Here is a 144,179-nt window from a genome sequence, read left to right as displayed (position 1 = left end):
ATTCTGAGCTTAGAGCGACTGAACCGAATCTCAAAAGTCGAGCTAAAATTTTGGAATTGGCGAGACGAGAAAATGCTTCAAGTAACAAATAAAAACTCTAGCCTCGTAATGGTCTAGCCACGCGAAAGGCTAGGGAAGCACACCAAATGGAAGCGCGCCATGTGGCAAAGTGCCACGTCGGCAGCGCGCCACGTGGAAGCACCATGTGGCAGCGAGCTGCGAACCCGGGTAACAGGTCATGGCCGCGGGCCGATGGGTGGCGGCCCAACCAAACCCATCTTGGGGCTCAAGGTTGGGTGCCACATGGTTAGCTCACAATGGATGTGAGATGCCTTAAAAATATAAACAATGTGCAACGAAAGGAAGTTTCGTTGCCCTTACTAAACGTACTCGTCGCCCAAAAAGCATTTTCTTGTAGTGATACCTTTTGTTTTTAAAAAGAGATCAAAAGCATACGTTGATATTCTTGATGAAATAGTTAAGGAGAAGCATTAGATCAGAGCAGTTTCAAAGGAGAGATAGAGTTGCAAGTTTATGTATGAAAAAAAAAGGAGTGTAGGTAAAAGAAGCGCTGACTACAACTATTTTTTTTTTTAATTAATAAAAAATAAGAAGACAAGTGAAGTGTGAGTGGTGTGCGCTAACATTAGTAACCAACCTTAATAAAGTCCCTTACAATTAATAAGGTTAATAAAGTTGGACTTATTATTTATAACTGGCATTTTTATGCCCCTTACTAATAGTTGGTCAGCCTATCATTGACCTACTATTTGTAACTGACCTTTCTTATGCCAGTTACTAATACTAATTAATTTGTAACCCGCATTATCTATGTCAGTTACTAATACTCTTTTTGTAACTAACATAAGTAATGAAAGTTACTACTAGGGCGTTACAAATAGCACTTTTTCTACTAGTGCTTGGGGAGCAATTGGGGAAGTGGTGCTAACCTAACCATGTGACACTTGTTACTTAGTGATTCCTTGGTTAATTTAACTAGGAATTGAATTTAACATTCTTTCCATGTGGGATCTTTTTGAGAAAAAGTACCCCATTGAAAGATGAGAGGATTTCACAAGGAAGCACTCTTTATAAATAGCCAAGGCATACCTTGGGAATGACTCACTTGAGTAGGAACTTAATAAGGCATCTCCCATAAGGTGAGAAACCTTTAAGTTCATATAAAACTCGAGTAGTCTAATATTGTTCTAGCTCGGCTAAACTCCGAGTAAGGACCGGACGGGTCGTTGTTGCGGGTGGATTTCTGAGAGAGGTCTATGCGCTTGCGGGACTCGGTTTTCGAAGTAAGAGCTCGTTAAAGTGAGCGAAGCATGCGCAACGAGTAAGATTGTATTTCTCCTTGTCTTGTTAATCATCCTTATTAGTTATATTAATTGTGAGTAGTTCTTGGGCTCGGGTTTTGTTTCCGTGGAAAGTCGGACTTTTCGAAGCCCAACAGCGGTATCGGAGTCTTGCTCTTTGTTTTTGTAACTAATATTTTCAAGGTGTTAAAATGGCTTTAATTCTTGTTTTAAGTTGCTGATTAGCTCGATTTTATTAGTTTTCATCTCATTTTGTTTAGAATTTTAGCTCCCGAACCCAGATTTTCGCCCAAAAATAGTGAATTTTGGGTGGAAATATTCTACCCAGAAATGCCTATTTCGAAGGGTTTTTCGTTTTGACGAAAAATTTTAAGTCTTTCAAACCTTGAATCTTAATGGCATATTAATGGTGATTATGTGTTTGGTTCTTTCCTTTAAGCTTCTGTAATTTTAGACCACCTTTGAGGATGATTACTTTGTAGTAATTGGTGCTTAAATGGTTGGCTCAATTTTCACATAATAGCAAATCAATTGCTTTAAGTGTGAAAAGTTTGTGTTTTTTAGGCTCTTAAGTACTAAAGATCTAACCTTTAACAATTTTAGTTGGTTAAAACTTTGTGTTACTAAATTCCATGAATGGTTATTTAAATTTCTTGATTTAATCATTTTTTAAGTTGATTAAAGTCATAAAGTTTCAAACTTGTGATTGAAATTTAATTACTCTTCATATTGGGAGATGAAAATTTTCAAAGATTCATGGTTAAAGTTTGAATTTTTAATTGAATATTTATGTTCATTATTCCAACTCCTTTTATTTTGTTAGGTCTCATGATTAATTTATGTTGGTTAAATTAATAGTGATGTAATCCCCCGTATTTTTAAATATATTATTAATGAAATTATATTTTATTCATAATATTTATTTGTATTTTTTTCGGATTTAATTTCAAAAGTTTCAAATTATTTTTGGGTTTGATGAACCTTTCCTCTATAATTTATGTCCAACAAACAAACCAAACCCACTTTACTTTCTTAATTGGCCCGTTAATTTTATGAGGCCCAATATCCTTACTTACCCTAGTACCCTCTCTCCTATAAATACCCCATACATCCCAAAAAAAATTCCCCTCTCAAAAGGTTAGTCTTATTTTCTTTCTCCTTTATTTTATTAATTTGTGTAATTATAATTATTGATTATGGGTTTTGATTTTATTGTTTGAAATTAATTTAATTAGTATCAAATTGTATTTTAATGATTAAACTTTATAATTTCAGATTTTATAAATGTTATAATTTTCAGATTTTGTAAATTTTATAACCTAGGGTTTTTAGTTATTGAAAATCATGATTTTAGTGTTTTTATGAATAATTGATTTAGGACTTTTATAATAATGATGTTTTGAAATTTTGGTGATTATAACTACTAATTAGTTTAACTTAATTCCAGATTAATTTGAACACGTAAATTCGTGTTTTAATTTTAAGATTTCGGTTCGTTAATATTAATCCCGTTTTAATCCCGATCAGGTTCTAAACTCATCCGATTTTGATAAAAAAGTAGTGTTTTTTCCATGTGGAAAAAATGTTTTAAGAAAGATTCACTACCTTTGGTAGTGAGCACCACCCTCTCGTGGCCAAATTCAGTCTCTAAATATGATTTTCGGGCAGTTTTTGATTTTTAACGAAGTTTTTTTATGCTAATTTTATCCTTGAGTTTGATTAATAAAATTAATTATGTTTAAAGTTAATTAAGCATAAAAATATGTTTTATTGAAGTTTTAAGAGGTTTTTCATCATATTATATTGTTGGAAATTACTTGGGTTAGTAATATTAATTGTTGGTTGTTTTTTTTAAGAAGTGATTATTTCCTAAGAGATTTTTGATTGAGTATTAAAGTGATGTTTTGATAAAGTTTTGAAGGGTTTTTATTTAATCTAAAGTGCTGGAAATAGTTTATAAGTACTACTTTTAATGTTTTATAAAAAGGGTTTAATCACCTATTAAAAAGGGAGATTATTAGGGGTTTTTAAATAATTTTTCAGATTTTTATAAAACTTTAAACTTGCTGTAATTTCATGTATACGAGTGTATTTTAAGGTCTTTATGAAAAAAAATTGAAAGAACTAGATATAAGCCTTTAATTTTAATTAAAGGGAAGGTTTTAAAGTGTTGTTTAATTGGATTTTGAAGGTTTAAAAGTAAGTTAGTATTGCTGTAAATTTGGTTGTTTGAGTATTGATTGAAACCTTATTGTTTGGTTTAGGAGAGGTCTTTATAGGAGGTGATTTCTAGTTGGTTAAGTGGCCATCCAATTCGTTTACTCAAGGTACGTATGAGTTACAAAACCTTGCCTTTAGAAGCATGTTTAGGAACGAAACGAGAACTTAGTATCATGTATAGAGAAGACTGGGAATGATTGTTTGGTTATACATTGTGAGTTCCGTATGATGTGCACTATTTTACTTTGCAATATTATTTATGCATTAACTTTGCAAGATGCGCTTAGAGGCAAAGGTATGTGAATATGTGGAATGATTTATTTATTACTCATTCATAATTATTGAAATAGGATGAGTAAAGGGAAAATTCAAGTCTTATAAGACAAGGTTAAGGTTTTGGGGTGCCTTATGCACTCAAGGTGTTTATACACCGAGGTAGTTAAAGGAATAAATAATAAATGTTGCTTGTCACTAATAAATCAAGAAATGAAATTGGAAAGTTGTTTTACTTGATTGAATTGATATTGGATTGATTGTATTGTTTGCATATGAGTCATCACCAAGTCTAAACCTGTAAATCACGTAAAGTGCAAGATGGATGAGCAATAAAACTCTGGATTGGTGCACTTCTGGAGTAATGACAACCAGGGGTTGGGGTACACGGGGTATTAGCCGTGTACTTTTCTCGAGGTCGTCTGATCTACGAGTCTCTTATTTCAAATATATTTTCTTAAAATTAGGAGTTAGGTGAGATCTCATACTAACTACGGTCACGGAGTCGCGCCCGTGGTCGTTGGATGTTTATTGATGTTTCCGAAAGGAGGCATGGGGTTTTTCTTTTATTGATGTTCCAAATGGAACATGGGTTGGACAGCCTTGTCTATTACTAAATCCAATGAAATAAATAAATGAATTAGTTAATATCAACTACTGAAGTCTTAATAAATTTGATAGTTGAGTCATGTGTTGAGTCTATAATTTAATGATGCTTAAGTTTGATTATTAGTAGCATGTTAGGGATTTCTTAATTTATTTCGCAACTTGTATGTACTCAGATTTGCTGATTGCGTGCTTTTGTGTGTGTCTTTCTTTGGTCATGGCCTTCGCCTTTCAATGACCCTGTGACGATCCAATTTTTACACTTGTAATATTGGGGAGCAGATTAACTACAGGTTCTTACACATTCAGCATTCGCATCAAGGTTGTGGGATTTTGAGTGGAGTGTTGATTACTTTTCACTACTTATCTTGCTACTTACTTTTGAATTCATTAAACTCAATTTCATTTTATACTATTTTAACTAATTTGGGTTTTGAATAAGGGCCTTAAAGGTTCCAAGTTGTAAGATTTAATTTGGTTTTGGTTATTAGTTTTGAAACTTATTTTTAAATGAGTTAGTTTTTCTGCTGCTAATTTCTGATATAGCCTTAACGTTTGAACACGTGGCGGTAGCACGTCAGTAATTCTCTTGGATTTTGTTCAGGGTACTCACAAGTTTAAAGAGAGAATTATTGGGGTGTTACAAGTGAGAATAGCCCTTCAATTTTGTAGCATCAAATTGAACCAAATATTATTTAAAGAATAGCTCTTGAATCAATTTTGGCTTGTGCACTATAATTGAATTTAAATAAGTTGGACTTGTTTTATTTTCATTTTTCTCAAATATTGATTCTAAAAGCAATTTAGAATTAATTTTATGTCACACAAAAATCGGGACAAAAACCCGAAAAGCACGAGCACGCAAATCAAGGCACAATAGCCACGAGCAAGCCTTCGGCTAGCCGGGCTGCTTGCGCAGCCCGCATGTGGCTGCCGAGGCTGCTGGCTGGCGCATCGATTTGCGAGTGTGTGCGTTTGTGCGAGTAGATGGTGCGATGCTTGGTGCGTGAAGGCAAGGCCTTGCGGAGAGCTGCGAATTATGGCTGCCAGGCTCAGCACTGCAGCAAAGGTTGTGCGGGCAGTAGCCACGCAACATGCCATGGCTGGGTGCTGGCAAAGCAAGCCTCGTTGCTTGGTGCTAGGCACTCGAGCTTGATCGGGCTATGTAATTTTGCGTATTTTGCCGATTTTAATTATTTATTTGTTTATTTATTTTAATTAAATTTTGGAGGCTAGGCCTCGAAATTGAGCGGCATTTGCAAAATTTTATTTGGCAATTTTTTGGGTTTGTCAGCTTAATTAATTGGATTAATTAAGTTGGATGCAGAATTTAGTGGGAGCTTCAATGTTTATTTGAGTTATTTTAACTGCGCTTATTAACATAATCGGTTAACAACTTTGACTAGTTTTAATTAGGCGCGTTAGTCGGATTAACCACCTAAGTTTGTTACTTGTTTACGCGTGTTGATGCATTGTCACTAGTTTTTTATTGTAAAATGCATGGGCCATTCACATATTGTAAATGGATGAATGGAATGTATATTCTCTCACAGGTTTTTTGAAATGGCAACTAGTGGGGCCCGATTAGGATAGAAAATATGAACTACTATACGTTTCATGATGTATTTTTGTAAATCTAAATACGGTCTACGACCCGTTGCGTATTTTTGTACCTAATATTTAGAATAGTCATAATCATATACTTCCTCCGTTTCTATTTACTTGCAACACAGCCTTGTGGCACGTGTTTTGAGGTCGGGTTTATGTAATGTAAACGGATAAATTATTAATTATAATTTTTACAAATGATACTTAACCCTATTCTAATCTTCGTGTAAAAATTATATTGATAAAATCGCTCGTCTACCCTCACTAATCATCTCCTAAAACTACGTGCCTAAAAGGTGTGTTGCAAGTAAAAGAAATCGGAGGAAGTATATACTAGTAGTTGCATAATAATGGTTAAGTCTTGAAGACGGAGGTTCCTGAAAGAAGAAGCCATGAAGTTGTAAGAGAAGACCCTTGATGACTTGAATACTCAAGGGGTCATGCTAATTGCCAAATGCATTATTTACTTATATTCTCTATATATAATTGTGCTTATATATGAATGATATGTTAGATGCATATTTAGGATTTCGAAATGCTGCGATGATTAATTAAGTTCCCTTAAATCAACCACCATAGAAACCCTAGGTCCCTAAATTATTGAGTAAAATTTGCTATTCCAAAACAACACTTACCGAACTAATGACAATAGTGATGGGCTATGCCAAAGCGAGACATCACTACTTTCCTAGGAACGTAAGGTATGTTGATGGGTTTGCCAAAGCAAGACATCATATACATGTTGGTTTTGGTTAAAATCAACGATATGAGTAAGGAGTCCTTACATTTCTTGACAAAAGAGATAAATCGTCACGAGAGCATTAGATGCGACGATTTATCAAACCAAGAGTGGCTTGGAGCCATTAGCAAAGAGTTGCTTACCTTGGAATAATAAGTGTTAAGACAAGCCAAAGCATGCTTAATTACTTATTGATTCTTTAGATCTTGGAATCACCTTATTCTCGCCAAATGGGCACAAATTTAATGTGTAGATAAGATGTCTAATAAGATTGAAAATTTACATGAATGCTTTAAATTTCGAACTTATTATGTTATTATCTTGATAAATGGTTATACTTTGCACTTATATTTGTATTATTCTAAAACAAATTATATTGCTTTCCATGATTGGTAAAGGAAATCTTTGAGGGTGGTTCTCAAAGAAAGGAAAGGTATTTTTAAAATATAATTCTCATAGATGACTTTTATAACTAAGTCCGTAAGGACAGTTAGACATCATGTATTCAAAATACTAGGTAGTTTTGATAAACATGAAGTATTGAGTTGAAAACTTTAGTTGTCAGAAGTTGAAAACCAACATATCTTTTCGCTTCATACACTAATGAGTACAACTCATTGATGTAGTAGTTCTAGTACGAATTAAAGGAAAAGATGGAACTTTGTTTTACAGCGCACTAGATGCTTAATTATGCCTAACAAAGTATAAAAGTCAAAATACTTAAAGACACGGTTCTTAAACATTATGAGATAAAGTATGATAAGAAATATAGGAAACAATGAACAAAGAAAAGGAATAAGACTCCATGAGTTCATGTTATTGTAGTTAACTTAGCAACTCGTTATCATCACAAGTATCGGATACTGCTTGAGTGTTCCACTTTAAAAGTGACCTCTGATCGCGGGTGAGTAGGTCGTTGGGGCTACTACCCTAATCTAACTCCACACCCTAACCTCACGCCACCACCCAGCCAGCCACCACCTTAACCTGTTGTTGCCCTGCTACAAGCCACCACGAACCCTCCCTTGCCGATGCCCGTAGGTCACCACCCCTCCCCTATTGTTGCCTTGCTACGAGCCACCATCCCTCCCCTGCAACGAGCACCCTACCGGTTTACAGCCTCAACCACAGCCAGGCAGTATCCAACCACGCAAACCAACAGGAACTCCACCGACCAGTCGTTGCTTTAAATTTAGGATTAAAATCGTCGTCATGTCATTGTCGTCTTCATTGTCATATCGTCATCAACCAATGTCGTCATCGTCGTCTTCGGACGCACAAACACTTGGGTGCCAGTCCCGCACCTAATAGTTTGTGTTAAATTATTATTTACTCTTAATAAATAAATGACCAAAGCCAGGTCTCGTTCTTTAGAGCTGCTCAGCTCTGCTCTACCCTACTTTGCTGAAATTTGCTTTATTCTGCTCTGCTCTGCCCTAATCCGCTTTGCTTAAAAATAATAGTTAATATTGAATTATTATTATAATAATAATTAATATTTAATAATAAATAAATAAATAATATTCAATAATAATAATAATTAATATTTAACAAACAACAACAACAACGATGACAACAACAACAACGACAAACAGGGCCTAAGAACCGTTTCAATGAGGAAGCAATTGATCAAAAAGCCTGAATTGCATATATAACTCTTGTATAAAATAGGTAAATAAATTAATTTAACAGCTATGACTACGAATAAGAGCTAATAAAAGTATAAGCAAATAATAATATACACAAGAAACAGCCTATTTTGACAAATTACAAAATGTTGATAAATTAGTTTGCATCTTCTGGACCAGCCTACACTTGCGAAATCCTTAAAATCCACTTGCGAAATCCTTAAAATCCAGGAACCTCTCCTGGCAACGGAGCTAATTCATTTTTGCCGAATTTCTCTTCATCATAAAATGTGGCACGTACCACTCGCCCTCCAAAAAACCTGCCATCAAGGTCAACTAAAGCCTTGGTTGTTTCCTCTGATCTCTCAAACTGCACAAAAATTCTCACAGCTTCATCAGATGGGAAGTTGGACTCCGTGATTTCGAATATAAGCACCCGAGTCACTGTTCCGTACTTTGCACACTCCGATCCTACTTCTTCTTCCAATTCATCATCTACCTCACCAGGACCAACCTTCAATAACCATAAGTGAAACGAGAAAGTGGTTATAATCACACAAGTGAGATAACAAAAAAAATAAAGGTATACAGAATGTCTCAGAACATTGTGAATAAATGATGCAGGGAATTGTTACTGTCACCAATATTTTAGGCACTACGTAAAAGCATAAAACAGTATCAGATCAGTGACATCTTACAAAGAACCATTTAATTCTGAAGGTTGATCAATTATTGTATTTCAATTAAAGTTATTCTCCACAATATGTTGACACTATAATATAAAACAGAAGGGGATTAACAAGACTTTAACCAGAAAAGCAATAATATAGTCACCAACTGGCAGAGTTCCACCCCAAACTTCTCTAAAACCTTCTTTAAATGTCAAAACACTCCTTTGAAACATTAGTTTCATGAAGTCATCTCTGAACCTAAACCAGCAATACAAGCACACTATTAAGTTGGATTCAATCATGTCAATCATATTGCATCAATGTTGTTTTTTTTCTTTTCAATAAAGATGCTGGAAGCTGGAGAGGAGAACAGGAAATAATTGACAGAGTAAAGAAAAAACGAAATTAGGATAGTGGATTCTATTGATAATCCAAGTAATCACACAATACAACCTCCTTACTTTCGAGAGGTAAGGGCTCTTTTATAAGGAAAAATAAAGAGGAAAATTCCAGAATGATATTCAGCATACCCCCAAACATCTTAGTACAACGTAATTATATTCAGAGGCCTCTAACAGAACTCATAACAGAACTCACTACTTCCCAAGCTTCCCATAACAAACTCCTCTTCCCAGGCATCTCATAACAAACTAGTGTTGAATAACTACTCTACCCTTAGGTAGTTTTAACCACCTTTGGCGCCATTCTTGCAAAAATAGGTGAATAGAATAGGAGGCTTCTGGTTCCTTGCATTACCCCGGCCCAAAGCTTCACCTTGTCTTCAAGGTGAAAATCTGAAAATCTGAGTGTCATTGCCTCTGCAGTCCATATCTTCATATGTGGCCTCGTACTCTGGTAGTTGCTTCCATTTTAGTAACACTTCCAGTTCCTGCTTTGTTTCTGACCCCAGTAAGGACTCTGGTTCAACATCCAGCACTAATTCAGAAGTAAGCTGAGGAGGTAGTGCAGCAGTGAGCAGGTCCCAAGGCCCTTTCTATAACTAACCTTATTACAAGCAGGCGGCATGTGGCTTAACCTCTATATATTGGGATGCATTTTAGCTTGTGGATATAATAGTGGTTAGAATTCCTCTCTCTTGATGGGTGGATTTAGTTTGCAGGTGAATTTGGGTGGTGATGGTGGTGGGTGTGAGTACTCACCACGTTCCTCTCTCTCTCTTGATTCCTTTCTTTTCACATGGCTCATAATTAGAATCAAATGTAAAGCTCTATAACTTCTATAGCCTCTAACAGCAAACCATTGATACCAAAATGTGATCTTACGCAATACAATCCTAATTACATTCAGATAGAATCAGGCAACCCTCTTCCTAGATGAGATCAATAAAAGTGTCTTCAAAATTATCCATGTTGAGCGCTACAAAACTAAATGCTAATTATGTTTAGCTCTAAACACAAGAAAGATGTCCACTAGTAATTTTAGGATGATGCTGCTAGAGATTAGCTTGATTACAGCACTAAAAATGGCAAAAATTAAGAAGGAAGATGATGATTATAGTATTAATATGAGAATTACACTAAATTGAACGATAATTCCACTTTCGAGAGGTGGATACTCTCCTAACATGAGCTTTCGAGAGGCTCACTCTCTCCCAATAACAAACTTCACAATATTTTCAACGTATCTTAATTCCTCCTAATGAGGTCTATTTATAGAAAATCCCTCTTAACAAATCTCTAGCTTATTCCCCAAACTACTACTAATAGGCTATGACTAACATACCCATCCCCTAATATTGATTCCTTGCAGAAGCTAATTATAACAAGCATTCATGGTAAAACGATACTAGAACCACAGCCTAGAGAGAAAAGTTTAAAGCATAGAAAAGAATTTATTAAATAAGGTGCTTTTGAGCTTAGATGCAAACATACAATACAATACAAAATTATCAAGATCATCACCAACTTGACTACCTTGTAGCATATTGAAATGTGCCAGGTTGGACAGACATCATTACTTCTTTGAAAAAGTTGAAATCAAATGTTCAACAACCCCTTGAAAAATAATAATGAAGCATCAACAAATAAATTGTATTGGTACAAGTTATCACCAACAATATATGAGCATTAGAGCTCAAACATGCTTATCTACAATAGCTATTAGATAGAAAAAATGGAAAAACATTACAATTCAGTAGACAATGGAACTTCTGTCATCACTAATTCAAAGGAATATACCACTACTAGATAACTGATCTACACATGTCAAGCAAAAGACAAGGCATCTCCATAACATAAAAATGTGTGTGTGTGTGTGTGTATGTGACAACAACAACAATCAAATCTAGCAAATAACTTTGAATGGCAAGATTGGCAACCATTAAGCAACCCATGGTGTCCAAGACTATAAAACGTTAACTTGATGTCAGCTTCCACAATAGCGATATTCACCAATTCTACAATGCTCCTATTGAGCTATTGATGAAATCATTAGCAGCCTCCAAAATTTAATTCTAACCCCCCCAAATCTATCAGACTAGCATAAGTTTTAAACTTTATCCATTCCAAAAGTATAAAGTAAATACCCCAGGGCAAAATTGCATGTCGATGATATTCGAGAAGGGCAATAACCCGAAATGGGATTGAAACTCCTAACACAGGCTCAATTGAGAAGAATTCCATAGTTGCAATCACTCTACGTAGGTTTGGAAGACATAGAGGCAAGTCAAAAGCATTGTAAAAAAAGGCTTAAGGCACACCAAGGCGTTTCAGGTTTCCTTGCACCTAAGGCGCCCCTCGTTGAACTGAGGCACATATAATAAGCAATACACCCTCCATTTCATAATAATCGCAATAGTAGGGTGGGCACAAAGTTTTTAGAAAATCATAGGGTAGTTGGGTAGGGTGATAATGGCACTCTTAAGGTAGGTTTTCTTTGTATTTTTATGCATGTTTTTAGCCTTTTATGTCGTGTTTTTAGTTAATAAAGCTTGATTTACGTGCTTTTGTATTAGTTTAGAGAAATGCGTGCTTTTAATGGTTTTCTTATCATTTTACGCATTACTTTGATATTCTCTCGCTTTTTAGTTTGTTTGGCTTGTTTTGTAGATGTGTCGGATTTACCGAGGCTCAAATGTCGAGGAGGAAGCCCAACACGAGTTTGAAGTCTACAAAACCGAGTACAGGAAGTTAGAGCACAAGCAAATCAAGTTGGAACTCAAAGCATGCATAGTGGTTTGGGCAAGTTGCTTACCCAAGCAATTGAAGATTTCTATTGAAGGATTTGAAGACTAAAATTTCTGTCTTGGTCAAGCCATTTTGCTTGGCCAAGCTCATCTTCCTGCCCAAGCTCCGAGTTAGCACAAGTAGCAAGCTTCGTACCAAGCACCAGCCCGAGCAAGCTGCTCGCATAAGTCTGCCACGCTGCACAAGCAGCCCTCACTGCACCTACCAGCAGCACAGTAGCTCGCCCAGCCAGCAGCAGCAGCTTGGCCAGGGCCAGCAGCTTGCACATCCTCAGCCAGCTGCAGCAATCTGCCAGCAGCTCGCACAGCAACAAGCTTCCAGCAGAAGCAGCTCGCCCAGCCTGCCCCTGCTGCCTCGCCCAGCCAGCCTTGCGAGCAGCAGCTTAGCAGGGCAGGAAGCCCTTGCGAGCAGCAGCTCGGGCAGGGCAGCCTCGCCTCCCCTAGCTCGTGTGCAGCAGCCCGTCATGCTCCTCCCTAGCAGCCCATCGTGCTCCTCCCTTGCAGTCCGAGCTTGGGCAAGCAAGCTAGCTTGGCCAAGCTGCCCAATCAATTTATGGGTTTGCTCGGCCAGGCAACCCAAGCTATTGCACCTGCCCAAGCCACCCGGTTTTGCGGTTTTGCTTTATTTCTTTTAATTATAAATAGCTTGGGACTTCCCTTTGTAAACTTTGAACTTGAGATTAGCTTATAATTTCTCTCTCATATTTTAGCTTAGGTTGAGAGCTTCTCTCTCTAATTTAGGCTAGTTTAGGAGTAGTTTTAGAAAGAGAAAGTGAGGGATTTCAATGGTGGTTTGAGAGATTGAAGATTCAATAGTGACAATTGTATTGAAGATCTTCTGAATCAATCAATGAGCATTTCTCACTCTCTCTTCTCTTTATTGCTTTGATTGATTTCATTGTTTGATTTGGTTTTGTTGTTTGATCTTTGATTAGTGTAATTGTTCTTTATATATTGTTGATTCTTGATTTCTTTAGTTGTTTGTGATTAGATGATGAATCTTGAGTAGTTGTTTGGCTAGGGATAGGGTGAAACTTACTATGATTGATTGATTGTGCTTAATTTGGGGATTGTATTGATTAATTGTTGAGATTAAAGTGATTAATGGAAATTGTGCATGTGTGTAATTCGATTAGGCCTTGAGAATTATGCTAAATTGCATTGTAATTGCTAATAACACGACCAATTGATTTAGGAATTGCAAATTTGCAATTATTGATTGGTTTGGATTGTGATTCTCTTAGCTTAACGATTAGGAAATAGCTCTTTGATTTCAATTAATAGCTCTTACCATTAGTCTTCACAACCTTTGATTAGCATATTTGTCCCAAGTTGTTGCAATTGTCATGATTACTTGTTGATCCCCGTTCCTAGTGTTTCTTTTGTTTGTTTCTTTAGTTGATTAGTTTTACCTTCTTCATCCTTCGACTTTGACCTAGCTTAGGAGCATATTGAAAGCACTTGAACATAACCGTTCCTAGTGGTTCGACCCTTGACTTACCTTTATACTTATATCTAGGTTTGTTAGGTGATAATAAATTTTGTTTAGCTTAGGGAGGATTAGTTCAACGCCCTAGTTTTCCCCACGTCATAGGGTTCAAAAAGGGAATTTTTAAAATATAAAGTATAGTTAGTGGGGATATATTTAACCGTAAATAGGGGAGGGAAATTATAAAAAAGCAGTGTAAGTGGGGTTGGAAAGTTAGAGAATTAGTAAAATATTAGTTGGTCTATATTAAATAAGGAAGTGTTGCAATTATCATGAAACGGACGAAAAAGGAAAGTGTTGAAATTATAACGAAACGGAGGGAGTATAAAGTTTCTAACAAAAATGGTTTGCGCCTATGGTGTAATGCGCCTTGCCGTGCCTCATCAAAATCGCCGCGCCTAGACCATACAAGGAGCATGATCCTTTATGCCTTAGACTTTTCAAACACTGGTGACAAGGATACACCTATGTTTTCTTGACCGAAAGGCTATGAAATCTTACTTCTAGAAAGTAATGAACCTTGTACCTCTAAGAAAGTTTTGATGATACAAACTCCAAATGGCTTAAAGCCATGAAATCTAAGATGAAATCCATATTTGAAATTTCAATGTTTAACTTGAAAATGGAGTTGTTAAGATAAAATGAAGAGCTTGTTTAGCGAAGCAAAAACATTTATGTTTTAAAGCTAGCTTTGTTAAGTATTACGGACAAAATTCACCAAGTGGATTTATTGAAACCTTTTCTTCATTTGCTATACACCTATGCTAGAACCTATCTATATACATCCGACAATTGCAAGTTGTCATATGTACAAAACCGAACGAAACTAAGCAACAGATATCAAAGCCATTTTCAATGGAATTTCAGAAGACATAATGTAGTATATGATATACCTAAAGGGCTTTGTTAATCAAACTGATCATATGATAGGAAGGTATGCAAGCTTTAAAATCCATTTTGGATTAATTTAAGCATTAAGGAGTTAAAGTTTTACACTTCAAACAAGTAGTTAAAGTAATTTATAGTTCAAAAGGAATGCTTTGGGAAATCTTGTGATAACAAGGCTAGTGGGGGTAATTTATGTCCTTTATAGTACATGTCAATGAAGCTATACTTCTATGTCGAAACCATGCATATCTAGGTAAGGTACACTGCAGTGTAGCCAAGAACATTCGTAAAGTACCTTGAAAGGATGGGAAGAATGTACCGTAGTAGAAGATGATTTTTTTTTTTTTTTTTTTTTTATAAGACGTAGTAGAAGATGATTTGGTTGTTAAAGATATAACAAAGCAAACTTCATCTTATACATTTGGTCTGAAAGGAAAGATGAGCAAAAAAAGATGGAAATTTGGATATAAATATTCATTATTGAACTTAATGTTACCCTAAACAAGTACCAACTCGACTATTCCCTATTTCCAATTTGAGACTATTAGTGGATTCATCGTTTAAGTCAAGAAGCAAAGGGAGCACATCAAATCCAATGGATCTAATTACGTCCTTGAGTTTACAATTTAAGAGTTGCAAGAGAAACACCTAAATGGCAAAGTTGCTAACTTGTATAACCGAACCACTTTAGCTTATACCTTAATCTAGAAATTAAAATCAAGCATATATGAAAATATGGATCAAATCTCTAGAGACAATCTAGATTATAACTCGTAGTTATAATTGTAAAACATCTATGTTATATTTTTTTATCATCTAATGAACTTAAAGTTCCATGTCATTTAATCTTGGTTTAGTATTAAATTAATGTCCAAATTTAATCTGTAAATTTGAAATAGGCCATTGAGATGATGTCTTAAATAAATAAAAACCTTATAAAGTGGACCGGAGATTTTAGAGTAAAGAAGTTCCTAACCTAAATAATTGAAAATGGACACTAATGATCTTTAAATGGACTGGTTTTCATGTTGTTTTATAGTGTTGTACCATAGGCTAGTCGATGAAGTTGTCATAAATCAATTGCATGGATACTAAATAAGAACTTGTATTGGACATACCACCATCATAGAATGTTGTAAGAATTAAAATTTCACAAACATATCTCATTAAACTATCATAGAATGTTGCTTATCTAAGTAGTTTATTATTTGTTTACAACTGAATTACTATACATTGACATTGCTAAACTTCGTACAAAAAAAGGAGATAACAAAGGCAGTGCTCGAAATTTAGAAAGATAGAATTGAATGTACAAGACTGGGATTGTCCTTTGAATATTAGGATCATTGTCTTATGGCCTCTCGAAGAGTGCAAAATGTGAAATACATACCCGCACTCGAATAGAATATTGAATAAATATTTGTCTTTATGATTTAACTCATGGGTTCTAGATAAGGATATCTGATAATCTTACCTTATATACAAATAAAAATAAAGACAATAAGAGGGAATAAATATGTACATTTGTTTAAAGTACAAGTGGGAGATTATTAAATTATAGTCATTAGACAATGTACATAACTCTAATTAATAGTTTATTGGATTATATTCAAACTTCGATTTAATAATCAATATGTTTAGCAAGAAACCACAGTTGATTAGTAAGTTTAATTTAATTGGGCTTGCGGATAAACTTAAACTAATCTTACGCACACACAAGATGGACCGAGCCCAATTAGTATAGAGTGGGCCAAATGAAACAAGGCCATCACCGACAGTGGGCGTGGTAGTCCAACCATGTATATAAAGGAAAAATAAGTCTTCCTTGATTGAATAAAAAATTGGTAAAGCAATAATAGGTAATTAGAAAATTGGTAATCTCAATTAGACGTACATTTTATCCCTAGAGAAACAGAGAAAGAGAGAAATAGAATTCTTCCTCTTCCAATTAATATAGGTTGTCACGTTTCTTGTGGCAATATAGTGTGTGTAATCTGTGTACAAGCCGTTAGAGGGATTGCAATTGGATCCTAACCCGATCGAATCCCTACCAAAAAGGCATGCATCAAAAGGTAAATTAATAGTCCCATTAGATTCATAGTCAATGTGTGTATAGATCTTTTGATGTTTTTCTACAAAATATATTTATATCAAAACCCAACAGTGGGAGTCATCTTACGGATTATTTTTTAGCCTAATTATTATTATAAAATTCGAATCCACTAATTATCGATACGGATTATGTGGTACCATAGTTCAATAATGATTTTAAATTCAAAGTTCCTTTTCTACTATTTCGTCAATAGCAGATTATTCTAGTTTTGTTTGCAAACCAGTATTAATAACTAGATCAATTAATAGTATCACCAAACACCAATGTATAAAAATGCTTCACGCTCAATGAGATGATAAAGCCGTAAAGGAAATGTCGCGCGTTAATGTGCCTCTTTAAAGGGAGGTGCACAATAAACAACTACGAAAACTTGCTTATGCGTGCCACAAATGCACCTCAAGTGTGCCTCACACACGCCTCGATAAATGCATGAGCCTAGCCAAGAGCAGATAACCCTAATCATTTAGTTCCTAGGCACATGATGTGAATCGAAAGGCTAATTCTTTTGAAAGGTTTAATACACTTCTAGAAGGTCCAAACAACTCCATTGTAGGCTCCCCAAACAAGGAAATAAACAAGGAAAGATTCAATAACTTAAATGGAGAAGAAAGAAGCATAATTAACAAGGAAGACGAAATGACACATCTGACTTCCAACGGAGATTCCAGCTGCCACGCGCCGACCCACATGCCGGCTCCCTAGCTCCGGCTTGGACTATTCTTTACCGTGGTCGGGCGCGTGCACCTCCTTGGTGGCGCGTGCATCGATTTTTGTCTCCGACTTGAAATGGAAGATTTTCATACTTAGGTTTTTTTCTAAAGTATTGATTGCAAGTTTTTACCTTTCACTTAAAAGGGTTTTTCTTTGTTTAAACACTTAGGATTATCTTTATTTTCTGTTATTTAGTTGCTATAAACTTCTTAAGATTGTTAGGAATGTTTACAGTTAATTAGAGTTTGTTTAGGAATAGTTTTCTTATTCTAGTTAGAAGTGGTTATTCTATTCTAATTAGGATGCTTAGTGCGCAAGGTTAGGGGTTTGTCCTAGTCCTCGTAGGAGTAGAAGACTAGAAGTAGTGCCTCTTATGCCTATAAATAAGGGGAATTTCGTGGCTTTAAGGGACACATAATAATACACAAAATTCAGATTAATTGTTTTAAGTTTTTATACTTAAGCTTTGGTTGATTTGCGAATCAATTGATGTTTTGCTTGCTTTAGTTTAAAACAATCGTTTGGTTTAATTAATTAGGTGGATTCTTAGTTAGTTGATCTTAGTTTTGGTTTAATTCTTGGTCGATTTCCTGTATAGAATTAGGTTTAAACATATCCTTGTGTTTTGTTGATTTTAGGATCAATAATTCACATCAGCACACCTTTCTATACACACCTTTATATACACTGAATATCACATAATTCGAACGATAGATTTATAATTAAATTAAAAATAATGTTTAAGATGGCTATTGATACCAGAGTTAAGATTTGAATTAACTACATATACAAGTTATACACATTAATTATAAACCTAACAAGATCGTTAATATGGCTTTTGGTACATGCCTCTTTAATGAGGACCGAATTATCCCAATTGCAATCCCTCTAACGGCAAGCACACGTCACGGGGATGAAAATGTAAATCTTATTGAAATCAATAATATTCAATACATCTAAAAATATTATTTCTTAACTGACTTTTCAGTAAATCAAGGAGACTTGTTCTTCCTTTAATGACATAATTGCACAGTCACTCTCACACACACAACCTAGGGCGTTGCGAGGCCTTGTTTCATTTGGCCCACTCAATTCTAATTCAGCATAGTCCATACTTGCGTGTGCAACTCTATAGGATTATAAGCCTAAATGCCTAATTACATTAGACTTACTAAGCAATAGTTGTTTCCGGCTAAACATATTGATTACCTAATTAAACTTATTAAATCAAAGTTCATATCCAATCCAATAAACTATTAATTAGAGTTATAATTCTAGGGGAGGATAAAGTATTGGGCCAATCTACTAGTCACAACGGACGAACCAAACATCTTAAATCTTTTACCTTTTAAGGCATTACCTTTTAAGGCCATGTTTGGCAAAACGCATTGTGGGGTAGTTGATGGTTGTGGTAGTAGCTCCTACATTACTCGTGCTATACACTCAAACTTTTTATTAAGTAGTGATTTGAATTGGTCAAACCACTCAAAACTAGTTCGGAACACGACCAAAGTCAATTGTGCAAATTCATCAAAAGGGACTCAAGACAAACATAATGCACATTAGAAAGCTACATCTTTTACCGCCTACAATGCAATATAATGATTAGAGTGATTGATTGAATGCTATATAATGATTATTGTGTGTTTTGGACAATGGCGTCAAACAGGCAGCAGAAGCAATAGCATATCATCTTTGACTTTATAATCAGGAATACAAAGGCAAAATAAACATATTTCATTAATGGAGTTGGGGAAGGTAGATTGCATACCATGTTTCTGAGAAGTAAAACTCGGGTAGGCGGCCCGTTAAAGCTGACACTCTTTACCTTCTTCTCTTGCTGCTGCTGGTGCTGTTGTTGTTGCTGCTTAGTTTCACTAGCATTGACAATAACCCCAGCTCTCCTATCAGTCTTCTTGGCCATCAAAGGAGTAGTAATTCCTTGCTCCAACTTCCCCAAACCCTGGCCTTGCTTCCAGCCCATTTTTGCCATCATTCTCTGTGCCGCGGTCATTTGCCCTCCTGCCCCTACACCCAATCCAACCGTATCCGATTTCCCAATAGCAAACCCATCCACACTCCCACCCGGAGGAGACGGGGAACGAGGCGGCTGCCCACTACTACTCATTGCAGCCCGCCGCCTCCACGCCTCCTCCCCAGAAATACCCACTTTACTATCCTTATCGTTATCCTTATCCTTATCCCTCTCCCTCCTCTCCTTCTCTCTCTCCTCCTCCTCCTGCTGCCGCCTCTCGAGTTCCCGCTTCAGCTCCGCCTCCCGCGCTCGCCTCTTCTTCTCTCTCCTATACTCCTCGTAATCATTGGGTCTCACTGGGTCGTACTCCGCAACTACAGATGAAGTCACCCCCACCAATGCCGGTTGCAGGGCCTCTGATGGAGGGTCTTCCGCAGGTAGGGTTTTAAGTGGTTTGGGCTTGCTGAGAATCGCCTGAGATCGGATGATAGAAGGCGGTGTTGTGAACGATGGCTTTCGAAGCGTCGGAGGAGCCATCTTTGCGCTGCTTGACCATACAGTGCTAGCCGACGGGTTACCGGGTTTCTCATCCTCCGTACTTGACGACGGCGGCGGAAGATCGCCGTATAAACCACCCAACATTATTTCTGAGAGAATTATTTAATCAAAGTGATTAACTTAGGTGATTTCACGAAGCTGAGAACAAATATTTCATGAATTTGTAAACTATTATTCAGAATTTCAGATGTTGGTAACCGGGTTATGGTTTGGTTTGGTTTGGTTTGGTGATGAATAAGGAGAAAAAACCGAGGGTACAATTCTACACCCAAATACAAGTAGGTTAAGTAAAGGTTAACAAGTTCAGATAAGAACTTCCCTAAAAATCAAAACATAAGTTCAGGAAAAATAGGTGTAGAAAAGTTATGATAAGGGTTAATTAGGATTACTCAAGTTCAATTCATAACTAAAATCTAATATAATCTAATATATATACTACGTATTATATAAATAAAGTAGTATTTTTCGGGAACATTCGGCGCGCCACATAAGAAGATGTATTATTTTGTCCAATAAAAAATTAGATTAATAATTTATTTTAGAATTAAAAAATTTATTCACCTCCTCAGCAAAAGTGAAGAATAAGATTTAAGAATTTTGACACATAGGTAAAAACAACGAATAGTGAATAATTAAAATTTAAATTATTTAAAAAAACTAATAATTATCTTCTCTCAAAAAAAAAAAAAAAGTAATACTTATCTTTTTTTACATATATGCATGAAAAATTTTTTTATCGCAAATATCTTTAATCTCTCCCTAGAAAATATTATAAAATTTTGATTTTAACAATATACTTATCGAGACGAATAAAATTAAATCTCATATGACTAATTTCCCATAATTTTTAATACTTAAAAAATTATAAATGAGACTAACATTTTAAACATAACGAGTATATCAAAAAACGCATAGGCTAAAAACTTATTTTAATCAATAAAAAAATGAGATTTCTCATTATTTTTTTTGAGTTAAAAATTTAAAGTGTCACATGAGTAAAATTAATGAATAACGTTAGTTTGGGATTTTAAATTCAAGCGTCACGTAAAATAAATAAAACAACAAAGATAATTTTAGTGTTAAAATTAAAAAATTATCTTATGATATTAGGAATTTTATCCATATATCTAATGAATGATCTTCATAAATATACAAAATTTTAAATTAAATAAAATGATTTATTAGAATCGTGCATCGCACGAGCTTACATCAAAATACATTTTTTGAAAGCATTCGACTCGCCACATAAGAAAAGTTATTATTTCGTCCAATGATTAATTAGATTTGTATTTTAATTTTGAATAAAAAAATTGTAACGCCACGTAGGTAAAAAAAAGCGAATAAGATATGGTAATTATAATTTTAATCATGTGGATGAAAAACTTAATGCCACGTATATTAAAAATCACAAATTTTACTTATCATTATCTTTATTTAGCTTATGATAATTTTTATCTATCATTATCTTTATTTGTCTTATAATTATTTTTTTTGAAAAAAACTTATCTTAAAAAGAAATGTGCACAAATTTTACCAACGTAGAATAGGAATGACAACTCCACTTTAATAATGCAACCGAATCAAAATTATCTTATAAATGATTTTTTTTTTTTATCATTAATGTATAATAAGTATGATAATTCCACTTTAATACTTAACACTTACGATCAAATAAAAATTTAAGGAAAAATTATCTAGCTTGTGACACTATATCACAAATACTAAATAATACCTCTGAAAATAAATTATATTTAAATGATAAAGTATCATTATAAGATAAATTTTGATAGTGTTTATGATAAGAAATTAAAATTGTTCATTAATCATAATTAAATTAAATTTTGTTATACGTACTATTATAAATTGACACATTATACGGCACCAACAAAATTTCATATTTATACAAAATTCACATCTAGAGAATTTTTATTAGTAATTTTGTGTCAGTTTTAGGTCATCAATGATAGGGTACTTTTTAGCTTAATTTCATATGTTTATGTGTTTGTTTGATGAATTTCGTTTTTACATGCAGATCAGAGAATTAAATTCGAGCAAAAATGATTAAAAATTCAAAGTATGAGTTTTTCACCTGTTTGATGTACTAAATTTCCGCAAATAAAATAGCTTAATAAGTCTGGATAAGGTAATATTAGACGAAGAGGTATTTTTAAAAACAAAATTTGTGATTTGGATTGCATAATCAACTTATTAAATTAATTTAATTTCTTATTTTTAATTTCAGGGTGATTACACAAGTTCATGCCTCAATTTAAGCCAATTGTGTTCAACATTTTCGTAGAAACTTGGTTGAAGACTATGAGATGTTTACTCTATTAGATATTTTTCAATCGTTCCAAATAATAAACAATATCGCGTTGTGATATCGACAACAAAATAATGATTTAATAATTAATGATGAAAAAATTACAATGCATAGATTTGATTTTATACCTTTACAATATTTAATTAGATCTATTCCGCAACAGTTCTATCGATATTTTTGATTAGGTTTTAATAATATTCTTACATATATTTATGTGTGTCTTATAATTTTTTTTTTTACATTTTGCTTATGTGTATTTTTTTTAATGTTCTTATTAAAATATTTATTAGGAAAAACGAGTTTATGTAAAGCTTTGGAATAATATATTTGTTAAACATACGAAACAGGAAAATCAACTTAAGTTTTTTTTTTTTTAATTATTCTTATTCATTAGTCACGTATGCAAAACTTGAATTTGTTAAATTGAATAAACTATGAAAATATTATCTCATTCGTCGGGTGGTAAAATAAAATCATTTAGATCGATCAAAAGATATTTTTAATTCTATTTAAAAAATTAAATTTTTTTAATTATTTTTTAAAATAATTCTACTTCTAATATATAATATAATAAGAAATTACAAAATAATATACAAAATGAAATACAAAAAACCGTGCATCGCACGGGCGTACATCTAGTATATATAAATATAAAGGGGAGTTTTTTTCCCGAGATTTTAGACAGCCACATAGGATGTAATTTTCTTAGTGCGCCACCTAGAATTATAAATCTTATAGTAGCCAATTAAATAAGAGATTTTTTATAATTAAATAATTCATATGCCACATAAGCAAAATTGGCGAATGCGATTTTTAAATTTAAATTAATTAAATATAAAATATTACCTTTAGATATTAGGAATTTTATCTGAATATGTAACCAATTTTAGCACATAAATTTTAAAAAAATAATTCAAACAAACCGTGCATTGCACGGGCTTCATCTAGTAAGTTCTAATAAGGGCTAATAAGTTTAGATAAAATCAGATAAGTTCAAATAAGTTAATTAGATAAGTTCAAATAAGTTAAGACATGTGAATAGAACGTACCCTGAATCCCTGATACTCATAAAAATTGTACTTCCTTTGTTTGGTATTAATCGCAACATTTTTCTTATATTTCCGTTTCATATTAATTGCAACAATCTATATTTGGAAAAGACCCATCATTAGTTTATAATTTCTCTCACCCACTAACCCCACTTTCACAAATATATAATTATTTCTCTTTCCTACCAACCCCGCTTACACTACTTTTTATTATTTCTCTCTCCTACGAACAATACTTTATATTATAAAAAATCCTCTTTTGAAACTTATCCTATAAATTTTCTTAAACTTTGTTAACACCCTATTGTTGCGACTAATATGGAGTTATATACACCAGATTGACAAATGTATCACATAGGGTACTGAACTTTGAAATGTATCAAAGAGAGTACTCTGATGGTGACCGGAGGTTAACTATCCCGTTGTTACCTATTTTAGTCGGTTGCGTTATTTTTTTTTGGCGAAATTGGTCGTAACACCATGAAGTATGGCTTAGGTGCACTGAGTACTTTGAACTTTTACTATTAGCCAAAACACCACCAACTATGGTGTAAGGTGTGATACCTGCCTTAAATGATTAATTCTAGACACTTATTGTTTAGGGTAAAAATACCCTAGATACGTGGCCCAATCAGAGAGGGACACGTGTCAAGCCTGGACAGGTCCAACATAGGCCACTCACCAGCTGACACGTGTCAGCCTCAAATATCAGCTAGAATTGCGGCCTTCAAGGCCCAATCCCCGAGAATTCTGTAAAGCGGCGCAGCCCATTAGGTCAGAATAACCTAATGAGCACGTATTCCCATGACCCTATAAATAGGGAGATTCCCCCCAGTTTGGGGCACGTTCATTCTCATATCAAAGTAAACACGTGATCCCGAAATCCGTGAAGATCTCACTTTACTTTTCTACACTTTTTACATTCTCCTACGAGTTCTAAATTGATCGTCGGAGGCGGAGCTCCAACCACCGGGAGTTTCCGTTGTTTTGCAGGTACAGGTGCCACCGGACCAGTCTTCGAGTTGTAACTCTCCCAAGGGACTAAAAAGACACAAAGCATTTGGCACCGTCTATGGGGAGAGTACCTTAAAAGATGGTTCAAGCGTCTGTACAACCGCTTGACCTCAAACAACCTTAGATTGATAGGGAAGTCTATACAGACCATGATGATGATAAAAACGCTCAACTCAAAACCTATGTGGCTCGTGAAGTACTTAGGAGTTCCCAAATGCTAACATTCGCCTTGGATTGGCGAAGTTGTTTGACCAATGGATCTTCCACTTCAAATGGAGGTGATGTTGAATTTTGAACTTGACCTCGAGTTTGATTTTGAGTGGTCGAAGATCCATTTGGTGGTGCTTGATAAACTTGCTCAGAATGAGTTATTGATCTATCTCAATTGGGTTAGTTGTAGGACTCATGAACCAACTTTCTTCTAGAGGCTTTGAGTGCGCCTTCGTTTCAAGATTCTCCATGAGTTGCGCTTGATGCCATTGTTCATCCAAGGAGAGATTTGGTGTCCCATGAATTTCCATACTTGACTAAAATTTGTTGCACCTTCCGACGGACCTCAATATCAGCATTCATTTGTTTTGTTGACAGGACTAGTGTCAGTCCACTTGGGATACCTAATACCTACCCAACTTGATTCTTCTAAAACCGTAAGACACGACCATCAGGAGCGATTAGACATTTATTAATGGGATCAATCCTAGTCATTATCCAATAGGCTAGTTGCCTGGGTAAATGAAGGTCCGAAACAAAATGGAGTAAACCTCCAAACCCCATCTCGGTCACCCATCTTGTTCTTGTTTCATCAACTTCTGACATATTCGGCCAAAAGACTCGATTCGGCAACTCATGTTTGGAGGCTGAAAATAACATAGCCGTGGGCGCAATTATACATCTATTCAAGGTCAATTTCGAATTTAAAATTCAATCCAACGATTAGTTTTACACTTACTCGCCTACTCCGTGAAGAATATGTTGTTATTAATTGGCGATTAGCCTTGACCATACCACCCTCACTTAAGGTATTATCCTATTAATCAGAACATAGTTTAGACGCATAACGAAACACAAAATATACAAATACCACAAACAACTTACAATTACCTTATACAATCCGGGATGTAATCCTATTAAATTCTACACATACGAAACTTAGTTAACACACGAAATGGGATCATACAGTGGGTAAGATGAATAAGTCTTCTGTTATGGTTTAGATTAGGAGCTAACCTGCTCTTTAGTCGTTAGTCACTCCCAATACTCTAAGCAAAGTAGCAAATTTACTTGGTTATTTTGTGAACACACATGCATTAACAAGTTAGGCAACATCAATTGAACTCACACAATAGTCAAAATCGATTGTACTCACAAAATAGACAAATTCAATTGTAAAACATTGGAAAATCAAACTGATTGGGAACAAATGAGAAAATCACATTCAAAATCACAAAATGAACCTCTTTAGACGAGACCTCCTCCTCTTCCTTTAATGGGCGTTGTCGTTTACCCATAATTTGGCAAGTCGGAGGATGAATTGATAGTAAATCCTTGATATACAACAAACAATCCGGAAAATACCCAAATCTAGTTACCATATCATGAGGGTTGAGTGTTAAAACAAGATAACCGGAAATAATAGGTGTTTAATCGGTAATTGCAGAGCTTGAGTGTGGATGGAAGTCATAGACGGTGGTTAAATCTAGGCATTCACGGAGAGAAATTTATGTCCATGACCCGTTAGAATGTACTAAGTAACGACGTTAGGATAAGAAGTAGACGGTCGCGTCCGACGTAGATTAGGTGCACAATCATCAAGATCAAGGGCAGAGTCAGCAAGATGGAACATGTATGAATTTACAAATTACGAAAGGGATGAAAAGACGTTTATAACCCGATGATAAACGAAGTAAGTTTATCATCAAGATCAACAAGTATTTTCCCCTCAAACCCTCTACAATTTCATGCCCAAAATTTTAAAGTGACTTATAATATACTCCCTCCGATTTTTTTTATATGCATCACTTTGACAATTGCACTATTCACATACCATGGTTGACTTAATTTTTTCACCTCTAAAAACTAAATAAATATTATTATATAATATATCATTAGATTTGTCATAATGTTTAGTTTCATAATATAATTTTGTTAATTTTTACTAATACACAATTAAAGATATTAATGGTCAAAGTGGTGTGTTGGCAAATGTGCCGGTCCAACTGATGCATATAAATAAAAACAGAGGGAGTATATTTTTTTCTTGTAAATATTTCCTCACTCATGCTTAATATTATGCATTATAACTCTTATCATCCTTGAAAAGTGATATAAAGGTAGTATGATGGTTAAAATAATTTTATAGTCTTATTAATTACTTCATATACAAAGTATTATAAAGATGAGAGTAATCCTCAGCGCATAGCTCCTATTTGCAAAGTTTGCATATAGGAGGGCAGGGTGGTAATTTATGGTGCATTAGCCAGCATATGAGTGTTTTTGTTTTTTTTTTACTTGATGACATGTCAATCCCGTTTTGAATTTGAAATGTAACGGGGTGTTGTTGAGTGAAATGAGAATTCATTTCATTTCTTCGAGGCAAAATTAAATTGCTTCTCTCTCTACTTCCTTCTCTGCTTCTCTCTCTCTCTACTGCATTTGAGTCTTTTGTACTCTTCGTCTTCGTCTTCTTTCCTTGGTGTTTTAAGCTTCTCTTCGTCTCCATCTGCCTCAATTGTTCGTTTGCTGACGGTAGTGGTGGTGCGGCTGCTTCGTTCGTTCGGTGTTGTTGAGTACAATTGAGTTTAAAGGTAAGGCTTAGTTGTTTAATCAATTTTATTTTGTGTTTTGATGATGAAATGGACTACGGATTCATGATTTGATGTTGCGATGCTGATTTGTTGTTGGTTTATTTCGTTTATTTGCATGCTTTAGTTGTTAACTTAGCTAAATTTAGTGAAGTCGCGAATAAGTAACCTTCAAATTGAATTAGGGTTATCGCGTATGGAATTATGGGTTTGGTTTTTTTATTTTGATTTGTTGTTTGCTATGTTGAAGGTAAATTTTGCGGAATTGTTTGAAATTGGGTAATTAGGGTTTGTTTGTGCGCGCAATTGCATAAACAATTCTTAGGAATTTAGATTGTTGTTTGGTTAAATTATGGGAAAAGAAACCAATAACCAATGAAATGTGGTCCTTTTGTGTGTAGTTATAGGAAATTGCTGGTTTATTTTGGTTCTTTGGTTGAATTGAATTTGCTGAGTTGTTGCTAGAGTAAGAAGGTTATTTGTGTATTTTGGTAGAACTGAATTTGGGGAGTTGTTGTGTAATGTGTGGTTACTAGGTTAGGGGTAATTGTAGTATGACTTAAACTTGCATAATAGACATCCATAGATAGTATTGAGCAGTACATTGATTTATTTGTGTTTTATTTATGATTTTTATTCTGTGTTTACTTGGGGGTTAATTTGTGATATGTGATTAAATCATGATTAATAGGATTGAGTAGTGAAATAATTGGTTATTCAGTTGTGATTTGTTAGTTGGTGGTTTGTGAAGTGTTAGTTTATATCTATGTTCATTTATCCTACAGAGTAATGAAGAAGAAGTGTTTTGTTAGTGGTAGTGTGAAGAGGGATGTGGTGAATGATGGTGCTAAAAGCAAAGGGAAGAAGAAATTAAAACCTACTGATCCAGTGGTGTTAGAAAAAGAGGAGTTGGAGGACACTAGTCAGGAAACCACTAATGTTTCTGATGAAGACTCAGAGTATGATGCAAGTGAAAATGGTGAGGAGGATGAGTCAGATCCTGATGATGATGATGAGGAGGAGGAGGATTATGATGAGGTAAAAGAAGGGTGGAAGGAACTAGCAATGAAGTTGATGCAGGATAAGATGACATCTGGGAAGAGGAAGGGAGGTAAACAAGTGAAAAGCAAAGCAAAAAGGGCAAAGGTAATAGTTTGGAATGGTATTTAGTTATGATTAAGTACTGTATTAATTTGCGACTAGATGATTAACATGGTTTGTACTCTGCAGGTTGGGGTTAAGAAGACACAAGGTGATAGGGTTAGGGAGAGAGGGATTGTTGTAAAGCCCCAGTCCAGAACAACTCAGAAGGTAAAGTTGTCAATGTTGGTGTTGTTGTATCTGATGATTAGCTATTATATTTCGATATTTCAATTAGAAGCTTACCATGCTTAGATGCACGTGTTTTGGGATAATTTTTGATGTATTGATATTTTGGTGTTGTGCAGGCACCAAACTTGAATGGTGTGAGGGCGTTTGGTACCTTGGTTCAGAAGTTCGATGATGGAAGGAGAAAGTTGGTTGAAGAAATGGGGTTTGGAGGGCTGCTTTTTTCACCACTGTCCTATCTTCCCCGGAAATTTGCTTACTGGATTATGTCTAGGGTGTTAGCAGATGGGTCCATGGTTTTTGGTGATGATTTTGTGCTACCGTTGACTGATGTCCAGGTGAAGTATGTCCTCGGTATACCCAGGGGGTCGAAGGTAGTGCCATCATCAATACCAGAAGAGAAGCAAGCTGAGTTCAGCAGAATTAAGTCATTGTTTGCAAAGGGTGATAGCATTAATTTGGCAAATGCTGCTGGCTCATTGGTTCGAGCAGATCCAAAAGGGAAGGTGTTGCCTCTTACCACGGAGGCAGAGAAGACTGACTTCAAGATTGGGTTTTTGGTTGTTTCTTTGGGGTACATATTGTGTGCAACAACAAACTCAACTAATCTGGCAGTAGCTTTGAGTGGAGCTCTTTTGGCGTACGATGATGCTGCCAACTATGACTGGTGCACATTGGTGCACAACTGGATGTGTTCTGCATCAAGGAGGTTCCAAAAGAAATTAGACGATCAAGGGTATGCTGCAGGATCTGGTGGCTGTATTCTGTTTGCTTTGGTAAGTGTTTATTTGTATTTTGTGTTGTTGTAAATTTTGGTGGAAAGTTTGAACCTTTACACGATGCCTATTATTTTATATATGCAGATATTTTATCTTGATCATCTTCATCGTGTGCCTATGTCATGGGGCTTGACACCGAGGCTGAAGGCATGGTCTCAGGATGTAATAAACAAAGTTGTTGCAGATGATAAATTTGATTCGGGTGACTATGGGCGTACTCCGGTAAGATTAATTTGCGTTTTGTGCTTGGTTGGAGGAAGAGTTGGAGGAAGAGGAAGAGGATGATGAAGCCAGTAGTGGCTTTGTGCTTGGTTTGGTAGGTACCAGGGGCACGTGTGTTTACGTTGATAAGGGAGTAAGTGATGATTCCTCTGATGGGGAACAAGAGGAAGTTGAAGAAGGGGCCGTTACCGCCGACAAGCGTGTGGTAAAACCAACTGAGGCCGCGTGCTCCCAGAAAGCGTCTGACACAAGAAGGCATACTACGTTTAAGAGTTGTATGCTACAGTATGTCCGTGCGTGGAAGGAGCTTAATGATCCTTTGTGGTAGACTTCTTATTTTATTTCATGATTTGGTTTTTTCCATGACTGTGTTTTTAATGCTAATTGTGGGTTTTAATGCTCATTGGTGCAGTCCTAGTCTCGTGTTAATATCCTGTGGTGACATGACAGCAACTCAGAGGGATGCTTTTACAGTTGTGCACCCAAGAGCAAGGGTTGGAGATCAGTACGTAAGGATGGCTAGCAAGCTTTACACAAAGCTCTAGGCTACCACGGAGTTTTTGAACCGCAGCAAGCGCATTATGTTCGATCCGAGCTTTGCTGTGAGTATTGTATTTTCACCGTGTTTAATGTTGTCTGAATATGCAATGGTGCTTTATGAGTATGACAAGGTACTTTGATTCCACAGAACCGGCTGTTGTTGAAAGAGGACAATGAAGCGCATGTGGCTGAGAAGTATGGGTAGTTGTTTCTTAGTTACAGAATGCGTGATGTGAAAACAGTAAGTGTGGCCTTGGAGTACTGATGATTTAATAGACAGTCTTTATTTCCTGCGCAGCTGATGGTAATCTTTATGAACTTAATGCAGATCTTTGTCCCTATACTAATTGTTCCTCGGGAGTCGCCAGATGATGCACATTGGTTTTGCATTGCACTGGATCTGAAGGCCAGATAGCTGTGGATGATTGACTCAGTATACCCTGATCCTTTCCAAAAGCATGCACAAGTACTTAGGACTGTGGTATGTGAATTGATTTAGTCAGTACCTTAGAGTCTTTCTTTTTTAATGTTGTTTGATGTTTACCTTTGTTAATCATTAACTTGGTGTCCAGCTCAAAGGGATTGATGTGCTCTTTACAATGAGTGATCAGTCCTGGAAGGATGGGGAAATACAAGGCTGGGAAAAGTGTATCGTTGAGCCAAAAGGCCCTAGCGACGCGTGAGTTTATTTGTACAAATGTCTATCCTATATGAGCCTTGCCATTTATCAACTTTGACCTTATTGTGTCCCTCTTATTTGTTTGTAGGTTATACTGTGGGGTGTTCATGCTTGCTGCAATCAAGTTTTGTGCAAGAAGATTCACAACAAAGTTTGGTGTGGTAAGTGTTGCCTTATCTCTGAAGGAGTTTGTTTCTCTTCGTTTGGCCTTCAAACCATTTTTACATGCTGACCTAACTACTCTGCCTCGATGCAAATGTAGGGCAAGATACACATGGCTAGGGCCAACTTATTTCTGGATGATGCACAGTGCGATGCAAATGATTTGAAGGACAAGCTCGAAGAAATAGTGCCTGCCGGGAGGAAGACTCGACAACATCAATAGCTTTGACAAAGACATTAGTTGGTTGGTAGCTATAGGTTGTGAGAAAATAGTAGTTCTTTTATTTTTGCTAGTCTTTGTGGTTTGAAACACTGGTGTCCATGTATATAGTTGCCCTTTTTGCAATGTCTACAGTAAGTGTACATTTTGAAACAGGTAGGATGCCTACAATGACGCCGCTGCTGAGGTGCATATAAAACGCAGTGGTACAATTTAACAACTATTTTTTTTAATATAAACTAATGGTACATTTAAACAGTCACTGGTGTTTTTTTTTGCCATTCCAGAAACAAGCTACTAGTGGTACATTATAAATGCCAAACATAATATGTAGGCATGAGTGACACAATGTAAGTGCCAAACAAATACTTTCGCACCACTAAGAATCATGTGGTATATTGGAAATTAAATACAACTGCAGAACTTCATTAAACAAAGCAATACCCTCGTACTGCAATAACATGATTGTTCCACACATTTGATCTTAGTCTTGATAAAAGAAATACATGAGATTAAAATAAAAGAACAACACAAGGATTAAGTTAACATATATCTGAAGTAATTAAGATCCTTCCCAATATCGCAGAACCAATACCGCGACGACACCAGCATCAAAGGTCCTTCCCGAACTGTTCGTGGTGTGACCCATCAAAAGCCAAGTCCGATGCGAACCAGATGGCTGTTTATGTCAGGCTCCTCGTCTGAGCTGCATGGGTCGTTGTTGAGCTGTGGTTGCTGAGGGGGTGGGATGTAATTCCATGTAGGAGGTGGGGGCTTCAAATCAATAAAAACTTTTAATAAGATACCTTAAACAAAACGTTTTAAGTAAAAGTAAGAAGTGGTCTAATTTCATGTGTGATTAAAAGAACAGGACATACCCGAAAAACGGCATCCAAAAGCGGTCCCTCTGGCCGTGTTAATGTGTAGAAGAATTTAGCAGTAAGTGTCGTTGGCCTCCAAAACACCAATACTCCCCCCGGGTTGTTGTCTGGACCAGCTGTCTCGACCTCATAGTCACCTGGGAGATCACCCAACAGCCCGTCCTTGTCAAAGTTATTGCCTACACGAGCTTCCAAAATGATTAGTAAAATGGGGTTATAATGCTGATGCAGGGTTGTGAAGTTACGAACAAAAGAAGGCCTTGTGCATCCTCTTGCATTCCAACACAAAGCGAAGGCCCCAATCCTTATGGTAGTCTGGTTGCCGCGGCTTGACACCTGATACTCCCCTGTGTAACTGACATAGTGGTATCTCTTTCTGATAGGCAGAATGTGGTGAATCTTGGGCTTAATCATGCAACCCGCTATATTGAGCCTCATGTGGGTATGTCCATCGACAATCTTCAACACATGGAGCGTATCTGTGTATGACCCAACAAATATATGACGCCACATCATAGGGAATGCATAAATTGGAGCCTCGAATATGTCAAGAACGGGCTCCAAATCAATTGCTTCAGCCAATTCGGAGGGTATCGTGCGCGTCGAAGAAGAGGAATAAAATGCTTGTAGCAGCCAAAATATCAGTACAACTGCTCCTTCATTGTAACACCCCACTAAATCCTCTATAAGGGGTAAATGGCCAAGAACAGGGCTGCCATCTTCAAGCAGCATAAATTGAGTTGGGGAGGACATTCCTTGTAGAAGATGAGCCCTCAAGTTTTGGATGGGGTGGAAAGAACCAGTTACTAATTGGTTAGTGGACTTGAAAAAATGCACAACATTTAAGTTTAATTCATTGTATTCCCGCTCTGATTTCTGGAAGTACATTATAGGCAACGGTGGGTGGGGTACCACATGAACATATGACACGGGTAGTGGCTGAAGGTTTTCCATTGTTTTGAAGAAAGCTCAAATATCTCAACAACAACACAAGGTTGGAAGAAGATTCAGAGCAAGGATGATTTAATATAGCAATTGGAGGTGATTGAGGGTGAGCTGAGATAATAGCAAAATAGAATAGAACTAGTTCATTGGGAGGGAAAATTTTCACTTTTGAAAATTTGCCATTTACCATGTTACAGTTTTACCATCACCTAGATTTTGGGTTTACTATCCACCTACCCCTATGTTGCAGTGGTTCTTTCAGCTACTATCACTAGCTCACAGAGATGTCTCGTCAAAACAAATACAAGTAGTTCGATATTTATATGTACCACTAAGAAAAATTTAAGTACAACAGTTCTTTTAAAGTGCCACTGAAGGGTATGTAACAGACTGGTCATACGTAAAACGTTGACTAAAAACAGTTTGATTTATTTCCTTCTTTAATATCCCAAGAAACTAAATATGACTTACTCCTATGTTAAACAGGAAACAATTCATTACGCTTTAGAGCATCAAAGGTTTGGATCAAGTGGTTGGATACATGTTCCATTTAAACATATGTATACACCAATGGTATTCCACATATACCACCGAGGAATGTGTCAAACAGACACAAACACAAAGTAGTTGGGGAGATCATTTATTACGTGATGTACTACTTGTAGACGAGACAAATCGTTAAATAACTTCATATTGCATTGTGTACCAATTAGCCACACCCAAAATAAATTAAAAAAAAATGGCAGACCAAAGAAGCAAGAGGGTGATGGCCGGAAAGAGAGTGGTGGATGAAAACAAGGTGGTAAAAAAAAAGACACCTAGGGGAATTATGAAGCGCTTAGAGTTTTTGAAGAAAAATGGTTATCATGATGTGAATGGAGTCATTCGAGACTTTTACCTCCCTAAAAGAGGTAGAGAGTTGATGTTCTCGCACCAATCAGCCACAATAGCTCGTGGGGGGATTGAAAATCCCATAAGCGGGATTGATTTCCACCCCGAGTACCCATTCCTTATGCCGTTTAAAATGGGTGGTCTCGGCCACTTTAGGAAAGAGGCATATTGTTTTATGCACTACCTTGTTGATGCTCACAAGATTGCTATTAGTGTTAACCTTCGAGAATTCCGTGAAACGATTATAGATTGTATGCGATCGGGGTGGTATTGTAGGCATTGGCTGCGTTTTTGGGAGCTATTTATGTGCAACTATGATTGGATCGCAAATGTGGAATACATGCTAGAACACCAATGTAAGGATGGTAAGGAATTTGCACTTTTGCTACTTGGCCATGATTTCACGTCTGACTACGACAAAGACGTGGTTCATGTGACGGTCGAGTGGATGAATCTCTCTCAAGAAGATTCTTTTGATATGATCCATTCTAGTGAGGAGCAATGCATGTATTTTAAAAGCAAGATGTTGGCGGAAAATGGGTATGACGAGATGCAACACTTGGATCTCATCACCAGGGAGCCGTTTGAGTACGACGACTACCTATCATGGTATGTCAATCGCTTGAACGAGGCTAAGCAAAGGTTTGAGGATAAGTGCGATCCAGATTCCGGTGATTTTTGGGATGGGCAAGAGCTTGATTACAATGACCCATACGTGGATCCGTGGGTAGGATACCATGATTTCGGTCTGGACGATGACTAAATGTCTTCGTGTATGCTCTAATCTGCTCCATATTGCTCCTACTGAGTTATAATTCTGTTTTAGTTATTGATATGCCTATTATGTTAGTAACTATTATTTACTGTTCGTCAAGTAGTAACGTTAGTGATTGTTTAGGTACATAGTTCCATGTACAATACATTATGTGGTGGTACATTGTTGAACCATCCTTTCTTATATTAAGTAATATTATCAGTTCAGTGGGACGTTTTCCATATTAGACTTGTACCATTACGAAAAACCCAAAAAACCTAAGTACACCAAAAGGTCATATTATCTTTAATCCTGAATCTGACCCACAATAAAAACAGAATACATATTTCATAAACTGTACTAATTAGAAATTAAATACAGGGCTACTCCTAGAAGGAGTCATTTCATATATTTAGCAAGAGTTACCTAAAATTTCATAAAAAGGAACACAACAACAACGAAGATTGTAAGCCCAATTTTAACAATGTTCACGTTTTGTTTCTCTAACATGTCCACCCTTTGCACAACGGCGCCGATGTTGTTTGGTGGGCCGTCCTTGACGAGGTCTGATTCCAGTGCCCATTCCTAGTACCCGCAATGTCGACATTTATAATACGGCCGCTTCGGATTCATTTCGGACATGGAGATCCGAAATTCAACGAGGGTAGAATCATCCCCCAAGCAGTTGCAAATCTTGGCTGATATCCAAGAGACATCCGGAGAAGCATACGCACGTCGAATTAATCGACCACCAGACGAGGCTGAAGACACAGTTGACATTCCCGTAAGATTGGTAAGGTGTTAGTGTTGTTTGGAATACTAAACACCCACTTCCATCTTGTTAGGGTTATATATAAGGGTGAGCAACGTGGAGTCCATGTGTTTGTATGGAGGGAAATTTAGTGCATTTTACGCGCCACAATTTCCGAAGGGACCCCGTACTTGAACAACATAGATCGATTTTATAGTCATAAACCATGTTACACACAAATGTACCACTACATAGTAATAAGTGTCATTGAGGATACAGCGGTACGAATCAAATATCACTCAAACCCAGTGGTACATTTATACAAATAAGAAGGTACCACTGAATTTTGGACTGCTAGTCACACGTTATAATCTATAGTTTGTAGTTAACATGTTCCAATCAATTTAACAAAATCGTTAACATGGACTAGTAATCACTTTTAAGTTTGCTTAATATAATTAAAATGAACCACATACAGGTAACGACCATGTCCTCACTTCCAATACCACAACACTATAGCAAACTCAGTGCGAAAAATATAAACAGATGTACATTGACTTATAAACACAAACACTCCACTCACTAGGTCTGTGTGGGAGAACACAATTCTACGTTATAGCAATGCTACCGGTCCATCACTGAATCCCAAAACCGAAATTCTTTTAAGGAAGCCTATTTTACTTTTGGGACACCACAACTTGTGAAGAATGTAAAATGGTCCTTGAATACATGTCTCTTTATAGGTCATTGCATTAAATATTAGATTATGCACCATTTGGACTGCAGCAGTACATAAAGTGTTATTCGTATGTACCATCTTTAGTTTAGTGGTACTTATTTTCTCCCAACGGTACATATATTGATATCGTAGGATCACTACCACTGTGGAGTGGTACCCTACACTAACAGTGGTACCCTAAAAAAATCAATACTAGTGTCGCAAATAGTAACGTGGTGGATATATTTCAAATACTGTAATTTGAAAGTTGTCATAATAACGTTAACATTGATAATAAAATGGAGCACAACCTAGCACAATAGGAATAAAATTAAAGGAAGCTCTTGTCATAATACCGTTTAGTTTGACAATAACATGCAACCTATTACACTACGAATAAAAATAAAGGTAGCTCTTTCACCATCACGGTGCAACACCATGTGGAAGTCTTTCCTGGTTTTCCGGTGTGTAAACTCGAACAAAAAACACTCCATATCCAGCATAGTACACCTTCAACAGCTCACCAGCAACTATTCCGTTATCCGTTACAAATGTCTCCCACCCCTCATGTAGAGTGACAGTTTGACTAGATGGGACATTGTGACCAAGTACAGTTACATTCCAGCAACGACCGTGACTCCCACGCATTACCCGAACGGTCTCGGCAGTTCGCTTTAGTAACGACCTCCATTCCGCAGGGAGATGTTGTACAATAACAACGATAAGAATTACAAAATAATGTTATGTTTCGTTTCATTTCTAAAGGAAATAATAGACCATGAACGAATGACAGTATATCTTACCAAATACGTCCTCATATAGTTTTTGAAAGTAATAGTTGTGCAAACACAATGTTCGTACTCCATCTTCTTCAATTACGATTACTACAGTGTTGTAAGATGAAATAAGCACAACGAGTAAGCGTTTCTATCTATGGAAGATCAATGTCCGAGTGAATCAATGTCCAATTTGGGATTTAAATAGGCCTATTTCCTATGTTCCTGTGGTTGACAAAGACCCATGCATGCTATTTCCCACACTTGACCTTGATTGGACCCATGAATGATTTTATTGGGTGTCCGAAAACACACATCATAAGATTATTTTACCACCTTTCATGCAGTGGTACAATTTCTGATTAACTAATGTACCATCTACAGATTGATTGTTCATGTTTACACGATATTATACCACTGTATACGATTTGACCACTCCACTGCACTCCACTCTAACCAAAGTGTGAACAGCGCACAGCGTAGACTAGACTTTTTTGTAGGTTGGAGTAGACCGTTCAATGCGTGTGAACAGGTCATTTCAGAAATCAGTGATACATTTTCCAAAAAAAAAGAAAATTAAATAACATGAGTCATACAAAAAGTCAAGGTACTGAAAAAGATATTGTACCGTTCAATGCATGGGAATCCCGTTAAGCTATGCAATGTATTGTTCATCACTGTTTTTCTTAGTAGTACAAAACAGGCAAGTAACATATACCATTCCGCTTCCAGTGGTACATTTGTGTACGTAGTTGTACATTTATTCGGAATAGCGGAGTACCAATGACTTTGGAAATCATGGTCAAACCTAGGTGTGTGTGAACAGTGTATTCCAAAAAATTATGAAGCACCTTTAGAACTTCCACTGGGAACAGAACATCATTCAGTGGTACAAACTTTGACCCAATTAATTTAGACTAGACTTTGACCCAACCTTACCCTACTATAAATACGCATCAATTAGGGAGTGAACATTCACAATCTCAGAAAGTATCAACAAAGCGAAACCAAACAAAAGAAAAAAAAGTATCAAAAAATGTCGAGCTCAAGTGACTCATCTGTGTACAGCGACTCCGAACTCGAGGAGTGCTCGGAGAAACCATACATTGCTCTAGTCCACGGCACCTGCAAGCTGCGTCAGACCGCGGCGGGGTTCAGGTGCCTTTTCTGCTTGGGGAAGAAGATCAGGTACTTCACTTACGTGTCTCTTCTCCAACATGCACACGGTATTGCTTATGGCTCCGATAAGCGCCCTGTGAAGGTGAGGGTAGCACACCTAGCCCTGGAGAAGTTTTTGCAGGTCAATGAAAGCACCTTCAACCCCCCTCCCCCCTCTGAGTAGTGTATGAGTTGGTGTTGATGGATGTCGTCCTTGTTGCTGCTGTTCTTTTTTTTTTATTTGTTTTTTTTTTCCTAGTAATGTAATGGTCCCTTCTGAAATGAATGGAATAAAATTTAGTTACTACCATATTATTATTGCACTTCCTATTTTAACACATTCAATCTTCAATATTTCTCAACCATGTTATGTTTACCTAGACACCACAGTTGGAGAAGAAATATGGTGGAAGTTCTCTATAATAAGTACCCTAGGCACACAGAAAGATGTACCACTTAATCTTAATCAGTACCATAATGACATAGTGGTACCCTAATTTGTTAGTAATTTGCTCCAGTGGTACCCTACAATAGTAATAAATTGCGCAGTGGTACCCTAGAGTATATCCAAAGCAGTGGTACTTTAGTTAATAAAGTAATATCCCATTAGTTAATAAGTGGTACATTATTTGGGAAATTAAATACCAAAGACCCCGTTCATCAATTTCACAAGTTAGACTTTGATCAATTGCAAGTAAGTTAAGTACTTGTAGATGAGTTTTTAAGCACAAATTTGACATGGAGTACAGCCTTATAAGAACATTCAATCGACATTGCGGATTAGTAATGAATCATTGCGCGCTTTACGTCTATGATATACAACAAACGGATAAACGATATATGAGTGACGCCTGTCCATGGGGGAAGTTATTTGATGGGGTTATTATGTCATGGTCCTTTTTTTTTTTTTGTAAACATTTATCTTTTTTCCCTTAGTGTAACAGGGTATCTTAAAATGATGTACAAAAATAAGATGTAACACAAAGTAATAGGGACACTTAATATGTGATTATTTTGGAAAATCAACCGTCCATTTGATGAATCAATGTCGTCAACAATGTATGTAACCTATTTTTTAAAATAACTTGTAGTGGTACTTAACTTACGAAATAATGTGCCATCTTGAAATTGGGTACATTAATGGTACGTATTTAATTGCCTCACATCAAGTGGCGCGAAGACAGACATAGGGAAAACTGAAAAAAGGAAGTTGAAGAGTTTATGACATCATCCAATAACTTCCTCATCCCACTCTATTTATTTAACTTCCAATTTCCCATTTCAACAATCTATTTCCCATTAGTTTTCTCTGTGTCTCTTTCCTCTTCTTCAAAGATCTTTCAAATTTTGTAAAAGTTTATCCATTTTTGTGTCTTTGTTTTTTTTTTAAGTGTCAAAACACTTTCTTTTCTTCTCAACAATGGTGAATAATAACAAAGGCAAAGAACCAATGGTAGAGTCAGACACTAAAACCCCAAAATACACAGAGTTACAATTCCTCCAACTTAAGGAGAAGTTGCTAACACACCAATTAAACGATCATCAGTTCATATGTAGTGCATTGCAGGCTCAGTTGAACGATGTTAAGACGGCCATTGCTAGCATTGAGAAGGCGAAGGCAGAGATCCCCGTCGCACAGACCGGAAGCGTCAACAAAAGCCCTCTTAGGTTGGGGGGGACAAAAAGACCCACCAAGGTTGCTAAGACTGCGGCGACAAACAGGGTGTCTCGGCGTGGTGGTGCAGCAGGCCGTGGAAGAGTTGCTGCTGGTTCTGGACGAGGGGCAACGGTTGCTGGACAAGGACCCATAGAGGCTGGTGGAGCAACTGGCAGAGGAGTGCAGCCACCGGTGGAGGACGTGCCACCAAACAGGCCGAGGCCGAGACAATGGCAAGTACGGCAGAGGAGCCTCGACAGCCCCAAAGACGTCCTACCCTATGCTCTGTATCATGTGCGTGATCGCTGGTCGCCAGAAGTTTCTGCCCAAGGATCTGGTGATTACGGTCACTCAACTTCCACCATAGAAAAATTCGACTGATAACCTCTAATCATCTAGTGTATATGCCTTTTGATTTCTGTTGCAAAGAATATCATCTAGTGTTTGTTGTTAACAAGTTTAAACATTATATTAGTTTCAGTATGGTACTGTTGAACAAGTTGTTTATGTTTTAACTCTGATGTATTCTACTCAAATTAAGTAATATTTTGAATGTTGTGAATTAATCCCATTACTCATTCTTGTTTTCTTTTTTATCGGGTTTTTAATTAAATTGATACCATTCATATGGAGTAGCAGAACTCGTTACTTCAAACAATTATACTTGGTACTATGTACCAAAAACAATTGTGCCATTTGAGGATGAGTGATACAATATTGATATACATAAAGTATCACTACATACCCCCCCTTTTCTAGCAATCCCTTTAAACAACATATTAAGAAAAAGTAAATTACAAATCCTCATTCCTTATATCAGGAAAAATACATATATCTAAATAACAGAAATCTGGGGTTCAATTACCCTGAAAAATACGTAATCCAGTCATTATTTAAGACACAATTACAAGAGGGGATGTGAACTTGGGGTACCCATACTGTTGTAAGGAGGACTTACTCCAAGCAGACTAGAAAAAACCCCACCAGAGTTACCACTCCTAGTAGTGAAGTACCCTAATGACCCATCAACATCCCTCATTTGAATTCCTTCGACCGATCTAATGTATTCATTTCGTGACAAAGACACAGGTGTTTGGGCAGCTGCAACAGCTGTCGCCTTCTTTGCTCTTGCCCTTGCTGCATTTTTTTCTCTGGTGGCAGCCTTTTCTTTTCTCTTTTTCTCTGTGCAAGAGGGATACCTTACATTCGTGGTTCGATGTGACTTCTTTTTCGGCAAGGGTGGGTCTTTAATCACACCGGGGGCTGAACCTTCACAACTACCTACATAAGCACTACCAGGTGTGCTAGTGTTTGGCAATCCTGAACCTTGGACCCCAGGTGTGTGTGTGCCCTCACCTCTACTATTTTGTCCAACTGATTAGGGTGTGCGGTTAGTAGCAGCTGTTGTTTCAGCAGCATTAACACTCTCCCTTGCTGCTTTTGCTGCTTCTTCACGCTTTTTGGCTACCATTGCTAAAACCTCATCAACTCTAACATCCATCAATTGCAAAAGCTCTGCCACAGCCTCTACACCTTCCTTACAAGTGGAAGCCTTGGAGCAAATGGGTTCATAAGTACCCATAAGTTTGTGATACTGTCTCACTTCATCTGTCTTCAATGGATCGTGGTATGCCACTTTAACTCGTGTGTTCTTCCGTTGCACGTCCTTTCACCAACGATGCAAAACGTACTTCTCAGGAACAATGGTCACTCCACTGAGGTCATACACTAGGATCATGTGCCTACAAATTATCTCACGACACTCAAAATGTTTACAATCACATACAGCTTCATATGTGATCCTGTCAAAACACACCCTATAGCATCTCCGTGCTTTCGTCACTTCCTCTTTCCTTGCATATTTAGGCTTGATCCAAATACAATCCTCAATAACAAACTCAACCATAGTAGTCCCTATTTTGATTTGATCCAAGCAGCGCAAATACAAAATCTTAGTGCACTCCCGTTGCACTTCTTTGAATTTGGCGTTCGTATAACACTTTTGGAACAATAACTCCGCTAGGAAATCAGTGACTACTGGCCTGACATAACGCAGTGTCTTTGAGTCGGCTATTCTTTCAGCTTCCGCTCTAATCGACATAGCATCACAATACCGAACAACAAACTCAGACAAGGTCGTGTGACTGTCAACATATCCTTTAAAAAAATGGTTGAAACTCTCGGATCGTTGCGTTGTTTTCATTCCCGCCCAAAAGAAATGCTTCAAATACGCAGGGATCCACATGTGCCTCTCCTCATACATCCCTGTTGTCACAAACAATAGTGTATCCAAGTATCAATCACATACAATCTCAACATGAATCTGACTATGACTATGTGTGTGAGTGAGACTATGATAACGTATTATCACACAAGCTAAAACTGTAATACCCCTCATGATTGCTTCAAAGGAGTTTGATATACTACTCATATCAACAAGATGCATCTTCCTTTTAGGGAGCTCATATGCTAAGAATACTCCATAGTTAAGCGTGCTTGGCTGGGAGTAGTCTTGGATGGGTGACCTCCTGGGAAGTTTTCTCGGGGTGCGCATGAGTGAGGACAAAATGCGCCGGAAGGACTTGTGTTGGTCTGTGAGGACAGTTGTTGGCCCTCGATGCGTATTTCGTGACAATAGGCCCCTCCCTAATTTGTTTGGGGTCGGGGTGTTACAAATGGTATCAGAGCAACCCTGCGACCGCGTGCTGATCGTGGATAATTAATCCTATGTCAGTCGCTTAGCGGTGGAGAATTCTGGGGCCATATGGCCGTAGCCAGACTGGATGTAACACTTTGGCTACCCAGTTGCCGTTAGGCGTAATACTGGAGTCCCTAGCTTTCCAGGCGCAACGAGGGTGTTGCCGTTCTCAAGTGGGGGTGTATGTAATACCCCTCATGATTGCTTCAAAGGAGTTTGATATACTACTCATATCAACAAGATGCATCTTCTTTTTAGGGAGCTCATATGCTAAGAATACTCCATAGTTAAGCGTGCTTGGCTGGGAGTAGTCTTGGGATGGGTGACCTCCTGGGAAGTTTTCTCGGGGTGCGCATGAGTAAGGACAAAATGCGCCGGAAGGACTTGTGTTGGTCTGTGAGGACAGTTGTTGGCCCTCGATGCGTATTTCGTGACAATAGGCCCCTCCCTAATTTGTTTGGGGTCGGGGTGTTACAAAAACAATAACATGTAACATACAATTTGCACCACATACCTTCAAGCCACTCATTGTCTTCCAACTCGTAGTACAAAATTGCTTCCTCCCAACGATCAACAAACTCATCAACTTCCAAACTCCCATAGATTATATTTTCCAACTCATCCTTTATTGCATCATAATCCTCAAGCTTCCCTAGGTACTTCCCAAACTTGTGAAGAATGTGCCATATGCACCACCTGTGGCACGTATCAGGCATTGTCGCGCGTAAAGCTTTTCGAATAGCAGGATCCTGATCGGTAAGGATAGCCAAAGGAGCTTTACCCCCCATACACACCATGTTCTGAAAACCCACGCATACGTCTCCGCGGTCTCCCGAGAGATTAAGGCACACCCAAACAATATACTTTGCCCATGGTGGTTGACCCCAAGGAATACCGCAAAAGGAAGATGAAATTTATTAGTCAAGTAGGTGCTATCAAAACACACTACATCGCAAAACTCCTCATATGCTGCCCTGCTACGCGCATCTACCCATTCAACATCCTATAACGCACCATCCTTCCCAAACCTACAAAGATGAAAAAAAAAATTGATTGTCTGAACTCATTTTGTTAAAGTACTCAATCATCCCATTAGCATCGCCCTCCGTAAGCTGAAGTTTCTTCTTCTCCGCCACTGCATTCTCCAAGTCCTTCTAAGTAAAACCCATCTCCTCCACTCCATTGCGTTCACGTGCAAAAGAACTATACATCTGGGATGTTTTAACCCTAGACTTGTTCGCATTTTGAACCTGCTTCACCAAGTGATTGTTCTTTTCCAGTAACCCATGCTTCCGAAACATCGATACATCCTTCGCCTTTCTAGGTGTAACAATGTGACCATCATGCTCCAAATTCTGCTTTCTAATTACCCAGTTCCCATCCTCATTCACACTAGCATATATCTCAACTGGACAACCACATTTTTTGGATTTCCGCTTCACAGCTGTTTCCTCATCATGTGCCAAACCTTCCTTTAACATATCTACTTTACGCTTCCTTGAAGGTTTCCCGTAGCACTCACATGTCAACTTTGCATTCCTTTTCTGCTTACAACACCTTCCTTCTCCCAATTCCTTCTTCACCTTCCCCTACCCAACTGCTGCCCTAACAATACCAAACCCCCTCTGTCTACCAAATCTCCAAAAATAGGTATCTACCTCTTCCCAACTTCCAAATACCATGCCCACCGCAGGGGGTGGTATTTCCTCCTCCTCCTCCCCAAAAACAGTCTGAACCATCCTCGTCCTTTTGGGAGTTGTAAACCCTGATCCACTTACACCTACATCCCCTACAACCTCTTCTGCTTCTTCAAACTCGTCATGGTCTAATCCCTGAGCATCTCCCTCGCTCTCAACCTCATCTACATACTCAAATACTCCTTCACCTTCTTCATCACTACTGCTCAATTCCCGCTCAACTCCTATACCAACAACACCTTCTTCTTCATAATCTTCAAAGTCAAGTCCAACACATACACCCTACATATCAATAAACCAAACTATACATAAATACACAACCGCAGCATACAAATTGACAAATCGACTACACTGATCATATATTATTGCACATACCACCATTAACAAACAAAATCACAAAATCAATTCTACTGTCTTTGATATTAAGCATATGAATCAGATTGTAACGATAACATACCAGATCATGAACCATTTCTACTGTGTTTGATATTTCAAGCCCCTATAAATACACATAAGCAGCTCCCATATCCAATATTTTTATCAAAACCAATAACTTTCAAATTACCATAATTATACAAATTCATCATATTAACAGCAATTCGTTACATTACTACAGCTACATTCACATACACCCATTACTCTTTAACAACAGATCCACCAACAATATGCACACACGACAAACCCTAACGACAAATTCGTTCATTCAATTGATAATTAACAGCGTATGACAAAGATAGTCAACAACAATTACAAATACTCACACTTTCAGTATCAAACCGTAGCTCCCTCGCGCAGCCCTGACCACCTTCCTCATGCACGGCTTCAACTAAATCGACACCCAATATATCCACTAAACGATTTCGCATCTTCTCAATTAGAGTATAAAATTAATTGTTCGCCGCCAAATCAACTTCAAGTTCATCAACGAGCGAATTCAATACTGGTTTCACCTTCCTCAATTGACTCCACCCCCTTTTCTGAGTTTTTCGAACAAAACCAGAAAAAATAAAAAATAAAAAAATCAACAAACTGAGGAAATGATTTCTTGCCTTTTGTTTTCCTGCTCAATATTTCGTTTCCCGTTCTAAGATTAGCTCCGTTATACATGTAAGCATACAGGTTGGCAGTATTGGGCCCACTTCTTTACACCAACTTCACAATAATCACATAATTGCCATCCTATATGTTTCTAAACATATAGGAGCTATGCGACAAGGGTTAATCTAAAGATGATTCCGGTGATGTATTTGTCCATTAAGCAATTAATGGTCATGGGGGATATTTAATATTGCGCCGAGGAATTGCAATATAAAGACTTAGGTAAATAAATAATTGGTTCTTACTATCTACCATTTATATTCCCTTTGATCTTCATTTTCTAATGTACTTCGCATATAAATGTCATTCTAAGCCAATTAAAATTCATCAATATAAAAATAAACGCATACAATTTGTTTCTATAATACATTTTTTTTAAGAAAAAAATAAATGTATTAAGTTAAAACACCGGACATCGCACGAGCATTGTCTAATACGTAGTGATGAAACCAGCAATTTAGTTGGCTTCTTCTTCAAGAATCAATCAAATTAAGAGAGAATTTTAGAGAGAAACTAAGGAATTTAGAGAGAGAAATTTGTGATTTGTAAAATTGTTTTTATTTCTGAATAATCTTATTACAGCTCTAAGACTATGTATATATAGTTTAACTATACAGAAGGAATAAACAAAGCCTAACAGAATTCTGTTATAACAGAATTCTGTTATTACAATGCTGACATGGCAAACCCATATAACAAACTTGGGAAACTTTTAGAATAATAACTAAGTAGAATCTTCCAGAATAGTCTTGATCAAGCAGGAAGAAAGAGCCTGAGCAACATCTGCTGTAGTTGCTTCTTGTAATTGATGTTGCTGTATTGACAGCATGGCTGTTGTGAGTACTATCACCAATACCCCCCCTCAAGCTTGGGGTGGCTAGAGAATCAGTCATGCCAAGCTTGGAGAGCAATTCCCTGAAATGAGGACCAGAAATAGCTTTGGTAAACACATCAGCAAGCTGTTGATGTGTAGGCAAATAATGAAGCTCAAGTAAACCATCTAAAACCTTGTCCCTTGTAAAATGCACATCAATCTCAATGTGCTTAGTGCGTTCATGATGAACATGATTTTTAGCAATGTGGATAGCAGATTGGTTGTCACAGTATAAACCAACAGGCTTTAGGTTTTGCACACCAAGTTCTTCAAGCAATCTGACTAGCCAGCATATTTCTGAAGCAGCAGAAGAAAGAGCCCTATATTCTGCCTAGAAGAGGTAGATACAGTCCCTTGTTTCTTGAATTTCCAAGAAATAGGAGATCCTCCAAGCAGCCTAATGTAACCTGTAACTGATCTTCTGGTGTTTGGACAACCAGCCCAATCAGAGTTTGAGAAAGCTCTTAAAGTAAGAGAATATGAAGCCTTGAGTATAATGCCTTGTCCAATAGTCCCTGCCACATATCTAAACACATGGTGAAGAGCATCCATGTGAGGTTGCCTTGGTTGATGCATAAATTGGCTTAAGGTCTGGACAGCAAAAGACAAGTCTGGCCTGGTGTGAGTGAGGAAATTTAGTTTCCCAACCAAAGACCTGTGAAGAGAGGGATCAGGACAGAAATCACCAGAATCAGCTTTGAGCTTGAAATTGATAGGCAGAGGAGTAGAAGCACTCTTAGAAACATCCATTTCACAAAAAGATAAGAGTTCTTTTGTGAATTTCTTTTGAGTTAACACAATCCCATCTTGCAAGTGTGTAACTTCAATCCCAAGGAAATAATTGAGAAATCCAAGGTCTTTGATGCTGAAAGTAACATCAAGATGTGATTTAAGAGCCAAAATCTCAGCTGTATTATTGCCAGTAATTATTATGTCATCGACATATACAGCAACAATAGTAATATCACCATCTGCCTTCTTTAAGAAAAAAGAATAGTCATTCTTTGACTGAGAGTAACCTTGCTTGACTAACTCACTATGCAACTTAGAAAACCATTGCCTCGAAGCCTGTTTTAACCCATAAATTGATTTTCTAAGCCTGCAAACTTTATTCCCTGGATTCGGAATCCCATCTGGCATCTTCATATAGACTTCCTCATCAAGTTCCCCATGTAAAAACGCATTATTAATGTCTAGCTGATGCAGGGGCCATTTGTGAGATGCAGCAATAGAAACAATACATCTGATGGTGGACAATTTTACAACTGGAGAAAAGGTCTCTTCAAAATCCACTCCATATTTTTGAGTAAAACCTTTAGCCACAAGTCAAGCTTTATATCTTTCTAGAGAACCATCAGCCTTGAACTTCAATTTATACACCCATTTGCATCCTATAGCTTTCTTAGAAGTAGGAAGAGAGACAACATCCCAAGTAGCATTCTTTTCAAGGGCTTGAACCTCTTTTTGCATGGCTTGAACCCAGTTGGAATCTTGTGAAGCCTCAAGATAAGAAACAGGTTCAATTAATTGAAAAGAGTGTATAATAGCAGCCTTAGAAGCAGTAGGCAAAGAGTCAAAAGAAACAAGGTTACACCAATGTCTTTTAGAGTTGTAACACTTGTAATCTTTCATCCAATATGGGGATCTTGTAACTCTGGATGACTGTCTGTTGGACATGTGAGCAGGAGGTTGTAAAACAGGTGATGAAGCTGTTACAGATTGAGAATTAGTAGAAATTGGAGTAGCAGGAGGTGAGGGAGATGAATCAAGAGAAGTGCTGTCAGAAATGGTAGACTAAGAAATGTCAGTCTGTAAAATGTGAGAAATGTCAGGGATTAAAAATTTGTGGTGTTTCAAAGTCATCAATAGAAAGGGAAGTGTGTTTAGGTAAGAAAAAGGTTGGAGAAGGCTGTGAATTTCTGAAATGAAATGGAAAATGATGTTCATGAAAGGTGACATCTCTAGTGATTATTATTTTGGAAGTGGTTAAGTCAAGGATTTTGTAACCTTTTTGGTGTAAGGGATACCCTATAAAACACCAGAGGAAGCTCTAGCATCAAACTTAAAACGTTTGACTTTTGATGTAGAGTAGAAACAAAGACAGCCAAAAGACTTCAAGTGATCAATAGATGCTGCAGTAGAATGTAGCTTCTGATAAGGAGTTGTGAAATGAATAGACTTCAAGGGCATTCTATTGATCAGATATGCTGCACAAAGCACAATTTCTCCCCAACACCTTTTAGGCAACGTAGATTGAAAACTGAGAGCTCTGCCAGTTTCTAGGAGATGTCTATGTTAGCGTTCAACTACACCATTCTGTTGGGGTGTGTCTGGGCAACTTGTTTGGTGAACTATACCATTGTCCAAATAAAATTGCTTCATTGGTCCTTCAGTGAGCTCCTTAGAATTATCAGACCACACACACAAAATTTTGGAGTTAAACTAAGTGTGAACATATGCAGCAAAGTTAATCATAACAGGAACAGCATCACTCTTAAATTTGAGCAAATGAACCCATGTGTATCTAGTATAATCATCAACAATGGTCAAAAATTAAGTAAAACCATTATATGTTTGGTCTTTGTAAGGACCCCATACATCAATGTGGATTAGCTCAAAAGGCTTACAAGTTTGTATAGAACTACTAGAAAAAGATTTCCTAGGCTGCTTAGCAGCAGGACAAATTCTACACAAAACATTATTTGAACAATCTTGGACATTCCAAGGCAAAACATGCTTAAGACTATGAAAAGGCAAATGGCCTAACCTAAGGTGCCATAACGCAGCATCCTTAGTGGCAGTACTAGTGTGACTCCAACTAGTATTATTACAATACTTAGAAAAACTAGAATTATATGCAGCTATCTTCTGTTCTTCCACACAATAAAGTCCAGCATGAAGTTTACCAAGAAGATGTGAACTCTGAGAATGGTCCTGAACAAAGCATGCATCCTTAGTAAACAGAACTGAACAATTCAAGTCTTTACAAAGCTTAGGAACAGATAACAGATTAAACTTAAAAGAAGGAACATGCAGAACATCAATGAGATGAATAGCATTGCTAATGTGAACTGTTCCAATGTGCATCACAGCAACTTTATTACCATCTGGGATTGTAATAGTGTTATTAGCACCATCTAACTGTTTGTAAGTAACAAACATGCTTAAATCTGTGCAAATGTGGTCTGTAGCACCACTATCTATCAACCAATTAGCACCAAATGAAGAAGATAGGCAGAATTTACCTGCCAGATTAGCCTGAGCATCTATCTGTGTAGCATTTGAAGTCTGACCAGAATTATTGTCATTGGTCTTGCTCAGTAAATCAAGAAGATGATTATATTGATCTTGAGTGATAGCAGATCCATTGACTTGATCAGATTGTTTCTCAGTCACTGCATCAATCATAGCATCTGACTGTTGAGCTGCAGCAGCTACACCTCTCTCATTGTGCCAGACATTCTTCTTGAATTCTTCAGGATAACCATGAAGTTTCCAGCACTTATCAATTGAATGGCCAGGCCTGTTACAATGATTACAGTATGTGGCTCTCTTTGTGCTTGACATAACTCCAGGAGTTGAGTTAGAACGATAATTGAACCTTTGTGGTAGTTGCCTGTAACCTCTATTCTGCAATCTGTCTGAAAATTTTCTGGTTATTGTAAAAGCCATAGAATCATTAGATCCTTGATTAGCAATATGAAGACAGCTCAATTCTCTATGTCTTTCTTCCTGTATTAAGAGTCTATAAGCCTGACTCAGATGAGGCAAAGGACTCATCATCAATATGTTGCCATGCACCGCAGCAAAATTCTCATTAAGCTTCATCAGAAACTGCATTAGTCTCTGATCTTGCTGTAACTTGAAAATCTTCTGAGTCAAATTACATGTACACAAATTGCAAGTGCAAGCAGGAAGAGGACTAGCAGCATTTAACTCATCCCATAACATCTTCATGTTTGTGAAGAAATTAGCAATTGAATCAGTACCTTGACTAACTTCAGACAATTGTTGTTCAATTGAATACAATTGAGGTCCAGAAGTAAAACCATATCGATCCTCAAGATCTTTCCAAATTTCTGCAGCTGTATTGAAATATAGAACACTACGAGCTATAGTAGTATCCAGATTATATAAAATCCAAGAAATCAACATATCATTGCACCTCTCCCACTGCTTGAAAGAAGTATCAGTAGGATTAGGTTTAGCAATAACTCCTGTAACAAAACCTAGCTTGTTTTTAGCTGACAAAGCAATAGTCATGCTTCTCTTCCAATCAGTGAAACCTTCTCCATTGAACTTTTCAGTAACAAATTGCATAGAATTCATATCAGAAGGATGAATATAATAAGGAGAGGAAGGATCTTGACCAATAGGCAAAGGAGTGTTGTGAGAGTTTGCAGCCATTATAACAAGGAAAATAACCTACAGAGGATCTGATTATAGAAAATCAAATGCGAAATTCTGAATGAACTCAAGATGTTCGACAGAATGCCAGAAACAACTGAATATGCAACAACCTCTAATCAAGTAGGATTTGGCACAAAAAATTTGCAGAAATGTGCAGAGATTTGCAGAAATTTGCAGAAATGTGTAGAAATTGCAGAAGAAATGAAATACCTCAAGAATCAACACTGAAGAATTGAATGAAGAACTGAATGAAGAACTCAATCAACCGATCATCAAGTAGAAATATGAAGATCAACAAGCGAAAACGAAAGATCGAGCTTACTATTGCTCTGATACCATGATGAAACCAGCAATTTAGCTTGCTTCTTCTTCAAGAATCAATCAAATTGAGAGAGAATTTTAGAGAGAAACTAAGGAATTTAGAGAGAGAAATTTGTGATTTGTAAAATTGTTTTTATTTCTGAATAATCTTATTACAGCTCTAAGACTATGTATATATAGTTTAACAATACAGAAGGAATAAACAAAGCCTAACAGAATTCTGTTATTCTGTTATTACAATGCTGACATGGCAAACCCATATAACAAACTTGGGAAACTTTTAGAATAAGAACTAAGTAGAATCTTCCAGAATAGTCTTGATCAAGCAGGAAGAAATAGCCTGAGCAACATCTGCTGTAGTTGCTTCTTGTAATGCTGATGTTGCTGTATTGACAGCATGGCTGCTGTGAGTACTATCACCAATACGTAGTGTGTAATTGTGTATATATATATGGGGAGTAAATACCATTGGAAGGTACTGAAGTTTGGAAAAAGTTGTAGGAAAGGTATTCAAGTTTCAATAGTTACAGTTAGAGTACTCAACCCAAAATTAACCTACTAAAACAGGTTACCATTTGCAAAAAAAAAAAAAAAAAATGCTGACATAATAACATATGGTATTAATGTTTGGTGATTTTCAATGCTTGTTTCTTCATTGTTTCTTCAAGAAATTAGTTGCTTCCATATATATACTTCCCCATTACCATCTTCATATTATTCAACATCTATATCAAATTGGAAACAAAAAAAATTCACACGCCTCATTATAGGAAGTCAAACATAAACCATAATTTATTCAATTTTTTTTTTTTTTACGGGCATGAACTATAATTTGCTAAAAACATAAACTCAAGTACTTTACCATATTTTTAAACCAATCGCCAAAAAAAAAATGGTTTGTTTGGGGTTTATTGACCATATATAGTATACAGTATACACCCCTACTTTTGGTTCAAGTGTTCTAATCCAATTAACTAAGATGATTAATCAGGCATGGGCTCTTTATCAAATGGGTTAGGCTACAAAATAGACACGCTCTAACTAAATTTTTTTAAAGAGGTTATAGGTTATTATATAGCCTATAGACACTCTGCTTTCTTAATATCGACTGCAAAATACATTAGCAAACAATGCTACTGGGCAAGCCTCAGGCCGTTCACGGTACAGATCTTCTACACAAGCAACAAAGCTTGTTGACTCAATTTAAGTACCGAGTTATCCATGTCAGCTGGAATTAGCATCTTATTTACAGTGTTTCTTCAGATTTCTAGTTTAATGATGATATTGTAAGACTTCTCTGAAAAAACACATGCACCTGAGCTACTACATGAAAGTAATCCTTTGCCAAGTCCAATGTAACTGAAGTTCTACAACACGCAGATGATACAAAGTAAAAAATACCATCACAGAAGGCCGATCTTTCCAGATTGACACATGTTAACCTAAATACATCCCTCTGCAAAGATGCAAGTCTCCTCGCACAAAAACTACAGCATGGACGTCTTTCAAAATTTGGCTGAGCAGGATGCAAACCTGAATCCAATTCTTCAGGATGATGCAACACATATAATCGTATTCCGTCCCCTCCCTCCTGCCTGGTTAGGTACTATAGACAAATGTAGAATAAAAAAGAAAAATTGCAATACATCTTTGCTAGCCAGGTAGGGTCTCAGCAGGCTTTCTTTCAGCCAAGGCCTTCTCAGCCGTCATTTTCTCAGGAACAAAATCTGGTTAATAACAATAAAGCAACATTTTTAAGTACCACAGAATGTATCAAGTGGCCAAAAAAAATCATCGAAAGGCTAAATGAACAATCTAATATTTGTATTCAAGGATCAAGGTTGACAAAATTGAAGAATAAGGATTAGGAGTACCTGAAAGGAAGTCGAGCCTTTTCTCTTTACAGACAACAGAGGCTGAAAAAGACAGAAACAACTATAAGACTTTCTCCATGCAATAGAGAAACTCAAATTAACACAAAGCAACAGGCAGGTGCTAGGCAAGTCACTACAATATCCAAACGTTAAGCCAGAGTCCACTACCAAAAAACAAAGCCAGCAGCATAATGACAAGTGAATGAGTGATGCTTCCATAGTCATGCAAAATGCTTAGGACTACTCACATTTTCCCCACCATCCTCCTCTCCCCACTCAAATTCATCTTTAGATCTCGGTTTTCACTTATTGTTATCAGCATAAAGGCCAAATGTTCTATGATCTTTCTTTTCTTCTTTAGTTTTCTAGTATGCCTGGTCCATTTATGTAGTGAAATTACAGCGGTCACTTTTATGAGGACTAGTGCAGATATTAAACACTAACAATAATCAGTTTGCAAGAAGATTGTCAAAGTTTGAGTACGACCTTAGGGCCTACATTATTTAGGAAAATAAATAAATAAAATCAGAATTACAACACAACTATCAGCTTTTGCTGTTGACATCTAGCCTAAGATTAATCAACATCTGAAATTTGCTCTGATCCAGCCTTAGTTCAGCATTCAAAAGATATGAATCATTGCTGGCTCTCATGAATCAGTAGGCATCATTGCAGAAACTTTCTACATATATAACATAATTATCAGCTAGTAATGCAATTTCTGCGTACACTGTTGTAACAATGATATTGCTTCTTAGTCAAGGCTTTAATGAATCAATAAACCTTATCTCGATAGCACCTTTCTATGTTCCACTTCTAGTGGCAAAAAGATACTTTTTATCTTGCTACACTACCTATAATGTAGCTTCTTAATAATAGCTACAGCTGAGTACTCAACAAAGGTGATAACTGATTGTAGCAAAGAGATCTTACCAAGGTGCTTGTAGCCAACAAAGCTCTTACGATCTTCCACAGCAAAGTCATACGCATCTTTTGAGAATAATTCAATAAACTTTTCCTGCAACCAACAACAGAAACTAAAATAAGCATTATAAACAGAAATATAACAATCTTAAGCATGAAACTGTTATATACTTGTTCCGAACAATAATAATTGTGACAACTTCTCATATTCTGTCTTGCCAAACCATGCATCTGGGAAAAAAATTTATAAAATGTTTTTCTTATATAAATCAAAAGCGTTAGCACATCCTACAGAATTTCAGTTTAAGGTTTTTACTTTTTCTGTTTGGTACTATTATATTTCTTCATTTCCAAATCCTTTTAGTGAACAATACTCTACAGTCCAAAATTGTTGATTTCTCTTTTTTGTTTTGCGAAAAAGGCAACTGGTATCATAGAACTGTTTTTTGGCAAAAAAAAGACTAAAGATTATAAAAGTGAGGACTTAGAAAGTTAGAAGTTAGAGATCTTAGAAGGTAGAATCAAGTGTTCCATGAATTAGGAGTTATTGCTGAAAGTTTATGAAAGGGATGTCAATTATCAATATATTATTGTTAAAATGTCTAACATCAGCCAATGCTATTAAATTTCAAATTAGTCATCACCCTTATATTTCTCTCATTCTAATGACAGAAAATCGTGTTAGGAGGAAAAGAGAGTGTACACTGAAGCATCCATAAAACAGCATCTATGACATGAATACCACCCACTAGTCATAACAATATATTTGAACTTTAAAAGTGACAGCTCACTTTCCCTGTATACATTGAAGGTATAGAATCAATGCATACCACCCACTAGTCATAACAATATATTTGATCTTGAACTGTGACAGTTTACTTCCCTGAATAGGTAGGACTGATAGGTCTAGAATCCAAATTTCAAAATTTTGAATCTTAATACTCAGAGAAACAACATATCCAGCTAATATGATATCATGCATCACAAGAAGTTTTCCCAAATTCAGATATCCAATATTGTGTACTCAATGTTTACTCATTTAACCTGCTTATTTGATAGTTTGATACTGTACATAATTACCATCATTCCTCAATATGTACCCATCCTTGTCAACCTAACCTATCAGTCTATCACATCTTTAAATCAGCTCTACTATAAACTGCAGCCTGATGTTCTCAGCCAACAAATATTCACCTTTTCTGTCTCCTTCCACTCTAATCTTTTTCAAATTCATTATTCAAGAGTACAGTGAATACAACTCCAGACCTCCACACTTGCAATGTTGAGCAACCTAAAGCCCCAGTACACTATCATCAAAAATACGAGAAGGCTACAATTATACATCTTCCAAGTTCCAACCAACCATTTACAACCTTGCTTAGACTCCACTTGACAGCAATTTTGAGGCTCCGCAAACTATTCTTGTTAAAAAATAACCAACCGATTTCATACTGTACGAAATTACTCAAAATCCTTGCATATACACTCACAAATTGGTGCCCAACAATTGCCTTATCTTCTCCATCTAAACCAATAACTTCATCCACTCCCTCACACAGCAACATTATGCATACCATTCGCTTCTTCACCGACGCCAAAGGCCACTTCTTAAAAGTGTGAATTTTCTGTAATCTCTCCAACCCCCAAAATCTTAGTGAAAACTAAAATTCTCCAATACCTAGTATACCTACCATGATCCCAAACCTTTTCCTAATCCAGTTAATACGATATCACTAAATAATCAATAATTTCGCACCAAATAATTCTCAATCAATTAGTCCAACTCAGAGCAAACCCTAACAATATTGAGTAAATAAATTGCAGCTATTGCAAGCAGACATACACAAATTTCAGAATAATTTCAATTAACAAAAACCCAGAAAAATTAAAACAAATTGAGCAAAACCCACTTCAAAATCAATCAAATTCAACCAAAAATTCAATTCAAAAATCAATAGATTATAGCAAAAAGAGGAGAGAGAAAGTACAGCAGCTTTGTTGATGAGAAAAACAGCTTCACCACTAATCTTGGAATCAGAGGAAACACCCTCACTCTTAACAATCCGAACAATTCGATTCATCGGAAACACACACTCAGAATTCTCTTCCTTCTCCTCCTCCTTTCCCTTCCTCTGATTTTTCGCCATTGTCGCCTTCTTCGGCTTCTTCTCCTTCTTTACATCCTCCACACCATTCTCCGCCTTCCTTTTCTGCTTCTGGGTTTGATCCTTCCCTTCATTCTCAATTTTCACCTTCTTCTCCTCTTTCTTCTTCTTATTATTCTGGGTTATTGTGGGAGAAGTTTTCTTCTTGTTGACAACAATGGCGGATTTTGTGCCATTGCTATTTTTGGGTTTTCCATTTTGTTGTTGAGATGATGATTTGAGTTGTGAAATTAACAGTTCTTCTTCTTCATCCTCTGTCTTTCCATTATTGTTCTTGTTGTTGTTGGTTTCCTTCTTCTTCCTTGAGAATGTCTTCTCAAATCTCTTGCCGCTACTCATTTCTTCCTCCCTCTCTCTCTCGCTCTCTTCGAGTTCGAGCAGTGAAGAAAGAAAGTGCAAATTGTAGCTGCAGAAGGAACCCCAAATCAGGAAGGAGGCTCAGCTCAACCAGACTTATGTTATGAGGTTTCAAAACCAAGCATATGGGTATTGATGTCAATTTAACTACGAAGTATAATTTATTTTTTTATTCTACATGACACTAAATTTTATTAATTAAAGGAAAAATTAACATTTGCTACCACCAAAGGCACCCTGTGTCACGTTTGCTACCCGTTTAAAAAAAAATAAATTATTTTGCTACCACACAAATCCCTAAATTATATATTTCACTATCAAATGACTAAGGTCGTTACTGTTTTCGTTAATTGGGTTTAGCCACCGTTCAACCACCTTGCAGCCACCCCTCCACTTCACTGTCACCCGTCCCCTCAATTGCCACCCCCTACCGGTGTCGGCGTGACCCCACCCCCTCCCCCGAACCGGCGCGACCCCACCCCCTCCCTTTCCCCCACCTACACAACCAACCCCCTCCTTTTTCCCGTTCTTACTGCCCCGGCTCCCACCCCGAATCGGAAACCACCCCCTTTCCCTTCCCCCCACCGAAAATCGCCCCCCTCCCTATTCCCCCCACTGAATTCGACCCCCCTCCTCTTCCTTTACCCTTTCGGCCATCCCTAATCCTAAACCACCAGCCCCAAACCGCCCCAAACCACCCTAAACGAATCTTAGGGTTTCGCTTGAGATGGTTTTGGGGTGGTGGGTTTAGGGATGGCCGAAAAGGGTAAGGGAAGGGGAGGGGGTCGATTTCGGTGGAGAGAACGGGGAGGGGGCCGATCTGGTTGGAGGAGGGGAAAAAAGGTGGTTTTCGGTTTGGGGTGGGGGTCGGGGCAACAAGAAGGGGAAAAAGGAGGGGAGCTTGGCTGCGTAGGGTGAGGGAAAGGAGGGGGTGGGTTCGCGCCGATGTCGGCCGAAGCTCTAGGCGCTGGCCGCCAGCAAGGGGGAGGGGTGGTTGGTTTACTTTTTTTTTTTTTTTGAATAAACTTAACAAAATCTTAACGGATTCCGTTAAGTGGTAGTGAAATTTTAATTATGTGATTTTAGGTGGTAGCAAAATAATTTTTTTTAATTTTTTTTTAAACGGGTAGCAAATGTGACACAGGGTGCTTTCAGTTGTAGCAAATGTCAATTTTTCTTTAATTAAAGGCATACGACATATACAATTGACAATTAACGATAATGAAAACAAATTTAGCAAAATCAAACAAGACTTGAATGGGGAAAGGCTGATAATTCAAATACATATATATAACAATTCGGCACATTCTTTATTCGTTGTCTCAACAACTTTTTGAGTTATCCATCTTCTCTCCATAATTATGTGAGAAAGAAAATTCTTGCATTGATTTTGTAACTCGAATCCGAGCAATAATCAATCGTAGCCCCATACAACCGGATACTAAATTAAACACAAATAAATCCTTGTCTTTTGAAAGAGTTCGAAAAACCATGTCTTTTGAAAAAGATCGAAAAAACCTTGTCTTTTGAAAGAGATAAACCCTTTAATTTCTTTCGAGGGAGAACTTATTATAACTTAAGAAATTTAAAAAAAAAATTAAAAAAAAAAAAACTTATAAAAATAAAGATTGAGGTTTTCCACCGGTGAAATTCAATGGAAGCCTCTTCAAAATTAACAAAGGAGGCTAGAGTTTCGGAGATAGAAGAGAGAGAGGAGGTTAGGGTTTGTTAATTTACCTATAATTGAATCTATCTGATATGAAGTATGGAATATCGGTAACCTTTTTTCTTAGGTAAGAAGAAAACATTTTTAGGAATCCCTCTTAACAAGGGAAATTCATGAGCATAGTCTATCAGAGATCTTTTTAAATATTAACGTTGTAATAACAATCTAGCATATTAATTTGTCATCTTCTACCATTGCCAACCTAAAATGCCTTCTACATGATATTAGGAAGAATGGAAGTACTTTTTATTATCTGCAATGTTTTAATATATGTTCCTATACATAGTATTATCGATGCCCATAAGCTTGTTGTTCAAGCAAGATTAGATTAGAAGAGCCAATTAGAACCCTAATTTGTGACACTAGATAAAACACCAAAGGAATTCATAATATATCGTAAGAAAGAATTGAGAACAAGCTAGAGTTATTACAAATTAAACGTCTATATTATGCAATAACTAAATAATCTAGATTAGTCATCTAATCTACTCTGTAAATTATTTCTTAATTAATACAGTGAATACTCAAAACTATGAAGCTAATAAGTGAAGAAGGAACGTAAATCTTCAATGATATGCTCGATCTATTAAAGGATTGTCCACGTGCCATTTATAGAGTGGATAACTAATAGATTACCATCTTCAATTTAAATGTTCATTATAAATCTCTTGTTTATAGTGTCCAACAAAAAAACTAGAATTATTAACACATATGCTATTTTATCTAAAAAAGATAGTGCTCATATGATAGTCTCAACGTTATCTAATAAGAAAAAAAAATTAGATTTGTGTTGAGGTCGTTTGAAAGAATTATGCCTTCGTACTATCATTTAGTCGGGCTTATACACGTTTGATATCTCTTAACTTTAATTTGTATATATGGTTTATACTATCACATGGCTCAACAAATGAATACAAAAATTTCTTTTAATAAGTTTTCGTATTTGAGAATTTAAGAATATAATAATACATTAGTGAGGTTTTGTAACACCCCCAAATCTCCCTCTACGGAAATACTAGTATAAGACGTATAATTATACCGTAGAGATAGACTTGGGCGTGTTACCGCCACGTGATTACGCAAGGCTACTCAAAATACTTAACTCAATAACAAAAACTTGCAGCGGAAACTCAACTCTCTTTTATTAATACTTATGAAAATGGTAACATTGTTATGAGTACTCAAAATAAACACAAGACCAACATTCCTAAACTAGGTGAAGCAAATCCCGGGACTCCCATATGCTCATTCATGACTCCACATGAAAATAGTCAACACTGCTTACCATTACGGTAAACAGGGCGAACCAAAACAAATAGGAAATACGGATTAGCAAAATATGCTAAGTACGATAAGTGCAGGATAATGTAAACTCAATTTATTCGCAAACATGTTTTAAAACCAATTTCCAATAAATAATCCAATAATTCCAAAACTCATGATTCAAAACCAATTCCAATAATTCAACATGTAAAATAATTGATAAACCAATTCCTTTAAAAATCCAATTCCTTTTGAACCAATTTCTTTAAATTCAATTCCTCACCCAAGTGTGCACACCCCCCAAGCTAGTCTCCTTATATTACAAGGCTATTCTTGAGGAAAGACTAGGTCATACAAAGTCCATAGTCTTATCAATAAACCAAATCTGCATAGTGGGATTACCAACATGCTTATAAAGCATTAATAATAATATTTCAATGGTTCAATGATAAATCCTTTTAATATCCAATAATTCCAATATAATTCAAACTCCTTCCACATACTTTCAAAATCAAAACCTTTTAAATAAATACTTGAGAATAAAATCTCATATTAATACTTTTCAAAATAAATAACTCTTCCTTGAAAAAACCTTTTATTTAATTCAATAAACTTTTCAAATCAATTCCTTTAAACATGATAAGTAATTCGATCAAACCATTCAAAACATGATTTAAAAATCAATCATTCAAAATACTTTTATCAGTACCTCCAAACATAATTTATTTCAAAATCACAATTCAAATCAATTTAATTCAATCACCAATCAAATCATATAAAACATGTTATTCAAACCAATCACTTTCAAAGGTATCTAGCCACCTAACGTACCTTGATCCTTGCTTAGCAAACACACCAAAAGAACCTCAAGAATCTTGATAGAACACACCCTACAAATAAATATAACCTTAATCAATATAAGGTTAACAAATAATTAAAAACCCCCAACTATATGTACATGAACCTTTTAATTAATTTCTCATAAACATCATTAAAATATGATTTTATATAATTAAAAATACTCATAATAATTTTTTATAAATCCCCCATAATAATAATAATTGAATAAGAGAAGAGAAGAAGAAAAGATAAGAAAACAAGAAAGAGAGAAGTATTGGATTTGCGTTGGAAAGAATAGGCAGAACTTGCAGAGGCTATAACTCCTTCAATATAACTTTGAATTGGGTGATTCTTGAGCCTAACCTCAAGGGTTTTTCGAGAGGAACAACTTTCTGCGAAACGTCAATACCCCAAAAACTGACCAGAAGTGCCCGAAAATTGGCTTCAAAGATAAACGGGATGATTTGTGTAAAATTGAGGAGAAGAAAAGAAGAGAATTGGTGTGAAGAATGTGAGAGGTATGAAGGGGTATTTATAGGCTAGTATGAGCATGAATTATGGTAGGAAAATGTAGGAAGAAATATGGTAATTAGGGTTTAAGAGATTACTTGGAGAAGTGAGTAAAGAATTAAGGAAAGTTTGGATATTAAGGTGATTGTGTATACTTGAATATGGAAGGTATGTATGTCATGAAAAATAATAAGGAAATTAGAATTACTTGGGGAATAATCAAGAGGAACAAAAGGCAAGAGAATATGATGATTGGATACTAAAAAGATGGAGAATTAGAATTAAGGAAAATAGGAGATTCCCTTACTAGTGTTTAGGAAGATTTTGCTCGGTTTAAGGAATAAAAATAATTGTGTAAATAATATAGAATAATTAAATAAATAATTAATTAATTAAAATACCAATTATTCACCAATAATTAACTAAGAAAATCATATTTTCTATACATAGAAAATCCAAATTTCCTAGCTAAATAAATGGGAATTTTCGGCCATAGTAATTAATTTATAAAATATTATTTTTCTTAAATTAAAATATCCGAAGTATGTAAATAATCCGGTTTTTAAAATAAGATAAATGGATAATAAATCTTATCCAAAATAATGATTAGTTTTCAAAATGCTTTTGGCGCCAAAATTCAAATATTATTTTGGCTCCAAATAATAAATTTACTAAAATACCCTTTTATAAAATAATCCTTAATTAATTAATTAGGAAAAACGTATGAAAATACGGGGTATTACAGTTTTACTTCATCATCACATGTTAAGTTTTAGCTCCAACCGATCCAAAGCGAAATACAAAACAGGACCTTAAGTTTAGAAATGCCTCAAATTGGTGAAAAAAGTGGTTTTGAAGCATATAAAGTATTATTCGTTTTCATAAAACAAGTAACGTGTGTAAAAGGAGTAAATGTGATTCTCCCATCCTCCACTATTTTACGAGTTTTTCTCTCTTTCTGTAAATCTGTCTTTCTTGTTCTCCATCTGCACATGCAAGATTGCAAGGGCTATTCTTTTCATCAATTTATTTTCCCAACAAAATTATAGGTATGACTTTTTCTTTGAAAACAAATCGTAGGTATAATAACTTCATTCTATGCATGAAAAACCTAATGTTTTTATATTGGACCTACTTTTAAAAAAAAGTTAGCACAAAACCTTCACATTAGTTGAGATAGGCTTGCACATGTTATACGCTTCCATCACTAACTTTGGTTCTAGTATTCATATATGGGGTTTTTTGAAATTCTATTTTTCATTCATAATATTTGGACACACTTTGTTGAATATATATCACTCATCCTTTTCCATGAAAGATTCAAATAATTGTTCTTTGTTTTTTAGATGAGATAAGAATGATAGGGAATTGGGTGTGATTGTGTTAGGTTAATGCGGAACAAGTCAATGAAAAATAAGAACGAGAAAAACAAATAACACAAGGATTTGTGTGGTTTGGTCAAATTAGACCTACATCCATAGGTGGAGGATTCAAAAGCATCTTTATTTTAATATATGGAAACTCTAATAAAACCCTAAAGTATTTACCAAGTAAAACTCAAATAGCCATCATGTGCTAAAAAGTGAATTAGGAAATTATTCCATAAGTTATCCCACGAGAACCATAATTTTGAGCTATAGCACGACATGTAGCTCAAGCTTGCCGCAAGCTACATAGGAACGAGCTATAGCTCACTTGCCTAGAGATATAGCTCGCCTCCTCATTGTCGCAACTTTCCACCTTCTTCAGGTCTTTGTAAAACGACCATAACTTTCTCATTTCTTATCGATTTGGCAATATGACCTATCGTTGGAAAACTCTTGAAACAATATATAACCTCCAACTTGAATCACCTCAAACCAACTTGAATCACCTCAAAATCACTTAGTGGTCATTTAATTTGCATGGGATAAACGAAAAGAAATGAACTAAGGGAAAGAAAAAGAATGGAATGAAGAAGCATAAAATTTACTATGTTGTTTGTTTAACAAACAAAGGGAAACAAGCCACCGGCCCCACCACTACCACACAACCACATATTTTCTTCACTTTGTACCTTCTCTAGCCACCGCCCCACCACTCGCCGCACCTCCCCCACCCCTCACCGTGACTCACCTCCCCTGAAAAACATCCCCACCCCCGCAAAACCCTGGAAACGCCTCCCATTCCCAAAGAACAATCGATTGCCCCTCCCCCACCCTCGAAATAACCACATCGCTGGAGTTTATGTACACTCACAAACCCGATTGAATTCATAATAATTGTTTAGAAAAATAAAGAACTAGTGTTTAGAGTTTAAGAGAAGAGAAAAGGCTAAGAATTTTTGTGTAAAAATTGAAGAAACAAAGGGTGGCATATATAGAGTAACAGAGAGCAACGTGCAACATGTAATGGGGAAGAAATGGTCGGAAAATTAAGGTTGCAACCAAAGCAACATTCAACCAAAATCAAGAAAACGATTAAAGGAAGAAATGCCCGTTATATTCCACAACTAAAGAAATGCCCGTTATATTCCACAATTAAAGGAAGAATCTAAATTGTCAAACATAATAAATATTGTACTGATTACAATATTCCAAGACAAGGTGAGCCAAAAAGAAATAAACTTTCTCTAAAAAGATAAAGGCAGCCCACCCACGCCTGCACATCGCATTCTCCAAGTCCATGAGTCCCGAGCCAACTTAGGGGCGTCCGGGTGTGTGTGGCATAACACCTTCCTCCCACTTACTCAACTAAATAATACTAAAGTACTACAATATATATACAAGGTAAAACACTCTCCCTCAACCTATGTGGGACTTTTCCCTCTTATTTGTTTCTCTCTCACTTGTTTTTATACCAAGAACTTCCAACAACCTTAACCCTAGCTTTACTTGGTGTTGGCTTTGATTAAGAACCCCAATTTCATAGATCTTGGTGATTTTTGAGATTAGTTTACCTTGTGCTATTGTATTGGAGTCATTGTAAGTTGATAATCTCCTCTACCCTGCTATGATTATTTCATATCACCTCTCCTCCCCACTTATACTTTTATTTAATGTTTATATTTATTTATTCTTTTTTTTCTGAATGGAATAGGGAAGGATGATTTCATTTAATATTAATAGTTATTCGGCAATTACAATCATCCCTTAAGATATCTAAATTCTCAATACAAGAATTAAATACCCCTAAACTAAAGGCATTGCTTCTGAACTGCTCGTGGATAATTTTAGATGTCTTTGCATCGTTCTTGACAGAGCTCAATTGATGTATAGTCGCAAAAGTGATAAAACTTGATTGATCATCAAGATCTGCAAATTTGCAAGACGAATCTTCTAAATCTACACCCCTATACCAACAGACCTGTAATTCCACAAATTTGCAAGACGAATCTTCAGCATTTGTATCTCTACACACACTAAAAATAAACAAACAAACAATACTAAATCCTACTTGGAGGGACTGACTAAACTCTACATGGAGGGACTGACTATAATCACCATAGCGATAGTGATCTTTATTGGCTAAAAACATTAAATTAAAGAAAAATTTGGGACTTATCATCGATAAAAATCGATGGCAGCTCCTAGGTTTTAATATGGTGGTTACGTTTAAAGAGAGAGATTTAGGGTTTTTTGAAGGGAGAGAATAGATTTATTTATTCTTATTCTTGGGATCTATTATAAAATAATACTTTCGACTATTCCTTTTAATGGGGCGTTTGCTGTAAATTCCGTAAACGGAATGGAAAGGATTTATATAAGTAGGGGAAAGAATAATGATACACGTTACCTTTGGTATGTTTGGTATCTTTATGGAATGGAGACAAATTGAGGAGTTTATGATTGAGGAGGGAAACACATTTTGTTTCCACTAGTTGGATAAGGGTAAAAATTTGGGGGAATTTGTTACCCTTTAGAAACAATATTTGCTACTTGTAGCCCATACCAAACTAATAGAAATGGAAACACTTATTTATTTACGTTTCGTACATTACAAATTTTTGTACCAAACACCCCCTAAAACTCTATGCATATTCGGAGAAATACAACAAATACTACGTAACAAAATACAGAAAGGAGTACTCTACATAGTAATTTCTTTTTCTTTCCTTTTTTAAAGTTGTGCATTTAATTGCTATCATTATGAAAGTATTTCTTCCATTATTAGTAGTACTGTCAAATTTCAAACCGAAACCGTTTAACTGCCCGAATCATCCAACCGACCCAAATGAGAATCGAGCCAATTAAAAACCGTTTCTTTGAAACCGAAAACCGACCCGAACCGCATTTTAGTGAACCCAAAACCAAACCTGTCCAAGTAATGTTAAGCCGTTTAAGAACCGAACATGTTAACGATCAGAACCAAATATAAATCAGACTGAAAGAAAATCGAACCGAAAAAGAACCGAACTGTGTCTAACCCGAAACCGGTTCCAACTCGAACCCGTTTGAACTGGCATAACAACCACTAACAGCGAACCATTAGGAAACTGCTACCCGTTTGCACCGAACCATTTAAAAACCGAACTGATTTTACTAACCGAACTGCTTATAAACCAAACCGTTTATGAACCAAACCGCTTATAAATCGAGTCGTTTACAAACTTTTTTTGTATGTAATAATATTTTTTTTTGGTGTACTTTTTTATGTAATTATATGGATTAAGTATTAGAAATCTTAGAATATATTTAGCATATATTCCATACTTTTAAATTTTTTGAGACACTATACTTATCGTATTAATTGTGTATATCTTAGTTAATACTAACTTCCCTTAGAAATAGCACTTTGTTAGCTAATCTGTGAGTATTGACTAGCCTAAACAGCTAACAAAATGCATATTCTAAAGGATTATAAAGTGGTCCTACCTAGGGGTGAATCTAACCATTGATTTTTTATTTTTAATCTATGGTTGAGAGTGGTAATCCGTGTGTGTTGTAGGAGAAAGAAGTTAACCGTAGATTGTTTTTAATCTATGGTTGAGAGTGGTGATCCGTGTGTGTTGTGGGAGAAAGAAGTTAACCGTAGATTGTTTTTGATCTATAGTTGAGACTGAGTAGATGATGTTTTGTGTGTTGTGTATTCATTTGATTGGGATCAGTCTTCAAGACGTGGATTAAAACATCTATATCTTTATTTTCATACACGTAAAAATTATAAAAACGTTATATTAATAAAATATAAAATGAGACAAATTTAAAAAGATCACTCATGAGTCTCATGACTAAATTAAGTTTTACTGTATTTTAGATTAGTGGTAATTTGTGGTCAATGTTTTCAAAGTTTAACCCCAAAAATGACAAGGGGACAATATAAAGGGACGGAGGGAGTATAAATAATAGTTAGAGATGGTGTAGATCATTATACTTAAACTACACGAACAAAGATATTTTCCTAATTTTAAAACTACAGCTCAATAACACAATCGATTTTTTGAAACCGAAAACCAGCCCAAACTGTAATTTAGTAAACTTGAAATAGAACCGATTAGAATAACGTTAAAGTGCAGAAGAACCGAACCAGTTATAAATTGAACCGAAAAAGAGCCGAACCAGTTATAAACTGAACCGAAAAAGAACCGAACCAATTATAAACCGAACCAAAAAAACCGAACTGTTTCTAACCCGAAACTGTTTCCAACCCAAAACTTTTGAATCGGGATAAAACCGTTTACACTGAGCCGTTAACAAACCGCAACTCGTCTGCATCGAATCGTTTACTACCCGGACTGTTTACAACCCGAACCGAATTAAAACCGATCAAGAATAAACCGAAACCGAATCGAACCGATAACTATTAAAACTGAACTGAAATCGACCCGCGAGGCACTTAAACCGATTTCAAACCGAACCGAACCCGAATTGTCAAACCGTTTAACCGTCCTAATTGTTAGGGTAGTCTAGCGATAGTGATAGTGTCGGCAATATCGGCATTCATATCAAATGGTGAAATGGTGCATAAGTGGAAATGTCACCTTAAATTCAATCTTTATTTCGTACAATTTGATGCCACTGTAGACTATTCTAATTTCCCGCCAAGATTTTCATTTTACATTGGCTAATCTCTTATAATGGAGTAACTTTCTACATTACATTTTAGCTTCTTCTATTCTTTTTTAGTTAACACTCTTTCTTTTTTCATTAGCAATTTTTTTTTTTTTTTTGAAAGAATTTTATTAGCAATTTTGAATAAGTACAAATTAAAATAAAAAATTGATTTGATAAGAATGGTTTTTTTTTTTTTTTTTTTTTTTTTTTCATTTTATTAGCAATTATCTCACATAACTATTTCATTTTATTAGCAATTATCTCACATAACTATGTTTTATCATAGTTATAAATAATAAAACATAATCATAAATAGCGTTAACAATAACAACGTGTTTTATGTGCAATTAGCCAAATTGTGTGGCTGCGTGCAAAAGAAAAAAGTAACCCCGACCTTATAACATCGACGAAGTAACTCCTATAACACTGAATAAATAACTCGTACGACACAATGATGGATTAACCCCTATAACAGTGAAGGAGGAGGTACCCCAAAACACTGACAAAGTAACTCGCATGATAGTTGATCACTCTGTGTGACTGGCCACATACAAAAGTTAGTGTCAACCAACAAAAATTTTAAAAAAGAAAAACATATTTTCTTTGTTTTCTTTTGAACACAACATTTCTCATTTTATTAATTGTCAATGCGTTATTTCAATCTTTAATATACTTTATTATTAATATGGAAAAAAAATGATATTCATAACGAATCTAATAATGAGATCCTACTATAAATTAGAGAAGCTAGTGAAAGTAGAATACATAAATAGTGTAAAGTTAAAGTGTATCAGTGATTGAGGCTGCACTTGGTAGGGAGAATTGCATGTTCCATCTCCGCAGCTATAATTGTGAGGACAGTGAAACTTAACCACGCAAAACTGATCCCAAAATCTAAAATAGGATGAAATAGAATATTAAAAAAGATCCGACGAAAAATAATTTTACATTCGAGTGTAGAATAAAGTTAATAGACACAAATCCCACCCTAGTACAAGTATAACATTTTATAATCGCGAACCCCATATCGAGTCGCCACGTTTGCACTTAACCTCCCCCCACCGAAAGACAATACTACCTTTCGCAAATGTTGTTTTCCCAACCCAAATCCTCCACCTTCACGTGGTTGGTTATCAACATCCTTCAATTCTTCCATTAAATCATCCTCACCATTTTTTAATACTTTCGGGACCACCCACACTAATTTGTACCCTCCTTCACTTGATTAATTCCCTCCTTAATCACAATTACTTCCCCTAATCTCACTTCTCATCTCTATTAAAACAAAATTAGTGTAGCAGTTCGATTGTCATGACTTACCTATCACCATTATACAACATTCCACATTAATATCACATTATTTAATATTTCCTACGTATCCACATTATATGGTTAACATTATATCGTAAACCAATCTTTTATCAAGTCGATATATGAACGAATAAAGGAGGAATTTTTTGAGAGCATATAGATCGCGCCACATAAACGTGTCAAAGCCAAACACTTAAACAAAAGAAGTTTTTCTGGGGTTCTTTAGTCTTAAGCTTTATGCTTGAGTGTGTTTCTTTAACACTTTGTATTTTTAGTTTTTGAGTTATCTTTTAACCTGGGTTTTGTACAACAAAGCGGCCAAGCAACAATTTGCTTTAATTCAATTTCTCTTCTATCTTAGCTTAAAACTCAACATTATTATTACATCTTAAAGTTTTTTTTTTTTTTTTCCTTCAATTAATACTCCACATTATTACTATAAATATCCAAAATCATAAAAAAAAAAGTTTCTAATTTGGGTTGTTAAGAAAATTTATTATTACAATGAAGAAGAAAATGATGATGTTGTTAATGGTGGTTTGTTTGGGTATTGTTACTACGACGTCGTTTGCTGCTGCGAGTAATGTGACGTATGATCATCGAGCTTTAGTCATTGATGGCAAACGCCGAGTTCTTGTGTCTGGGTCCATTCATTACCCTCGTAGCACACCTGAGGTTTGTTCGGGTTTTTTTAATTACACCAATCAATACGTGATTTTCTTAATACGGATTACGTACTAATTTATTTTTTTGTTAGCAGATGTGGCCGGACCTTATTCAAAAATCAAAGGATGGAGGATTAGATATAATTGAAACTTATGTTTTTTGGAATTTGCATGAGCCAGTTCGAGGCCAGGTTTTTTCTTTTGTTTTATTAAAAAAAAATTGTTGGGTTTAATTTTAGTTGCAATTTCTATATCATTTTGCTTTCTATAATTATTGTTCTAGTTAATAATAGTATGAATTTGGAGAAAATGATGAAAATTTACTTGGGTTTATCGTTATTCTCATTTTTGGAAACTTCAGTTAAATGATGTTTTTAATGAAGTATTACCAAATTAAATTTATGGGAATTGATGGGAGTATACTTTTATTAATCCCATTTAATTTATTTTTGATTAAAATTATTAATCCCATTTTTGGTAATGCAGTATGATTTTTCTGATAGAAAAGATCTAGTCAAGTTTGTCAAATTAGTTGGTGAAGCTGGGCTTTATGTTCATCTTCGGATTGGACCATATGTTTGTGCTGAATGGAATTATGGGTAATTTTATTGACTATTTTAGTTTGTAATTTAACTAGTTTTAGTACTAATGTAATCATATACTTTTTACTTCGTACAATTTTTGTCATGATGTTGTTTTCTGGTAATTTTGATAATTATTGGGTCTGAATTTTGTAAATGTTTGATGTAGTGGGTTTCCTCTTTGGTTGCATTTCATTCCTGGAATCAAATTTCGGACCGATAATGAGCCATTCAAGGTTGCTATCTTAGCCTTTATTATTTCGGATTGAATTCATATTTTCAAGTAAATATACTGTATAAAAAAATTTGTTACTGAAAATACTTGTACATGATGGATGATGGTGATATAGGACGAGATGAAGCGATTCACCACCTATATTGTAGATTTGATGAAGAAAAACGACCTATATGCATCACAAGGAGGACCCATAATCTTGTCCCAGGTTAGTTCTACAATTCAATACTAATTTATGATAATTGTTAAAAAAATCTTTGGTGGTTGAGCCTATATCTCATAATCATACTATTTAATCATTAAAAAATGTGTTTTTTTGACTAACTAAAGTCCTCATGACATGGGTCAATGATGAGTGTTTGTTGATACTTGATAGGGATGTTTAGTTGATACGGAGTAATACTATATTTAATTTTGCTAATTACAGATTGAGAACGAGTACGGAAATATTGATTCAGCGTATGGATCAGCTGGAAAATCTTACATTAAGTGGGCAGCAAACATGGCGGTGTCTTTGGATACTGGGGTGCCATGGGTTATGTGCCAACAGTCAGATGCCCCTGCTCCTATTGTAAGCCGGAATCTTTGATCAATGTTTGCTATGCTGGTTGGAATCTCTGATTAACAATAGAAAAATAGTTCTCTAATCTTGTTTATTGTTTCTGTGGTTGTCGTTATACGCAGATCAACACTTGTAACGGATTTTACTGTGATCAGTTTACACCAAACTCCAACCAATCACCAAAATTATGGACAGAAAATTGGAGTGGATGGTGAGTGAGGTTTTTGAGTCTGTCTCGTTTTTACAAAATAATGATTCTTTAGGGGTTTATGTAATCTACCGGAAATTGGAATAATATCTTATGACTTGCTTAAACAATAAATAAATCAGCAATTATTCCCTGATTATTTTATAATTCATATGCATGGGTTGCCATGCCAAGAAATAGACTTCTCTTTCTATACATTGTATCTGGATTTTTATGGTTTAGCCTTTATGGTGTGTTAGGTTTACTTCTTTTGGTGGTAAGATACCTTATCGACCTGTTGAAGACCTAGCTTTTGCAGTAGCACGCTTTTATCAACGAGGAGGATCGATGCAAAACTATTACATGGTAGTACTCTGCTCCTGTTTATATTTCACATAGTTGAGCTACTTCATTCCAAAAGACTAAGAAATGATTACTGTAAGAAAATTCTTACTTTAATAACAGAACTACAACTCTCCCTAACCTAAGTCTTACACTCCATCTTCAAATATAAATACAAATCAAAGAAACTTCCTCAATAAATACCTACACCACTAATTATCTCAATAAGTATCAAAGATTGTCTTACTATTTAAGGATATATCCCATGCTTATGCGTGGGTACATTCTGAAGAATACAGGAGTATATACTAATATGTCTCATTTCATACCAAACAGTACCATGGAGGAACCAACTTTGACCGCACTTCTGGCGGACCGTTCATTACTACAACTTACGATTATGATGCTCCAATCGATGAGTATGGTATGCTCATGCTTTATCTACTTAAAATCATTCAAGTGAAAGCATCATTTTGCTTAAGTCAATAATGTAGAGGAAATGTTTCTGCAACTACAAAGATGTAATTATATAAAGTCTCATATAGGTGCTATAAAAGTTGGAAGATACGCCGTATTGTAGATATAAGTTGCAAGAAATTGACATCTTTCTTGTTCTTTTTACATCTAAACATAAAATTCAGGCATTATTAGGCAGCCAAAATGGGGCCACCTAAAAGATGTGCATAAGGCAATAAAGCTCTGTGAGGCAGCAATGGTGGCAACTGATCCCACATACCCGTCTCTAGGTGCAAATTTGGAGGTACGATCCATCAGTACAGATTTTACAGCGGAATCTGTTCTCTTTTTCTATCTTTGTGTTGTAGACTTCTTTTGCTTAAGTTACATGATTATGTACACCCTCTTTCTAATCCATTGCAAGTTTCCAGAAGCTTGACCATTTACTTATGCCTAGGAGATACGAATATATAATGTCATATTTATATTGTATGGTTTATTAGTCATCTAAGGTAACTAAAGCAGTAGGTAGACTTGCTTCATGGCACACTCTGAAAGAATATACTGTTCAAAGAACAGAAATGGCAGGACCAATATAATATATTCATCATCAAAGCTTTTGTTCATTTGCGAGCAAAATCCTTTCTCATCTTTTTGGCTATTAACAAAACTGCAGGCCATGAGACTAAATCTTACTTTTAACTAGGGTGTTGTAATGTCATGCACATAGTGCAAAATACTGTATGAGCTTTGCCATAAGAGTCAAATGTGGTCATGATGTCAGCTTTCTAAGTTGTCTTTTGCAGTACTATGACAATATGACCTTTGGTTGAATATATTCTCGCATCTTTGGAGGTTCCAAAGAAACCTACCTCATACTTATCATATTTAGTTTCTCTTTTTCAGGCCACGGTATATAAAACACAATCAGGATTGTGTTCCGCATTTCTGGCCAATACGGATACACATTCTGATGCAACAGTGAAATTCAATGGCAACTCATATCACTTACCTGCATGGTCAGTGAGCATCTTGCCTGACTGCAAAAATGTGGTGCTCAATACTGCAAAGGTGTGTTTTATTTGTCAAAAAAATCTTATTACTTTATCCTGAGAATGGAAAAAACTTTTTTAAGAAGATCCCTTTTGAAAAGAAAGTAGAAATTCCTCGCTGCACAACATGTATCAGTGAAATGTTGTATTCCATGGAAGCATTCCTTCTGTGAAAATTTGGGCACCTCAAGTAGCTTTTCCAAACTAGTTTGGTTTTGTTAATTGTTCCAAGCTGCTCATTGCTCGATTGGAATTGCTTTAGTTTCCTACATATACCAAGCAGACAGATGACAATTGATTAAAATTTTCTTGTGCCAGATAAATTCTATGGCCATGCTTCCCAAATTCATTCCTCAATCTCTAAAATACAACCTTGAGTCTTCTGGAGATATTCAGTCAACATGGAGTTGGTTTCGAGAACCAGTAGGTATATCAAAGTCGCAAGCCTTTGTAAAATCTGGCCTACTGGAGCAAATAAATACTACAGCTGACAAAAGTGACTACTTGTGGTATTCATCAAGGTATTGTATTCAAGTTGTTGCTTGGTCTAAAAACATTTCTGAGTTATCAGTGGCATATATATCATCTTTATCACCATTGTTGAGTTGCTTGGGATGTCTTTGAAAACTAAACTTATTGTATTGCAGCATTACTATCAATGGTGATGAACCATACCTTCAGAATGGATCTCAGGCTGTTCTTCATGTTCAATCACTTGGGCATGGCCTTCACGCTTTCATCAACGGGAAGCTTGCAGGTAGAAATTACAGCTTTATAATCACTATTAAATTTTTGTTATGAAACAGGCTTGCTTAGTAAATTGAAAGTTCGTGTGCTACATAAATTTAAAATTTGGATCTAGGTGTTTACATTCTACGGTGAAAATCCTTTAGCATCATGTCTAAATTCTAACTAACGCTTTAGTTCCCAATTTTTTGATTAAGTGATGATAACTGCCAACTTGAAGTGCATAACAAAATTATGTTTTAAAGCAACATTGAGGTTAACTTAGAATATTGAACTTGCTTCCAGAAGTAATGCTTGTCTTTAGTCACCTTGTTCTTACAATGATGATAATGCTTTGTTTACTGGACTTGTGGCCAGCTACCAGATATTCCCCGACAGGAGATCATAAGATTTCAGTGGACATTCCAGCAACACTTAACACAGGAAAGAACGCAATTGATTTCCTTAGCTTGACTGTGGGACTTGCGGTTAGTAACTAATAGTACTTTGATAAATTTATGAGTACAGCCAAACGTATACAATAGTAAATAGTGTCAAATTTTGACTATCTGTTAAATCCATGAATTTTTGTAGAATTATGGAGCATTTTTTGATTTAGCGGGTGCTGGTGTTACTGGTCCTGCATCTCTTAGAAGCTCTAATGGTGGCCTTACTTTAGATCTCTCTTCTCAACCATGGACATATCAGGTTTATCTTCTTACCTTGAGTAATTTTCTGCTTAAGGTGGCTATACAAAATATAGATACGTGGCTGGATATAAAGTCTTCCATTTTGTACGAAAGCAGTAAACTTTGTAAAACTGACTACAGAAAGGGAAAGTAGAAAAAAGAAAGAAAAAAAAGTGGCAAAGATAATAGGAGTGGAAACGTGTTCAGCTGTCTATTCCATAATTAGTGAATTCCCATTTTTGGGTGTTCGAATCACAAGTATTCTTCTCTTTATAAAATTTCAGGTTGGACTGAAAGGTGAAGACTTAGATTTAGCCAGTGGAGGTTCCTCTATTTGGGATTCATCTGCCTTCCCTAAGGACCAGCCCCTAACATGGTACAAGGTAATCTTAAATTCTCACTTCACTTTACGAGCCACAGCTAATTGATCAAACACCCTTAAAATAATCCTCATTCTTCAAATGATTGCAATAATATATTGCCTATCTGCTTATGGTATCATCATTTTTTTTTTTTTGAAGACTATGGTATCATCATTTAAATGCTCATTAGTCATCGAGTTGTGACTACCCTGCTTCATATATAATTGGGTGTGTATTCATAAGTTTAAAAAGTGTTGTATATCCTGAAATATATACTTCATAACAAAAATTTGTCTAATCCAAATAGCTGCAGCACTGAGTATGAGTGTCCAACCTCTCGGTAAAGTAACTCAAATACCTGGTGTCTCGGTGTAATTATTGCTTATTATTCAAACTGACTAAATGCCAAAGGTAGAAGTATTATACAATGTTTTCATCTGGATGCAGGGCAAACATGTGTATCTCTGAACATAACTACTTGTAATTGAAAGTGCTACATCTTAGGCAATCTATATAACATTAAGATAAAAGTTTTTGAAGCCATAGAAGAGATGGCCAGCTAACCTCTTAATAATGTGAATTTTAGTAATTATGGGATGCTTATTCTGAAAATATCTACTCACTCAGACATCGTTCAATGCTCCTGATGGAAATGACCCACTTGCTCTGGACTTCACCGGGATGGGAAAAGGTGAGGCTTGGGTGAATGGGCAAAGTATAGGACGCTATTGGCCAACTTTGAGCTCGCCAAGTGGTGGTTGCAGTGACCATTGTGATTACAGAGGGCCTTATAAATCGGATAAATGTCTCAAAAATTGTGGAAAACCGCCCCAGCAATTGTAAGCACCAAGAGTAGTTTCCTTTTCACTCAAGTGAATTATCTACAAGTAATAAAAACTTAACATCATGAGCCTGTATTTTTATTTTTTTATGAATTACAGGTATCATGTACCTCGTTCATGGGTAAAACCGAGTGACAATGTTCTTGTGGTGTTTGAAGAGATTGGCGGAGATCCCACAAAGATATCTATCGCCACGAAGCAAGTTGGGAGCATGTGCTCACATGTATCAGAGACTCATCCAGCACCTGTTGATATGTGGAATACAGATCAAACAGACAAGAAATTAGGGCCTATGCTTTTGCTAGAGTGCCCTGCACCGCATCAAGTTATTTCTTCAATCAAATTTGCAAGCTTTGGTACTCCTCAAGGTTCTTGTGGGAGTTATACACATGGTAAATGCAGGAGCTTCCAAGCACTGCCAATTGTGAAGAAGGTGACCTTTTTCTAGAACTCGTATGTTCTTCACAAATTTTAGTTTATATCTGACTCTGACCATCAATTTTTCCATACAGGCCTGTGTTGGAGCTCGCAGTTGCAAGATTGGAGTGTCCATCGACACATTTGGCGATCCATGTAGTGGAGTGAAGAAAAGTTTAGCTATAGAGGCTATTTGTGGATAGTTCGCTAGCACCTTACAATTTATGAGGATTGAAGCACAAGCATCATCCTCTTATACATTGTTAAATAACGACTCCCATTTATACATTCTTTCACATTATTTTCAAATGGGACATAAAGCAAGTAATGAAACCATATATGTTTCGAAGATGTTAGTGATATTTCAGCATCTTCTTAATCAAGTAAACATATCCGATCTTCTGGTTGTCAATCAACTAGGTGTGCTGGTGTGATTATGCTATTACCATCGGGAAAACGATTTAGCAGCTAAGATCACCTTTGTAGTGCGTCGCAATAGTTTAATTGTTACATCAAATTGACAATGACAAAACCCTAGTTAATAATGAAACCAACTATATGATTGGCATAGACAAAAGTCACAAAACCCTTGAAAATAATGAAGCCAACTTCCGTTGGTGTGACCGTGTGAGCATATGTCGAATGTGGACAATCATTTCAAAGTGAAAAAAGTATCCTATATCTTCATAAGATTATCCTAATAAATCTTTAAATTAGAAGCAGGCTATAAGAGAATGCTAAGAATATATGGGGAGTTCAATCTTTGTATCTTGCAAGGAACTCAAGTCTCCTGCTTTGATGATACTGCTTGAAGTCTCGGACTCGGTATCAGTCATCGTCTCTTCTCTAAGGTCGTTTACCATTTTTATGAAATACAAATGCCTGTAAACAGCAATAAGTTTATTCTTGTGACCTTCAATAGATAAGTAAGATAACCCAAAAAAAAAAAACACACACACACACACACAAACACAAACAAACAAACTCTGATAAGTCCAATATTTACCATCTACTGTCAGCAGTCAATTCAGGATGGAACGACGTTCCTAGCAAATTTCCTTGCTTTACAGCTACAGCCACTTTGTTTACAGATTCAAGATTCACCTACAGAAATTCAATAAAATTCATCAGGTATGATGACAATTATAACATGAAAATGACCAATTATTCCGAAAATTACATGATCTATCAATACTTGATGATTTCAGTCAAAAATGGATAACAAGCAACATTAATCATATGTTACTATGTTAGTACTTGTATTCTTTTGCACAAAGGTTGGCCCTTTGAACAAAGAGGGTTTCCTAATTCCCAGTCTTTTCATGACAGGAGTCCATAATTTTGCATATCAATCGTCAGCAACAAAAATGCCTATTGGAAGTATGTCCTTCAAACAATATGCATTACTCTAAACGATAGCTTATAGGATCTGATACATAAAATGATTTGTTAGTTAAATTAAGTAATTGATATGTTTAGCTGGAAACCGCTACTAATTAGCACACTTGATGTAATTGGGCTTGCAGTTTAATGTACACTAATCATAAAGGGTCAATACAAGTATGGATTAGCTCTTGGAATTTGATGTAAAAATACATTTGCTGAGAAACATGAAATACAGATATATACATAATTGATTATGAACCTAATATGAATATTCATAAACCTCTTGTAGCATGCCTTCCCTAAGCCGATTCGATAAGGTTACTGACCTGTAGAACCTCACACAAAGCTCATCTAATGGTAAGCACACGTACGATCAACCGACAATCCTGGACTAAATCACCAAAGTCTTTGGAAGATAACATGCAGCTAAGCATTTGTCCAAAATTCCAAATTCCAATGTCTAAGATCCCCCTCTTTCTTTTCCTCCATATTCTCCTTTCCCACGAGTTTCTATAAACAACCCCTTTCTATCCTCTATATCTCTACACTCATTTCTCTCAATAACTCTCAAATATAGTTTCATTAACTCCAATATATCATACACTTTCAGATATTATCCACCAAAATTTTATTATTTCTTATGACGTCATAATATCCCTTTTTCTTTCTTCATCCGATAATTAGTCCATTATCATCCACTACTTATCAAAAGTACATTTGCAATCTTATGTAACCCATTTTAACAGTTTCTCCTCTTCAAAGAATTGTTGCCAAGAGAACCTATTGCGATAGAGATTAATAAAGCACTTCCTTCATCTACAAATAAATATCCACTTAGGGTTAGGCTCACATGATAATACTCCCTATTAATTCTTTTAAGTTGCAACCAAACCAAATGACACACAAATTTAGTGAGAGAGAGAAAGGGAAAGGGGTATGGGATTTGCAAAATTAATCCATTGAGTAGAGAGAGAGTGTTAGTGAGAGGGGTGAGGTAATTTTGGTACTTTATTTAAACTTACTAAACTTGACTTCTTGCAAATAACATGCCTATTCCTAAATTGGAAATTGTTTCAACTTTCAACCAAAAAGAAACGGAGTAAGTAGTTTTTAGTTAGGTGGTGTAGCTCGCACAGGTTTTTTGTAGCGTAAAAAAAGTATCAAAAAAAAAAAAAAAAATCAAAGAAGAGCAAGTGAGAGAGATAGAGGGAGAGGGACCATTAGATGGAGAGATAGAAATAATAAAGGAAGGGAACCGCAAGGAGAAAGAATGGGAAAGAGAGGTGGTTTGGAAGATTTTTTATACATAAAGTAAAATATGTCATAAGACGGGTATATATGGACATTTATTGGAGGATAGAGGGTATAGATACATCTCCTATTTTATAATCCAAAGGAAAGGTACAAGTAACAAAATTGGTGATAGGCAATTCTTCAATGTTGTTCTCAAATGGGTCCAAAGCCACGAAATTTTCATAAACCAACTTGATTCCCAAGTTCGAAGACGAATGGAAGGACTTCATATTATATGTAACACTAATTTAATCATTTTCCAAAAGATGAAAAATAAAAGGAAAAATAGATAGTAAGCCCTTGCATGTCAGAAGGCATGGCTAGATATGGCTACTAATCCCTAAATGAACCTGACCCAATGGTTGACCAGCCTCTAACTACAATACGGGGGCGTTTGGTATTGATATTGGAAATGGAGTGGACAGGAAACAAATAAGAGGGAGGAAATGAATCACATAGCTATTACCTTTTCATTGGGTTAGTTTAAACATGGAAAGGAGTCACTTAAACCTTACTGTCTTTCTTTTTATATGAGGATAAAGGCAGTTGTTACCTTAGGTTTTAGAGAGGTGACAAACCGGTGACAACCAATCAACCATTGCCCCTAGGTAATGGTAATTGTCACTAAAACCTTCTAACCAAACACTTGGTAATGGTAATGGTTTAATTGAATCCGTTTCCAACACAAAAACACTCTTACTGAACATGCTCTGAATTAAAACTTGTTGCCAAGGGAACCCGAGAACTCCTCAAACACTTGCACAAAAGAAAACTTCTTAGACATCTATGCATTTGAAGGCCCTATGTCTTAGGACGATCTTGTAGGGCTAACAACACATCAATTATTAAAAGGAGGAGGTTTTCGAGTTTCGACAATTATCAAGAATTATAGCAGAATGGACCCTTCGATGTTCGAACCATAAAAGCATAAATAGCACCATTCATCTGACCTAGATTCAAATTTTTTGGGACCTGCTGTTGAGATCAAGACCAACTCCTTGTCAAGGATTCAAAGTTTCAAACCTGCTATCTTCAAAAGTCCGCTCAACAAGTCAAATTTTAGCTCGACTAACAAGAGGAACTTGAAGATAGGTAACTGGCTACTATAAATTCCTTTTATAGATTCTTTAAACTCTCTTACTGTCCCACCAGCATCCAAAAGTCACAAAAATCAAAATCAAATTACCTAGCCCTCATAGAAAAAAAAAAAAATGTTCCACCTTTAAGATAGAAATGGGGGGAAAATATTATACAAAGTATGCGCTAACCTCTTGAATCTCCTTTATCATGTCTGAATTCTTAACTTTGTCAGGAATAGGAACTTCTGCCAAAACTTCAACTTCTGAGCCAACTTCAAGGATAGCAGGAGCACGGATGAATAAAGCACGAAAACCTGGTGGACCACCTTCTTTATCTGCAATATACGGCACAGGGATCTCTTCCTCGAAACTTTGTATCTGCAAGAATGAAACTCTATTATCTTAAGATCCACAAAAGATATATAAGTCAGCAAAATAACACAGTTCAAAAGTGCTTGGTTTGTTTTATGAAATTCAATTGCTACACCCATCAAACTTATGAGAATCTTACATATGGCAGGATTTACAAGTATAATTAAAAATAAAAAATAAACAAATAAGTTGAAGCTCCAAAATGCCTAAAAATTTAAGTAAAGATAACTACTCGTTTACTCAACTGTATTATGCAAGCAAGGCAAAATCACGTTAACAAGAGCAGCCTGAGGTTATCAATTTACACTCTAGACACTACATCCTTTCAGTCTAAAACTATCAGCCCTCTAAACTGCAGAAAATGCATAACATAGATATCAAATTATGCACTAAAATCACCACTTCTCCATCAGATCCATCCCAGAAAAGCCACATTGAAAGTTGCAGCTTCATCAATCTTTTAAGTAAAGAAGAGAGATAAGAAAGTAGGTAAAACCAGCAACATAAATGCAGATTCAGCCGAACATGCAAACTTTCATATAACCAAAATAACCAACAGAGATCCAAAACTACCTGACTACCAAAGAAATTCCTGTGGACTGTGCAATCAAGGCCACCAACAAGTTCCTGCCCACCAGTTTTCTGGCCTGAAAATCAAAAGTCCTTTTAAAAACAGTACATGTATTCATAATTGTAATATTTTTTAAAACACCCTAGCTATGCCAATCTAGATTTTAAAGGCAGCCACAAGAGATAGATTATCGGTTTACGCAAACACCCCCATTCTTTTTGGGATTAAGTCTTTGGTATTGTTGTGTTAAACATTTGCCAAGAATTTAAGAATTATTAAGCTCATTGAATCATTGTCATTCCTCCTTGAAAGTTAAATATAAGAGGCTACATACACGCCTTGGATATACAGAAAAGGGATACCTAATTGACAATTAGAAGATAATATTGATAAAAGAGAAAATTATACCAATAACTTTATTTGCCAAGAAAATCAGCCCTGCACAAGTTCCCCATACTGGCTTGCCCATCTTGACAAACTCCCTCAATGCAGGAAACTGTGAACACAATCAAACTAATTACTTCATTCTGAATTCTCATCCCACAATCAACTCAAAATAAAATTAAAAAAGAATACAAATTTCCCACTTCAAATTTTATAAACCCGTCAAAATTCATAAATCATTAAACAAAATTAAAGCAACCCCAGTATGAAACTTGATAATATAAAAGCAAAGAAAACCCAATACAAAAAAAAAAGACAAACTAATTACTTCTTTCTGAATTCTTATCCCACAATCACCTCAAAATTATAAAATTAAAAAAGATTACAACTTTCCCACTTCAAATTTAGAAACCCATCAAAAATCATAAATCATTAATCAAAATTAAAGCAACCCCAGTTAAAATAAACTTCATATAATAAAAGCAAAGAAAACCCAATTCATAAAAAGATTAAAATGATAGAAAAGAGATATACCATGTTGTTTAACTCGGCAAGTTTAGCCATGGTGGTACTTTCACCACCAGGAATGATAAGGGCAGCAACATTCTCTAATTGTTCTGGCTTCCTAATTTCCACTCCTTTTACTCCTACCCTCCTCAGCGCTACACATACAAAATTCAATACAATTAACACATACAAACATTAGATTGTTTTGTCCCAACCCTTAATCGGGTAAAGACGTAGACGGGATTTGATCTCAAGTCGTAACGGGTAAGTGTCATACTAACTAGAATCCAAAGAACACAGCAGTATAAGTTTTTAAATAAGGAAGAAATACAGAAAAATACCGGCTATGTGTTCGTTAAAAGAGCCCTGGAAAGCAAGAACACCAATTGCCATATTTGATTTTCGTTTGATTAATAGTGGAAAAGAATGAGAAATTGGGAGTAATTTTATTTATAATGGAAAATTGAGGAGTGGAGAATGAAGCAAATGTTGAAGCCGTTCGTTTTTTGTTTTTATAAGTCGTAGCTGCTTCTAATGCCTCTCATGCCGCCCTCAAACCTCTTTTTTTATTTTATTTTAGTATTTTAGTATTTATTTTACTTGAAAGTCATACTTTTACATTCGTAATTCAAGTACTGCAGTCCTTTTTACTACCTCCGGTCCAATTTACTCGCAATAAAAGGTATTATTTATGAGACACAAAATATTCTTTGTTGCGAATAAATTGGACCGGAGGTAGTACTTTATATAATCTATACAGTTAAAAAAATGTTAATTATAATTGATAAAAGTACTCATTTTGTGGCCTTGCGGGTTACAAACTTACAACCATCAAAGTTTATTTCTTCAAATTATAACCAAAAAACTCACCAAACATTTAATTACAACTAAAATCCGATTTTCAGCCACTAAAATATAGATATAAAATTTTGACAATGAGAGCAACAAGAATCGAACCATTGTCACGCATGCAAAAATATAACCTCATTTGCAACAGCGATGACAATGGGTAGGGTATTAGAGTCTAGTTATATCCAGACTTGTACTCGGATTTTTTTATCCACACCCATACCCTACCCGGACCCTTTGGGAATAAAATTTTAGACCTTTACCCGGACCCTATGGGTTTAGCAAGGTAGGGTCCAAAGTCTAATAAGAATTCTTTACCTTTTCTTTTCCCTAATTTTTAATCGTGTTTTTTTAGTGTACTATTGCATATAGCACGCATATAAAAAAAAAATTAAAAAATAAAAATTAAAAAAAAAAACTAATACATGAGAACATTAACAATTAATTTGACTAATCATAAAACAATTATAAAACTAGCGATGTGGATGTTGCTTAAGTCAAGCGACTCGACAAAATGAAATGCGGTGAACTACAAAAGTTGAGGACTTGAGGTTTCTCTGTTTGAAAATTGGAACTTTGAGCTAGTGAAACAAAATGTGGGATATGCAACAAGTTGACTATAAGCAACTTACATACTTAGGGTTTTACAAGTATTATTTTAATTTATTTTTTTATCTTTTAATTTAGGGCCTGTTCACATTTACTGAACAAAGCTGAACTGAACTGAACTGAACTGATTGGAACTGAACTGAACTGAACTGAACTAAACTGAATTGAGCTGAAATGAATATTTTATGAGAGAGGGAAATTAAGAGCTGAACTGAACTGAACTGAACTGATTGGAGCTGAACTGAGCTGAACTGAAATTAAGTAAATGTGAACAGGCCCTTAGTAAATTGGTGGGTCTAACTGTCTAAGTACAGGTCTGGGTTTGACGGGTTCACAAGTAGGGTATGGGTCTGAATACATTGTACTCGGACCCTTACCCTACCCGATACCACCTATACCCATACCCTACTCGTACCCATAGGGTCTATAAAAGTTGGATCCATTCCCATTTAAGGTAGGGTCCGACAGAGTTTGGGTAGGGTCCTAATCCCAATTGCCGCCCCTAATTTGCAAGTTTGGCCAGTCGATCTATCCACCAAGTATTGTCACTAACAACACACAAAAGTGTTTTATATAAACTCAAGGGGGTGCCCATGGCCTACCCCAACCCCCTTTATTCCATCCCTGGCTTTTGCTTAAACTCATGACCTTGCATAAAATTTTAAGTGCAATTGTGGTGCTAAAACTTACTACTCCCCTCTGTTATGTTCTACTCATGTAATATAGATCACAATTTAAAGAAAATGTTGATGAATGTGAGTGGGTGTAAGATTAAGTGAAAGAGAATGTAAAAAGACTGAAGGTGAATCAAATAAAAAGAAAGTATGAAAATGTGTAATTATTAGGAAAAATGGAAAAGAAAAATCCAACCTTTGAGCGATGTAACATTAAAAATCCAACCTTCCATTAATCTCATATAAAAATCCAGCCTTTATACCCCACCTTCTTTGACAGGTCCATTTGACCTTTAACCTGTTAAATAGGTTTTTTTTTTTTTTTTTTTTTTTTTTTTTTTTTTTTTTTTTTTTTTTTTTAAATTCTCAATTTTCTTTCTCTCTCCTCTCTACACCACCACCAATCCACCACCTCTACCACCACTTACCCTACCCTACCCAAACCCAAATCCGAAACCCTCTTCCTCCTCATCCACTCTCTCTCCTCCCAAACCAACGCCCACCCACGCAGCCCCCCGAAAACCTCCCAAACCCAACGCCCTCCCACGCAGCCCCTCGAAAACCTCCCAAACCAACGCCCTCCCATGCAGCCCCTCGAAAACCTCCCAAACCAACGCCCTCCCACGCAGCCCCCCGAAAACCTCCCAAACCTCCCTTGAGGTGGAGAAAGATTCGGTCTGGGATAGGGTTTGGGGTCAATTTAGGGTCGCCGCGCCGTCAATTGGGGTTTGATTATGGTGGAAGTTGGGGTAGGCAACTGGGTTGTGGAGGTCAGGGCTTGCGTTTGGGGTCGATTTACGGTTGCCGTTGATGGGTGGCTAGCGTTGCGCGCAGGGGAAGGGGAGTTGCACACCGGGGAGGGAGGGGAGGTTGCGCGCAAGGGAGGGTGGGGGAGAGGGAGTGGTGGCAGGGGAAGGTGGTGGTGGTGGTGGTGGAAAAGGGGTTTTTGTTTTAATTTTTTTTAATAATTAAAAAATCAATTAACCTATTAGTAGCTGACACATGGCATATAACTTACAAAAACCGGTCATCAATAGGTGATGGACCTGTCAAAGAAGGTGGGGTATAAAGGTTGGATTTTTATGAGATTAATGGAAGGTTGGTTTTTTTATTGTCAGACCGTGCAAAGGTTGGATTTTTAGTTTCCATTTTTCCTAATTATTATAGGGTTGAAGGGTAAAATGATAAAAAAAAAGGTATGCCATAAATAAAATAAAATAAAGTGAGTAGAACATAAAGAACGACCGATCTAAATTGAAAAGTGAATAGAAATAAAAGAATGGAGGGACCATGTTTTAAAATGATATTTTTTATAAGGATGTGCTTTTTTCACCTTATTAGACTTAAACTAATTTGAACTAAACTTATTAGGTCTGATAGAACCTAATTGAAACTTGTTACGCCTTATTGAAATAATTGAAAATTATTATACTTGATTGAACCTAATTTGATCTTGCTAGAATTGATTGGAACTTATTGAACGTTATTGAAACGAGATGATTATTATTACGGTCGTATGGGTATACTCTGATTACATAAGTGCCCCTCTATTAGTTTTTGTTGGTTCACAAATCTTATGTATGTGGCCAACCATTATAAGAGTTAGTTCATTAGCATTATAGGGGTTACTTGGTTAATATTCTAGGAGTTACTGATAGAGTATAAAACATATTCTTGGACTTCAACCAAAAGCTTAAGCTGATGGTTAGACCCGTTTATCATGGTATCAGAGCCAGGCCCACGGTTTGGGACCTTTAATGGCTTGAGTATATTGTCAGACCCAAGTTTGAGACCTTTAATGACATTAAGTATTCTGGGCCAAATTAAATTGGATCAAGTGAACCTTGAGTTAAAGGGACCTTACATGTGAGGGGGAGTGTTGAAGTATATCCCACCAAATAATACATGTAAGAGTCCCATATTGATTAAAGAAGAGTTAAACACTTTATAAGGCTCCTGTTCAAAAAAAATAATAAAAAACACTTTATAAGGCTAAGGTAATACTCTTCCTATTGCCATATGGTTTTGGGATGGAACCTCCTTTGATCTTGTGAAGTGAACTCTCTCTCTTGGTTTGCAGGTGCGGTCTAGTCCCACGTTTAACAGTTACTTTATTATTTTATAAACGGCTACATAGTGTGGCCAACCGCACACAAGAGTCACTATTATTGGTTATGTTTGGAATTTTGTTACAAGAGAAAAGGGTCAACACTCAACACCTTAGCAACAAAAAGGAACCGAAAAGTTTTGGACCCAACACAATCATGGTTCCTGAACTCAAAAACTGTACTCTACTACTATAAGATCAACAACTCCACTCACTACTCTCACTAAACCTTAAACCCCAACTCCCTGAAACCCAACTATGGCGACACCACAAACACCTGAAACCCCTTCAACAGACACCCTTAACCCTTCCACCACCCCAACAACCACCGCTGAAACCACCCAACAACCCACTTCCGGCAACCCACCACCACAATCACCACCCAAGTCCCCTGAATCCACCGTCAAGCGCAAGCGAGACGAAGAAAATGTAGAATCAGAATCAGATGACCTAAAAAAGCCGAAACCCGCCTCGCTCCACCCCCTCCACAAAACAAGCCTTTGCTCCTACTTCCGCAGCAATTCTGGGTCTTGTAGTCATGGAGAAACATGCCGATTTGCCCATAATGAGGAGGAGCTTCGGCCTCGGCCCGACGGCTCGTGGGACCCCACTTCGCTTCGGGTGAAGAGGATGGAGAGTGAGGAGAAAAGGGATGCTGATGATGAAGAAGAAGGGGATGTGGAAGAGGAGAGAAGTGCTATGATGACTGAGGTTTTGGGTGATTCTGGTGATCCGAAGCTTAGTAAGTGTTTGATTCATTTGCCTAGGAAATGGACTTCTGATCAGTTGAAGACTTATCTTGATGACCAGGTTTGTTGATATTTTGTTTTATTAAGTTATTGTTTTTTGTATTGCGTGGATGTCAACTAGCTTAGTCGGTAAAGTTATATAAAGGTGGTACCCGAGACTTAGGGTATAATCGTGATTGTATCATTGTCTTTTTTGGCTTGCTATACATTGAATTTGTTTTGATAGTGAAATTTGATTGAGTAGTTTTTGTTGGTGGATTGCACATTTGCAATGTTTCATGTAGCTGTTGTTGAATATGCAATTGAATACAAGTATGAAGCTGACTTTCAATTGAAATAGCTCAACTGTGAATTATTGAATAGTTAACCGTCTACTTATGAAGATACCAACGGTTTAGTAAGCTCATTGTTGCTAATAGGCAGGGTACTGATATTGTGTAGTGAATAATACATTTAATAACCTCTTTAAGATGGCATGCTATACCATGAGATGAAATTTTACTTTCATGATGTTTGAAAAACCTCTGTTTTGTTATTTCTAACTAGAGGGGAGTTTGGTTATTGTGTTTATGGAGACATATCTGAAGTCCAAGTCACCTTTTATGTCACTTGGACTTGCGATTGATACTTCTAATCTTACTAGGGTTGTCCAAAGTGGAATTTGAAGTAATATGTGTCGCCTGGACTTACCATTGTTTAGAAGGTTTTGATTGAGGGAAAAGGTCATTACAGTGATATCCATGAAAATTTCTAGAACTCTTCAATGCCAATCCCTCCATATAGGGAAGTTGAGTAAATCTGTCTTAAAAAAGCTCTAAAAAGGTGTATTCTCTCTGTCCTTGATGTCCATTAAGAATGAGAGATTGGAATTTATGCTTTTTAGATGTTAGAGATAGGAAGATCCCACTTACGGGGAAACGAATGTAAATATTCTGAAACAAACCAACATGGACAATGTTGAGGCTATTTGGAAACAAAGAGAGTATTTGTTGAGGACTTGAGGTGTAGGAGGAAGGAGATTCTAGGGATGCAAAGTTGGAGTTATTGTGCTTGAGTATGTGTAGGAACCTAAACCTAACTCTTAGTTCTTTATTTTCCATATTTGGTTCCTACATAAGAGTAAATCCTTACATCACCTTTTTAAGAGGAAATGCAAAAGTACATATTTGGAGGCTAGTAAGTCTACACCACGGCAAAATGGAGCAACTTCTTAAGATTCGTTTGGTATCGCTGTGATTTTCTGTTTTTTGATTTTTTGTTTTCAAAATCATATAATAAGATGTCATATAATAAATTAATAAAGCAAAAATCAGTTTTTAATCATATAATAATATGTCATATAATAAATCAAAAATCAGTTAAATTTATTAGAATCATGAAAATTTTGAAAACTGACAATAGAAAAGTGAAAACACCTTTTTCTTGTTTTCTGTTTTTGGTTTATATATGTTGGATGAGGGGAATTGATGCAAATACGGGCAATACCCAATCTAGTGTCCAATCAAACTATGTTGTGCCCACTATTGTAACAAATAATGGTATTTTGTGTAGAAAAGTCCTCATAGTCTCATTTTCTTACTATAAGTTATGGTGATCTTCTTGCCTTTTGGGTTTTGCGCAATTTTTTAAGATTATATGGGATCGGGTAAATAAGGGTCTCGGGTCGTGAAGTTAGAGTTCATGACCCACTTTTTCTGGGCTGTGTTGGTTTTTAATGGGTTTATTTAAAGGAATTTTTTACTTATTTATTTGTTTTAGTGCTTCTTACATACTTACGTGAGTGAATTTTGTGTATTAGAGCACTGATTTTTTCAAGCTTTTGAGAACAAAAGTGATAAGGTGGGTTAAGCTCAATCAAGGGTGAAACTTACCGTAGGACATGATATGCATTTAAAAATGTTCAAACTTGCTTAGTTTTGTTGGAGTTGATAATGTAGACTGATTTCCTTGAGGTTCCATGCTGAATTGTCTTTTTGTCATAGCGCTAATCAATAAACTTCTTAGATATATTGTCTTGATCTTTTCTAAAAAGCAAACTAGTTGTGTAGATCTTTTGTTTTGCAGTGTCTCTTCTGACAAATGGACACGTTGTACTGAATTTGTACATTGTTACTTACATTTCTAGGGGGTCGTCTTCAAATTAGCTAAGAAGAAAAAAGGTATGTCAGTTGGGTTTCTGACATTTGAAGCTGCTGAACACGTTAAAAGTGCAACAGAGGTATACATATTTGTGATTAGATAGACCAGTGATGGGGCTTTTTCAGAACTTAAGTGTATTTCTAACTCACAATCTGATTGCTTTAGCTATTGGGAGGAAAATCTATTGGCAAGGAGAAGCTAAAGATTGGGGATGTCATTCCACGATCGTATGATGAGAAGATAAAAACAGCCCAAAAGAGGTATCTAAATGGGATGCCTGGAGTAGCTGATGAAACAGAGGCTACTTTGGCTTCAAATGATACTGAAGATGGTGAAGGGAACAGTTCGGCTTCAAGGGTAAAGAGTGTACGTGATGCAGTGACTCCCCTTGCTCACCTATCATATGCAGAGCAACTAGAGCAAAAAAGGAACACCCTGACGCAAATGCTCAAAAAACTTGTTAGTTGTTTTATCCTTCTTTTTCAATTAATATGTATGTCTCTTTTGTTGCTTTTATGATCTTATTAATGTCAAGATTTCATAAGTGAAGCATTGACGGAGTTAACTTATATTGCAGACTAGAAATGCACGTAAAGCATGCCCAAAAGATGTTCAACTACCTGAGTGGGTTGTGAAATCCAGAGAAATAGGTGATTCACTTGTCATATTTAAAAAAATTTCTTTTGTTTGAATTACCCCTTGCTTTTTCCTTGGCTGTATGCTTTTAAGCAAGCATGGTTGTATTTAGCAGATCAGTCTGTCCCCTTGTGTTTCTCATCTGTAGTACTTCCACCATCCCTCAAAGATCCCCCCCCCCCCCCCCCCCCCCCCAATCCGTCCCTCAAAGATTGCCCCATACAATTTTTGGTATGTGGTCTTCACATGTCTTTCCTCAATACAATATTAATTAATGTAGGAGAATGACAAACCTACCAACTCACTTGCTTTTATTCTGCCCAACTCTTATAAAAAGCATTAGGGACAATCTTTGGAGGACAAAGGGAGTATTGTACTGATATAATCATGATATTACTTTATTGGATTTACAATGCTACTTCTCCACTTTTATGTCCTAGGTGGACTTCCATGCAAACTAGAGGGGATAATCGAGTCACCACTTATAAATGGGTATCGTAACAAGTGTGAGTTTTCAGTTGGCCTTTCAGTACAAGGGAAACCTACTGTGGGTTTTATGCTTGGAAATTTCAGGTAAGATCTAGTTGAGCCATAAATTTATGGGTTCTCTGGATCTGAGCAAGATTTTAATTAAACTTTACATCTCTGTCTTTGCAGAGAGGGCGTGACAGCAGTTGAGGAGCCTACAAACTGTTTGAATGTTTCTAAAATTGCCTGCAATTACGCCTCGGTCTTTCAGGAATTCTTGCGGGATTCGGCTTTACCAATTTGGAACAGATTCAACAATAGCGGCTTTTGGCGTCAATTGACTGTCAGTTATTACTTTTTTAGACTTGGTGGTTTTGCTCACATTGAGTCCTTTTTTCCAATGCATTGTAAAGAACCATTGAATGCGAACCTTTGTATGTTTGTTGGATGTATGTTTCTCTCAACAGGTAAGGGAAGGCCGGAATCCACAGAAAAATGTTGAGCTGGAGGTTGAAAATCACGAGGCTAATATTACAGAGGTCATGCTTATTGTACAGGTCTAATTCTCATACTATAATGTCTTTTTTTGGTATTCTGAGTTGGTATAACTTCTTAATTGTTCCAAAGAACTGGTGACAAGAGTCTTAGCAATTAATTGGTAACTTGTTGGCGGTTGATATTGACCTTAAGTACCAAAATTTTCTCGTGCAGAAAGAAGTAAATTCTATCATTACTTGTGTAGTGAACAAATTATAAACATTTTCATAACCATTTGTGTCTTTTAGGTTTCGACAGAGGGCTGTGATGATGCTCTCGTGAATAGTGAACTTGAGAAATTGACTCAAGCTTTTGTCAATGGTGCTGCTTCAACATCTCCACCTTTGCCTCTGACTGTATTAGCTCTGCAGGTTAGTACTGAATTTTCATTCATTTTTATTTTGCATATGGAAGGATACTCCAACAATCCCAAAATAGAGTCCCTATTTGATCTTTTGTGGTCAAAGTTTGATTGATTTGACTATTAATTTGTCTAAATTTTATGCGATTAACAGTATAAAAGTACTGTATTATTTTTAGATCTGCTTTTACAGGTACAAATTTTTTTTTTTAGAAAAGCTTGACAATATTAGTGCTTTAAGGCCCCACAAACTCAAGTAGGAAGTTTATTTTGTGAGAAAAGGAGTATTTGAATTTGCATAAGCAATCTATCTATTGTCTGAAGTAGGCTATGTAATTGTTATTCATCTATTTCTTACTCCTTTATCATGAGTCAAATAAAGAAAGCATCCTAGTAGCTTCACCGAGTTAATGTTACTTCCTCCATTCTACAAATCTAATATATATATATAAAGGGGAGTTTTTTCCCGAGTTTTTAGAGAGCCATGTAGGATCTAATTTTTTAGCGCGCCATGTAGGATTATAAACCTTAGTAATAGCCAATTAAATAAGAGATTATTAATTTCTTTTAGAATTAAATAATTCAATGTCACGTAAGCAAAATTGGCGAATGAGATTTTTAAGTTTAAAATAATTAAATATTAAATATTATCGTTTAATATTAGGAATTTTATCTTAATATATAACAAATTTTAGCTAATAAAACCGTGCATCGCACGGTCTTCATCTAGTATTGTACTATAAAGGGATGCACAATTATTAAGGTGAAAAGAGAGACAGTAGAGGGACTGTTGTGATGAGGAGAGTGATAGAGAGAAACATTTGTCATATAAGGTAATGATGCAATAACTTTGCAACTTTCCAAAAGGAAAGTGTTGTAATTTTGAAGAACCGAAGAAGTATGATATATTGATATAAGCCTCTTGGCTAAATTCATAATGCTACTTTTTTTGAAGCATCATGGAAAACTTTGAAAGATGTTTAGCATCAGTATGATTCCTGGTTTGTATGAACACCTTCCTATTAGCTACTGACCTATGATTTGCGTAATATTGTTCCTGCAAGTGGCTGCAACTGTTTTGTATTGCTAATTCTTCGAAACCTTTTTTAAGGTTTGGTTTGTAGGTCTACTGACCTAGGTCTCTGTAGATGTTATCTGAGAATTTTGTTTTATTTTTTTATTTATTTGACGGGTATGGTGATTCATCGTCGAGTTTGATTCTCTATAATGTTGAGTTCTAGATGCATGTGAGGACTTTAGAAAGATGATTGGATTCCACTTGTAGAATACATGCATTCTGCATTTTAAATATTTTATACTTTTTTATTTATTTATGAAGTAGTTGTTTTGGATCAAGAGTCTATTAGAACTAGCCTCTATGTACTGACAAAGGTATGGCTATGATGAATAATTACATATCTCTCCAAACATATCCCTGGCAAAACCCACTGTTGAGGCATTGGAGTAATGATGGTATGGTGCATAATATTGTGCACTCTGTCAGAAGAAACCTTTGAATTTGATTTGTTCCCATCTTTCAGGATCACAAAGGCATATCCAATGTAGCTCCTGCTGATGCTCCATTGCGTCCACTACCTATACATACAGCTCTATCTGGTTCTGAGACAGAAGTGGTCATGGCTACCAATGAATGCAGGATTCATGATTATATTGGCAATCTTCGGTTCTCTATATCACCTACTGCATTCTTTCAGGTTTAGATCTCTTGCTGCTGTTAAATTTTACAATATGGATGATTTGTTTGACAGTAGCTATGAACTGATTTACAGGTTAACACTCTAGCTGCAGAGAAGCTATATTCTCTTGCAGGAGACTGGGCTGGTCTAGGTCCGGATACTTTACTATTTGATGTATGCTGCGGGACTGGCACAATTGGCCTGACATTAGCCAACCGTGTTGGTATGGTAATATTGTGACTCAAACTTCTTTCATTCTGTCTCCAATATCATGTTAGAATTCAGCTTTAGGCACTTTAGCTTCTTAATAGATGGCCTGACATGGCTGATGCTATTGATTTATGTATTCTGTACCTTTTTTAAACCTTGGGGGTACCTGGTGAAATACCTGTTAATAATTTTCACAATACTTTATGCTGCCCAGCAGCTTTCCATGTTATTTCTTTTTTTTTTTTATTTCAATTTTAGTAATGGCGTTAGTTGATTCCCACCCTCTTAAGAACTGTGATCCATTTTCAGGTAGTTGGTATTGAGATGAATGCTTCTGCTGTATCTGATGCACAAAGGAATGCTGAGATCAATGCCATTACAAACTGTAAATTCATCTGTGCAAAGGTGGGATCTCAATCCTTCTTGATGTGTGGCAGTTAAATGCTATGCTTAATTGTTTGGTTGCATGTAAGACTGTAAGTTATCGAGTTCTTTTGTTTGTAATGCCTATTCTGGTAGTAATACCAGTTAATATTCAGGAACATTTAGCTATTGCATATGTAACCCTATGCCTTGGCTAACTAGTTTTTGCTCATTTTGTCTTTGTTTCTGCTGCTATATCAGGCTGAGGATGTCATGGGGTCTCTACTGAGAGAATACTTGGATGATACTTCAAATCCTTTGGATGGTGACGAAAAAGAAAATGGCACAGCAGAAAGTCAATCTGTATTGTTAAATGAACCAGACCTTGAGGATTGTTCGAATGAAGTGAATGTGGTTACTAACCATGCATGTGGTTCTGATAAAGGAGATCAGGATCTGCAGAGCAATCTTATGGACAGTAACACTAAAGATGTGAGCGCCCTGAAGCAATACTTTAAAAATGTTGTTGCAATTGTTGATCCTCCACGCTCTGGACTTCACCCTATTGTAAGTGTCATTGTCCTCGTTTTTCTTGTGTATCTTGCCTTAACTTGCAAATTTCAAGAAGTATTCTGCTATCTTGTGTGTCTTTATCTTGTTAGCCACCATATTGTTGTACGTATCAACATGGATCTTTTTTTTTTTTTTTTTTGAGATAAACATTGAAATGTCCCAAGTTCATTGTTACAATGGACCACTGGTCCCTTGTGATCGCATCTCCATTTAAATTCTGTAATAAATCTTGATTTCACTAGTCAGGTTATCCTTGCATAATCTATTTGCTTTCTGACATCATCCACTCATGTCAAATTTCCTCCTACTGTTACAGATCATATTCTGTACTCTTGATAAGCTGTCTAGTAGCTGCCTTTGGCTTCTCTTCTATAATTTTTGGAATAATTGGAATTTCTGACAAATGTTTAACTTCATGGACAATTTTTCTGATCTTGGTGTATATATGGTTGCCGTAACTTTTACGCGCTGTCTCTAATCTGCTTGTTGAAAAATTATCATGGATTATTTCTGCAATTATAGTATCCATTGGAAACGAGCTGTATGTTCTAATTGTCTTTTATTGGTGTAGGTTTTAAAAGCTCTGAGAACTCATCCGCGGCTGAAGAGGCTTGTGTAAGTCCCTTGCTTTTCTGTACTTGTTTTTATTTCATTGGTCCTGTGTGGTCTAAATTGCCAGCTTGATGGAAGAACTTTATTTAAAAAAGATCTTTGGAAAGTAAAGTTGATGGAAAATGCGACAACTTTATAGAAACCAGGACATCTAATGTTTATTTCCGTCTGCAGGTACATTTCCTGTAATCCTGAAACACTGGTGGCAAATGCTATTGAACTGTGCACACCGTCCTCAGAAATAGCTGAGAAAGGCCGCAAAGGCCAGGGATGGAGGAACACGAGCAATGCTGGTTTGGCTCGTCATAGACTCAAGTCCATGCCGAAGTCTGAGCCATTTCAACCTGTGAAGGCAATGGCGGTTGATCTCTTTCCTCACACGCCGCATTGTGAATTGGTAATGTTGCTAGAGAGGTGAACGCCTAACTTGTGATCATAGTCTTCTCTCATGGCTTGTTTCCAATACAATTTTGATGGCAAGGTCAATTTTTTATTTTTTTATTTCCCCTTTGTATACAAATATTTTAACTGTACTAGTACTTAGGGAATTCGACGAGAATATTACTACCATGCACTCATGCTGGTAGCCTTTTTTTTGTGGTAAATGGTACTGTAATATTGATGCTTTGATATCTCTTGCAGCTATAATATTTAATAAATTTTTTTTTTTTAATTTTTTTTTTATTGTAGTTTAGTTTTAGCAGTTCAAGACTTCTATCGTAGTAACTAGATGTATAGAAATTGGACTTATATCAATGAATTAAATAATATGATGGACCTAATGTTATTCTAGTGTTATTCTTTAGCATAGCAGATTGTTTAAGTCGCCCTTATTGTTTGATCAAAGAGGGCATAGTTAATTATGTTGCCCTTATTGATCAAATATAAGACTATGGTAAAGACTATAACCTAATTTTCGTCCTCTTTGATAGGAGCATAATAGGGCGTATTATGTATGTCCTACTTGATGGTTTATAAGAAGGCAAAATTCATGTCGCCCTCTTTTATAGAATAAAGTCGCCTTCCTTAAGAATGCAGCCTATCTTCATTATGTTGGCAACAATTGAAAAAAGCAAAAAACTCTCCGAAAATGGCTAGTTATGACGCGTTAGCCACCGTAATAGGGTAGAAATCTTTTCATAATAGGTTTTTCTCCCTTAAGCATAGTTGCTTGCTTAATAGTCTTCGTTATTGTTAATTGTGTAGGTAATTCTTAACTATTTTAGCGATACCATTATCAACTTATTTGCATTTTTACCTAAGAAACTTAGGCTACGAGTAACATTTTATGCGTAACATTTTACAATTGATGCTAAAATCAATTTAAATTTGTAAAGACTTTGGTGCAATTATAAAAACTACTCCTATAATTCCATATTTGGTAGGAAATGTCCAAAGCTAGTTGGTTATAAGTGGAAACTCCAGTCATCTTGGAGAGGGAGAGAGATTAGTAAAGCAACTTTTCTGATTCTAATAGAGAAGAAATTCAAAAGCTTTCCATTATACGTACAACTTTTTTTTTGCTACAACTCATACTTGGGCTACAATGATACATAAAGTCTAGTAAAGCAACTTTTTCTTTTTAGTATAAGAAATTAAATTTGTATAAGCAACTTTCGTATTATCCTTAAAACTCACTATAGTAATAGTTTATTTATTTATTTATTTATAAATGAGGTAATATTTCTTTTCTCGTTAAAAAAATAATAATTAAAAAAAGTAATCTAATAATCTAATCTAATATATATATAAATAAAGTAGGCATTTTTTAGGAGCATTCGGCACGCCACAAAAGTTTAGGTATTATTTTGTCCAATGAAAAATTAGAATAATAATTTATTTTAGAATTAAAAAATTTATTCGCCTACTAAGCAAATAAAAGTGACGACTAAGATTTAAGAATTTTGACACATAAAAGCAACGAATAGTGAATAATTAAAATTTAAATTATTTAAAAAAACTAATAATTATCTTCTTAAAAAAAAAAAAAATTGATCGCAAATATCTGTAATCTCTCCCTAGCATAATAATATACTTATCGAGACGAATAAAATTAAATCTCATATGACTAATTCCCCGTAATTTTTAATAGTTAAATAATTATAAATGAGACTAACATTTTAAACAAAATGAGGCCCTGTTCTTTTGAGCTTCTAGGCAGAGCAGAGTAGATTTCAGCAGAGCAGAGCAGATTGAAGCAGAGCCGAGCAGAGCAGATTCTATAATTATTATTATTAGTACTATTATTATTATTATTAAATATTAATTATTAATTATTATTATTATTAAATATTAATTTTTAATAATAATAATATTATTAAATATTATTTATTATTATTGTTAAATATTAATTATTATTATAAATATTAATTATTTATTATTATTATTATAATTCAATATTAAGTATTAATTTTAAGTAGAGCAGGGCAGAGCAGATTGAAGCAGAGCAGAGCAGATTTCAGTAGAGCAGAGCAAAGCAGATTTCAGCAGAGCAGAGTAGCTCTAAAGAACGGGGCCTGAGTATATATAAAAAAAAAGGTAAAAGACTTATTTTAATCAATAAAAAACAAGATTTGTCATTTTTTTTTGAATAAAAAATTTAAATTGTCACATAAGCAAAATTAATGAATAAGGTTAGTTTGGGATTTTAAATTCAAGCGTCACGTAAAATAAATAAAAAACAAAAGATAATTTTAGCGTTAAAATTAAAAAATTATCTTTTGATATTAGGAATATTATCCATATATCTAATGAATGATCTTCATAAATATACAAAATTTTAAATTAAATAAAACGATTTACTATATATATATATATATATATATATATATATATATATATATATATATATATACACACACACACACACACACATATATATGAAGGGGATTTTTTTTTCCCCGAGTTTTTAGATAGGCACGTAGATTTAATTTTCTTAGCGCATCATGTAAGATTATAAATTTTAGTTTTAGCCAATTAAATAAGAGATTGTTGAAATCTATTAGAATTAAATAATTCAAATGCCACGTAAGAAAAATTGACGAATTAAAATTTTAAGTTTAAATTAATTATATATAAAATATATATTTGATATTAGGAATTTTATCTAAATATATTACAAATTTTAGCATATAGATACAAAAAAAAAAAAAAAAATTATTTTGAAAAATTCAAACAAATCGTGCATTGCACAGGCTTCATCTAGTATTTTTTTTAATACGGAGTAATACCCTCTCCTACTGTTTGTCTTTAAAAAAATTAAGGTATTATTATACTAATCTTATTTTCAAGTATTTTAAATCTCTTAAGGGGGCGTTTGGGTTGCGGAGTATAGGTATGAGGCATGGGATTAATTTCTTTAGAATGAATAAAACCCATACCATATGTTTGGTTGTCAAAAGTATGAATTTTAAACCCATACTTCAAACCCATGAGGTATAGGGTTTAGAAACCTTCGGGGAAGATGGGTTTGACTCATTCTATTCTCTTAGGTATCAAATACACGGTATTAAGGGGATGAGATTTCATTTCAGAATTGAACCAAACACATAATATTAGGTATCAAGTTCCAACCCGATACCACCTTAACCCCATCCTGATTCCAAACCCAGGCCATACCACTTTGCGAACCAAACGCCCTTAAGTTCATACGAATTATAAGATAAAAAAAAGTTAATTAAATCAATATTCTTTGTCTCAACGTTTCAAATAATAATAATAATAATAATAATAATAATAACAATAATAATCAATACATACATTGGCATAATGTTGTTCGAGATACATTTGTTGATATTTGCTACAGATCTGGGATTTCAGCAAGAAAGGAGGTTGACATAGGGTTGTCTGGAGGGAATGACGGGGCCCTCAGACCTGCCGATGTGTTACTTTATTCATGGGATCGTGGTCGTGATGTATGTATCGACTTCATTGGGTCTTCTCCTTTGACACAAACAGGGCTATCTGACTTTTTTCCTGGACGGGTTGTGGCTGATGTGGCTGTTGACACCGAAATCTTGTTAATTATTAGGTGTCAGATATATGTAAATAAGGAGATAATATCAAAAAATATAAGATATTTATCTTCAGAATCTCATTGATTATTATCTTTTACTTTACGACACTCTATATAAAGATGGCCGTATCTAGGGTTTAATGAGGCTCAGATGGAATAAGTCACAAAGACCCCATCTTCTCCCTACTACCAAATATTGTAGGTAGATAGTATGGATTAAGCCGACAAGGCCCTGTACTATAAACAAATATCAAAACCCCCTAACCCTTTGGAGAGAGGAATCAAGAGATATACGAGAGTTGTAACCCCACAAATTATCAATGAAATAATTGTTCCCGTATATTTTTCTGCCTTTTTATTTGTTTATTGCAGGTTTGAATTTTTTATGGTTTACAAATTGGCACACTCGGTGGGACAATTTTTGCTCTTCATCTCCAATCTCCAAGTCTCAAAACTTGTAGATTTAATGGGGGCATACCAAATTTGCTTTTAAATTCTACAAGAAAATTTCGAGACCAAGTTGCATTCGATATCAAGTCTCCACAACAGGTCTCAAGGGGGCATTTGTTGGCACCGAAATTTTGTTAATTATTAGGTGTCAGATATATGTAAATAAGGATATAATATCAAAAAATATAAGATATTTATCTTCAAAATCTCATAGATTATTATCTTTTACTCTACGACACTCTATATAAAGAGGTCATCATCTAGGGTTTAAAGAAGGCTCAGATGGAATAAGTCACAAAGACCTCATCTCCTCCCTACTACCAAATATTGTAGGTAGATAGTATGGATTAAGCCGACAAGACCCCGTACTATAAACAAATATCAAAACCCTAACCCTTTGGAGAGAGGAATCAAGAGATATACGAGAATTGTAACCCCACAAATTATCAATGAAATAATTGTTCCCATATATTTTTCTGCCTCTTTATTTGTATATTGCAGGTTTGAATTTTTTATGGTTTACAGCGGCTCATCGGAAGCGGGGTTAAGTATGAAGCTCGTTGTCGGGCGATTGGCTATGGTTTCATTCCCTTCTCCTTTTCTTCGCTTGGGGAATTAGAGAAGAAAGTTGTTGCGTTGCTGAAGCAAATTCAGAGGTTCTTGACGGCGCAAGACATTGGGGCTCGTGCTGCAGCTCATATCTTCACTAGGGTAGGCTTTGCTATAGCTAGAGGAGTGGGGGCCCAGATTGTATCTCGGCTTCCCACTAATTTATTGTAGGTTGTATGACTTTTGTTTTTAAGATAATAATAATAATAAATAATAATAATAATAATAATAATAATAATAATAATAATAATAATATTCACTGTCTCAAATTAGGCCCTGTTCTTTTGAGCTTCTGGGCAGAGCAGAGCACAGAAGAGCAAATTTCAGCAGAGCAGAGCAGATTTCAGCAAAGCAGAGCAGAGCAGAGCAGATTGAATCAGAGCAAAGCAGAGCCGAGCAGAGCAGAGCAGATTTCATTATTATTATTATTACTAATATTATTATTATTACTATTATTAATATTACTATTATTATTATTATTATTATTATTATTATTATTATTATTACTACTACTACTGCTACTACTACTGCTACTACTACTACTACTACTACTATTATAATCATTAAATTTTATTATTAAACATTAATTATTATTAATAATATTAATATTATTAAATATTAATTATATTATTATTATTAATATTATTATTATTAAATATTAATTATATTATTATTAATATTATTATTATTAAATATTAATTATTATTATTATATATTAATTTTTAATAATATTATTATTATTAAATATTATATATTATCATTATTAAATATTAATTATATATTATTATTATTAAATATTAATTATATATTATTATTATTAAATATTAATTATATATTATTATTGAATATTTATTATTATTATTAAATATTATTTATTTATTATTATTATTAAATATTAATTATTATTATCATTAAGTATTAATTATTTATTATTATTATTAAATATACATTATTATTATAATAATTCAATATTAAGTATTAATTTTAAGCAGGGCAGAGCAGAGCAGATTGAAGCAGAGCAGATTGAAGCAGAGCAGAGCAGATTTCAGCAGAGCAGAGCAAAGCAGAGCAGTGCAGAGCAGAGCAGCTCTAAAGAACGGGGCCTTAGTCATTCAATATGTTTACATTATAAGAGATATGGTTGCATTAGCATGTATTTTTAAAATATTTACTTTTTTTATAATAATTTTATCGAGAGACAATCACAAATATAATTATTGATGAGACTGACTTTTATTAACATATTATAACATGAGTTAAATTTAAATACCGTATGACTATTCACCGTTTTATACATTATCATATAACAACTCAATTCTTTAGCTGACAACGATAGATTAGTAAAGCAACTTTTCTCAATTTCTAAATTAAAAAAATTACAAGATTTAATTATATTGTAACAACTCAATGTGATTGGCCGACAATGAGATAGACTAATACACTAAAAAGAACAAATTAAATCCAGTTTGTTATCACTTAAATGTATAGATTTGTGGCTTTATTATCAAATGGAGATTAGGTCATTTGGAAATGATTACACTTACACTAATGCTAAAAATGGACTAGTAAGTAGCAACAAGGTTGTCTACGTGTCAAAATTTATACAAAGTATATTAAGTTATTGTAAATGTGTCAAAGCAACTCAAGGTATGTAGGTTCACAACCAAATCGATCTATACTAATATATTAAAAGACGTTCCTAAAAACGTTTATGTGTCACGTAAACCCCTTTTCATTACGCTACGTCACCTATTCAACCTCTTATTAACATAAAAATAAATGTGTATAATTGCAAACTACAAGGTCTAATTTAAAAAAAGAAAAACGACACCATTAATATCAAATACATTATAATCACAATGGGGATGATAGTGGGGCGGGTCAAGTAGGAGACTCGCCCCGGTGTGTGGGGGGGGGGGGGGGGATGGGTCTTGGTTTGGCGGGTGGTGGGTCGGAGATGGGGATAAATACCATACCCGCCATGGGTGATGGGGATGGTTTTTAGGTTATACGGCTTGTACCCGCCCATCCCCACCCCGTCCCACCCGCCCTACCCCACCTGCCCCACTTTGTATATATATATATATATGTATATATATACATATATATATATATATATATATATATATATATATATATATATATATATATATATATATATATATATATGTAAAAAAGTATATGTAATATTAACAATGACTTTTTTTTATTTTTTATTATTGTAATCTATATTTGATTGTGTACTTGGGAGGCGGGGATTAGGTGGATCTTGAGTGGGGATTAGATGGGGGCCGGTGGATATCTAAGTGGGGAGAGGGGGTGGGTGGAGATGATTTTGGAATTGTACCCACTGGGGCGGGGATGGGGATGAATTTTAGATTCGCCATGAGGATGATGGGGATGGGGATGGGGATGGAGATGAGAAGACCAACATCCGTCGTGCCCCGCCTCGCCCCATTGACATCGCTAAATCACAAGGTTTAATTAAAGTAGTAATGTGCTGCAACTTGGACTACACACTATTTAGATTAATTAAGATGAGGTTTTCTAACTAATGGAAAAGATATGTAAATTTCAGCTCGGCAATGCAAGGGTTTTGCATGGTTGTTAAATAACATACTGCGAGTGGCCAAAAATGAGAGGTATCATTACCTCGCGAGTGGCCAAAAATGAGAGGTATCATGACCTGTTGAGCCCATGAACAACTCACATGTGACCATTCTCTTGTCCCACACTAATTACACTAAACACTAAAGGGGGAGTGTAGTGGTAATGAAATCCCACATTGAAAGAATTCAAGAGTTACCACCATAATATAAGGCTAAGGGGCTACTCCCCTCATAGCCATATGGTTTTGAGGTGGAACCTCCTTGGTATTGTGAAGTGGTGGACTTGCTACTCTCCCATGACGGGTGCGGCCCAGACCCTTATTTAAACATGACCTCAATAGAAGTTTGCTTTTTTTTTTAGGCGATGGTAATGTAAAAGAACCTTTCTCTACAAGGGTTTTGGATAGTGCTGTCAAATTTCAAACCGAAACCGTTTAACTGCCCGAAACCGACCGACCCAAATGAGAACCGAACCGATTAAAAACCGATTTTTTTGAAACCGAAAACCGACTCGAACCGTATTTTAGTAAACCCGAAACCGAATCGACCCGAATAATGTTAAACTGTATAAGAACCGAACCCGTTAACAAACCGAACCAAATATAAACCGAATTGAACGAAAACCGAACCGAAAAAGAACCGAACCGTATCTAACCCGAAACCAGTTCCAACCCGAAACCGTTTAAACTGGCAAAAAAACCGCTTACACCGAACCGTTAGCAAACTGCTACCCATTTGCACCGAACCATTTAAAAACCGAACTGTTTGTAAACCGAACTAGTTATAAACCGAACCGTTTATGATTCAAACCGCTTCTAAATCGAACCGTTTACAAACTTTTTTATATAATTAAATGAATTTTTTTTTTTGACGGGAATATAATTAAATGGATTAAATATTAGAAATCTTAGAATATTTTTTTTAAAATAGCAAGGCAAATCATTCATTAAGGATAATCAATGTTCACAAACAAGAGCAAAACAAGCAGGCTCAGGCCCTGCCTCAAACTATTAGCAACACTACTGCCTCTAGTCATGTATATAAATGATTAAATAAGAAGCATATAATAACCTAATTGTAAACACAGTAATACATTAATACACTAACTCTTATAATCTACTTCGTAATAAACTAGTAAGATCAGTATGACTAAACTTGAAACAGAACATAATATGTATTTATAAAATCAATGAGAATTTGTTTATAATATAATGCCTAAATAGTAAATATGAAATGATTCGCGACTTTATATAAAACTTGTGAACGCAAAAGGTTAGCAAGTACTATCAAATTTCAAACCAAAACCATTTAACTGCCCGAATCCAAACAACTCGATAAACATTTTATTTTTTGAAACCGAAAACCGACCCGAACCGTAATTTAGTAAACTTCAAATGGAACCGATATGAATAACGTTAAAGTGGTTAAACCATCGAAAAACCGAACCAGTTATAAACTGAACCGAAAAAGAACCGAACCAGTTATAAACTGAACCGAAAAAGAACCGAACCAGTTATAAACTGAACCAAAAAAGAACCGAACTGTTTTTAACCCGAAACCGTTTCCAACCGAAACTGTTTGAACCGGGATAAAAACCGTTTGCACCGCACCGTTAACAAACCGCATCCCGTCTGCACCGAACCGTTTACTACCCGGACTGTTTACAACCCGAACCGAATTAAAACCGCTTAAGAATAAACCGAAACCGAATCGAACCGATAACTATTTAAACCGAACCAAAACCGACCCGTGAGACAATTAAACCGATTCCAAACCGACCCGATTGAATACCGAACCGATTTCAAACCGAACCGAAACCGAATGGTCAAACCGTTTTGACAGTGCTAGTTTTGGAGGAAATAAATGATAGTTAGTTGCCCTTGGTAGAGAGGCTACATGACGGATGCATGGTTTGGAGATAAAAGGAAAAAAGATTTATAATTGCCATTCCTTGGTAGCTAGACAAACTAAATGGTGCCGAAAATTAAAGTTGGTTTGGAATCTCTTTAATTTGTGAATATATTACATGTTGTAATAAAATGAATTTTGTTTCTCTAAAATGGTAAGGTACATAGGTTGACAAACAATTGGTACATAAACTACATGTGGTGCTGAAAGACATGAGCGGAAGTTTGAATTGGATTTGAAGCTTTGTAATAGATTAGCTTGAATTGTTTGGTCGTGAGTGTTGGAAAAATACCTACTGAAATCAAGAACAAAAACAAGAAATACTGATACAACTGATCAAGGATTCGTCCTCCTTCAGTTGTGCCGTGATTTGGAACCCACTGACTTAAAAGCAAAATACGCCACCATTAGTACATATATCCTAGTGACGCACACCCCCAAGTTTTACACAACAACCTCCGTAACGTAATCCGTACCCAAACTCGAAGGTTGGAATTGCTCAAGAACTTTTCAGATCTCAAAGGGTAGGCTTGTGTTTAATTAGGTTTATTTATAAATGAATAAAATAAAGAAGAAGACATTACTCATATTTATATGTGTCCCAAAATAGGAGACAAATAAAAAAAACTAACTAAAAAAATAGGTGTGCTCGGTCAGGCAACTGGCTACCCGACCGAGCTGTCACGCCCTATCATGCCACGACTGGGTAATCTCAATCCACTCGCCAAGAAAACCCCAAAAAAACAACCAGGCACCTACCGCGCTGTCGGGCGAACCATCGCCCTGACGGGCGCGAGAGCACTCCTAATTCCTGTAGCCAAATTCACCCGATCGAGCACGCCACCACCCGGTTGGGCGCAAGTATTCATTCCTTAGAACATTTAATCCGCTCAGTCGGCGCACTGGGCAGGTACGAGTGTGGATTGTAATGGTTGCAACTCATCCAATTGCAATAAAAGAGAAAAAGAGGAAAGGGGATCAATATATATTCAGCATCATTTGCTAGTGTCGACAATGGGTCTTGGGGTGTAACTATGGAGATGATATGTGGGATAATAGAAGCGTAAAAATTAGATCAAAAACTCATGATATCATGATAGAGTTATGAAATAGAATGTTGGAAATTTTAAAGAGAATGAGAAAAAGCTTAGAAAGTATAAGCGAGAGCTCTATTATATTGATGTTATATAATACACTAGGTTATAACCCGTCTGATGCACGATTTATATAAAACCTATTTTTAATTTGTACATTTTAAAAAATTAATCACTATTGTACATGAATATAAATAAGAATTACTTACATTTTGTAATTTAAATTTTTTTATTTTCATCAAAATTATGATATATTAATTAACGTTGTCTAATTCATAGTTCAATGTAAGAGGTCATATATTAGTGTGCTATTCAAAATTGTTTAAATTTCCAACGATAAATTGATAGGTTTTAGTAATGTAGAAGCTTCTAATATTTAAATTTCAAAAATGTAAAATATGATAGCAAAAAAAAAAAAAAAAGATGACATCATCATTGCATTTAGGCGGGAAATTTTTTATTGAGAGAGCGACACGTGTGCAATGATGACGTCAACAACTTCTATTATAGTAATAGTAAAAGTAAATAGATGAGTAAATAATAGAATACGACTAGATACATAACATACATTTAACTAGGATTGTTAGCTAAGAGTTAGAGATACACTTTGATTTGCAATTAAATTAGTAAATCAATGAATTACAAAAACTATAAACGGTAACTAATAATCATTATCCTTTAGCCTAAACTTGTTAGCCAATTGTATTCATATTTTTTTGTGATAAAAGTAGCTAAGATAGGTCTTGTGGGTTGGCACTCTTAGCAGTGGTACAATTCATTGAATATTATTGTATTTGTTTTGGGCACCAATGAATATAACTATAGTATATTACTCTTTGAGTGCATTGATAACCAGAAGTTGGTGATCAAAGATTTTTTTATTACACTTTTTAATCTATTATTTTGTAGAAAAGTTTAAAATTAAATCTATTATGAGTGGAAATATTATTTGCGCAAAATGTTTTTTCATTAAAGTTAAATAATTCTTAATCTTCTTATACATAAATTTGTGGGCTTATCTAGCTGTTGCCTCACTGATTATAAGCCAACGAAGTACTATTTAAAATTTTGGCCACTTTGTGAAGCTAATGGGTGGCTAAGATTAGACTGTTGAGGATTGATGAACAGCGAAACACTGAACCAATTGCTTCTATTGTTTTGAATGATTAGGGTTAGGGAGGCTAACTAGCGCATTGTCATACTATTCAAGGAGCTCTTTTGATTTTGTCTTATTCCATAATTAAGTTTCGTAATTGACCTAACATTGATGAGAAAAAATATCTAAACAAATATTTTAGAGTAGGCCGCACACTATTCATAATAGCTAAAAAAAAAAAAAAAAGGCATGCATTATTTATAAGTAAACAATTTTTCTTGAAGGTATATATGAATATATGACCGCACACTATTTATAAGAGTTTGTTTGAACTTTTTAAAATATATAGAGAGATTACTTTAATATACTAATTAAGCAAGATGTAAATGATCCAAACATGATGTACAAAATGCTGTTTTTTAGAGGAAAAAATGCTGTTAAACCAAAGTTAAAACAACAAATTAATTCACCAATTTAGTTTAAAACTTTTTATACTCCGTATGATTTATCAAAGTAAACAATCTAAGTTTAAGATTTTTTTTAAAAAAAATAATTAATTCATTAATAAAAAGTCATACGACATCTACAAATGAAATCTTATTTTACCAAATATATAAAAACAAATTAAACAAAAGGTGAAGCCACGATCATTTAATAGAGCTTGCATTGTAGACTTGTAGTTGTAGTACATCCTTGGATACATCGCTGTAATATACAAACTTTTCAAAGAGACGCTCTAACGATTTTCTGTAGCCAAGTGAATGATTTTCATCTGATTCTTTTGAACGTATTTGAAAACTTGACAACCTTTGTAATCTCGCATGCTTGTTTACCAACGAATCAATCATAGGGCAGAAGAAGATCGATTTTTTAATAAACCCACAATAATTCCCTAATAGGTACAAAAACTACACCAGAACGATCAACAAATCCACCATAAGGAGAATGGTACATCTACATTATACGTGCAAATTTGTTGAAATCAACAATGAAAATTTAAAGTAAAGCAAGGAAAATGGGTCGGAAATAGTTTAATTTCCGTAAAAGTCAAATGCCGGAAACTTTATATATTGGCCGAAATCTGTCATTAAGGTGTCATTTTATAAACAAAATTTAATTCAAGGTATTATTTCACAAAACAAAAATAAAAAAGGTACTAGTTTACAAATTGACTTAAAACGAGGTATTATATACTTCGTATATATACTACATCTATATCTAATTACTTGCTTCATTTCTCCATGCATAGAGTTTAAGAAAAAACGGTAGAAAAAATAGTAAAATACTCCCTCTGTTTTTAATTATTTGTTCAAATATTCATTTTCGACCGTTCTAAATTACTAGATCCATTTCCTTATTTGAAAAACTTATACAATATTTATGAGTAATTCATTTTTTTAACAAGTGGACTAAACATAAATCATATATTATTAATTTTATATTTTCTCTCCTTCAATTCACTAAACTACTTTTGCTTTTTATAATTTTTTTTATTTTTCCACCAACCCCACTACCTTCTTATTTTAATTTACTTCTCTAATTTCTTCTAAAACTTCAAACATGAAGTAATGTAACAAGTAATTAAAAACGAAGGGGAGTATGCAAAAGTGGTAAAAGTGGGGAGGAGAGAGAATAAGAAAATTATTAAAATATGATGGAAGGGGACCACTAGTGAGGTGAAAAATAGTAAAATATTGTTTAAAATTTCCTAAAAAATAAATGGAACGAAGAATAAAATATTGTAGCAAAAAAAAAAAAAAAAAAAAAAAAAAAAAAAAAAATTGAAGCAAAAAAAAAAAAATGAAGAAAAAAAAAACCAAAAACCAAAAAAAAAACCTACTGTATGATTACAATTGGTACTCCCTCTATCATTTTTTGTTTGCCTCACTTTGACCAAACACATTTGTGGAGACGCAATTTTGACCATTAATATCTTTAATTGTCTATTAGTAAAATTGTAACAAAATTATATTATGAAACTAGACATTATGACTAATCTAATGATATACGAGTACTCCCTCCGTTTTTAAATACTTTGCTTCATTTCTCCATGTGCGGAGTTTTAGGAGAAATTGGAGAAAGTAATAAAATATAGAGCTAGTGAGGTTGGTGGAAGGACCTGTTCTCATTGACTGAATTGAGTTGAGCTGAACTGAATTGAACTGATTAGAGCTGAATTGAATATTTTATGAGAGAAGGAAATTAAGATAAAAGCTGAACTGAACTGAATTGAAAATAATCGTATGAGAACAGGCCCGAAGATAAAAAATTGTAAACAGCAAAAGTAGTGGAGAAATTGGAGGAGAGAGAATATGAATTAATAAAATATGATATTTGTTGGGTTCACTAGGTGAGATAAATAAATTAAATATTGTAAAAGCTTTCCAAATAAGGAAATGGGACAACTGAACAAGTATTTAAAAACGGCCAAAAAAAGAAAAGTGGAACAAGTATTTAAAAATGAAGAGAGTATTATATAATTCCATATAAGGAACATTTATTTAATAAATGTGAAAAAATTAAGTCAACCCTGATATGTGATTAATGCAAAAATGAAAGCGACACATTTAAAAAAAAAAAAAAAAACGAAGGTATTATATAATGTGAATTATTGTTTAACGGAGGACTACTGTAAAAAGGCTAATATTGTCACAACCCAAGGCAAATGACGCGGGAGAAATAGGTAGTAGTTGTAGTACTAATACAAGCAGGAAATACAGCAATGGTTAGTGTTATTAGCGGAGGAATTTAGGGGTAGGCCCTTCAAATTCAATGGGTCCCTCTTTTTTCCCCTTCTCTCTGAATACTCTCCCCCTCTACCATCAACATCTTCCTTTTCCATAAATGCCATCTTTTTTTTTTTTTTTTTTTATTGTATTTCCTGCTTCACTTACTTCAAAATTATTTATTATCCTTACCCTTCCGATTTTTCTCTCCTCTTTCAGAATTCACAATTTCTGGGTTTTTATTTTATTTTTTTATTTCTCCTTCTTTCAATATAATTTTGCAAGTTATATTTATCTTTGTTTATATAATAATTTCATGGAAATTGAAGAGAAGTTCATAGCTGCTGATTCTACTTGCAGAGATCAACATGTTCTTCAAAATCGAAAGGTATTATTCATTTCAATTAATTCACCTTGTTTCGAATCGATCAGAGGTTTCTGTTGTTAGTCTCGATCAAATGATTGTTTATGCTTCGTAGTCGTACTACTACTTCGTAGTAATTCGAAATTAAAAGTAGAAATATTAAACATTAAGTTTGATGAAAATATTTCATACTGAGTATAATTTGTTATGAATTCCGAAGTCTATAAATATACTCCCTCTGTTCTTTTTTTTTTTTCATTTTTTTTTAATTGTTATCTCATATTTTGTAATTACTATATAAGAAAAAAATTACTCTAATTTTGTTAGATTTGTTGTTATTTGTATTTTTATAATATTAATATATTTTTATGAGTGCAAACCTAGAAATATTAGTGGTTACTTTTTATTTGACTATTAATTGTTACTTGAAAACTATGCAAAACTCTTCCTCTTCTTCAAAAAAAAAAAAAAAAAAAAAAAAAGAAAAGAAAAATTATGCAAAACACTAATGGGAAAACAAAAAAAAACCAAGGGAGTACGAGGTAGTCACTTACAAAAAAATACAAGTTTATCTTCGTGATAAATCTCAAGGTTATATTGGTCTTTGTAACTCTATTATTTCATGTACCATGTTTCAAGGGGTTTTAGGCGTGTTTATATGTTACACTGGATCACATGATTCTTCTTCTTATTTACATGATAATAACGTTTTAATTCCTCTAAAAATATAGATAAATAATGTTTTTATTTGATTTTTCAGCTTTATTTAATTTTATTGTATTTTATTTTGGTAAGTTATGTAGGTAGTTGAGTTTGTTAGGTTGTAACAGCATTTTATTTGCTCATGGCCTCCAAATAAATCCAACGTTTGTGTTTGAAACGTGTCTTATGGTCTTTTTAATTTTATTTTTTCTTTGGAGTACTGGAAAATTCAATGTCCTAATCAATTTGAAAATCTCATGTATCATTTCACATGAAAATTTCATACCTGAATTTGGAATTTTGTTAGCATGGAATTTACGATTCAGGAGTTTGCCAACATGGGAATTGAGTGGCTAATTGATAAGTTTGTTTTTTAGATTGAGACTTGAGAGGTTTTGTTTTACAGTGTGTTTGGTTATAAAAACATCGAGCGTCCTGGGAAGTTAGGTAAAGGAATAATTATATTGATCGAAAGAGTATTAAGTTAGGAATGCATGACAAAATCAAGCGTTGTTCAGTGTAATTAATGTTAGTTTTAATCTAATATTTCCAATTTTAATTCTCTTATCTAACGTCCCGAGGACGCTCATTAGCTTTTGCCTTATTATATTTAGAATCTCTTTGTGTGACAGAATTGATCAAAATAGGAAGAATAATATGAAACGGAGGGAGTACAAAGTAGTTCGAACGAGGTTAGAGTGGGTGAAAGGCGAGGGAAAACGTGACCTTCCATTTTCTTTTTACCCGAAACCGCCTAATTTTTAAGTGTACATGGGTGTGTGTAGGCGTGTTTGTTCTATTAGTGGTAGAAGTTTGTTTGAGGGGAAGGGGAAAAAGATACTTTTAATTTCTTTTCTTTTCCTTCTTATAATTCCATATCCAATTTCTGAACATAAAATTCGGGTTTTTGTTGCTCAGTTCATCCCAATATAACTTCAATACATTACTTTTAGTATTTGAGATATTGAAACAGAGAACATATCTAGAGGTGGCGATGCATGACTATAGATTTGGCCGTATGGGATAGTTAGCAAAGTCTTTTGTATGAGGTAATGAGTATGTGATTACCAATACGACATTACTGCCTATCAAACGAGCTGTTATGGATCATATCTAACAAGGCCATTCTATTAGGCACATTCTCTCAGGGTGACATAATATGCTAGGCAACTGCTGATTTGCTTTGATTTGATGATCACCTTTTTAACTGATTAGTTCATCATTATTCATTAGACATTTATTGTGAATGTATCTACAATGTACTGTCATCACTCGGCTGTAATGTAATATTGACCCTTCAGTTCAGTGTGTCCTCCTCAACAGCATATTGGTGTTTCATGTAATCTAGCTTCAAAGGTAATTCTAGTTACTTGAAACAAATTAACCGAGGAAGTGAACATATTCACCTGAACGTAAAGACTAGTTGGAAAATTGGAATAATTGCATCAGGAGAATACAGACTAGTTGATAATGTGCCCATATCATTTGTATCTTTATTCAGTTGCTACTTGTGATGTTTCAGGTTGAAAGTTCCTCTGCAGAAAATGTAGACACAGGACGTGTACCCAACTGGAAAAAACAGAACCTGTCTCTCGACATTCCTACACGAAAAATAGATGGCTCTCAAGATTGTGTTAAAATCAAGATGCCTCCCACACCAAAGAGAGTCAATTTTCTTTTGACACCAACCTCCTCTGATGTTAAATCTTATGAATCTCCTGGTCCTTCCTCAGTGAGAGGGCGCTCATCGCTCAAAAATCTTCTACCAAAATTTTCCTTTTATCGTAGTTCTTCAGATGTTGAGAAGGCTATGTGCACAAGAAGTGATGTTCCATTATCAACACCGCGAGAGAAGACTTCCATCCCCAGGTCCACGTCACTTACTAAGATATTTACACCAAGGATCAAGCGAACTTCATCTCTTCCGGTCACCCAAAATGAGAACCCGGTACCTATTCCTGGTGGAAGCACCAGTGGTTCACTACATTCCTGCGTAAGCTCCTCTAATTAATTTCTGAAATGTTTAACTGCATAGCTCTTCAGCTTACTGGTGGTGATGCTGTGTCACTAAACAGGCCAAAGTTTAGACTTTGTAAGCATTAGATTCTTAAGAAAGTGTGATGCACAAGAATACCTACACCCTTTACAAGTTTATAGCTTACTATTATGCCCAAATGTGAAAAGTTATACACTTCAAGAGTAAAATACTCGATGATCATCCTCTTCTTAGTGAGTGGAAGTAGTTAGTTTAAATATTTCTTGTAGATGTCTTTGCTAAGAGCCTAGGAATCTTCTAATCTTATGTACAAGCTGGACACTGAAGCTGAACTTTTGTTTTTCAGTTTTTCTTTCACATGTACGGAACAACTCAATCTCATGTCCATCTTTTTGTGGGGTTCTTCCAAAATCTTACTCATATTGCAGGCAAAGGGATCTCAAAAACATGAAGCTGAGGTACACATTTCTCATTCACTTTCAGTTCCCCTCAATAAAGAATTGCACGTTAGAAGAATGGATTCTTTTATTCGTGTAATCCCCTCTCCTCGGGTGAAGGCAGGGGAGCTTCATACTCCAAAAACAAGTGAGCCAGTGAAAACTGGTAAGTAATTTACTTTTATTCACAAAATTCCCTAAATTCCATTCACCAAAATCATACTTTGTATGCCATTGACCTCACTGTTACTATGTTTGCCTGTCTTGGAAATTGGAATGAGAAACTTTGTTTCAATGTTGTCTTGACCTTTCGTGACACCTTGATTATCCTTGTTAGAATTGTTACTCAACAATTTGACTAGGGTATAGAACTTGACACTTCATATTTTGCCAAAATTATGCAAACTTCTCACTTTATAGCCAAGTCAAGCACTTAAATTTGTACCTGAGTCTAATAGTGTATGACCCACACTTATAGCAAGTCCAAGTAACGTAGTTTCTGATAATTATAGTCAATTTTTATTCATGCTTATATAGTAGAGATGATAGTATTGTTTTCCATATTAAGATTTGTAAAAGAGAGGGGTTTTTTGGCTGAAATTTTTTCCCAAAGTAGAATTATTTTCCGGGCATTTCACATTTCATCTGCTGATCTGATGGACTTTCACAATTTAAAACCAGTATGAAGTTAGACGACTATGGATTCTACTGATTTTTCAGTACCCTGTCTTTGTCAGCAACATTAGTAACTTTTAAACTTAATGCATCATGATGAGTATGCAAGGAAACTTTTCTATACTCTATTAAAACAAGCAATGGGTATTCTCTTAAACTCATTTGTTCTTTGGATTTCCGTTTCAAGGCATATTACTTTTAGCTGAAAAGTGTAGTACTACAAGTTACAACCAAATATTATCAGAGTTTGTTTTGCTTTGTATATATAATTCATTGCAAAACCTGAAGGAGATGACTGCCTAAACTTGAGCATTGGTTGAATGATGACTCTCAAGTCCATTGTGAATCCAAGTGAACATCGGAACCATCCAACTAACCTATTGTCCTCCAGATTCTGTTCATAACTTATTGTTTTTCCACTTTCAGAAAATGCAGAAGCTGATAGTGAAGATATACCCGAAGAGGATGCTGTTTGTAGAATTTGCTTGGTTGAATTATGTGAAGGCGGAGAAACCCTAAAGATGGAATGCAGTTGCAAAGGTGAACTTGCTCTTGCCCACCAAGAATGTGCCGTGAAATGGTTCAGTATTAAAGGGAACAAAACATGTGATGTATGCAAGCAAGACGTACAAAATCTGCCTGTCACTCTTCTGCGTATCCAGAGTACTCGTGCAGCAAATTCTGCAACAACTAGAGCTCAAATGATAAATATCAATGATCACAGGCAAGTCATCTCTCTTATTTTCTGCTTCTTTTCTTCAATCGTGTAGTGACAGCAATTCACTTAATTTCTGTAGAGAGAAATGTCTATACATCGCTTTATTATCTTCAATTGTTCACATTTTTAGATGTGCATCTTTGTCATTCTACATAGAACCTTTTACATTACTATATAAGGCATTGTATCAAAAGAACATTACTGAATTCAGTGATCCGCATGCTTCAGTGTATACCTTGGATCTCTTCCAATTTTCATCCCTGTGTTCAATGTTTTTCCTTGTTTGGTTTGAAATTTGAGCAATGGGTGCCTAGACTGCCAACTGATCCGACATAGAATCTTTCAGTCACTGCTTTCTTAATCCATTCATGTGAATCATTTGCAGGGCCTGGCAAGAAGTTCCTGTCCTTGTAATTGTCAGTATGCTGGCCTACTTTTGTTTCCTGGAACAACTACTAGTAAGATAGTTTTTTATAAATGCTAATAAATCAAGTTTGCTAACAGATTTTGACTCTTACTGCTTATTTCTGTTTCTATTCAGGTTGCAAAAATGGGCACTGGAGCAATTGCTCTCTCACTTCCATTTTCTTGCTTGCTGGGTCTACTTTCGTCAATGACCTCATCAACGATGGGTAAGTTTTCCAGGACACTCAAGGACATAGTCTTGTATGTTTTCTTTTAGTTTACATAATTTGGCAATCAGGAAGAGGTTAGTGTTCTATTCAATGTTGCATGAAATGAATAGGTGTAACGTATGATACGGACATGGGAAAATGGATACTATAAAATGTGGAACTTGGATTGTTGAATACAACAGAATACATTTTTTGGTGTCATCAAAGCAAATTTTTTGTAACTTGAAAGTACAAAACTGAGACAAACACAAGTACTCCCTCTATTCCTAAAAGTTCGACTCACTTTGCATTTCCACGGCCTCCAATGAACAACTTTGACTATTAATGACTTTGGCTATGTATAAATAAAATTTTAGAAAGTTGATGATTGAAATTTTTTTTTAAGGGGAATCTAATAAGGTCAAACTTGTTAGTTTAATTTTACAATGCTTGAACCTAATTTACATTATAAAGTTGTAAATTTCTATACAGTGATCAAACTAACTGGTCAAGCTGTCAAGTTCTAATTTTACAATGCTTGAACCTGATTTACATTATAAAGTCATTTATGTTTGTAAAGCTAATTCACTACTACACTTTGCAGTAACGAAACGATTTGTCTGGCTATATGCTTCCATGCAATTTGCTCTGGTCGTCGTCTTTGGTCATATTTTCTATACAGTGGTAAGTGCTTATATCTAAGAATTCATTTTTTTTCCAAAAATATAAACAGATAATTGTCTGCATCTTTTCTTTTCTTGCTTTTAATAATTCATTTATGGAACATATGATCACTCTGGCTTTGCAGGTCCATTTACAAGCAATCATATCAATTTTGCTGGCGACATTTGTAGGCTATGGCATTGCCATGAGTGTTAGTTCTATCATCGTCGAGTTTTTTAGATGGAGAGCAAGGAACACCCAGCCACATACACAGCAAGATCCTCAAGCAGCTCATCAGCCAAACAATCAAGAAGAAGAAATCTCATCTCCATTGCCTTGGCCGGGTTTCCCAAACCGTCTTCCAGCATATGCAGATAACCCTGAGACGTTTAGTCACACCTGAACTGTAATATGTATAGTATTTGTTTGCGTAAATGTAAGATATGCATGCTCTTGTCCTGGTTCAAGATGTGTAAATCTTGTTGTTGTATCAGTCGATTGTCATTAGTATTGTAAGTGAGAGAGTGGTTTCGAGTGATCTGAGTGTTTGAGATATAGTTATAGCAATGGTTGGTATGTTGAAATACCATGAATATAAAATAGCTTGAGTTTTCCTGTAATGAAGAGTGGGTTCAGGTGTTCAGCCACTCATGCTCCTATTGTAAGTGAACTCTGTTTGTAAAAAAAAAAAAAAAAAAAAGGCAAAGAGGCAGATTTTTTTTTTTTTTTTTTTTGAACTTTTTGTGGTCCAGTTTTTGAAAGTAAGAGGAAGAACTGAAGAATTTAAGGGCTTTAAAATTTGGATTTTGTCGAAAACTACCTAAATTTTTTTTACTTTAAAAATTTAGTATGAATCTCTTCAGCTAACAAAATCATCAATATTAGCGTATTGAAAATTCTGATTGTTGTAACTCAATAATGGCAAGTTTTCTAAAATGAGTGTGTAAGAAGTAATAATAATAGTTTCCGTATTGAAAATTCTGATTGTTGTAACAACTCAATAATGACAACTTGACTTAACAGTCTGTCCGGTGGATAAGCCTCCGGGTTTTCCTTCCTCACCCTCTAGCCTCTACCTTTGCTCTTTGTGGTGAGCTGAGTGTCATTTGTGACACTTTCATGCTTTTTGATGGGGCTTGGGATAAGGAAACTAATAATGCGGGTACTGGTTGGTGTTTTTATGACTCCGCTTCACCGCATCCGTTGGGTGGTGGAGCCATAGCTTGCGTTGCTGGTTGGCCCTCCATTCAGAGCTTCTTGCGTGCCTGTTTGGACTTCAGCAAGCTCATTCGCGTGGTTTTACTCAGATACTTCTTCTCACCGGCTGCTCCATTATTCCTACTCTTCTTTTGTGTCAGGATACGACATGTATGTCGGTTATTTGGACTCTTCAGGAAATCCGTGATAGTTTATCGTCCTTTACTACTTGTCTCATTTGGAAGGTTTCTAAGACATCTATTGCGGAGGCTCATTCCCTTGCTGGAGCGGCTCGTCGTAGAGATCTACTTTGTTTTTCGTTTTAGTCGTTGTTTTAGTTTTGTGTTTCCTTTGTCAAAAAAACTTGATGATGAAGTAATAATGACATGTAAATTTGTGAGGTCTAGTAAAACTTGGAACATAACTTGACATAGAATTGGCGATTCGTGTATAATTTGATAACTTAATATAAACTTACTCATACATGTTTAAATCTTGACTCAATATGACCAAATCCACTACAATCCGCCAAAATCCGATTACAATCTACCTAAAAGTCTACCAAATCTTTGTTTAGAGGTATAAAAGAAGAAGTATATGTATTGTGGAAAATAAGCATTCTTATGTTTGTTTATAGGAATAGAGTTTAAAGAGGAGGATGAGACAAGGATTAAAATCCCCTTACCCTTTGGTTTTTTATACCTGGGGGGTTGGTACAAGGGGAAAGATGAGGATTGTAATTAAAAAGACATATATACCCTTAATAAAAAAAAATAAAGGAGAATAATAAAGTTAGTAAGGGTATATATCAAGGATAACACTTTATTTTATATTTATTTTACCATCTTATCGTTATCCTTATCCATATCCCTCATATTAAATATCCCGTAGTGAAATAGAGAGAGATAGAGACAAGATGTATAAGATAGAAACATGTAGTGTTTGTCTAAGGGTATGAGGATTTAAAGAGGAATGAGGATTGGGATAAAACACCCCATATGGCCTTATCCTTCCATTTTTATACACAAGGAAGGGTGGTAAAAGGGAAGGGGTAGAAAATGGGTTTAAAAAGTCTAGACCAACTTACGCTTAACAAATTTGAAAGAAAAAGGGGAACAAGGAAGAAAATAGTAAGGTAATTTTGTAACTTTGTCGTTTATTCTAAATTTTATTTCCAATACATACAAATATGGTATAAGAATTATTTATTTGGATCTCACTATCCAATTCCCTCCTTATCCTATCCCTTTCCCTTTTACCAAATGCCTCGTAAGTTTTTTTCACTAAACCCAAACTGACCTGCCAATCAAAAGAACAGTTAAAGCATCAATCGAATTGTAATCCTGCTCCCAAACCTGTTTCAAACCAACTCGACATGACCTGAACCAATTACGATTCTACCTTAATTTAAAAAAAAAAAAAAACATAAATTAATCAAACCAAATCAACCCACTAATTGAAACCATTTTAGAATCGACCCTTGATCCACCAACCACATAAACCCGTTTAAACCCGAATCGAAACCGAAACACCAACCTTGCTATCTTAAATCAATCACACATTCACACATAGTCAACTAAAATGAAAAAAAAGGCGTTCTCACAATCGTTCACTTGTGAAAAACGGGAAAAACATCGTTTCATTTCATGATTTCGTATTGGAATTTACTAAGTTTAGGACAAATGATGATAGTAGTTGACTCCAAATGATAGTAATTGACCTTAATGACAGTATTTAATATTGCAATTAGTGCATTACCCAAATGTGTGGCATGCACAATCAGCTAAGGTACTGAACCAAATACACTTCTGTCTTCTTCCTTATTTGCTTCATTTCATTTTCATCCCAGAAAATTTTTTATATAAATTTCTCTCATTTATAATTCTCTCTAATTTCCCAATTCAACAAGTCACTTTTGCATCATACCCACCACCAATTTTTGTTTTCCAGATCGTTTCTGCTGTTTTGCTTGCCCAATTGTAATTGTAAGTTGTCTTTCACTAACTTAATTTATTGTTTTTTTTTGTTAATTTTGCTGCAAATTCTTGTTGTACTTGTTAAAGGGGTAACCCTTTTTATGTGAATTTTTCTGTTGTTTTCTTGGTGTGGAATTTTGGGGATTTATCTTTTTTTGAATTTTTTTTTTTCATTGATTTATGTTTGATTAATGATTTGGGTATTGAAAAATTCTGTGGTATGTTGTTGTCCAAATACAAATAAAATTGCAAAAATCCAATAAAAATGCTTGATATGTTAAATTTGAGCACTTTGCATCAAAGATGAACTTCAGTACTACTAGTTTGGGTGTACAAATGAATAATCAAAGAAAAAAGGTGACACATTTCAATTTCGTGGTGTTTTAATACCCATATTTTAAAATTTCATTTTGGCAAATTAATGATTACAAGGTATTTGGGGCTCAAAAGTTGCCAATTGATCCTATCAGGAGGAGGAAATTAGGATGTTTGATGCAACTGAGGAATTGATTGGTGTTTGTTAATTGTATTTAATGTTAATTGTTGGGAATTTCGTGTTGTTGGGGTTTGTAAATTGTGCAGGAGGAAGTGATTAGGTTGAGCAATGGCGACGGGGATAATTCAAGCTCCAGTTTGCCATATTAGGAACAAGGATTATCATTTGGGTTTTGCGAAACATGTAGATTTTGTAAAGATTTCAAGTATCAAGAGGGTTAAGCCTTCAAGAAGTAAATTTTCGGTTATTAAGAGTTCGAACCAGGGATCTGATATTGCTGAGCTTCAGCCTGCATCAGAAGGAAGCAGTCTCCTAGGTAATTCCATTCTGTCAGTCTATTGCAGTGACAAAATGATTTTTCTTAAAATCTGTCTCTTTGAATGTCATACGTGATTCCAGTTTTGACAGAATGAAATTCGAGAGATGATTTGTTAATTCTTTTGGTTAACCACAGTATAACTTGTTTCGAACATAATATTCACTTGCATTGAGAACAAGGCTGATTGCAGAAGAAATTCTTCTGGTGAAATCTGTTGATGCATTACTTTTTAAGTTTGAATAGATGCAGATGACTTTGCAATAATATCTTTTTCACTTATGTCAAATGTATTGGCGATTCACCGTAGTTTTTGTTAGCTTTTGTTTTCTAAAGGTCTTGGTAGGAGAAAAGAAAAGAATGTAGTGTGCATTGCTTAACTCTTTTTTGTAACTTCTAGGAACATATAAGTTACAATGATGCAAGATTGTCCTAACAATTTACGTCCCCTAGCTGTCTCACAAGAGAAATGATGGAGGGGAAAGAAAAATGTATGAATATTGAATCTAGTTATCCCTTACATGAACCCAATTCTTTTTCTGTTACAATGACATCTATGTTGAGGGTATTAAATTGATCTGCCGTTGAAAAGATAAGATTAATGTCGTTTTCCCAACATTGATTTAGTTGGTGTATCTTGAATTTGGATGCAGTACCTCGGCAAAAGTATTGTGAATCTCCATATAAAACTGTGAGGAGGAAGACATGCACAGTGATGGTGGGAAATGTGGCCATCGGAAGCGACCACCCAATCAGAATACAAACAATGACAACAACGGATACTAAAGATGTTGCTGCAACAGTTGAACAGGTTCCCTGCCACTATACTCTCATTGTTTAATATTAGTATGTGGCCAGTTTTTGGAAAGATAGATCTCTTATGTCGAGTGAATGTTGGTCTAAAATAATCTAGTACTTGTACTACCTCTGATTCATATTATTTGCAACAAATGAGTTTGCATAGACTTAGGCAAATTTTGTTTATGAGTGTTAAATGGAGAGAAAGATAGATATGCTTGTGCTAGAGAGATAGAGAGAAATGACTACTTATAAAGGAAAGAAAGCATTTGTTGCAAAGAATATGAAACATCCATTTTTGACAATGCAAATAATATGAAACAGAGGCAGTAGTTGTTTATTGACCCTTTTGTATGTCAACTGAAAGATGAGATAGTACAGGTGAGGATCAGTTCAATAGCTGGTGAGAAAATAAATATTGTAATAACTAATATCTTTTATCTTTTCACATCTCTGATCACTGTCCTCAATCCTTTATCTAGTGATGGCTTAATATATTTTTTTGTCAGTTGTTTGAAAATTGTGTTGAATAAAATTTTCAACTGTGGCACCCAAGGTGTTCAACATTTGGAATCCAAAAGCACTTAGTTAAGAAAGCTGATTGTTGGAGCAGTAGCCTTAAAATTTCTCTTGCGAATCTACCATTGAATTCATTAATAATCTGAGCAAAACTAATACAGGGTGCATATGATACACTAAGTGTCTTTTGTGAAATTGCTATCCTTTTCATGGTATTGTGCTCTGGTTTGTCTTCTTGACTTAGATCTATCATGACCACTAACAAATAATGAAAATTAAGTTCAACATACGAATATAGTTGACCCAAAACCCAGTTTTTTAAAAAAATTCTATTTACGCATAGGGTGCAGATTCCCCCTAGTGATAGTCAGGCTTCACTCATGTATAAATTTACTTGGTCTACTTTGAGTTTGATATACAAATGGCTAGAAAGGCATGAAAATTTTTGATGTGTTGATACATATTGATGGCCATTGCATATTCTGCACTTGTTTTATGAGTTAGAAAATTTTCTTTGATTCTTAGAGCCGGTCTTTTTTCCTCACTTTTACTGGCAGGTCATGAAAATTGCGGATAGCGGAGCTGATATTGTTCGAATAACAGTGCAGGGAAAGAAAGAGGCAGATGCTTGCTTTGAAATTAAGAACACACTTGTCCAGAAAAAGTAAAGCTTCGCTTCTCTTACTTTCCCCTAGTTTTGGTTGTTTAGTTTGTTCAGTTTAGATCTACGATTTGATTTAGATGGAGTTATTTATCAACTTGTTTTTATTTATTATTTATTTATTTTTTACAGCTACAATATTCCCTTAGTAGCAGATATTCATTTTGCTCCTTCTGTTGCAATGCGTGTCGCTGAATGCTTTGAAAAAATTCGTGTCAATCCTGGAAACTTTGGTATAATCTCAGCATTGGTCCTGTAATCATAGTCTTCTCATTTTAAGCCCCATAATCTTGATCAAATAATATACTTTGTGGGCATTGTGCCAGCTGATCGAAGGGCCCAGTTTGAGACTCTAGAGTATACAGATGAGGATTATCAGAAGGAACTTGAGCATATAGAGCAGGTAAAATCTCATGCGGTTGTCACCCAAATCATGCACAATAGAAAGTTAGAAAAATGAAGGATGATAATTTTTGTTTTCTAGATGAAAAGTTTATGAAGATTGTAAATTCTACTCTGAAAGTTGTTGATGCCACTGTCTAGTATGTTATGTTTTGTCTTAAGTTAATGTAATTTGGTTGCATGCATATCAATCCACCATTGTTGGGTGTGCCATCTTTGATATTACTCAAGGGAACAATCAATATAGTTTAAGGTTGCATTGTCATAGACTCATAGATACTTTTTCAAAGATCTTTGTCTCAATTGTTGAAAGATTTCGTTGGAGGGAGGTTAGGGAGAGTCTTAAAAGATGTCTTTTGAAACTATTGTTATTTATCTTATTCTTAATATATGAATATTGTTATTTATCTTATCTTTTTGTCTTTGAAGATGCTTTATACATGTGTATTGGAATAATAACTAAGATAATAAAATTATAGAATTTCTTAAACCCGCTTTATACACATAAAAGCACACAACCTAATTGGATTGAGGTGCTAGGAATTGGGTCAACAGTGAATTCTAAATGCACAGTGACAAGTGCATTCTTTTGTCCAATCCTACTTTCTAAAAACATGACATATGCACACAATATACATTTCAAGATTTAACATTTAACTCTCAAACCAAGATTTAAGCTTGATAAACGTATATATAATGCTTCACACGTAAAATATCATTGTAGTGATGGAATTGCTGTTTATTCAGTTTTCTTACATTGTGGTTTTGTTTGTATTTATTAATTACAGTATATATTGTTACATAGTATATTTGATTACTTAATTAATCTGTTGGGATTAAGTCTTTAGTATTGTTATTGTGTTAGCGTCTTGGTATTGTTAGTGTGTAGCACTTTCTAGTTTTTGTTTTACTTGCAACACAACTTCCTGGTACACATTTCGAGGAAGAAGAGAGAGAAAATTCAGGGACTAGGTTAACTTCATTTAAAATAACCTAAATACCAATAAAGGGGTTGCATTATTAAGGTTTTAAGTTTTGTAAATGAATAAGTTGTGCTCTTACCTTCTTTATCCTCTTTCTTAAACTGTGTGCCATTTGCCACGGGGGCTGTGTTGAAGGTATTTTGAAACAGAGGAAGTACTTGGTAAATTCACAATAGCATTAAATTTGTTCTAAAATCTTTGTTCATATGGATGATTCTTGTGTTTCATATTACTCAAAATTGTTCATGGCAGAGGATAAGAATTAGCCTAATATGCTGACTCTACTCTTTGTTTCTCAACATAATTCCAGGTTTTTACTCCATTGGTTGAGAAATGTAAAAAGTACGGCAGAGCAATGCGTATTGGGACAAATCATGGAAGTCTTTCTGATCGTATTATGAGCTACTATGGGGATTCTCCACGTGGAATGGTAAGCATCACATGCTGTTATGTATTCATCCATAATTTGGTATAGAGTAAGACTAGGTGCTGGATCAAAGTGAACTAAATCTAATGTCGAGGTTGGCCTTTTTTCTTTTTATTCATTTATTTTTTCTGCCTATGACTTTGAAACAGGTTGAGTCTGCCTTTGAGTTTGCAAGAATATGCCGGAAATTAGACTACCATAATTTTGTCTTTTCCATGAAAGCAAGCAATCCAGTTGTCATGGTTGAAGCTTATCGGTTATTGGTTGCAGAGATGTATCTGCAAGGATGGGATTATCCATTGCACTTAGGAGTCACAGAAGCTGGCGAAGGCGAAGACGGTAGGATGAAATCTGCAATTGGGATCGGGACCCTTCTTCAGGTACAAAATGAGAATGTTTTTTGTTGCTGATATATGTCCTCCCCACAGAAAGATTAATGTCATCAAATTTCAGTGCTATCAAGGAATTGATATAATTTAAGGAGATGCTTTGTATGTATGTATCCATTGTAAAATAAAATTAACATTTATTTAGCCAGCTCAAAATGAATGGAACTTCAATAAGTTTAGATAACTTGTTGCTTAGGCGCATTGTCCTGAATCAAGGTAAATGAGTTTTATCGCAGATATTTGCTTCCAATGTGCTTTTTTTACTTTTAGCAAATTTCCGATGGTATTATTAGCTTAAATGCTGTACTAGCGTGCTGGACTGTTTTCTACTGAAGAGCAAGGTTGTTAAGTATGAGATTCCATCTCATTTCACTATTTCAGCAACGACCTGTATTCTTTTTTGCTACACTCTTTGTACCTATTCAATGAATTGCAATATATGGGATTTTTTTGTCGTAACTCTAAGGAGATATTAATTTTGTAGGATGGCTTGGGAGACACAATCAGGGTCTCATTAACAGAAGCCCCAGAAGAGGAAATAGACCCCTGCAATAGGCTGGCCAACCTCGGAATGAGAGCAGCTGAAATTCAACAAGGAGTGGTAAGATTAAAGTCTTTTGGGGTTGATTTGATGCTAGGACAGTACAAAGTTCTAAATATTTAATAAAAACTCTGTGGCTATAATTTTCTTCCAGGCACCATTTGAAGAAAAACATCGGCATTATTTTGAGTTTCAGCGCAGAACCGGTCAATTGCCAATTCAAAAAGAGGTCCTCTTACTTTTTATATGTTATCGCAGTCTTTAGCTACTATTTCATTGATTATCTGAAAACGTCATCTTTTGTTATGCATAGGGTGAAGAAGTGGACTACAGAGGTGTACTTCACCGTGATGGTTCTGTTCTCATGACTGTTTCCCTGGATCAATTGAAGGTGAAATTCTTTATCAGATATGGTTTTATATTTAATTTTTTTTTTAATAGTATTTTTGTGTATATATTAGGAGTATGTATATGCTCATTAATTTTAGTTGTACACTCTAATAATTATTCTGTTACAAGTCTATATATAATTTATAAAAGTGATTATTTGGGTCACTCTTGACAAGTAGTATACGCCATTTATCAGGTATCTCTATTATTGTTTGACTTTCTCCTCTGTAATACTTCAATCATGTAGCTGCGCTGTAGTTTTATTTATATTCCATGATTATTTTTGTTCGGTAGGATAATTGTGTCATTTTTTCTCATAAACTTATGTACCCATCTTTTAAAATGTATGCATTTCATTAAATCCTTTGTGATGTGAAAAATGTGGGTTCTAAGGCCTTATCTATGTTCTTGTAATTATTGCTTCGAAATGTGGTTTTATTGTCCCAGATACTAAATTCCAGAACCTTTTATAAGTTCATTAAGTAAGAACTTAACAAACATTTCGTCAGCTACCTTGAATTCGTTAGTTCTAATTATGTTAATTATATTTAATTTCAGACGCCAGAACTCCTTTACAAGTCACTAGCTGCAAAGCTTATTGTTGGCATGCCCTTCAAGGTAAATTAGAACTGAAATTTGAAATTTCTTTACTCAGGCCAAAAATGACTGCTCTATTAATTGCCTGATAACTTGTATAATTGCTATGGTAGTTTCCTGACAATATATATGTCAATTTAGGATCTGGCCACTGTAGATTCCATTTTACTGAGGCAGCTTCCCCCAGTAGATGATGCTGATGCAGTAAGCAGTCACCTTTTAGCCCTTTATCTCTTTCTTTATTTTACTAATTTGATTAGCTCAAGAAAGAGTCAATTTTCAACAAGTTTTTTTTAATGCAAATCAATGACTTGGTCTGCTTTGCCTTTTATGATTAGCGGCTAGCCCTCAAGAGATTGATTGATATAAGTATGGGGATTATAACCCCTTTGTCTGAGCAACTTACGAAGCCCCTGCCTAATGCGATTGTTCTAGTGAACCTCAAGGAGTTATCAACTGGTGCACACAAGCTTTTACCTGAAGGTGGTTTCCCGCACCCCCCCCCCCCCCCCCCAAATCTTATTTCTTTGTATATGCTGTTTTTCATGTTAACTGCGAGATTGTTTCTTTTCCAGGAACGCGCTTGGTTGTGTCTTTGTGGGGCGATGAACCTTATCAAGAATTGGAGATTCTTAAAGACATAGATGCTACAATGATTCTGCATGAACTGCCTTTCAGTGAAGAGAAAGTCAGCAGAATCCATGCAGCTCGAAGGTATCTTCTTGTTCATGAGCTACATTATCATCTAAAGAAAACTTGACTGACCTTTCTAAAACAATATAAATTTAGCAAATCTATCATTTATGAAGTCTGATCATCAAAGCTTGTGTAATAAAGAGTGAGACAATGCAAAAGCCAATTGCACAGACAAGTAAACTGCCGTAGGATTAATAGAGAAGAAAGATACAGTAGAGTATAATGGGAGAGAGGAAATTTTGTTCGCAAATGAGGAGGAAGAGAGAGACGGTACAAAATCTGGCTTCTTTTGGAAAATTGATATGCTAGATATGTGACAGTCTAGATGGGTTTTATAACTTGGACACTTCCTTTTTGGCCATCTGTTGGAAAATTGATACTTTAAAGAGTCATTAAATCATTAGCTGTTATCTTTGGATTCTCATGAATGTGTCATCATGTTTGTAAGGTAAAAATTTATCAGTGGTAGACTCATTGGTCCATTGCCACATATGAAACTCATATCCGAGTTTGAGCTTCATATCTAATGACACTCTTTTCCTACTGTAACCTTTGTTGCCCTCTTTCCACTCTCATTTCACTATTAGAGATCTGGGTTCATCATTTTAGATGTTTACATCATTGCAGGCTATTTGAGTACTTATCAGATAATTCTTTAAACTTCCCTGTAATACACCACATCCAGTTCCCCTCTGGGATTCACAGGTATTTCATAATACAATTTCTAATTTGAAGGCATCATTACAAGATTTCTCTTCTCATGTTTTCTCTATTGTCTAATTTTATATTCTCTATCAGGGATGATCTAGTCATTCGTGCTGGTACCTATGCTGGATGTCTTCTCGTAGATGGGTTAGGAGACGGTGTGCTCTTGGAAGCTCCTGGCCATGACATCGAATTTCTGAGAAACACATCTTTTAACTTGCTTCAAGGTTGCAGAATGAGAAATACCAAAACGGTAAAGTTTTTCATGAGAAATGCTCTTTTGCTTTAGTACTGTTTAGTTGGTATTGTTTGTAGAACATTGAATTATGTTTTTGTTCCTTGGTCCAGGAATATGTGTCTTGCCCATCCTGTGGGAGGACACTTTTTGACCTCCAAGAAATAAGCGCACAAATAAGGGAGAAGACATCGCACTTACCTGGTGTTTCTGTAATTTTCTAAAACTCGTCATCAAAGGACGCTTGTACAACAACCAAATTAAAAAAGATTTAGCAGTCAAGATTTATTTTTTTGGTGATCTGGTTTGTGCAGATTGCAATCATGGGTTGCATTGTGAATGGTCCTGGGGAAATGGCTGATGCAGACTTTGGATATGTTGGTGGTTCTCCTGGAAAAATTGACCTCTATGTTGGCAAGGTATGGCAATGGTTGAGACTTGAGTTATTTAGTTACAGATTACTAAGTATAATTCTTCTGTGGAATCCTTCTTGGTGAGGTTACACAATGTTACATCTCTTTTTACCAGCATCTCTAAAATCCTTCTTAATGGAACATACTAACAAACTTTATATACTGTTCTTAGTCTTCTTACTCTTGTTGGTCCTGTTTATGGCCCAGGTTTGCGTTAGATATATGTGGCCTTGAACCTAGAATTTCCAGCATCCTCTTGTCATTGTCTCTGAAATGTAGCTTTTGTTTTCTATGAATTATCAAAAAATGTCTTATGTACAAATGCATACAATCCTCTAAGTAGTTGCATTGGTCAGAATTGTCAGTTTCCGTGTTTTCAACCCTAGCCTGGCCCCGTTGTGGGAGTCCTTTGCTTGGGGTTTGTTTACATATTACTCCTATAGTTTGAGTAGCCAGGCCTTGCATGAGCTATGAAGTAATTTATAACATGCAATATATAAGAGGCCTAACTGCTTGGCAATTTAACAAAGGGGGACTGAACAAAAGATTACAAGGTGTAATAAACGATGAAATTTTTTAGAAGTGGATAGTTGCTCCTTTCAGGAAAAAGTGGATAGTTGCTGCTTCAGAGGTTAAAGCTATGCTGCATCCCTTTTTACTAGTCTGTCTTCTGTTTCTTCTCTTTGTTCACATTTATCCCTATACATATGTTACTCTATGCTATTCTTCAAAAAGCTTGCTGTATAAAATTTTCTGCTGGCTTGCTTATTATTACATCACAATTAAATTGTATGAATAATTAGTTTATAACTCTGCAAAACAACTCCCATTTCTTGCAGACGGTAGTGAAACGAGGAATAGCAATGGAGCAGGCTACAGATGCTTTAATCAATCTAATTAAAGAGCATGGGCGTTGGGTGGATCCTCCAGTGGAAGAGTAGACAAACAATTATTGAGGATTATTTATAGGATTTAGAATTATGCAAAAAGAAAGCAACTTTCAGAGTCCCGTCCATATTGTAGATTAAAGAATATTTCCCCGTGTCATTTTTGCGGGGGCATATTACAAAGTATTAGGAATATGCCAAAATTGTTCTTGCTGTACAGGATCTTATATATGAATCTAATTTGAATAATACACAGTTGCATTACATTAATTGTTCTTGCTTGTGCTTTGTAGTCTATATATTTGTATAAATGCATCTATCTATTGGTAATTTGGTACGTAAAACTAGTTGTGTAACTATTCTATAATCAGAAGAGATATCGGAAAATTGAGCCTCATGGACAACCATCCTTTTTTAACTGGTGTCAAAGGAAGCCTACACCCTGAATCTCTTCTTCAGTATCTTAATTGTGAAACCATATATGCAACATAAACAAACTTGATGAATGCACCATATGATCATGAGAGGATATTGGAAGATTGAGCCCCAAGGGCAACCTTGATGAATACATCCTCCAAGGTGGTGTCTGCAAGACCCCATGCTTGGACTGTGAATCTCTTCTTCAGGTTCTCAACTGCCTTGAAAACATCAGAAATCCGAATTTCATGTTTGGGGATCTCAAACTTCTGGGTTCCTGATATGTGGTATATCTTTTGAGCATTTTGAGAGAGCCCTCTCACCATTGTTTCCACTTCTGCATCATGCTCTGCAGAGGTTGTCATGGTGAACACAAAGGACCCTCCATATCTTCCTTTCAGCTGCCATTTTACAAAAACAACACACTAGTTATGTATCTTAGAGAAAAAAAATTGATTAAGAAACCATGATGATGAAAATGTCAATTAATGAATCTCATATTAACAAGGTCCAGCCTGAGAAGGTAACTAACTATGTCCTTTGACTGATGTACCACAAAGCAGGGGAAACTAACTACGTCCTGTGACAGATGTACCACCAATTAGGGTTAACTATGTTCTGTGACTGAACTCACTGAAGTTTATACTCAAGCCTCGAGCCTGACAGATCTTGTTGTTAGGGGCACATTTGTTGTTTGAAAATGTAGTGTAATATGCATCCAAACTTGTCTCACTTACGAAGTCACCAAGACTTCAGAAGTTCAGATCTATTACCTGAAGCTTGCTAAAATCCATTCAGCACAAAGGAAATTATGTAAAAGACTTATTCTTAGAATTATGAATTCAGCGCTGAACTGTGGATGGTCATGTCTTTGCACTAAAACCTTAAATAATACTTGTATGACAATAGTAATCAATGAAAACTAAACTAGAAGGAAGTCTATGAAAAACATTTTATTGATTAGTGATCAGAAAAACATAATGTTGAAATTTAGTTCTTTTGAAGCAACACCCTGGGTGTGATATGCTGGTGTTGTCAGACATTTTGGGTTAGGCATGAGGCTTATAGTACTGGGATCATAACCTTTATATCGAAGTTGTCACATGCAGACCTTCTGACACAGTGTCATAGTGACACTAAACGTGTGGGTCGCTTGCTCCATACACACGTTGAAGACAAGCAGGCCTCTCCATTTGCTTGGATACATGATGATGTGCTCTGTGTCTAAATGAGTTGCGAGAACAAAGACAGAAGCGTACTTTATAGAGTAATATTACTGCTTTGAAGGGACACCTTGCAGGTGCTAAAGCTTTTGTAGAGTAGCGCACTATATATACTTAGCTTTGTAGATGGCCAAAGGAGTTAACATGTGAACTATGTATATTAGGCCATTTGGAGAAATTCCTGCCACTATCCTGTACTACAGCACAATTATTTCCAACAGATTTCGGCTCCATGACAGCTAGAATAACGTACTTTCCTGTACATCTAAAATCCTCTAAATCAAGGTACTACAGCGATTTTGGCTCTAAATCAAGGTACTACGGTAATTTTGGTATTAATAAGTTGTTCACATCAGAAGTAGAGATTTACCTGCTTGGGGCCTCCAATACATTGCAAGCTGCCATCAACAAAAATGCCAATCCGATCACACAGAACTTCTGCCTCTTCCATAGAATGTGCTAAAAGAAGAAGAGAAAAAAAGAGAGTATTAGGGATCATATTCAGAAGATTAATCATTGAGGGTCCAGATACATTAAAAATCATACTCATAAAATCAGACACTAGGTTAAACAAAAATATAGGACGTGTGTACTCGTCCAGTACATACATGATAGATGTACATAAGAGTTTGAGCAACCGGCAAAAACTTAATACTCGTAAGAGCTTCCTTGCATACATAACTTGAGAGAGAGAGAGAGAGTACTTGTAAGAATAATTGCTCTATCTTGTTTTGCTTGCTTCACAACATTCCACAGATTATTTCTTGAAGCAGGGTCTAATCCAGTACTTGGCTCATCCATGTAAACAACCTTTAATAAGTAACAGTATCATTTAGACCACCTCAAGTCATAAGAGGATTAATAGGTACAAGCAACAGTCATGGGAACAAAAAAGTAACCTTAGGGTCACCGATCAAGGAAATAGCAACACTAAGCCTCCTTTTCATTCCTCCACTATATTTTCCAGCGAACTTGTCAGCAACACCACCATGATATAAGTTGACACTTTTCAAAGATTCTTCAACTGCCTGCAGTAACATAATCATATCAACACGAAGAAATTACATTCAATAAGGCAGCTTTGCTAGTCTCCCCATGCCCATACCCATATTGAGGTCATACCCACCTTATATTTTTGTACTGACCACCTATGATGGGGATCAATACATAATTACATATCCACTATAGTAGGTATAACAACCACTCTACCGCCCAATCCGAGTGGATATTCACGCTTATGCCCGCATATTATCTGCCTATTACCCATCCAAATTCAACTTGGGAATAATTTTTTTGAATTCCGTATAATAGTTGTGGATACATGGTGGGGTTCAAGCAGGCGAGTAGATGTGGAGCGGGGTGGGAAGATATGGGAACGGTAGAACATTTAATCTATCACTTACTCATTACCATGGCGGATTTGAACTTTTGATATTCATACAGCCGTACCCGCCCCTTACCAACCAAAGTCAAACCATACCCGCTCTAATTGGAGAGGGTATGATGCAGAATCCACAAATTGTACCAACTTGCCATCACTTGCAATGACACTATATTTTTCAACTAGCAGTTCCACACACAAAGCATAATCTGTAACAATGATGTTTTGATAGTACAAATGATGGGCTTGCGTGCATTTCTCACATAACACTGCAAGTCCCACATTGGTGAGTACAATAATTGATTTTATCATATTTGGCCCTCCTAATAAAGCAACAAGGCCTTCTCTTTTAGTATTATAGCTGTTTCTTTTTTCCTATGTCATATTTGGCCCTCCTAATAAAGCAACCAGGCCTTCTCTTTTAGTATTATAGCTGTTTCTTTTTTCCTATGGGCTAACTAGGAAAACTCCAATCCCACCATAGTGGTTGTTTTGCAAAAGTTGTTAATCTAACCTCTCGAGTCTAGGATCACATATTACAAGCTCAATCGATAGATGCCGGGGGTAAAACACACACACACACACACACTAAGAGAATACTAATATAATTAAATTCCTTAGGGGATGTAATTCAGGATGCGACTCTTCTATCCTTTCAGATGTTTAATCAAGACTGCCTTTGTATTCTTAATCAAGATACATAGAGTAGTCAAGTCTTTTGACCACCTAGATTTTTCTCACAAAAGTTTTGCCAAAAACCAACATGACTATACTCAATACATTGACCTGCATTGCTGCTAAAAAACTGACCTGCATTAAGGCAGAACCTTTCAGGTTCTTAAGGCGGCCATAAAATATCAGGTGCTCTCTTCCAGTTAATGTCTCCCAAAGTAAGCTAAATTCAGAAGAGTGAAAAGGCATAATCCATATCTGTAAATATTTGGAATACAATTGAAAAAACACATATTTAACAAGGATTAAAGACCAAAAACATACTCATGCTGGGGGCAAACACCCATGCTGGTATATATTTCATTCATTTGATAGCGAATGTCTGAACCCTCTACATATGCTGCACCAGATGTCGGCTTTGTGAGTCCAATCATCTAAAGGAATAGAAAACATTAACAACCATTAATTCCATTCTGTAAACAATCTGTCCATAAACGTATCTTTACAAAAAGTCCATCATTCTTATTTCCACTCACACTGTTTAGTGCTTCTTATTTTAGTATTCCAAAAATAAATCTTGGGTAATTTATTATAATACAGTTTAGTGCTTAATATATTTTGTTATTTCCAAAATAAACCTTAGGTCCTTAAGTATTAAAGTTGCTGGATACAAGAGCTAACAAAAATAATTGAAATTAAGAACAGGGATTACATATGCCCTTGAAAATGTCAGTGTTTTCAGGGTATTTTTAGGGGGGTTGCTATAAGAAAGCACAGACTAAAAAGATTTAATCTTATCACATAGGTTAAAAAGGGATACATAAAATAAGAAGTCATGTACATATGTTGCATACAAACAGTGCAATGTTCTCACCATGCTGATGAAGGAGGTTTTCCCAGCACCATTTGGGCCAAGCATCCCAAAGCATTCACCACGTGGCACGGCAAGAGACATGCCTTTGACTGCAAGCTTTGGAGGATTTCCATCCCTTCCAGGATAGATCTTTCTCAGGTTGTTGCAAATTATGGAAATGCTAGAACTTTGTTCTGACAACAATTGCTCCACCCTCTCCCTCTGTTTGGGAAAGCAAAAATCATGAGCAAAAGTATACAACTAAAAGATCGCAACTAAAGACATCTGTTGATTATTTTCTATTACCTATTCTTCTGTAAGTAACTAAGTAAAGCACATAACACATACTGTAGTTGCATTCATATTTCAAATGATCTACGAACTCCTTTAATAATACAGACCCGTCATTGACAATATGCATTCGAGTGCTTCAGCAAACTGACATCCAAAATTTGGAAGCTAGACAGAGTCATGCAGCACCTATGAGAAACATGAACTTAAAGCTTAAAGAAGATCTGCTAGAAGACCAAAACAATGAATTGTTATTGACATAACAAGTCATCTTTTTAGTTTCTTTTTAGAGGGAAAGAAAACATAACACCCTAATACTTTCTATATTTCAGCTAATGGCCACCCTAAAAGAGACTCAAGAAATAAAGCAATAAAATCAACTAAATTCAAAACCCAGCATGAAAATTTCTCCCCACGTTTCAAAACTATGCATATAATGATAAGAAACAGAAAGACCTCTTGCACAACATCAGCTTTCTCCATCTCAACAAAGACTTTTGATCCTTGCTTTTGTAAACTATGCTTCTGTGAAACAGACTTGGACTTTCTCAGCAAGCTGCGGAATAAAAATAGAGGAGTTCTCTTCACACCACTTCCAGATGATACAACTTGATCAACATAGAATGCAATAGGGAGTACGACCAGCCACTCAATAAACATGATGATCATAACTTCTTTCATCCCATTCATGCTGTCACCCAAATTTTCCCACCGCATACCATGGGTTCCCATATAATCCCCAAGAAAAGAATATTGTCCAAGCTCATATAAACCTCGAAACAGAGAGAATCCAGGGTATAGCTCCATAACAATAATCCATCCCCCTGTAATGAAAAGGTCAATAAAGAATAGCACAACACATGTATATTAAGATTTAACAACCAAGAATCAATGCATATTCCCAAGTTTGATGAAGCAATATAAACCCACACATTATTTACATTAAACCCAAATAAGGCTTCTTATGCTGTTAAATGCAATCATACTCAATCATTAGGCAAAATTACACACATTGACAATAGTTTATTTGTATCACTAAATTAGAACAAACTTGATCACTAAATGCATTCAATAACATGACTTACTCACAAAAATCACACATTGACAAGAAATTGGTTACTGAAAACCCATTCAAGTGACATTGTTACCTCTTTAGTAACCAAGTCCATGTTCCTTTTATATAAAGACAAGTTCATGTCAGTGATTGTAGACTTGTAGTTGGACCATAGTTCATGTCAATGAGGTCTTATCTTCAAGTGTGTATGGTATACAATATATTACACGTAAATCCACTGAATCCATCACATACATTATGCGTTAATCATAACAACCCCCTACATGTGCTATCAACTTCGTTCTAGAGGAAAAGGGGTTTGACAATGCTTAAGAATTATTCCTTGACATAAAAATAGGAATGCACCTACTATTCAGAAAATGACATATGGCCAAAATAAAGTTGTTGATATAAACAGAAACAAATATTAACTTACTTGGAAATGAAGTATCTTGAATAAAATTTTGAAATAGAAATCCTCCTAACAGCCCAGTGCCAAATGTCAGTAAATACCCAACAGCTGTAAGAAATTGGTGACAAAACATTAGCACCATAAGAAGACAGCTCAGTAGACTACTACGTCAAAAGAAGGTAGCATTGAGCCCAGGGTCTAACCTCTAGCAGTTAAAACATTCGAGAACAAAGGAGCCACAAGAAACGCCATAGAAATCTGCAAGTTTACATAGATAAAATAGAATACAAATTGGATGCTGTAGTCATTTGTTGTGAATATTTTTAGTCCTACAGAGAAAACAACACAGGGCATGAGGATCAAATATAGCAGAACACTTGCCATGTAATACAAAAGAATAAAAAAATCGAGTTAAGTTATAATTACCAATAAGAGATCCAAATATCACAAAACATGTCATGTAGATTACAGATAAAACTAGAAAGTAAGCATAGGAAATTGTCCAATATGGGCCATCACCAAGCCCATGCATTTTCATCATGATACGCAATCGCTGTTGTTTTTCATAAACCAGAGCAGTCAATACAACCTGCACCAATTTACAGAAATCTTAAATATCTTGATGTAAATTCTCAATAAGTTACTGCCAAACATCATGACATAGTTCTTATGTCAGACTTCATACATAACACCTTCCATTACATGCAATATTGCAATGTATAGAAACTTAGAATTGCCATAATGATGGAAAAATATTTATTTACAAGTAAGCACGTGTCATAAGCCAAATAGTAAGAAAGACAATGGGGAAAAAAGTAAAGGCGTGCGCAAAAAATAGTACGGGCATATGTGATTGAAATCATTTACTAAATAGGAAATGGAACAACTTTAAAATATGGAGGATGTAGAATTTAAGACTCATGTTGATGGTCTTTGCCAAGCAACCTGAAGACCCTTAGAAAACACAATGCCTTCTACACCTAAAGTTATACCTTATACTATGCCGGCATCAAAACTGGGTTTTAAAATCCAAGAAAGAAATTAAACGAATATAAAGAGAGCATTTTCATGCAAACATGATGACAAAGCTGCTTTGCACTATAGATTTACTTTGTGCTATATAACATTGAATTTGGACTACAGGAGCGATTTTATTAGCAAAACTTTCACCAGACAAGTCAGATGGTGCTCCAATAACATCTTTAATTTGCTTCCCTCAATAAGATATAAGCTCTGATAGTCTCATTACATAATATACAGTTCAATCTGCTAAAAACAACTTATATCTTACATTCAACTGGACTTATCAGACATTCTAGATCAATAGCCAAGTATTTCAAAGTTTCAAACATTATAGAACTATGGCTGCAAGAAAGTAAGGGAAAAAAAATCCAAGAAATACTCCAAGATGAATGCTTGTAAGCCAACACTAACCAATGTCATGCATACTTACCGGAAATAGTGCTATAATGACATATGTAAAAAACTGAGCACTGAGAAGAGATGAAATATCAATTCTTAGTCGGGTTCCAGGCTTTGGCATTTCCTTAACAAACTCAAGAAGAATTTTTGTACTAGCACCAAACAGACTCTGTAGATAGGCATTAGACACCTGTAATATAAAAAATGAATGTATAAGTTTTACAGAAACATCCGAAATGCACATAAAAAGTATAGCTAATTGTAACTTTGAGATTAAGCTAAGTCCAGAGGCTGTTCCCACAATGAGTTCAACTCTTATCTTAGGTGACAATGATTAATAGTACCAAAGCATCAAGTCTCGAGTTACTCAGCCCCATATATAATTTTGTTTTTAGAAGGATGTATAGAAAATTAGTAGCTGGTATAAGAAATTGCTATTGCAACTGGTTTACTCTTCAGTTTCAATGTTAAATTCATACATCCATGCAAAAAACCTTACTCCTGGTTGAATAAAGTAGATTTTAATTATTAGAGAGTCAACATACTACATTAAACATTAGCTACACCCACAGTCTAGAAATAGTTGTCAAATTGTCCCGACCCCTCATTAATGAAGATATAATATGAGTCCCTATAAAATCCTTTTAACTGACTGCATCATTCTCACAATCTTCCCATCAAATAGTCTAAGGGCGTGTTCGGCACTAGCTTTTGAGTAGCTTTTAGGTAGCTTTTAGTGGTTTGACTTATTCAAACCACTACATAGAAAAAATTATGAGTGTTTGGGAATGTAGTGGTGGGGGTAGAGTTTAGTGGTTGAAGTAGCTTTTGTGAAAAGTTAACATTATTAACTTTTGTGAAAAGCTAGGTAGCTATTGAATTTTCTTCAATTTTTTTTAGAATTTTACAGTTCACAGCTAGTTTACCAAACACTCATACTAAATTATTTATTTTCACAGCTAACAGCTAGTTGACAGCTAACAGCTACATATACAGCTAACAGCCACCAGCACAGCTAACAGCTACCTCTACAGCTACATTTTGCCGAACACGCCCTAAGAAGGTTACATTGGAAAATTCAGAAATATACAATGACTACTTCAAGGAAGGTAACAAATATTTTGGATGTCCCAAATTAGTAAAAATATGTGTGATGAAATTTTTTTCCACTTTAAAAAGTAAACAAAAAAAAAAAAAAATTCATATCAAACAGAACACTTTCCCAAAGGTTAGCAGCAGCCCTGAATTGTAACATGAATACTTTTCTTGCCATAAAGTTAACAATTAAAACTGGACAATTCATGTCACTACAGCTGAGGGAGAACAAGTTCCAACAAGGTCAACAAACAAAGAGAAAAACTCAATGACTATAGAGTCTAAAATGACAAGCAAGCAGCCATGAATTCAGAGCAATTACCATGTTTATAGAGCGTAGTACACGTAGCAATGCAATTCTAGAAAATCCAGTGTCATTTTTGTATGTTGTATTATACCATATGTTCACATTAAAGTTGTTCAAGTCTGAGTTGAGGATATCATATGCTGTCACCAAGAAACAAAACATAAATATGTGCAAAGAAGAATATCTTGGACAATTAAAGTTGTTAAAGACCTACCTGCGACAAATTCATTTATCTTCCTTTCTGGGTTACCTTTACGGTAACCCTTGTACAGCTCATGATTTATATCAGAAGAACTATTGCGCCATAGAGGAAGACCTTGAGCACATTCTACATCTGTATAAAAAGCATCAACTATATATTCAGAATGGTGCTCCATAATTCAGGAGGGAAGAGAGAAAAACTGCATAAATAACATTAGGGAAGATAAGATTGTATACTTGTTATAAAGGGAATTCCTATTTTAACGAATCTTCCATTACCTGAAGGGTCTACAGCATACCAGTTATTAAGTCTTTGTCACCGAGGGAATCACCAATACATGGCACCATGGGGGGAATCACCAAAAGTACATGGCACCATGGTTAATGACAAGTTCAAGCTATTCTAATATCGCTTACCAAGTCGTACAAAAAATTATTTTACAAAACCTTGTCACAAATTAATTTCATAATTCTATGTTGAGAAAATTGAAGATGAGTTTTGACTGTTGACTATAGGAAGGATATTGGTGGCCGCCAATATTCAGCATACTAGATTGTGAAACTCATGAAACTGTTAGTGCCAGAATTCTCAGATCATATTAATTGTTTCATAGCTAACAAAGAGAGATATCCTTTTTTGAAAGCACAGTTGTTCTCCTTTTCTGTAATTTTGTAATTATCAATTTGAATATGTATTTCTATCAAGATGGAGACAGAAATTTTGAAAGAACTTTTGACATACGAAAATGATGCAATATTATAAAAGTGATATGAGATTTTAAGCAATATCTATCCTGAAGATTGCAGGACAAATAACAGATATAATGATACATCTAGTTGTTGCCCATGCATCATCCATCGAATCAAAGAGTTGAAATTGTGACAGAATTCACTGTTATATTTGTGACAGAATTCAGTGTTATATACAATCAGCTATAGAAATCCAAAAGGCTGGTAATACCTTGCTGTAAAGTTGACGATATAATATCTACGGGCAATGAAAATGACAAGCTTGACAGGCAGAGTGGTTGAACAAAGTACAGGGGAAGGCCTGAGGTGTAAGCAGGATCAAGAAAATTCTGAGTTCCAGGCTTCGAAGCTGATCCCTGGAGTAGTTTAATGCATCACTATTTGACATCTTTCGGTAACAAATTAACAATTAGTGGAGACAGAGTGCATGCTTAACCACTTACCAAGACATTGTTGGCCAAACTAAGTAAAAGGTTGGAGGTATTCACAGGGGATGTCGGAAACAGGTTGCTGGCCAAGCCTAGAATGATCCAAAATCACATAATTAAACCACGTTCCAAGAAACAACCAGATGTAAAAAATATATATGAAGGAGATTTACCTTGCCCCAATGTTTGATTATTCCCAGTCACGAGTACAGTAACAGGACAAGTTCCTGTCAGTCTACATGATTTACTAGGCAAGTCTGGAAATGTAAAACCATTAGTTCTCACAGCACGACTTTGAGGATCTGGAACTTGAAGCAATGCAGGCCATTTTTGGGGGTTAGGAATTGGACAGCTGGAAGCTTGATCCAATGTCGAATATTGAATCCCACATTCAGTTTTGCCATTAACTTGAGCACAACCACATTTGAACTTTTCTTTGCTTAATTCATTGTCTATCACTCGTTGCAAGACAGAAAGAAGAATACAAAGTAAAACCGGGAATATTATGAGACAACAATTCGAACGTTTATTGCGTCTCTGCAGTGTATAGCCAGGCAACAGCAACGTTAAGAGAGTACTCACAACACAATAACCATCTCAATTTCAATTAAATAAACATCTAAAGGTTAAGTATTCCTAAGGGGCAGGTAGATCTGTAGATGTAGGAAGCAAATAGTCTGCCATAGTATGCCTACAATATACTTCATACAAAGAATCATATATGCATGATTACTAATAAAATCCTGAATGTTCTTAGACTGTCAGATGTCATGGTTCACCTACCAATTCTAAAATGATCTAACACTTAAAATCTCACAAAATATTCTCATTTATCATACATTTCACGGTTCAGCCACCAATATATACACCCATATTCACTAACTCGGCCACATTTTACCACCATAAGGATTACTTACCCCCCACCAGCCGAATTCAGTTGTCACATTACTAGTTCAAATTATAATTACACTGTCAACGCGGCTATAACCCCGAAGGGAGGACATAGCAAATTATATTAATATTGACCCCACAAACCCAATAAGAACAACACCACTACCATTAGGTCCATCACCATCAAGAGCAATTGCAGTATCACTACATTCAACAAATCTCCATTAAAATTGTCATAAATACGCAAAGTGGCAAATACCCACATAATTTAACAAAATACCCATGATTGAAAACACCATTAATAAAAAAAAATTAATAAAAATAAAAATAAAAAATAAAAATAAAAATAAAAAAGCCAAATCTGAACCAAATTACTAATGATTTAGAAAAATTGCACCCATTAAAAAAGCATAAAAGTAACCTGAAAGATTAAGTTTTTCCGGAGAAGAGCATTGGCCTGGGTAGAAAAATTGGCGCGCCCATGTGAAGGAATTGTCATGGAATTCTGTGAAACTGACAAACTCAAAGTGAGGAGGTGAGTTTGACCGTTATAATTAGAGTTGTGATTTTCTGGGGTTTTAAAATATACAACTACAGAACTACAGAAGTACTTCTCTTCTCCTACGCAATTTATCGGATGCTTTTTCGGGTAATTCGCGTTGATATTTTCATAAACTTTAGTCCCAATCTTTATGACTTTTTCTCTTGGTGAGGGGCAAAGCCCAAAACAAGCAAATTTTAAAGAAACAAAATAACAAAAACAACTAATAGTACTTGTCAAAAAAAAAACAACTAATAATAGCTTTGATGTGTGGTCAACTAACACACGAGTAACCTATTACTAAGTAATCGACTGAGTTTTCCCTGACCAAGTAACCTCGAGACATCAGGGTCGTCTCCGACAATTTGGTGGCCCTGTTCTAACTTTTAAAATTAGGCCCTTCAATTTTGGAGGACTATTTTAAAAGGTTAAAAATATTATTATTATAAAATGGCTTTTTCTTTTCGAGTACAGTAATACAAATTATTATAGAGCTTAAATATTCATAGTAATAAGTTTAATAGCAATTCAATAAAACAACAAACAAAAACTTTTTATTTAAAATGTGTCATCCTTTTAATATTTTTTGAAGCAAAATCCACAAATATATCTTCATAATCAAAGATGAATTTTTAGGTTTTAGTTTGAAAATGATGGTCTTTTACGAGGAAGAAAGTGAATTTATAAGGTTATAATTTTTATTTTTTTAAATTATGGGGCCCTGATTTTGGGGGGCCCTGTTACGTGTGTGAGAAAAAACATGTCTAAAGACGGCCCTGCCTCGAGTCCTCGACTATTTTTTCAAAAAAAAAAAATATGTGGTTGGCCACACAGTGTGGCCAGCCACATATGAAAGTTTGTGTAGAACTAAAGCTGAATCTACCCCCACAAACCAGCAGTAAATGAGGCCACGTTACTCTACTAAGGTCCTTTTTTAAAACGGCTTGAAGATATTTCGAGATCACTAAGAACATGCTAAACTTTTGCATCGATCTGATTTCATTGTAGTTATTACTCAGTTAGCTTCTCTATAACAATGACCAATTGTGACTTTTGTCTATTGAACACGAAGTTGCACTTTAGTTTAAGCTCCCTCTATCCATTTTTCATACTTTGTAATCCAAATTCTTAAATCTTAATTAAACACGGTTGCACTTTATCAATAAATTAATCCATTTCTTTGTTTTTCATTTATTTGGATTTTGTTTGTTTTGAAAAGTTATTACAAGAACCACTTTCATTTTATTTCCTTTTTAGAGAATCTTTTAACTAACTTATTCCACTTAAGCTACAATATTTATACCTTTCCACACACTCTCTCTTACTTTATCCACATTTTTCTTACATCTATTCACATTTTCATGCACTTTCTCTCATTATATTTTGAGAAGGTATTGCGTCAGTCGAATTGACCAAATGTTTTGTCAGTCCAGTGGATTTTTGGTATCCTCTATTGACTGGATGATATTCTCTATTAGCTGGTTTATATTCTCTATTGGCTGGATGATATCTTCTATTGGCTAAATGATATCCCTTATTGGCTATAATGATATCATGGTTGGATAATTTTATATAGTCAATAGAGGATATCATCCGGCCATGATATCATATAGCCAATAGTGGATATCATCTAGCCATGATATCATATAGTCAATAGAGGATATCATCCAGCCAATAGAAAATATCATCCAGCTAGTAGAGGATATGTATAAATTATTGGAGGATATAAATTATTTGATGGAGGATGATATGTATATAATTTGTTTGATGATATGTATAGCATTGACGGTACTTTCATTGAAGAGTTCGCACTAAAAGTCATGGGTATGACATAACTTGCTCATTTCTCAACCAATATGCATGCATCTGTCATCAAAATGCTCACAATTCAACATACAATCATTTGGGACAATCAATTTCAACAATTAAACATCGCATAAGAAAGCCCCAAATCGATTTTTTGGGCATTTCTCGAAAAATCCCAGAATCTCGAGCAAGTAACATTACAATTCAAGCATAAATCATGGACAAATATAATCAACAATCTTTATTTTTTCTCTCATATCCATCCTCTTCAATTCTCTTAAACTTTCACTCTCTTCCGCCATATATGACCTCGCTTCTCTCATTCGCCGTAACCACCACCATCTTGTCATCAGGTGGAACTTGTTCTTCATCGCAAGAAGATGACGATGATATATTGCTAATATATTTAGGATTTTTTAGAATAGGAGGAGATAGAAATATCTGTTGTAGTTGTAGCTACCATTGATGGATGATGTTTGGTGGAGACAAAGAAAGATATGATGAAAAAATAGCAGGGAAAGGATTTTGTTTAAGAAAGAGAAGGTATTGTCGTATTGAGTGACGAAACATTGGGTGCGGCTTGCTGCAACCAATACTTTGTGTAATATTTTATTCAAAGAAAAAGACATGTAGTGACAGCTTGTGCTAGAAAGAACCAAGAAAAAGTCATGTGGTTTCGATCTTTCATAATCTAAGCTCGTGCATGACTTGATTCACATGTCGTGTCATGCCAGTCAACGAGCCTCTTAATAGTTTTTACAGCTAGTATATTTTTGTAAATTGGTCAAAAATAAGTTGGGTGACATGCATACAAGCCTATCAAACTCCTTACAAATTTGAAAATAGTATTTATGTACGAGTTGTGTCTTTTGTACCGGATCAAGCAATTTCATGTCATGTCTAATTGACCCCATATATCTATCTTTAACTAACAATTGTTTATATGTGCTAGTATAAAATAATGTTTATAGTGAGAAATATAAAAAGTTCAAAAGTCAAACCTTTCCTTTTTAACTTAGAAACAATGTAGAGAAATAATACTACGTAGTACGTAGGCAACGTAGCATATGTCCTACAAATTTACATTTTTCCTCTATTACATATTAGTTGCAACTTTAGGGTATTATTTGTGAGATATAAAAAAATTTAAAATTACAACTAATATATAATGGAGGAAGTAATAATAAGTGAAGTGTGTTCCATTCAACATACTTAGAAGTTAAAAGTAAATGGAAGAATAATACGAAGTATGAATGTATAATAATTCTTTTTTGAAGTTGATACGTAAATAAAAAAAAATTAAAATTTTTTTTTTAAAAAAAAAAACCATTTGGGTATGACGAATTGACCATAGAAAGATTAATACTCTCCCTTTGATCATTATTGACCATGCAACTTTATTTTGACCATGTAACTTAAACTACTATTGTCATTTGTCAACCTAAGTTAGGAGTACTTAACATCAAAAATTCAAAACAAATAAAATCAATAGGCTACTCTCGACACCTTGAAAAGTTTATAAGTTTACTTGTAAGATTTTGATTTTTATACCTATCAACAATTCAGCACACTAAATTGTTTGTATTATTATATAATACAAGTATGCTAGAGTAGAAAATTATGCCGTATAAAAGTATTGATTTAGATAAACCAATCTATTAAATTAGTGACACTAGAACGTGCTCGTACTATTAAATTGTTGATATATTTACGAAAATGTCATTAGATAAACAAATTTTGTTTATCATGAAGATGAATGGGGGCTCCCTCTCGTACTAATGCACGAGATAAAATATTTGCTAAAGTCTAAAGAAAACAACTTTGATAATGAATTCTCTAAAAATTACTCTTCATATATAATTGATAAAGTTAGGTCCCATTCACTTCATCTTATTTTTGCTGAACTGAAATTATTTTTACTAAAACAAAATTATATTTGCTAAACTTAAATTATTTTTATTGAATTGAAATTACTTTTGATGAGCTGAAATTATTTTTACTGATTTTCTATTATGATTCTTCTTTAAGAAAATTGAATTTTACTGAACTGAAATTGTTTTTACTGAACTGAAAATTTTTACTGAACTGAACTTATTTTTACTGAACTGAAACTATTTTTACTTAATATTTTTTTTTAAGGTGAAGTAAACAAGGCCTTAATTGGATATATAGTTCTTAGTATGTTTTTTTTTAAATAAATAAAATGTGTAGATTTTGAGTATTGAGACATTGGAAGGTTGTAGTGAAAAGTTGTCAGATTAAGGGTGTATTAAATTCACCTATTTTCAGGTTCTCAACTTAATTAAATATATCTAAACTTATTTTAGGACTTATTCAAACTTATTTTAGTTAGGGCCTGTTCACATTTACTGAACTGATGAGCTGAACTGAATTGATTGGAGCTGAGCTGAACTGAACTGAGCTGAAATGAATATTTTATGGGAGAGGGGAATTAGGAGCTGAGCTGAGCTGAACTGAACTGAACTGATTAGAGCTGAATTGAACTGAACTGATTGGAGCTGAACTGAACAGAACTAAAATTAAGTAAATGTGAATAGGCCCTTACACTCTCTGTTTCGTAATAATTGCAACACTTTGGCTTCTGCACTTTCATATGCTTACTTTTACATTATTTTTTTACCAATATACTCCCTCCGATCCAGGGGCACTTGATTTTTTTCATCCGGCCTTTTTTTTTTTTTTTCTTTCTATTATATAAAGAAAATGAAAATAAATAATCCCATATTTGCTCAATCTTCTCTAAACACTCTCACATTTGGATTATTTTAAAACAATACCACATATTTTGACAAGGATTTTCATTTGATGATCACTTTGACCTATATGACCTATTAAATAAACCATACCTTGTAGATTCTATTTTTTTAACGATCACTTTGACCATTTTTTAACCTTTTTTTTTTTTTACATAATTTTTCTACGTATCGTCCTGATAAACAAAACATACTTTGCAATTTATGCTTTATTTTTTCTCGGTTCGGTAAGGATAGGCAGATATTTGTAAATGGGATCAGTAAAGATAAAGGATTGAAGCCAATTAAGTAAAAAAAACAAAAACCTAAGGGTCCGTTTGGCATCGCCATGGTTTTCTGTTTTTTGGTTTTTTGTTTTTTAAAAGTATATTACATATGTTACATAATGGATCAAAAAATATTTAGACTTATTAAAATCATGATAATTTTGAAAACTGACAACAAATAAGTAAAAACACCTTTTTCGTGTTTCCAGCTTTTGGTTTTTAGTTTTCAAAAAAACAGAAAACTGAAAACCAAAAATGATGCCAAACAAGCCCTAAGTAACCATTTTAAAGCTTTAATTTTAGGCTACAATTCAAAGCTTCATCAACACCCAAAGAAAATTTCATAAAAGGATCGGTGTTCATAAAGTTTCTCTACCTTTCAAGTATATCACCATACATCATAATGTAATACTTTCATCAGATCTAAAGTACTTCTTTAATACTCCATAATCAATATTATGATGCAACTAAATAAATAGGCGAGTACGGAAGGACGTAAGGTCTTGCGTGATTGCATACAATTTTGCTTGGTTGCATATCTAAGATTTCGAGTACAATTTTTGTATTTTCTAAGTCACAAAATCATACATATTTTACTAAGATTTTAGTTTGACTTGGACCTTAATTTTTAAATCTATAATATTTTGTTATGAAAGATTACTGATAACGTAGAAGAAGCATATAAAATATAATAGTAGTGTTCAATATAGTAAAGATTGTAAGAATCCCAGCCGCATGCTGTGGAGAATATCACTTCAGAAACGTGCTCATAATGTTTTAAGAAGCTCCATTATGTGTGAATAGGGTATTCGGTTGGGTCCCGACTCCAAGGAGGAGCCTCCATGGTATTACTAATTACTACTTTTATTGCTTGGAAGATTGAAAGATCTATACATAGACCATTCTAATAATGCTTATCATCATCCCTCCCTTGATTTTCCTGAAATATTTACAGGATATATACAATCGCCATGTGAACTAAAAAAAACAACGGGAGTAGTAGTACTCATTTACTGTGGAATGTAAAAAAAAAAAAAAAAAAAA

The 144,179-nt window shown here is 35.2% G+C and overlaps 8 protein-coding genes across 8 annotated transcripts; 4 read left to right on the top strand and 4 right to left on the bottom strand.

Annotated features, from left to right (window-relative positions):
* Window positions 1-8,399: 8,399 nt before the first annotated feature.
* Window positions 8,400-20,243, bottom strand: LOC145620915 (DNA-damage-repair/toleration protein 111-like). The gene is made up of 2 exons (XM_081675648.1): window positions 19,245-20,243; window positions 8,400-8,910 (listed from the first exon to the last, which is right to left on the bottom strand). The coding sequence occupies exons 1-2, from the start codon at window positions 20,088-20,090 to the stop codon at window positions 8,617-8,619; spliced, it is 1,140 nt and encodes a 379-aa protein (XP_081531774.1). The 5' UTR covers window positions 20,091-20,243; the 3' UTR covers window positions 8,400-8,616.
* A 31,527-nt stretch (window positions 20,244-51,770) lies between these two features.
* LOC145620934 (uncharacterized) lies at window positions 51,771-56,166 on the bottom strand. Its single transcript, XM_081675674.1, has 4 exons — window positions 55,540-56,166; window positions 53,561-53,645; window positions 52,628-52,669; window positions 51,771-52,480 (listed from the first exon to the last, which is right to left on the bottom strand). Exons 1-4 carry the CDS (start codon window positions 56,053-56,055, stop codon window positions 52,407-52,409), a joined length of 717 nt encoding a protein of 238 aa, XP_081531800.1. The 5' UTR covers window positions 56,056-56,166; the 3' UTR covers window positions 51,771-52,406.
* An 11,675-nt stretch (window positions 56,167-67,841) lies between these two features.
* Window positions 67,842-75,261, top strand: LOC145618915 (beta-galactosidase 8-like). The gene is made up of 19 exons (XM_081673528.1): window positions 67,842-68,430; window positions 68,516-68,611; window positions 68,907-69,019; window positions 69,171-69,237; window positions 69,352-69,444; window positions 69,664-69,807; window positions 69,921-70,009; window positions 70,246-70,351; window positions 70,664-70,751; window positions 70,969-71,087; window positions 71,690-71,854; window positions 72,154-72,356; window positions 72,483-72,592; window positions 72,940-73,049; window positions 73,156-73,269; window positions 73,535-73,633; window positions 74,240-74,451; window positions 74,554-74,887; window positions 74,967-75,261. Exons 1-19 carry the CDS (start codon window positions 68,260-68,262, stop codon window positions 75,072-75,074), a joined length of 2,541 nt encoding a protein of 846 aa, XP_081529654.1. The 5' UTR covers window positions 67,842-68,259; the 3' UTR covers window positions 75,075-75,261.
* Window positions 75,262-75,409: 148 nt separating this feature from the next.
* LOC145618916 (putative pyridoxal 5'-phosphate synthase subunit PDX2) lies at window positions 75,410-80,964 on the bottom strand. Its single transcript, XM_081673529.1, has 7 exons — window positions 80,805-80,964; window positions 80,491-80,618; window positions 79,981-80,068; window positions 79,575-79,648; window positions 78,819-79,007; window positions 75,878-75,975; window positions 75,410-75,753 (listed from the first exon to the last, which is right to left on the bottom strand). The coding sequence occupies exons 1-7, from the start codon at window positions 80,854-80,856 to the stop codon at window positions 75,609-75,611; spliced, it is 774 nt and encodes a 257-aa protein (XP_081529655.1). The 5' UTR covers window positions 80,857-80,964; the 3' UTR covers window positions 75,410-75,608.
* A 3,948-nt stretch (window positions 80,965-84,912) lies between these two features.
* On the top strand, window positions 84,913-93,720 carry LOC145620417 (zinc finger CCCH domain-containing protein 24-like). The gene is made up of 14 exons (XM_081675091.1): window positions 84,913-85,512; window positions 87,577-87,669; window positions 87,756-88,049; window positions 88,168-88,240; window positions 88,667-88,799; window positions 88,884-89,037; window positions 89,162-89,251; window positions 89,480-89,602; window positions 91,134-91,307; window positions 91,383-91,517; window positions 91,809-91,904; window positions 92,124-92,429; window positions 93,007-93,050; window positions 93,222-93,720. Exons 1-14 carry the CDS (start codon window positions 84,961-84,963, stop codon window positions 93,463-93,465), a joined length of 2,511 nt encoding a protein of 836 aa, XP_081531217.1. The 5' UTR covers window positions 84,913-84,960; the 3' UTR covers window positions 93,466-93,720.
* Window positions 93,721-107,611: 13,891 nt separating this feature from the next.
* Window positions 107,612-114,505, top strand: LOC145620322 (uncharacterized). Its single transcript, XM_081674967.1, has 8 exons — window positions 107,612-107,942; window positions 110,143-110,613; window positions 111,045-111,219; window positions 112,155-112,452; window positions 112,832-112,904; window positions 112,988-113,078; window positions 113,665-113,744; window positions 113,869-114,505. The coding sequence occupies exons 1-8, from the start codon at window positions 107,673-107,675 to the stop codon at window positions 114,124-114,126; spliced, it is 1,716 nt and encodes a 571-aa protein (XP_081531093.1). The 5' UTR covers window positions 107,612-107,672; the 3' UTR covers window positions 114,127-114,505.
* Window positions 114,506-116,691: 2,186 nt separating this feature from the next.
* LOC145618898 (4-hydroxy-3-methylbut-2-en-1-yl diphosphate synthase (ferredoxin), chloroplastic-like) lies at window positions 116,692-126,615 on the top strand. Its single transcript, XM_081673503.1, has 20 exons — window positions 116,692-116,905; window positions 117,479-117,708; window positions 118,362-118,519; window positions 119,583-119,689; window positions 119,819-119,919; window positions 120,013-120,089; window positions 121,382-121,501; window positions 121,648-121,878; window positions 122,372-122,488; window positions 122,583-122,657; window positions 122,742-122,819; window positions 123,377-123,436; window positions 123,557-123,619; window positions 123,754-123,898; window positions 123,991-124,129; window positions 124,739-124,816; window positions 124,910-125,069; window positions 125,165-125,263; window positions 125,366-125,470; window positions 126,304-126,615. The coding sequence occupies exons 2-20, from the start codon at window positions 117,501-117,503 to the stop codon at window positions 126,403-126,405; spliced, it is 2,223 nt and encodes a 740-aa protein (XP_081529629.1). The 5' UTR covers window positions 116,692-116,905; window positions 117,479-117,500; the 3' UTR covers window positions 126,406-126,615.
* On the bottom strand, window positions 126,482-138,529 carry LOC145618897 (ABC transporter A family member 7-like). The gene is made up of 18 exons (XM_081673502.1): window positions 138,170-138,529; window positions 137,031-137,394; window positions 136,873-136,949; window positions 136,641-136,785; window positions 135,693-135,812; window positions 135,494-135,618; window positions 134,108-134,266; window positions 133,081-133,243; window positions 132,858-132,983; window positions 132,679-132,762; window positions 131,645-132,012; window positions 130,919-131,119; window positions 130,369-130,478; window positions 130,183-130,267; window positions 128,891-129,019; window positions 128,696-128,801; window positions 128,362-128,450; window positions 126,482-127,169 (listed from the first exon to the last, which is right to left on the bottom strand). Exons 1-18 carry the CDS (start codon window positions 138,245-138,247, stop codon window positions 126,870-126,872), a joined length of 2,829 nt encoding a protein of 942 aa, XP_081529628.1. The 5' UTR covers window positions 138,248-138,529; the 3' UTR covers window positions 126,482-126,869.
* Between the last annotated feature and the right edge of the window lie 5,650 nt (window positions 138,530-144,179).

The sequence above is a fragment of the Chenopodium album genome, chromosome 27 (genome assembly GCF_948465745.1).
Source record: "Chenopodium album chromosome 27, dcCheAlbu1.1, whole genome shotgun sequence".
Classification (NCBI taxonomy): domain Eukaryota; kingdom Viridiplantae; phylum Streptophyta; class Magnoliopsida; order Caryophyllales; family Amaranthaceae; genus Chenopodium; species Chenopodium album.
This window is presented reverse-complemented; position numbering and strand designations above follow the sequence as displayed.

Bases quoted from the DNA above. Each gene is read 5' to 3' on its own strand.
- LOC145620915 (XM_081675648.1), bottom strand. From the start codon at position 20,090: ATGTTGGGTGGTTTATACGGCGATCTTCCGCCGCCGTCGTCAAGTACG. The intron at 8,911-19,244 runs GTATGCAATCTA...TGGTTATTGAAG, and splicing joins TTTTACTTCTCAGAAACATG to GTTGGTCCTGGTGAGGTAGA.
- LOC145620934 (XM_081675674.1), bottom strand. From the start codon at position 56,055: ATGAGTAGCGGCAAGAGATTTGAGAAGACATTCTCAAGGAAGAAGAAG. The intron at 53,646-55,539 runs GTACTTTCTCTC...TGTTGGTTGCAG, and splicing joins TTCTCATCAACAAAGCTGCT to GAAAAGTTTATTGAATTATT. The intron at 52,481-52,627 runs GTACTCCTAATC...GTTATTAACCAG, and splicing joins AAGGCTCGACTTCCTTTCAG to ATTTTGTTCCTGAGAAAATG.
- LOC145618915 (XM_081673528.1), top strand. From the start codon at position 68,260: ATGAAGAAGAAAATGATGATGTTGTTAATGGTGGTTTGTTTGGGTATT. The intron at 68,612-68,906 runs GTTTTTTCTTTT...TTGGTAATGCAG, and splicing joins ATGAGCCAGTTCGAGGCCAG to TATGATTTTTCTGATAGAAA. The intron at 72,593-72,939 runs GTAGAAATTACA...ACTTGTGGCCAG, and splicing joins CATCAACGGGAAGCTTGCAG to CTACCAGATATTCCCCGACA.
- LOC145618916 (XM_081673529.1), bottom strand. From the start codon at position 80,856: ATGGCAATTGGTGTTCTTGCTTTCCAGGGCTCTTTTAACGAACACATA. The intron at 75,976-78,818 runs GTTAGCGCATAC...GAATTTCTGTAG, and splicing joins TGATAAAGGAGATTCAAGAG to GTGAATCTTGAATCTGTAAA. The intron at 75,754-75,877 runs GTAAATATTGGA...TGCTGTTTACAG, and splicing joins TTGACTGCTGACAGTAGATG to GCATTTGTATTTCATAAAAA.
- LOC145620417 (XM_081675091.1), top strand. From the start codon at position 84,961: ATGGCGACACCACAAACACCTGAAACCCCTTCAACAGACACCCTTAAC. The intron at 87,670-87,755 runs GTATACATATTT...TGATTGCTTTAG, and splicing joins ACGTTAAAAGTGCAACAGAG to CTATTGGGAGGAAAATCTAT. The intron at 93,051-93,221 runs GTAAGTCCCTTG...TTCCGTCTGCAG, and splicing joins CCGCGGCTGAAGAGGCTTGT to GTACATTTCCTGTAATCCTG.
- LOC145620322 (XM_081674967.1), top strand. From the start codon at position 107,673: ATGCCATCTTTTTTTTTTTTTTTTTTTATTGTATTTCCTGCTTCACTT. The intron at 111,220-112,154 runs GTAAGTAATTTA...TTCCACTTTCAG, and splicing joins AAGTGAGCCAGTGAAAACTG to AAAATGCAGAAGCTGATAGT. The intron at 113,079-113,664 runs GTAAGTTTTCCA...TACACTTTGCAG, and splicing joins AATGACCTCATCAACGATGG to TAACGAAACGATTTGTCTGG.
- LOC145618898 (XM_081673503.1), top strand. From the start codon at position 117,501: ATGGCGACGGGGATAATTCAAGCTCCAGTTTGCCATATTAGGAACAAG. The intron at 121,879-122,371 runs GTACAAAATGAG...TTAATTTTGTAG, and splicing joins GGATCGGGACCCTTCTTCAG to GATGGCTTGGGAGACACAAT. The intron at 124,817-124,909 runs GTATTTCATAAT...ATTCTCTATCAG, and splicing joins TTCCCCTCTGGGATTCACAG to GGATGATCTAGTCATTCGTG.
- LOC145618897 (XM_081673502.1), bottom strand. From the start codon at position 138,247: ATGACAATTCCTTCACATGGGCGCGCCAATTTTTCTACCCAGGCCAAT. The intron at 136,950-137,030 runs GTAAATCTCCTT...GGATCATTCTAG, and splicing joins TAATCAAACATTGGGGCAAG to GCTTGGCCAGCAACCTGTTT. The intron at 134,267-135,493 runs GTAATTGCTCTG...TTTATATTACAG, and splicing joins TACTACGCTCTATAAACATG to GTGTCTAATGCCTATCTACA.